At 35.0% G+C, this 133,878-nt stretch overlaps 5 protein-coding genes across 5 annotated transcripts; 3 read left to right on the top strand and 2 right to left on the bottom strand.

The window, feature by feature from the left end:
* Window positions 1-11,957: 11,957 nt before the first annotated feature.
* Window positions 11,958-14,274, bottom strand: LOC132055923 (dof zinc finger protein DOF5.6). The gene is made up of 2 exons (XM_059447947.1): window positions 13,960-14,274; window positions 11,958-12,945 (listed from the first exon to the last, which is right to left on the bottom strand). Exons 1-2 carry the CDS (start codon window positions 14,008-14,010, stop codon window positions 12,091-12,093), a joined length of 906 nt encoding a protein of 301 aa, XP_059303930.1. The 5' UTR covers window positions 14,011-14,274; the 3' UTR covers window positions 11,958-12,090.
* Window positions 14,275-47,176: 32,902 nt separating this feature from the next.
* LOC132055925 (serine/threonine-protein kinase ATM) lies at window positions 47,177-110,179 on the top strand. Its single transcript, XM_059447949.1, is given in 80 exon segments — window positions 47,177-47,406; window positions 47,608-47,719; window positions 48,024-48,167; window positions 49,539-49,700; window positions 49,805-50,000; window positions 50,119-50,275; window positions 50,361-50,500; window positions 51,272-51,359; window positions 51,661-51,764; window positions 52,503-52,601; window positions 52,814-52,870; window positions 53,094-53,178; window positions 53,958-54,032; window positions 54,656-54,697; window positions 54,828-54,898; window positions 55,750-55,798; window positions 56,757-56,828; window positions 57,560-57,694; window positions 57,795-57,884; window positions 57,963-58,150; window positions 58,340-58,940; window positions 59,028-59,099; window positions 59,196-59,357; window positions 60,526-60,651; window positions 60,785-60,912; window positions 63,210-63,366; window positions 63,432-63,478; window positions 63,550-63,613; window positions 63,763-63,837; window positions 63,920-64,039; window positions 64,259-64,444; window positions 64,706-64,827; window positions 64,915-64,984; window positions 65,103-65,230; window positions 65,737-65,878; window positions 65,962-66,102; window positions 66,210-66,308; window positions 66,404-66,450; window positions 73,896-74,088; window positions 74,227-74,415; window positions 75,679-75,750; window positions 76,057-76,126; window positions 80,201-80,318; window positions 80,406-80,529; window positions 81,819-81,959; window positions 82,086-82,199; window positions 86,171-86,218; window positions 86,321-86,425; window positions 86,722-86,808; window positions 89,757-90,050; window positions 90,799-90,908; window positions 92,168-92,234; window positions 92,381-92,455; window positions 92,606-92,722; window positions 93,491-93,655; window positions 93,734-93,829; window positions 94,410-94,561; window positions 95,575-95,776; window positions 95,901-95,948; window positions 96,046-96,129; window positions 97,032-97,115; window positions 97,472-97,552; window positions 97,693-97,782; window positions 97,926-97,988; window positions 98,221-98,361; window positions 98,472-98,528; window positions 98,766-98,825; window positions 99,763-99,857; window positions 100,044-100,152; window positions 100,660-100,749; window positions 101,249-101,328; window positions 101,422-101,500; window positions 106,791-106,837; window positions 106,904-107,003; window positions 107,405-107,536; window positions 107,886-107,943; window positions 107,946-108,019; window positions 108,104-108,169; window positions 108,692-108,838; window positions 109,799-110,179. Coding segments are annotated over 80 exon segments (9,033 nt in total). The 5' UTR covers window positions 47,177-47,328; the 3' UTR covers window positions 109,877-110,179.
* An 898-nt stretch (window positions 110,180-111,077) lies between these two features.
* On the top strand, window positions 111,078-112,378 carry LOC132055929 (uncharacterized). Its single transcript, XM_059447956.1, has 2 exons — window positions 111,078-111,540; window positions 111,838-112,378. The coding sequence occupies exons 1-2, from the start codon at window positions 111,130-111,132 to the stop codon at window positions 112,285-112,287; spliced, it is 861 nt and encodes a 286-aa protein (XP_059303939.1). The 5' UTR covers window positions 111,078-111,129; the 3' UTR covers window positions 112,288-112,378.
* A 3,004-nt stretch (window positions 112,379-115,382) lies between these two features.
* On the top strand, window positions 115,383-116,388 carry LOC132055922 (putative pectinesterase/pectinesterase inhibitor 26). Its single transcript, XM_059447946.1, has one exon. It carries the CDS (start codon window positions 115,481-115,483, stop codon window positions 116,195-116,197), a length of 717 nt encoding a protein of 238 aa, XP_059303929.1. The 5' UTR covers window positions 115,383-115,480; the 3' UTR covers window positions 116,198-116,388.
* An 11,622-nt stretch (window positions 116,389-128,010) lies between these two features.
* On the bottom strand, window positions 128,011-129,749 carry LOC132058185 (transcription factor PRE3-like). Its single transcript, XM_059450738.1, has 2 exons — window positions 129,540-129,749; window positions 128,011-128,562 (listed from the first exon to the last, which is right to left on the bottom strand). Exons 1-2 carry the CDS (start codon window positions 129,654-129,656, stop codon window positions 128,404-128,406), a joined length of 276 nt encoding a protein of 91 aa, XP_059306721.1. The 5' UTR covers window positions 129,657-129,749; the 3' UTR covers window positions 128,011-128,403.
* Between the last annotated feature and the right edge of the window lie 4,129 nt (window positions 129,750-133,878).

Raw genomic sequence — 133,878 nt, 5'->3', positions numbered from 1 at the left:
TTTTAAACATTTTAAATTACCTTAGAAGAATGACGTGCTTAAAGCCTTAAAGTGACTAAAGATGAAAAGAAGGGGGGCAAGAGAAAGTAGTACTGCTACAGATTACTTCATAAATGTCTTCCACATTATCCAAAATAATAAACGTGGAATGTTGAATTTCGTTCTTAAGCAACGTAACTATCAGATGCAACTAGCAAGATTACGTTATGACAGGAAAATCTTCGTGATTATACTCCACCAATTGTGTGCTATTCTTAGAAATTGTACGATTTAATAAATTTCGATAGTGTTAATTTGTTAAATACCTTTCAATATTTTAATTTATTGACGTACATTGCATATATACTAAGTACTTTATTAGAGAAAATAGGGCTTACAAATTTCTTTTCTTGTTAGGTGTAGATAATATCTTTCATTTATTCTGTTTGTTATGTATTCTTTCATTTTATTATTCACGCAAGAGTTAACCCTTTGTGGATTATCATTAACCTATCTTCAAGACTCCAACTTGATATATATAGGAATTAATGTAAGAGAGGCACATAATATATTCCAGTGACACACACACACACTCCTAAATGATTAAGTTTTGTCATTCTTTCGTTTTAATTTTTGTAGTGTAATTTGTCTAGGCGTGTACTGAATTTTAAAAAGTATGGTAAATATTCTTGAAATTTGTCACTATCTTAAATACGCATGAGATTCTATAGCTATAAAAACAGGTCATTAAGGATAAAATAGAAAACGCCGAGTTCAATTACTTTCAAATATAGAAATAAATCTTTCGTTTTGAAATAGACTAATAAAAAAATAGTGGCACTTAAATTGAAATATATGATCGTTCATGTCAGCTGAGCAAACACTGATGTCATATATCACCTCGTTGATCAAGCACATTCATCGTATTAAGTTGACATCGTCTTCTTTCTGTCTCTTTTATGTGTGGCCAGATCTCCTCAACAATATTCTCAAACTTCAAATTATCAATTATTTGTTCCTCATACCAGACTTAAAACATTTATGGTACGTACTCCACTATTCTGTGACAACGAATACAGATCTCCCTCCACTCAACATGATTTAATTTTGAGTTTAAATTATACATATTTGTTTGTTAGTGTGAGGAATTGTTACATCATCAACTCATTTTTACCATTTATAGTTGGTAATATCTTTCATTTTAAAGATTATAATAATTAAATCTCATACATCCATCATTTATCTTTTTTATGTAAAAGATTACTTTTAAATTTATATATTTTTATAAATAGCAGGACATTTCAGTTATTTTTTTTCTCATTTCGGTAGCTTTAATATAAAAAGTATTTATCAACACATTTTTACTATATACATCAACTATATTTCTCAACACTGATCATATCCAAACATATGTAATTGTTTTGTTATTTAAGCACCTACAAGTGTTTTTAGCACGGAGTATTTTCGGTCAACTCGCCAAACGATCTATATGTATATAACCTTATTTTAAGCTCTTAAATTAATACTGAAACGTTTGGTGAGAGAGTAATAATGAGATCCACACGTGCATGAAGTGTTGTGTATCCCTCCATCCCAAAAAGATTGTCTTAGTTTGACTTGGCACAAAGTTTAAGAAATAAAGGAAGACTTTTAAAATGTGTGGTCCAAAACAAGCCTTAGATATTTGTGTGATTTTAAATCATCTCATAAAGTTAAATTATTTCTAAATTTTAAAATGTGCCCATTTTTTTGGATAAACTACTAAGGAAAGTGAGACAATCTTTTTTAGACGCGGGGAGTAATTTTAATACCGAAGATGGAGAGGGGGTTGGGCCTGGGGGAGGGGTGTTTATTACTAGCTTTATACACAGAGAGAGAAGAAAAGAGTAGCTTTATTGGTAGGGCTATGTTGTCGGGCCTCTACATATACCAAATGAATAAAGCTACTGATCTCTAACTTTATTTGTATGATCAATGGAAGAAAAGCTAAAAAGACCAGAGGATTGGCACGTGGGAGGTGGCACATGTGCAGTAAGAAAATGGAATGATGAAGATGATGAATTTGATGATTTTGGGTTGTGTTTTTGCAGAATCTACTGCTTGGAACCCTTATAAGTGGGTCCACCCTCCATGTGGGTTTTCACGATTATGTTTGATCCTTAACATGTGCTTGCCCAAGCCACAAATTAAGGATGTAGTGGAATGGATGGGGATGTTTCTCCCTTAATTAGACGTTTTGGATTCAAATCTTAAGTATGGAAAAATCTTGGTAGGGAGCACTTCTCCCAGAAATGGGCCTAACGCCACAAATCCGAATATAATCGTCCAATGCGGATATAGAACATCGGATGTGAAAAAAAAAACATGTGCTTACCCAGATTTGGTTTCTATTTTCATTTAACCTGATCAAATGAATATACCAGAATTAAATTCAGTCATTTCTTAAATTCGTGAAAACAAACTAATTATTCCAAAGGAGAGAGAAAAGAGTGGGAACAAGGGACGAAAAAATTTTCACGGTGAAGCTTTGAATTGCCTCTTTCGTTCTTCAGCTAATTATTATGGATTACATATTTGTGCGAAAAGCTCTTGACTCAAGGTATTTCTAATCCGAGGGTGAGTTATAATTTTGTATTGTAAAGAGGAAAAATGAAGCCACTGTAAAGGATGCAATATTGCACTCCTCTTAAAAAGTAAGTATTAATTAAATATTTATTTTGTTAAATTACTCATATTTACTATTGTTTGAAAATCCAAATTTAACTATTAGTACTTCAATAAGTTTGAGAAAAGATTATCTAATGATAAGGGTTGAAAATAATAATTTATTCTCTCTTTATTTGCATAAGTGGACAAGTAATGTGAAAATTTATTTTTATTATACGGAATTAAGAGCAGTATTTATATGATAAGAGATGGATGATGGAACATTTTATCTTTTACCTGTTATGGGCTTATGGTCTTATGGAGCTTAAGCCTCCTACCAAATTAAATTATTTACTAATTTAAACTATCTTCATACTCAATAAACCTAAATAAATTAATGTTTGATTTTTGACGTGAAGATGCTGATTTTTTAAAAATGAAGAAAAATGTGTAAGTTATGACCATTACATCATTAAAGCAAAGCTAGCTAGAGGCAGCCTTTTAACTAAAATGTGAATCATCAAATTGAATCCTCGTTTACAACTAACAATAATTGGAATTTCTTCCAGTCTAAGATATAATGATTAATTTTTGTTTTATAAGTTGTCGAATATATATCAGTGAGCTCATTAATTTATCTCGGACAAGAAATGAGGCGTCAGGTATATAAAGTGCAAGGGCCTAGAGAAACCAATTATTTGCCATTGTAGTTGGAATAAAAGGAGAGAGGAACAAGATGAGGATGGAGAAATAATTGAAATAATTAAAATCAAGTCAAATGAAAGTGGCCTTTGTAGGATAAAGGAGTCAATCTTTTCATCCTTGTTTGGTTGAGTTGGGGAAAGAAAAAGAAAAAAAGATGGTAGACTTTTTATGTGTTGTTGCTATTAATATAATCTTGTGATTTAGATAACGCCATCTTCTCGAAGGCCATATGCCAAAATACATTATATATTGTTTAATAATTTCAGAGAAAACGCTTAGAGAAAATCAAAGAATTCATTAATACACTTTAAAGTGGCAATTTGCAATCAAAATTAAAGCAGGAATCATTTACGTCATTTGATAAGTTATACAAGTAAAGACCATCTTTCCAATTCTCATATTGTCTTTCTACTATTAACCCAGATATTTAGGAAAAAATTCCAATTATCATTTTGTCTTTCTATAGATTTAACACATCACATCGAATAAAAACAATTATCAGAAGGGCCAAATACTGTTAATTAACATTATTGAGTGCCATCATAAAGTGGCTTTACTTGTTTTTACTAGGACCAAATTAATCATATGATCTAAACAATCGAATGATGTCGGCTATATCACTATAAGAAATGAGAACTTTTTGTGACGATTTTATACGTGTGGCGACTCCTTTAATCACAGCAACAAGAGTTTTTAGGACGATAAAAAGATTGCTATAAAGATGATAGTTTGAATGGTGAGTGGTGACTATACTCAGATTATCAAGAAAGTCTCAAGTGACGAATTTTCTACTTTCTATAGCGACTTTATTCATACCAAAACGTCCTATTTCACTATTGAAAAAACTCGAATTGCCAATAGAATATGTCAGAAAAATGACTCTTCGGAAATACCATACTTCGACAAAAATTAATATATGTTGGAAATTCGCTTTTTTTAATAGTGCTCTCACAGTGATATGTTGTTCAACTGTGAAGATTGGTCGAAACCATATGAAAATCTAAGGGCAGGAAAGGAAAGAAATGTTTTTGGTGGACCAAAGAGGAGTTCCAATATATATATACTCCTAGCTTTTGTGCATGAGACATTACTATTCGGTATTCATATGTATGACATAATGGAAGGTACATGGACACAATTAAGGAATCTAGCTTTATTTAATGAAGGGTATTTTATTCGTCAAACTTCCGAAATTATGATATCCATTAATGTCAAGTTCTTTCAAATAAAAAATAAAGGATTTAATAAATTAATATCAAATGGACAAGATGATTTATTATAAAGGAGAAGCCACTATTTGAAATTTTGGCTTCTAAATTTTTCATCGGACACATAGCTCGTTTTAGTTCTTGGGTTCACAATTAAATACATTATACATATTTAACAGATTTCCTAGCATAGATATATGCATAGTCTAAGCGAAAGTTATTGAGTTCGTCCTTATTGGTACCTAACAGTGGTGAAGACAAAATTTCCACCAACTGAAGAAATTCAATATCTACTATACATACGTTAAAAAGTTGCTGTCGATTCTGCTTCTTTAACTTCATCCTGCAGGTACCTAATAGTACTGTAGCTCCACCCTGAAGATGAAGCACTTGAGAGCATGAGGACATGCTTTGCCGAAAGAGAAAAGGGGATGGATATAGTGTAAGCTGGAAAGTCTGTTAAAAAATATTACTACTAGCTAAGTACTCCTACTTGCTTTGCTTTATTATTTTCACTAATTAATTTGCTTCTAAATAATTAAGCATGGTTATGTACTGTACTTTGTGTGTGTTTTAACTGCAGAAAGTAAATTTTATGAGTTGTAAAGATGAACTAAATTTTATGAGTTGTAAAGATGAACTATAATGCAAGTAGACCACAAGGCGGCTCTAGGTCTGAGACTCTGAGGTTGACTTATAAAGGAGCTTTTGGTTTTTTCTTGATTACTTAATAAACAACTTAACTCTTCTGACAAAATCTTAAAAGGGAAAAGACAATAACAAGTGTGCGTGATGAAGGAATCAGATTAAAGTTGTTTTTGGTTTTCCCTTTTCTGGTTGGATCATCAATGCATATGCTTTGGATCAATAACCCCTCAATTTTTAAAAGCCTGTTATGTATGGCATGCAAATGACAACTAGCTTATCAGTTCGTTTACACCTTTTTTTGTCAAATGGTCCATATATTTCCTTTTTGTTTGGACTTATTATAAAAAGCTTCTACTTTTAAACTAATGTTAATGAATATTAAAGGGTGTAAAGTGGGTGGAAAATCTCATATTTGAGCTTTTTAAAATGAGTTGAATCAGAATGGATCACGACTCAAAAGGTTTTATTGTGTCGTGATATTGAATTGGTAAACATGGACTAAACGACTTATCTTAACTCAATCAGTCCAACTCAAAATCAATCTTTTCATGTTTTTATATTTTTTAAAAAATTTTAATCACCAAACCAAGTAAAAACTATTGTGTTTTTTTTTCTTTATAGATAGAAAAAAAGTGTTTATAAAAGTATAGGTAACGAAATACACAATCAAAGCTAAGTTTTTTATGGATCAAAATAAGCAAGCAGCCTTTGTCCAAGCTGACCCAAATTAACTTTCAGATTACTTATAAGGGCTGTATCGGACTTTACCCATTGCAGAACCCGTTCAAAGCGAAATTTGTTCAAATTTGGGTTGGTTGGTCTAGTTACATTTTCTAGGCTAAAAATGCTAAATTTGAATATTTGATATCTCCAGTTATCTTAGGCAAAACAAAAGCCTGGAAAGTTCTTCAGATATGGCAATTTTTTTTTTTTTTTCAAATTGGTGTTAGACGAGTGGATAGTGATTTAAATTTTGGAAAAACAACACAAAATTTCCATTGGAGAGAAATTATTTACCCGCCCATATCCCCTCCTAAACTAATTTTGCTTCTACCCAGTCCAGCCGAAAATATTTACCCGAGTACTCCCACACCCAAAACCCTTCATCCATGATACCATCTCAAATATACCATGATGATATCACGGAGGATTGAGAGAGTGTCTCATTGAAGGACTGAAGCAGTCCTCCGTGATATCATCTTAGTATACGGTATATACCAAGATAGTATCATAGAGGACTACGAATTGTCTCGTTGAAGGATTGAAACAGTCCTCCATAATACTATCACAGTATATGTATATAAAGATGATGGTATCATAAATTTTTTTTTTTTTTTTTTTTTTTTAGAAAAGTGTGTTTTTGAATAAATGAACATGATTTTTTATAATATCGTGTCAGTATATTGTATATATAGGGCTAATTAGTGTTAATAAAAAGAGAAATAAAAGAAGTCTTATGTTATACCATCATGGTATATAAGAGATAGAGTAATACCACATTGGTATCATAATTTTGGGAGCATCTGGTAAATGATTTTGAAGCATGAAAGTAAAGGAACATAGGCGGATAATTATTTTGTGTTTAGGCCCCATCTACATTATTTTCCCTTAAATTTTTCATCGTAGTTTTTCACATTCCTTTCATCTTACTATTGTTGTACATAACTTGAGATTGTTAGCTTTCAAAAGTCTAAAAAAGATGAATGGATATAATAGTTGCGGGAAAAAGAAAAAAAAATGTATAATCGTTGCCACTTTGTTTGCTGGGTTTATGTCTTTCTTAGTAGGAGATAAAACTGGGCCAATTGAATATTGGATACTGGGCTGTGACCCAAATCACCCGAAATATATGGGCCTTTAAAGTTCTGCTAGGACCAAATGCTTCACCCAAATAACCGGGCCTAGAAAAAGTCTGCCTAGCAGGCTACCACTGAGAACCAAAGACAACAGTACGATTACCAATGGTCTACATTGTGATCCACAGATTTGTGTATTATTGTGGCCCTAATTGCGCAACTCGTTGGAGAAATTCATTTTTTGGTGCGGAGTGTCCTTCAAATGCTCTGGTCTTTAATTTTTGTCCCTCAAATTGTTGGTCTTTAATTTTTGATCTTCGCCTAAAATTAAGTTTGAGTTCGAATCCTAAAATTTCGATAAAAATTAAAAAAATTCACCAGGTAAAACTTGAATTCTCAAGGCAATTTCACAGAAAAACTAAAACTCGCCTAGGCGATGCACTGCCTGAAGGTAAAATTACGCGCCCAAGGCAAAAGTTTTTAAAACTCTCCCTTAAGGAAGAGTTTGAAACTGCCCTAAAGAAGCAAAATTTTGCACCACGTTGCGCCTAAGTTTGCTATAAAACTACTATATGACTGCGATTTATTTTTTTTTTTGACTGAGCCAGGGGATCGAACCGCAAATCTCATGATATTAGGCAAAGGTCAAAAATTAAAGACCACCAATTTAAGAGATAAAAAATAAAAACCACCCCAAAATAAGGGCATTCCTTCGAATTGCCCGGAGAAATTCCTCTTCTTTGAATTCTCTCCAATTCTAAGGCAAGCACTCAAAACACTCAAATTCTAAGAATTCTCAATTCTCTTCTAAAAATATTGAATTCGTCACAAAAATTGTGATATTTACCAATGCTGAAATAATTGTGAAGTCATATGGACTCTCAGAAATTTATGACGGATATATAGATTTGTCACAATTTCTTAAAGTTTGTGGCAGACATATGAATTCCATCACAAGTTTGTGAGAAATATGTGGATTTTGTCAATAAAATTTGGAGGAATCTATAAATTTTGTCACAAAAATTTAAATTAGACAACTTAAAAATAACTAAACATGTGATTTCTGTCACAAAATAAATATATAACTCAAGATCAATGCAGAATAATAATGTAGCATATCAAAATAGCAACAACAAAGTTGAAGCTTGCGACAGTTTTGTAAACGCCGTCTACTGTTTAAATTTCGGCTGTTGATTCTAACCGCCGCTAAACACACAGATGTGCAAAATAGTTAACCGGATTAAGTTAACTTGATATGACATATATGATATACCCTAAAAAGAGGTTTGATTTTAGCTTTTATATATAGTATACCTTCTTCTTCTTTTAACCCCTCCCCTTTTTTTATTCCCCTTTGTTGGAGCTATATTGCTCACTCGAACCCAAAATCCTACGACTGCAAGTGGGGATGCTTACCATCTGAGCAGCCCTTCTTATCACTTTAGGGCTCGTTTGGTACACGGGATAAGGTAGATATCTCAGCATTAAGTTTTGATTAATTTCATACTCTGTCTGGTAGAAGGTATAAATTTATCCTTGAAGTACCTTCTACAAAACAGAGTATAAACTGAAGGCCAAACTTAAGTGTGGATATCCCTTCTTATCCCATCAAACTTGGGATTATTTTACTCCACCTCTCAGATGGGATAAATTACTCCCAGGACTATAATTCGTAATTATAATTCCGGGATAGTTTAGTTCGCGTACCAAATTAAATGACCCCCTATATTATACCAAAATTCAAACGTCATGGTCTGAAGTTTAGTTGTGGTTTATTTCATTCAACATAACGGAGCTACGACACTTCTGACATGAAGGAGATGGGTGAGGAAGAAGAGGGTTAGTTGCAGAGAAAATTGACTATAATAGAAGAAAATGACTAGGACAGGCAATAAGTTGGGAGTTAGGCCATTTTATGCCAAGTAATTATCCGGGTGGCCATGTAGGTATCTTTTTCCTTATAATTAAGCGGGCAAGGGCATGCAACTATGGTGACCGATATTCAAGGATTGTATTTGGGAATGTGAAACTTATACAAATAACTATCTTTTAATAGCTTCTAACTAGTTATAACTACACGTTAAAGATTTACAATTCGTAGCTGCTTTTGGCTGTATTTCAGTTGTATCTCGCATTTTTTAAATACAATGAAATATAGCGAAATACAGAGAAATACAAAACACGTTAGAGTAAATTTAGGCTCTATTTTTGGAAAATATTTTAAAAAAAAAAATTCTGAGAGAAAAAATAGGCTATATTTTTTTAACATAATATTCTTTTCCTTTTTAAATGGTAAGTCAAATTAAATCAACCATATTTCACACAAATCAATGAAACATAAAATCAGGCCCTATTTATGGAACAGTTTTATATTAAAAAAAATTATGGGATTCAATTTAAAACTTCCCATAAATCACGCAAAATGGTTGTTCTTCCATAAAAGCTCACGAATCTCTCTCAACTTTTATCACAATCAAAACTTTTTGAGTTCAAAAACCACTAAAGATCTAAAAACTTTCAAATACAGAAAAATATACACTGAAATATATCAGAAACTGTTTCATAAATTAGAAATACAAAATGCAAAAATACATTGAAATACAGCGAAATACAAAAGTCGCGAAAACAAAGTGTAGTAAAAATAGGCTCTATATTTGGAACATTCACTATATTTATACCAAAAAAAGATAAATACATTGAAATACAGCGAAATAATATGCTGAAATACACTGAAATTTACGAAAAATTAAATATATTATTTGTTAATACACAGAAATATACATTGAAATATACGGAAATATTTTATCAAACACTTGGTGGGCATGAAGCTCCACAACTCTCATTAATGGTGTTTTCATGGGAAAGAAGCGAGTCGTCTCAGATTGCTACAAAAAGGACGTTATCCGGAGATAAAGACTTTCAATTGGACTAGTTAATAAAGCTTCACTCTGTCGTCCTTCACCGTTGTTAGAGCTCTTTTTTCCACTCCTTCGTCGACCATGGCTTCACTACCACTGGTAGCTGTGCTCATTGCTCTCTCTTTCTCCATTTCTCTCGCAAAACCATAGTGTATTCTTCAACAAGATTCAATCAAAAATCAAAACTTTTTTCTTTTTCCCATTTGTTACTAGTTGCTTTTCTCGTAAGCCACTCATTTTTCCTTATATCAACTTCATATTTTTACAACTTCCATGCTGTTTCCATTACAGCTTTCACGTATCCCATTTTAGCCATTTCCCACCAAACTCTTTGTTTCTCACAGAAAAGCAATACCCAAACGTCGACCATGGCTTCACTCCGTCGTCGACCATGGCTTCACTCCGTCGTCGACCATGGCTCTTTTTAATAAAGCTTCACTCCGTCATCGACCATGGCTGCTGCTACTCTTTGTAGGATTCTTCTGATTTGTAAGAGAAAATGAGATCTAAGGTAGGTGATGGAATAGAGAGAGAAAGAGGGGTGAGGGAGAAAATAAATTTAATAGGTGAGAGAAAATCAATTTAAAGGACTAGGAGATGGAACAGAGAGAGAAAGAGGGGTGAGGGAGAAAATAGATTTGATATGTGAGAGAAAAATATTTCAAAAAAAAAAGATTGTGGGTAAGTAGGAGAGAGGTATCTTATTTTTAGGGAAATACACTGCAGTTACAAAAACAAGTTATAGATGGTAATTTGATAAATAATTAAACAACCAAATATAATTTAAATAAAAAGATAGTTATTACTAATAAATAAGTCTTAGAGGTAGTTATGGGCTGTAAATTTTCCTAAGAAGATTAACGTTACCACTTTAATACTCCCTTTCGTTCACTTTTACTTATTAGTATAGCTACAGTAATTGGTTCACCAAACAAAGATACATCAGTAAAGGAAGGTGCAATTACGTACATTAATCTTTTCATAAAGGACTCAAAAGGTGTGCTATCACATAACCCCCTCTGCCACAATTTTCAAAGTTGAGATCCTTTAATTTTCTTATATACGTAAAAAGCAAAAGTTTAACGTATGTAGCTTCTTCATATTCATCATCTAATCCAACCATTATTAATATATTAAAATTCAAATTTAAAATTTTCTCAAATGTTTATTATGTAAGTTCCGACAAAATCAAACTCAAATCCTATAAAATGAAGAATATCGGAGAAAAGGGAACTAACTAGCTAGTCTATTTCACGTTTGAACTTATGGCGACCTAATATGACTCAACATGGATTTTAATTAAAAAAAAGAGAAAATTACACTATATGTTAATTGGGGCAACAATGCTATCAAAATTGACCCTTTTTTTAATTCTTACAAAAATTGAACCAAACTTTTCTCTCTCTCCCTCTCTCTCGCCAAGCTCCCTCTCTCTCTGCCTTTGTATATGTTGGTATAAGTGTCTGTATATGTCAGTATAAGTGTCTGTATATGTCTGTATATGTTTTTATATTTTTGTATGTTTTGGACTATTTTTTGTAATGTAAGTTTTGGGCTATTATTTTGCAATGTAAGTGACCAACTTGTATGTTTCTGAAATTTTTCCTAAAAAAAATGAATATTTTTTAAACTTGTGATTTATAAAATATGTTATACTAATATTTTTGCAACTATAAATTAATACTTTTCATTAAAGGGTAAAATAAAAAAAATAAAAATTAAATTGCTTCCAGTATCATATTGTATCTTTTTTTTTTTTTTTTTGAAACTGACAAATTAAAGAAATGGGACATAAAAAATTAAATAGGTTCAGACGGAGCATTGAACTAGCTTTGCGGATATCGGAAACAAATTTACAAGCAACAACTATGAATACCTTCCGAGTTACGACCCACCCAACAAAACATGAGACTTGAGAATAACTAAAAGCAAGTAGTAATTGCAAAATATGGACTCTTAAAATATCTCCCGTTCCTACTAAAAGTCCTCCGCATGGAGAAAATTAAAGTTGAGAGGGCAAACGCGGCCTTTCACACCAAAAAGGAATTTTGGCCAAATTAAGAACGGGTAAATATTCTTTACCTAATTAATATGCTCAAAACATGAACTCATCATGATACTACGTGGCATTAGCATGAACCCTAATTCACAAACATTCACTAATCAAAGTGAATAATTCACACTTAATTTTCAGACTAAATTAGGGTTCGTTGCTGATGATCCATAACAACCATTCATCAAGCCCGTCCAAGATCCTAGGCCACCATTACCAGAATAATACCCAAATGACTCTTTGCCAGCTTGATCATGCCATTCCAGTGACAACATCTTGGGATTTGGCTTCACATCAACTGCGTTAATATTTTGTTGTTCCTCATGATGATGATTATTTTCGTAAGGCAACAACATTCCAAAGTTGTTCCCATTATCCATATTGGTCGTCATTCCAAATTGAAAATTTGGTGCAATAATATTATCATGACCAAATCCAGTACTACTCATCATTCCAATATTATCACCATTCCCAAGAAAATCTTGGTTTCTTGAAGTAGTACCCACTAAAGCCTCGTACTTGCTTTCCATGAAATCAATAATTGGGGTTTGATTTTCAACCATGAAATTACCATGATGCCCAAAGTTAGCACTACTCATGAGCTGATGATGAGCAAAGGGCATTTCTGGAAGATTTTGGCTACTATTATTAGTAGCTAAATTTTCACTATTAGAGTTAGATTTCTTGGAGGAAACTTTTTTGTTCTTGCGGCAGCCACCACCAACAGGGATGTTTCGTAAAGTACCACCTTTAGTCCAGTACCTACGGCAAGTCTTGCAGAAGTAACGAGGCTGAGAGAGGCTGTAATTGTTGTAGTAACAGAATTTGGTGTGAGTAGATTCACAACGAGGGCATTTGATGGAATGGTCATGTGGGGGTCTTAGCCTTCTTTGATCTACTATTAAGGGCCTTGAGCATGTCAGATTAATGTGATCTCCGTCAGATGGTGAAGAAGAATCTATGCCTACTGCACCCTCTTCGTGAATTGTGCCCTGAAGAAATTAAACAAGTAAAGCATCAGTGTGGGGACATGTCAGAGTTAATTAACTCTTATCATACCTGCACCGTGGTACTCTTAAGGACATTCTTTTGTCTTCTAATAAAAAGTGTTCAAAAACAAGATTTGGAATTAGCTAGAAAGCTAAAGTGTGGCATTCCCAAGGAACTACAAGGATTTTGTGCAGAATAATAATCTGTAGATTCTTAAGGACATCACTGGTACTCCCTTCATTTTCATTTTGTTTTCATCTATGAATAAAAAAATTAATTAGATACAAAGTCTAAGAAATATATGATTAAATTTTGAAACATGTATTCTATTTATAATATTTGTGTGGCTAGTAACATTTTTGAAGTTTGTCTTAAAAATGTAATAACATTAGTGTGACGGCTATAAAAGCTTGTCATAGATGATAAAAAAAATAGAAAGTTTATTTTCAAGTTAAAAGGTTATCATTCTTTTTTTCTTTTTTAACGTGTTAAAAAGAAATTTTATCTCATAAACTGAAAGGGAGTGAGGAGATTGCTATTGTTCCCTCACAGGAACTCATATGAGGTGACCTTTTTTACATAAAAGAGAAAAAAATGTTATTTCTAGAGTTACACACTTCAAAATTCGATTGCCATAAAGAGGATAATACAAGTTCCAAATTTGGCTTATCACATTTTCAGCTTCTATCTGGTGATTAATTTTCTGATTTTGGATGTTTTGTGGGGTTTGTCAAACTGAGACAGTAAAAACAGAAGGCAGGTGTGAATACAGGGTTTCACATTTCTTTTTTTGCACTGAAAAAGAGCTAAACTAAAGTATATCGCTTACGCATCGAGTGTTTCTATGGAAGTACTCCATAAAGACATAAAGAACGAGATATTGGATGACAGTATCTTATAACACTGAAGAAAATGAAATTCACATGCATGGGATGGTAACTAAGAGAAATGAAGGCTACTCTATATAAATATAATGAACTTTAAGAAAATATGCAATGACATTGAATTTCACAGACCTGTAACCAGTCAGATGAATCCATGCAAACTTGTAGAGAAGTAATCCCCATTAATTAGTTACTCTAGTTCCACTCTTTTCAACTGAACACCACCAGCTAGCTACGTGCAATATTATGTGCAAAGTGTTTTAAATACACAACATAATTCCTCAGTTTCTATCCTGCGAGTCTCAAATATTCTTATTAGTGGATAGAGAGGGTGGAGTGAAAGACTTTGGTAAGTGAGAGAGAAGATTGATATGCTTTGTGGGAGTATGCAAATGGGTGCTGAGATTGTGAATAAGAAGGAAGATAAAGGCAGCCGTGGGGCCTGCTGTGGGGTGTACAACTCGCTGCTGCTTTGCTGCTAGTGTGCCTAAACTTCTTCTTCTACATATCGTCGGTGACAACTTATGCAGGCCCACTTTTACCACTAGAGTTTATGCCATTAGTTTGAGTTTAATTCATCGGTGTGTAAATAATTATTTACACTCACATGTCATTTAAATAGTAATACTTATAAATAACCTCTTTAATATATGAAATTTAAATTTTTGGAATAAGATTGCTTTAACAGGTGAAAATAATCTAATTGTACAAATTTATTTACACTAACAGTATGTATTACTTAAACTCATATGATATAAGCATTGTCCGCGCTTTAAATTTATAACTTTCTTTCACTGTTAGGCAAACTTGTTTAGAATAACAAGTATTTCTAATTCTCCTTTTAAAAGTTTGATATTGTAAAATGAAAAATAGCGTAATAATCCATTATAATCAATTAAATTTCATAAATACTTTCATGTTCCATTTATGACTTTATGTGCCAACTTTCTATTTAAAACTCGTTCATTTTAAATTTTACTATTTCTTCAATTCTTCATGGTATATCATTAGAACAATAATATAAACATTATGATATTTTAAAGATGTATTCAATTTAAACTTCTTATATACTCCCTCCGTCCCAAAAAAATTGTCTTAGTTTAACTTAGCACGGAGTTTAAAAAATAAAGAAAGACTTTTGAAATGTGTGATCCAAAATAAGCCTTAAATATTTGTGTGACTGTAAATCATCTCATAAAATTAAATTATTTCTAATTATAAAAATATATTAATTTTTTTTGAATAAATTAATAAAAAAAATAAGACGATCTTTTTAGACACAGAGAGTATAATATATCCCAGTCCTACCACCGGAAAAAAGGAGGTATAGTGTGCGTAGCTTAAACTGTATATATTTATGAATAAAAAATAACCAAAATAGCACAGCAACAATCCAAGGAGCTCAGCTTGACTGCATTACGTGATAGAATTGAGGGTGGACGGCTGCGATTTCGTCCACATTCAGTTGCGGGATTGTGAACCGATGATTCTGATACGATTTTCTACGTCAGAGACTATTTAGAAGAGTCTATGTCTGACGTGACAACTACTTAGGGAGGAGAATTTTTGGGTCGTCGATAAAGAGCAATTTGGGCCCACTTAGCAAGGGGCCTAGGGCACAACAAATGAGCGAATAAACCGAAAGAGCACTCCATTTGTGGACCTGATTAAAAATGAGGGGTCCAGTGGAAGGACATTTATGGACCCCTCTTCTTCGCTTCTTACAAGTAAGGTATAAATTCTTCTATGACGTGTCTACTCTTCTGTTGACCACGTACAGTCTCATATATCAGTCTAATTTCCGGTAAAATATGTTCGTTTGAATGTTGACAATATCATGTTAGTGGTATGTTGTTAACACATTGTCACGTACTATGACAATAGTTTATTGTATGTTTACAATTTCTAATTTAGATGTGAAGCTCTATAGCATTTGAAGGAAAAAGGAAATTCAAAGAATGGTTGTTGTCGTCTAGATCAACTCATATATCGCCTAATTAATTTCAAGGAAAGTGCTTTCATTAGTTTTTTCATATATTCATGGACAAAATAATTTATGGAAATTGTACTTGTTTATCTCCTTTCTCCAATATCAAAGTAGTTAAGCAACTACCATATTTGATGATCAATAGTACTTATTATCCGATTACTTATTAGTTTCAAGTAAATGAACCATACAGTGCAAGTACTATCTTGCTCATATAGGTAGTTTAACATAAGTTATTGGCAAATGTCCTTAAGAAAGGCATGTAAATTTGGGGAGAAAAGAAGTGATTGAAAAGCCTTAATTCATCTTTTTCAATTAATCATTTAACAAAGGAAGAAATGAAATAATTATTAATGTATCTTTGTTCTTCTGCAAAATAAAACACAAAAGATAGAATAATAATCCTTTTCCCACATTTTGAAAAAATATAATTTTCTTATATTTAACCTTTCTCCCGCTTTTTGCGGGACAAAATTCGTGATAACTTTGTATTAAAAGGAAAAAAAGAAAAATGAAAGAGAGACAATAAAATATGGTCAAATTCCAAGAATGGTTCTTTCACTTTACTGAATCAAACTTCCAAAAAGAAAACTTCTCTTTCTAAGTTGTGGAAGGAAAAAGTAAAATAAAATCCTAGTGTAGCAGAGAGGACCAAAGTTAAAACTTAAAAAGGATAAATTAGTCATCTTTAGATAACGTTAGAGACACGCCTCGAATACTTAACAGGGTTCAAAGTACAAAAGAAATTATCATAAAGTTGATTAAAAAAAGAAGAAAAAGAGAAGAAAAAAATGGCTGTGTCAAAAACTAGACAGTACACCTGACAGTTTTTCGTAACGACAATGATCTTATATTTTCAAGATCAATCATTAGATTGATTCAAAAATTTAAACTGTGCCCCGAGAAAATAATGAAAGTAAAATAAATATATAATCATAAGGCATTCATTCTCATTTCGTGAGTTCCTTTCTTGCTTCCTGTCGTATACTCTTTTTTTCTCTGTCTCAATTCCTCCAACGTGAAAGCTAGAGTAAGAACAAACAAATAACGAAAATGATCATGTATGATGTAATGTTGATTGTTGGAGCATTTTACATAAGATGGGATTTTACGTAGGACCGTGAGTCCAAGACCCTTAGCTAGTTGTCTAGACTTTAACGTTATACCAAAACATTAATTAACATAAAGAATTGAAGAGAAAAAGATGGTATTTGCTAGCAATTATGATAGAAGGAAGAAAGGGCGACTAAAAAAGCTGAGGTGCAGTTGAGGGGGATGAATTTCCTCTTCGATCTACAAAAGTATACCATACTAATTATCGATCCAGAGCACTATAAATTTCGTTAAGCATCAAAGATCTAAGTTACTGGCTCAAGTGTACGTACATTAATTGTCGAAGACATATGTTAATCAAATAAAAATATATTTTCTTAAATAGTTTAACCTTTAAGATAAAATGATCACACAAATATACATCATGGGTTCAAATCTCACAATCATCACGTTCTTGACCCATTAAAATCAGGCATACACATGGTAATAAACTAATAATAAATGTACCGTAGGCCTAATAAATCAATCTAAAAGCTACTTACTATATCAATAATGTGAGGATTATTCAAGACTATATAAGGAGACATATATCCATATCACTACCAATGTGGATTACGCCATGGAGTCAAGATCTTCTCTAAAGGGTGTCAAAATATAAAGGAGTAAAATCCACGAAGAAGTCAAGGGAGTTAAAATATAATAGTATATAGACATAAAAACAAAAATAAAAAGAGTTTTCACCTAGCTACAAATGTAACTTTCCGACAAACGGGTGTCATGCCACCGCCAGAACTGCACATCTAGAGAATGTATAATATAAGATGGATGTGTAATATCGTATAAATTATGAATAGCGATACGCTGCAGAAGTGTTTTTAAATTAAGATCTAACTCTGTAAATGCATCTTTTCGTTTGAATTTGGAGAATAGTTCTTTTATGCCATCGTTCAATTAATCGCGCTTCTCATTCCTTGCTTTACGACAAAGGTTTGGACGGAAAAACATCTAAACTTTTTCTTGAATCAGTTTCTTAAATCTCCCGCTTCCACCATTTTTTTCATAAAGCTAGTAGTAATTATCTTGGTTTTCAAAGTTAAGCTGTTCGCAAATTCTGGACAATCTTGATACTGAAGCTGTAAAATATTCTTGAGCAATATTGAAGCTGGCCTACAATCGGAATAGTAGTAAGTAGCACTCTCTTTTCATCACTTTGATTTTAGCGTTTGATTCGTTTTGAATAACCGTGCCCTCGCCCCTCCCAAAAGTTGATCTGCCACAACTTTAAAATGAAATGATTTCATCTTGCCTTTCTTCCCATGCAAGATTGTCGTTGCATGGTCATGGTGAGGGAAAAAGGAGAGAATAATATTGGATTGCAAGGTTGTCATGACTTAGATATGTGCATGGCAATTATTATGACACTAGTTGTAAGGACCATCTCAATGTTAAGGATATATATGAGCACTCATCATTACATCATGCTACTGCGTTTCTTGTCTTTTTAGCTTTGAACTTGTGATCGTGCAGTGGCTCATGCGAATCTAAAAAAGAATAGAGACAGTTTAGGATGGGACCACGTTCTTTGCCTGCGGAATTCCCTTTCAATTTCATTGTTAAATTATTATTTATTATTGTTGGTGACTAATTTGGAATTCAGTTGGTTTTGTGGGACAAATTAGAGTCAGTTCACTAATGGTAAGGTATATTTGAGATTAAATTTAAATGAGGGTAAATTTGTTCTATTTCTCATAGCTAAAGGGCAAATCTAAGTCAATCCACTAACAGTAATGACATATTTTAGACCAAATTATAATGAAAGGATTAGACAAATATCCAGCAGACGAAACCTGGAGTTGGACTTGGAAAAGAGTGTTCGCATGATCGAATATAGTAGTTGAAACTTACAGAAACTGCGAAGGAATTACTTCAACAATTTTCATATGCAATAGGCTAATTCTAGTCCGACCTCAAGGCATGATCTTCCTTTTAACGTGGAGATCTGAGGCCTGATAAAAATTGTAGTTATGAGCTTAGGCTATAAGAATCTTCATTTTTCATAGCTATCTGTAGGGGTGAGCGTTCGGTTCTTCTATTCAGTTTTTTCAAACTTCGGTTCGGTTCTTCTGTTTTCGATTTTATGATAGTGAATTTAACACCCAATTCAATTAGTTTGGTTCAGTTCGGTTTTTTTTCAAGTTCAGTTTGGATTATTTGGTTTTTTAATTCGGTTTTTTTGGGTATGAGCTTGATTAATGGGCTATTTTTCTATTTGTAAAATTTGCTACTTTTTAAATTAAAAATAGGCTATTTTACGTTTTTTTCTTAATTTAAAATGGGCTATATATTTTAAGTTGTGTTCCAATGTTTAATTCAAAATGGTCTTCATATCATTCACAATTCAATATAGCAAATTTGCAATTTGCAAGGTTGCCAAGGAGTAAACCGGTAATTGGGTGTTCACCTTCAAATGTGGAATCATTTCGATTGTTTGATCTCCAAGTTCGAACAGGAGATTGCAACATCGAGTAAACTCAAGTAGCTTTAATAAAACTGCAAAATGAAGTACATGAAACTGATATTAATTTTTCAAGGTACTAGCTTGTAACCTCTATATTAAACCAGGCAATATCAGACAAAAGATGGAGAGAAAACCAAATAGAACAAGGTAGAGAACACTTGAGTAACAATAGAGGAAGAGCCGAGGAGTGATGAACAGAGTGAACGAAATGCGAACTACGGAACTAGAGCTGGTGATATGATATAGGAAATAAACTGTAATTCTTATTCAATTAGGGTCTAGGGATGGGCTTGGGACCTTGGATTGGATGATAATTTTTTGGGCCTAAAGAGTAAGTGACGCTGAGTATTATAAAGGAAAATTTACTGGGCAATTCTCTTCTTTTGGGGTGGTCTTTAAATTTTGCCCCTCATTTTTGAAATCTTTAAATTTTGCCCTTTTGCTAAAACCCATAAGTTGTGTTCAAACCCACATCGGTCAAAATTTAAAAAAATTTTTAAAAAAAATTCGCAAGGCGAGTTTAAATTTCGCTATGCCCCCGGGTCCTAAGATAACTTTACCAAAGTTATGCCGGACCCGGCATACTTATGCCTTATGGGCAGACTTGGCATAAGTATGTCGGGTCCGGCATAACTTTGGTAATTCCTTCACAAGTTTATGCCGGGTCCGGCATACTTATGGGCAAACTTTTAGTTAAGCCTTAACTAAAAGTCTTTTAAAATTTATGCCTTATCGGGGCGTGATTTTTAGTTAAGGCATAACTAAAAGTATGCCAGGGGCATAAGGCATAACTTTTCCTTAAGACATAGACTTTGTCTTATAAGGCTTTAAATTTTTAATTATGCCTTCGAAAATTTTAAAAAAAGTTCGCCTTAAATTTCGGGCATACTTTTAGTTGTGCCTTAACTTAAAAGTACGCATAAGTTTATGCCGCATAACTAGGAAAATTCTTTTAGTTAAGCCTTAACTAAAAGTTTGCCCAGTTTGCCCATGGGGCGGACTTTAGTTAAATAAATTTGCCTTAAGACATAACTTTGTATGCAAATTTTAATTATGCCTTAAGGAAAAGTTTCGCCTTATGGGGCATAAACTTGTTAAGGAATTAACAAAGTTATGCCGGACCTAGGAAAAACTTTTACGCTTAACTAAAAGTTTTGCCCATAAGGCATGAGTATGCACCGGTTCGGCATAACTTTGGCAATTTCTTAATTTCTTAATCAAGTGTGTATGCAGTCCTTTGATACACGCGACCCAAACCTTGCCTTGCAATTTTTTTTTTAATTTATGCTTCGAGCGGGGGTTCGAACCCGAACCTCATGATTTTGCGTGAGCGCTCGTGGTTGCAACGCGAAGGGCAAAAATTAAAGACCAGCAATATGAGGGGCATAATTTAAAGACCACAAATATGAGGGACAAAATTTAAAGACCACCCCGAAAGAAGGGCAATCCGCGCAAAAAAATGAAATTTACTTGTTATAGCTACTTTTAGTACTTATTTAATGTTAATAACTACCCTTTATTTTAATTAATAATAATAGCTAATTACTTTTCTAAATTACCTATTATGGATACAACAGTAACTTGCATTTATCAATTCTCAAATACACCGTAAATAACGGTAAGCACTATCCCAAATCCCCATTTTGAAACTCACGTAATATATATTACGTTTCTCTCTCCCTTTTCATAAATTTTAGCCCTTTTTTTCTCCTCAGAATCTTTCCATTACCATCAAGCATGATTCCACCACAATTCATTGTGCCGAGATTTGTGGGTGGTGGTGTATTTATGTAAGTTTTCATTATTTTGTGTATTTTGGTCACTTTAATTCAATATTTTCGACTTTTTTCAAGCCTTTTAACTTTCAATGCTCAGGGTTTCCCAATTTGAGTAGTGAAAAACATCAATTAATGGTTGATGAAAGCATATCTAGTAGGGTTACGAGAGGTATACCCCATACTCTTCAAAATTTAGATTCCCCTTCTTTTGATTTGGGTATTTCTCAACAACAACATGATGTTGATGCAGCTTCTGCTGAGAAATTGGTTGCTGAAAGGAGATCTAAGAAAATCCATGATCCTGTCAGAATCAGAAATCCTTTAACTGTTAATTTGGAGAAAAAAATCATTCTGATACTGCCACAAAAAGGAGAAAAACAACCGATGTTGCTTCTAATAGCAAAAGGAAGAATGTTGTAGAGACAAATACCGGAGAACAACAATTAACTGTGAACAAGCAGGTATTTTTTGATTTTTTATATATATATTTTGTTGAATGAAATTGTATTTTAGATGTTGCCCAAATTCGGTTATTGATTTATGTATTTTGACCGCATCTGTAAGCATGTTTGAATGTATTTATTGATCTGAACAGTTCATTAATAGATTGGTAGCATTCGTATGTATTTTGTATTGATTTGAATGAGTTTTGTATTTGACAAACATTTTAATAACCGTATTTGTTATCAAATTATCAACTCTGTATCATGTAGTTGTAACGTCACACATTTATGTATTTTTTTAATTAATCACAGTTTTATGTATGTTTCAAAAAGCAGGTATGTGTATGCGTCAGATAAAATGTGTATTTGTTCAACTTTTGTCAGCTAAACATCTTAATAACTATTTTTTGTTATAAGATTATGTAATATATATCATGTATTTATAACTTCACACAGAGTTGTATTTTTGAATAAATCATAGATTTATGTATTTCAAAAAAATAGGTATGTGTATGTGTCATCTAAATGTGTAGTTGAACATATTAGAAAGTTAGATTCAAATGTGTTGCACAACTGAGTTGATGTTTTTTTATGGATTTTGTTTGCTGCATTTTAGTACACATATGTATTTGATTATATATTTTTGATTCTCATGTTTTTGCCATTATATTCAAACTTTCAGGCCTCCAAATTTCTAGTTAAACGTCCCCCCACTCAACCGATACGTTATGCTTCATATATGAACCATAATATTAAAGATGAGTTGCAAGAGAAACTTACCGATAGACAACTCAAGCTATTTTCCAAAACTATTTTTGGAGAATATATGCAGATGCAAGTTGACACTGAGGTTCAGGGTCAGTTATTTAGGTGTTTTATGGTTAGGGAGTTGAAGCGTAGTAGTAGTGATGCATTTGTTATCGATATTAATGGGACGGAATTGACATTCAGTCTTTTTGAGTTTGCTTTAATTACTGGTGTGAAGTGTTATGGGATGAAGTTGTTTTTGACTAGGGTCGCAACAGACTGTTGGAAGAATATTTTGGTGGTTCTAGTAATAGTGTTTTAAAGATGACTTTAAATAAGTGCTTGAAGACAAGGATTGGGGTGTTGGTGATAACGCAGATGAAGATGTTGTAAAGATTGCGATCTTGTATTTCATTCATAATTACTTACTTTCAAGTGAAAAAAGGAACGTCACGGTCCCAAGACATCATTTTGACTTGGTGGAGAGTGGACAGTACAATGAATATACATGGGGTAAGGAAGCATTTGATGATTTGATTAAAAGTAGTCACCACAAGATGGACAAGCCGAAGTAGTTTTACTCTCTACGGGGTTTTCCTTTTGCTATGCAAGTGTGGATATATGAGTGCTGCTCTAATGTTGACTCTAATTTAATGGTTAAAGCGGAAGTCGAATCCCAAAAATGTTCAGGCGGAAAACGATGAACCAAAAGCCCTCAGTTAACTAGTTGATGACGGGCATGTTTAAGGACAGTGTATCTAAGGTAAAATACTTTCATTAAATACATGCCTATCAACTAGTATTACTTTTGTATTTGTTTATTTTATTTGCTGTGTATTTGTAAAATACAAAGATGATCTAAACTGACAATTCACAATATATGTATTTGCAGGACATTCTTAACTTCAACAATATTGTTCCGACCATGTTAGAGGTTGAGAAGCTTGGTCTGCGTCCATACCTCGTCAACAGATCTGCACCACCACCTCAAATACACCAAGAGGAAGATGAATATGCAGATTTTACCAAAACACCACCCCATGTTGCTGCTGCCAAGAAAACGCAAAAGAAGGATGCAATAAAATCTCCACCGCATAAGAAGCCTAGGAAGATGTCAACGGCACCATTGCTTGTGCAGAAGTCACCAATCCCAATCCTAAAAACCGATCCCCATTCTACAGTTGGACAATCCTCTAAAAATTCTGCTTCGGTGGCAGACAAGCCTGTTCAATCAAAGGAAAAAGAAAAAGCTGCTCCAAGTGCCCACCGTGTTCCTGTTGACGAAGTATCTACCAGCAAATTAGATGACGTCAAAAGTTTGAGGGAGAAACTTAATCAATTTAAGCAGGAAGTAAGTTTTATTATTTTATTTTGATATTCATTTAACTACCACAAATAAGGATTTATAATGAATTTGTTGTTTTACCATTTAGGTGCTTGCTGAATTCAAGGATGTTTTTATTGAGCTCAAGGATCTTCGCAAAGTTGTTGATGAAAACTTCGAAAAGGTTTTGGAACATGTCAAAGGGAATCAAAATTCAGAAAAGGTAAAAAAATAAATAATAAATACATATTGAAATGATTTCCTTCAGTATGAGTATGAAGAATATGTATCTAACAAATACATCATTGTTTTTTAGGGTGATGACACCGAAACTCATGTTCCTTTACCTGATGGCAACATACATCAAGGAGCTGATGATTACATGGACCATGGTGATGGTATTCACATGGAGACTGATACGGGTGATGTGCATTCAACAGAGGTACTTTTTTTTATTTATCATTTTTTACTCATTTCATATGTTATTTTAAAAAAAATATAATTTAGGTATGATGAAAATTTGGTGTCCCTTTGGACTTTAAACTATTATGTATTTGATATTGATATGAAAACGGTAGTGTCATGTATTTTTGTACTGTTTGTTGACAGCATGATGGTGTACTGTTTCTTATGTATTTGTGTATTGCTTCTTATGTATTTGTGTACTGCTTTTGGACATCTTCAACAAGTAGTTTTTAGTAGATTTTTTTGACATCTTCAAAAAAATTTGACAACATGAAGGTGGTATTAAACCCTCTGAATATATTTGTTGTATTTAGTAGATTTTTTCTCAATTTAATGTTACTGTGTTTTTTTTTTTTTTATCTACTTGATTCATGTATTTTATATACTTTTGGGCTGTGTTTTAAATAATTTTAAGGAAAGGGGTCTTGCACCGGATATTCAAGTTGGTATTGCCAATGAGAGCAGCAATACGGTGAAAGCTTCAACCGAAGAGATTGCGGAAGGAGGTGATCTTTCAGGAGAACCGAAGACTTCGGTTGAACGTCCGGCTGATCAAACAAGGAAAGATACTGTGGAAGAGAAAAAATGTTATGATGATTCAAATAATTTCGAGGTTCGAAATAACCTTATTCTGATTCAGCCATTTTTTTTTTTTAATATGTATCATACAAGTGCCTGAATAACATTTCTTTTTGTATTTTTTGAGTAGGTGATCGCACAGGTGCTAGCAAGAGTAGCATAATCAGAAATGGCTAATGAACAAGTTCAAGAGGAAAAGACCGGGGAAAACACCAGCTCGACTGTCTTAGAGGAACCCCAGGCAACAGTTTGTAATGCGCAGCCTTTGTCTTAGTAGTTGTTTCCTGATGAGTATTACCCGAGCCAAACCCCAGGGAAAGAAATCATTTTGCATCCATCAGTCCCACGAGCTACACGCCCCCAAAATACAAGTCTTCACCGTTTGTGACAGATTTTGGTATATATTTATTCAAGTTTTTAATTTACTTGTTTGTTTTTTAATACGCAACATTTAATGTTTAAAGACCAAATACACAGGTAGTAGTTCGGGAACGGATCATGTTCCTGTGTTTGATAAAAAATATCTATTCTAGCAAGATCCCATTACTGGTCCACTTGATGTAAAAATTGTTGATAAATACCGTAATTGGCTTCACATTAGTGCTGCTTGTGAGGCATGATAGCAAGTATGTTTTGATCAAACATTACATACAGTGATTCTGCATGGTTTTTGTGAATAACTTGATGTATTTGTTTATTTTGTTGCCGCAGAAAGAATTACGAAGACCATTACAAAAAAAGATGGCAGTTTTTTATCATGGAATCAAATTCAATTTTGACACCACAACTGTCAATGATAAGAACTGGTTTTACCTTTTATCGATGGATGGTCAGCTTTGGAATGAAGAGGTGATTTTTATCAGGCATGAAATTCACCGTTTTACAAAAAATGTTTTTATGTATTTGAATGTGCTCTAATTGATGTATTTTTGACAAATTCAGCACATTGACATCATTTTCCACTACTTTCGGAAGAAAGGAAAGTATGATAAAAGGAACAATTACAAGTTCACCGCTGTTGATTCGCTATTCAAGCAGAAAATTGATATGGTCCACCACGCATATCACAATGTTGAAACCCAGACCAATGTGGCCAACGAAGAGCAAGTATTGTTTGAGTATGTTAAGGGCCACAAGCTTATTGTCAATGTCCCGCGGCATATGGTTGACAACGTGCTAATACCAGTGAATATAAAAGATGAAAATCATTGGTTATTGGTAGTCCTTTCATTCAAGGATAGGTATTTTTGATGATGAATTAATTATTTTATCATTAGTGTTTCATTCATCATTTATCGTTGATTTTTTTTTTTTTTTGAAATGGACAAGCGTATGTATGTTTACAACTTTTATCAAGCAGCCGGGCACAATGGAGTTGTTAGGAATGAATTAAATAAGCTTGTTGCACTTCTGTCACATTTTCTACATCCGGGTCGGATTATATGTAAATCAAAAAAGCATAGATTTGGTGAAAGACCCAGCATATAAGGATAAGGGATAGATCGATATCCTTGAAGCTGTCTATGTTGAAAATCTGCCGCATCAACTTGCTGGTAGCATGTAAGTAGTAAACATACTTTTTTAAAATATCATAGTGTATTAAATACATGATATATCCTATCAATTTATTATTCTTTCAAATACATGACTTTTGATAGGTGTTAGAACTTGAAATACATTATTTTAGAACAACAAAGAGTGTCTAATATAAATACTTATGTGTTTCATTTTTTTTTTTTTTTTTTTTTTGTGGTGTCTTCGTGACGGCGTATCATGCCGAGTATTTGACATCGGGTGAAAGGATTCCAGATTTCATTGATGCACACATGCAGCATATGAGATACGGTGCACTCTTATGGAACTACGCTGAACGCAAGGTTACTCATAAGCATGTCTGTTCTTTCCAAACAGCAATTCACTTAAAGGCTTATCACGCCTCTTCTTTGGCCTACCAGGCGGTCTCTTGTATCTTGGTGGCAAAACCACATCTTCCAAGATGTATTTGGGAATGTTCCATTCACGCTCGTCGAGTAGAGGATCCACAGGTACATCATATGTCTTCAACACAGTCTCCGATTTGAACAAACCAGAGCAATAATCATCAGCAACCAGATTTTTCTTCTTAATGACAGCCCATGCATGCGGGCGTGGGGGATTTCATCTAGTTGAAAACATACGACAATCGAAAGTTTTGCTATTCAAATTAAGAATGAATCGCCTTCCTCCAACATGTACTTTGTACACACCGATTGACGGTTCTACTCGGAAAAATAAAAATTACATGTATTTGTTATTGAACCAATCAGAATTTTGAAATAAATGAACATACGATTAATCAAATACATATCGTTTTTCAAAGAAGCATATATTAACTTACATTAATGCTAACTGTTCAGTGATACCAAATACACATTCATAGAATGTGAAATAACACCACAGATTAGTACAAGTACAAGTTTGTCAATTACATTATAACAAGCATTAAACTGAAACATACCGTCATTCGTAGACATAATTACTCGTTGATTGATAGCATCTCTTGAAACTTTTTACCGAGTGTAGTGAACGTGTATGTTCCATTTCTCCGGTTATTGTAATTCCATCTCCCAAACATCCTCCTAACTTCTTTGAGAAAGTCATATATAGACAGTTCTCTAGCTGCTAGAAGATGTCGGTTAATGCACTCTGCTATGTTAGAAGTCATTGTCTACCCTCGGTTAACAAATGCATACAATCTAGCCCACTTGTCTCTACCAGCCGATTCCAAATACTCTGCCACGCGCATATCTACCTTTTGAACCTTCCCCATCAACTCATCAAATTCATCCTGCGTGTATGCCTTTGGCATGGAATAAAAAATAAGACTTAGCACATCATCGCTCTTCTTGTATTTTTTACATACATTACCCCACATATGCCATATACATGCATAATGTGCAACTTCTGGATAAATTCTACAAATAGCCTTGTTTATACTTTCATGCCTATCTGATACGATACACATATTCTCTCTAATTCCATATGTTTCTCTGAAACGCTCGAAAAACCACGTCCAGGATCTGTCATTCTCATAATCAATCACACCATCTGCTAAGGAAAGTATGTTGTCTGGACATACATTTAAAAATAAAAAAATGATAATACATTATGTATTTGTCTAAAAACATAAAATATATATTGAGGTAACAATTAATATGTATTTTTTGACATACCCGCACCGTCTAATGTGCTTGCCGAGACAAATGTTCCATTGTACGGTGTTTTTAAGGGCTTCCGTCAACTACCACAATTGGCCGACAATAATCAAAGCCTTTGATAAATGCATACAAGCTATAGAAACATACGTAAATTCATTTTCGCGGTTTTACGCTTCGATATGTGATCTCGGGTAAGTCTTATCCAAGATGTATAGATATCTAGGTAATCTTTTATAAGATTCAGCCTTCATCGCCTTTTCTTTGGCCAGCCAAGCAACCATGTATGAAACATTCATGCCAAAATCATTTTTGACGTCCTCCGCAATGTCTTTAGTAGGGGTGTTCAAACGAGACCGAAAAACCGATCCGAACCGATAAATCAAGTCAAACCGATTTAATAAACCGAAAACCGGCTCGGTTTGGTTTGGTTTGGTTTTCGATTTTTAAAAACTGATAACATTTGGTTTGGTTTGGTGTTACCCATAAAGAAAATCGAACTAAACCGAACCGAACCGATAAATATGTACATATTTAAAATATTATATATATTTATGTATGTTAATTAAACTTTATGTATTTTTTAACTTCTTCATAATTTAGGACCAATCCAAGAAAAAAAGTCTAGCCCATGTTCCCCAAGCCCATTTACGTTTAAAGTCTAGCCCATTTACTGAATAGTTAACATAAATAATTTTTTCCCTCATTAGATTTTCAATTCCCTCTTATTTCCTCCCAAACCCTATAGACCTCTAATCCTCTATTCTCTTCTCACAATAACAATTCAAGACAACAAGCTTTAATCCCCGTAAGTCTCTAACTTTTTCTTCTCTTTTCTTTTTTTGGTTACTTTTTGCATGTTCCCTACTCTTTGTTTGTGTAATTATTTTTGTGTCTTTGAAGTTTTACTTGAATGAATTGCTTCTCTAGTCTTTCATCTTGTATGTGTTTTTTATTTTATTTCTCTCGCTATTTTAGATTTTCTCCACCGATTTAGGTTTTTTTGTTGATTTAGTTTTTATCTAATGATTTTGGATTTCTCTATTTATTTAGATTTTCGGATACTTTTTTTCAGATGGAAACTACAACTACTCAAAAAGAGGTGGAGCCAGTGGAGGTAACCAACAAAGTATCTCCAACTACTTTGCTGGAACCTGAGCTTGACGGTGATAAAACTCGTGATATTACTTCCAATCATGCTAAAAAGCCGAAACAAACAACTCTTTGCGACCCTGATCGTAGCCTTGTGAGTAGTGACAGGAGAACATCCGGCGTTTGGAAACACTATTCTGAATATCTTGATAAATGGGGTAAGAAAAGGGCGAAAATGTAACTATCGTACTAGTAACTTTGCTTCGAAAGTACGAATGGGACCTCAACGCTATGGAGACATTTAAATGAGGTTTGTCCTAATTCCCCCCCCCCCCCCTCTTAGAATTATTGACGTAAATCAATCAAGAATCAAGGTAGTTAAAAAGGGGGAACAAGCATATAGTACATGTACCGTAGAAAAGGTTGTGATTAACGTCAATGAGATTAGAGAGCCATTCTGAGTTTGTCATTATTGACGAACAACCTTTTAAAGTTGTTGAAGGAGAAGGTTTTAGGAGATTAATGGCTTGCTTTGCCTAATTTTCAATTACCTTCTCGCTTGACTGTTGCTAGACAATGTTTGAAAATATATCAAGAGGAGAAAGAAAAGCTTAAAAAGCTTATTCATAATCAACGTGTATGTGTTACTAGTGATACGTGGACATCACTTCAAAATCTAACTTATATGGTTGTCACTGCCCATTGGATCGATGATGAGTGGAATCTGAAAAAGAAAATTCTCAACTTTTTCCAAACATCAGATCATAAGGGTGAGACAATTGCTAAGGGATCGAGGCGTGCTTATTTGATTGGGAAATTGAGAACATATTCACGGTGACCTTAGATAATGCAATCGCTAATGATTCTGCAATTAAACACTTGAAGTGAAGAATTGAGGATCGAAAGGAGGCATCTTAGGAAATGAGTTCTTACATGTTAGATGTAATGCTCATATTCTAAATTTGATCGTGAAAGAAGGACTCGGTGAACAAAATGAGTCTATTCTCGGGTAAGAAATGCCATCAAATATGTTAAGTCCTCACTGGAAGGTTTGATTCCTTTAAGTCATTTGTCGAGAAGGTTAAGATTGACACTCATGGTCTTTTGACTTTAGATATTGAGACTAGGTGGAACTCCACATATATGATGCTAGATATCTGTAAAATTTGAAAAGGCATTTTCAAGAATGTATAATGATGATCACAAGTACCTCAAGTATTGTTTAGAAACAAATAATGTGGGAGGACATCCATCGATAGATGATTGGAAGAATGTTAAAGTTTTCATTAAGTTCCTTTAGATTTTCTACCGGTAACTTTGAAATTCTCGTGAACTTCATATGTTACTTCCAATTCTTTCTTCCATGAGATCTTTAATCTTCAAAAGATAATTTGCAAATATGTTCGTAAAGTGAAGATTCTATTTTGAGTGGCATGGCTAAAAAAGATGGAGCTTAAATTTAACAAATATTGGGTACTTTTGAAAGTATGAATAAGTTATTATTCATTGTTGTTGTTGTTTTGGATCCTCGATACAAGTTGAAATATGTGGAATATCTGTTTAAAAACTCTTATGGTTGTTTGGTGGGAGCCGAAAAATTGAAAAAGGTGATGGATACTTTGAGTCGCTTGTATGATCACTACATGAGTTCTTTTTGTGGTGGTCAAACAAGCTTGAATGATAAAATTGATACCATGCATAGTGACGAGATGTGGCAATCACAATGGGAGAAATATTTGGCAAATGAAGGCAATACTGAAAATAAATCAGAACTTGAGAAGTACTTGCTAGATTATTTGGAAAAGACCAAAGAGTTAGATATTTTGGCTTGGTGGAAAGTTTCTTCGGCTAGATATCCAATTATTTCTAGGATGGCAAGAGATGTTCTTTCTATTCCTATTTCTACTGTTGCTTCTGAATTAGCTTTTAGCACCAGTGGTCGGATTCTTGACTCTTATCGAAGTTCTTTATCACCAAAGACAGTAGAAGCTCTTATTTGCACTTAACAATGGTTAAGATCAACTTCCAAAGAATGCAAGCTTGAAGATCTTTTAGAAGAAATTCAAAAACTTGAGATAGTTGAAAAGGGTAAATTTTCATATTTAACTCTTATGAATATGTCTTTTATGTTTTAAAAAGTTTTAAGGCCTACTTTGTTAAACTTTTTTCTTTCTTTTCGAATATGCGGGCACTACCTTGAGCATTGGTTAGTTTGGATGTTGCAATTGAAATTCATGGTGCAACCGTTTGGCTCTTTGGTAGTTAGTTTTCAAAGTTGTTGCTGTCTTTGCTGTTTTCAAGTACTTTTGGGTTATGCTATTGACTTGTTTTTTGTATTTAATCACACTTTTATGCAAGCAATTAAATGATCTTTCTCTGGTGATAGTTGGGTATATGGTTCTTTTGTGTTGATCATTCGGAGGACTTTTTAAAGACCTTGTTATTTTGTTCAACTTGATTAATCAAAAAGTAATGTATATAATTAACCTTTTATGGGCTAGCCTTCTTAATTTTGTTGCTGTGGAGGTTGTACTACTCGTGGATAAGATTAGTGTTGGCATGTAATGATAACAATGTTTTCTCGTCCTCGCTATCTTTGAATGAGTTTAGGTATCTTTGAAGATTAATGGCGAGTTGAGCTGAACCGATTTGCAAAGATGAAGGTAGTATATATTTGACATGAGCCTGGATGGAGCGACATGGGTAATGATAAGGATTCATATATCCGATCCCAACTTGCTTGAGATTAGGCAGCGTAATTGTTATTGTCATGAGTATTACATATTAGATAATGTAGAACCTACACTGTTAGTGCAAATAACAAGTGCAAGTTTGTAAATAAGTTTGTCAATTTTTTTGCATTATAAAATATATTATTACAACCCGTAAAAATCGAACCAAACCGATAAAACCGAAACCGATAGAATTTATACTATAATGGTTTGGTTTGGTTTGAATATTAAAAAAACCCGCCTTAATTTGTTTGGTTTGGTTTTAACCAAAAACCGAGTCAAACCGGACCATGAACACCCCTAGTCTTTAGGCATATATTTCCTCTTATGGTTTGCTATTTTTGGTTTGACAATCCCACTTATCAACCGACTTGTAGCTTGGCATTGGAAATAAACATTTTCCTTTAACGGGCATGTATGTTTGTCTTGAAACTCTCTAACTCTAAAGATTCCTGACTTACCTACACTTGACGCCCTGAATTTCCAACCACACTCTCCTGATACGCACATAAGTGCGTAGCTACATAAAAAACATCAATAAAAAATACATTAGTGTAAAAAACATTAGTACACTTAAATACACTAATGTATTTATTCTTGTATTTATTACAAAGGACAGCTGAACATGTAAACGAGTTAATCAAATGCAAACCGTGCCAAATACATTGATTATGACTATAAATACATAAAAATCAGTTTTGATTTTACCACATACTAAACATACACATGCTGAGAAATGCTTCCACTCGTACAAATTAACAAACATACATTGTCACGGTTTAAATACATAACAACACATAGTTAAATTGAAATACATACACAAATGCATATTAGAATACCTTATTGCATTACACCTTTCTGTATGATAGTTGAACCTGTTTGTAATTGCATAATTCGCCATCACAGCTTTTAATGTATCTTTATCCTTGTATACTTGATCGACGGCAACTACTTTTTGGTTCTTGTCATCAATAAACGTACTCTTGTTGTTTTCGAATAACAAATCAGCCTTTCTACAACTTGATGATGCCAAATCACGGGAACCAACTGTTTCCATTACATTCATTTGATTCGTGTATCCGATTTGCAAATAATCACCTTCAACACAACTCTCACCTGATATATATATCTCCATGCTTCTATCAGTTGTAATTATACATAATGGGTACATTGGTAATGCTTTGTTCTCTTTCTTCAATTCCACATACACCCTAACACCCATATCATTGTGAATTTCCATTGGAATATCATCACCTTCAACCATTTTTATGTTTATGTTTTTCCTTTGCTTGTCCAAATTCAATTGGGTTGCAATCGTTTGTAACAATTCCTCATACGTCGAATCGCTTTGAAAGTCACAAAAGATCAATTTTGTAATTGACGTATTTATTATCGTCGTTCCAAATACCAGAGTGTCTAATCAACGATGAAATATTGGACATTTTATATATGCCTAAAAAATTCCTTGAATCAATGTCTCAACATAAAACCTGTAATATATATGCCTAAAAAATTACGAAAAATCAGTTCGAACAAACATTCACGTTCAAATTTGAACAATTTATACAAATTAGATTTACAATTAACTAAAAATCCAAATACAACATACACATGTTGAATTACACTTCAGAAATACATAGTTTAGCTGATCATTCATTATACTATACCATTATATTCAGAACAATAATTTATGAACTGGAATTTTTTTTGATTCCGAACCATTCATGTACATTAAAATACTTTCAATCGTAATCTTCAAGAGCATTATTCATTCAAAAAAACGCTTACAGTGATTTTACATCATTATTTTCGAATATAAGTTATAAAGATACAAATAAAAAAAAAATCAGAAAAATAAAACAACTTCGACATTATGATCCAAGAAAAAAATTGAAATCACATAAATACAACTTCAATAGACGAGTTTTGTGAAATCAAAACTGTGTATTTACGAATTACCCGATGATTAATCGTGTTGTTTTGTTAATGTATCTTCGTAGCCGTTGAAGATTAAATTTGAAATTTGAATTTTACGTTTGAATGCTGAAGAATGCATGGAAGAAGAGAAACGTGAAAGGAAAGGGAATATTACAGCTGGTTCTGTGGAAAAGAAGGTAAAAAATATATTAATGTCTAATTTAATACCACCGCCGTTACAGTCTAAAATCGAGGAACCTGTTTTTTTTTTTACCGCATCCTCATGTATTTGCTGGCAACAAATATACGCGAAAACATACACAATTCGGCCAGAAATTAGCTACAAACGGTAAAATTTAAAAGGGTAGCTACAAATGGTATACAATAAGGTAGTCATTTTGTTAATTTTATCTATTATAAATTTCTTTGTACTCATATAGTAAAAGTTCGGTTAAACCGAAGTACCGAAACCCCATAACCGAACACTGAAATTCTAGGAAAAAAAAGAACCGTAACCGAATCGAAAAACCAAATTAATTCGGTTCGGTCTGATTTTTCAATTTTCGGTATTTATGCCCAACCCTAGCTATATATTTCTCTTTTTACCTACAATAACCTATATATAGTTATATATATTTACTAGTGACATTTGGCCCGTGCTAAGTCCGGGCCCAAACCAATATTAAGAGTTAAATTTGCATCCCAATTTGCAATCTCTTTTAATCCATTCTTTTTGGCATTAAGTTATTGAAAGAATAGTTCAATGTTTCTGCAAATTCTTAAAAATAAAATCATAATTTGAGAGTTAAAGAAGAACAATTTTCTTATTCTAGAGAGTTTCTTTTTGTTTTCAAATAAATGCATGATATAAAACACCTCTTCTTTTTATTTTAATGAAAGTTTTTTAGAGTATACACTTCAATAACTCAAATTGAGTTTGACTATATGTTGGATTAACTTTGCTTAATTTTGTGAATTAAATCAACATATATTGACCAACCAACTTATCATAGAAAGATATTTTGATATTCAAGAAATGCTAAAATAATTTTCAACATCACATAAGTAAAGATACTATGATCTCGTTAATAGCGGAGAAGTGATGACGTATACATGCAACATGTGTGCAACAAAACGTTACATCGGTTAGCATGGAAACTACATATGAAGCTTATCATTATTTACAAATTATCTTCTTTATTTTCTTTAATGTTTTGGGTATTCCACCTTTGTTGCAATTATATTTTAACTAACTTTGAAGCTCAAAACAAAGTATGTCACCATTCTCTTGTTTAGACATTCCTAGAAGAAAAATAAATGCAAGCGTCGATTTCAAGCTGAAAGTAATAAATAACATAAAACTACTATCTTCAAACCATTACTGATAGCAAGCTCCTCATATAAGAATTCGACAGATTGGTTATGAGAATGCCTAAAGTCCAAAACCTCTCGAGAAATGTCATAATCAATGGTAGTACGAGTCTATAGTATTGATTCGACAAATAACATTCCAAAATTCCGTTTTAATTAACCCATCCCATAAGACGAAATCATCAAACACCGAATATGTGCAATGTCAAATGTGTCTTGATCTCTTAATACATTTATTATATCATAATGCAACATGTGGAAGTCCATGAAAAATAAAAAGCTAATAAGTCTTATACTCTTTTCTTTAACTTGAAAAAGTAAACCTATATTGAATGCAATTCCATAACGTTTATTGTAACTTAATATTTACAAATAGTTATTCTCAATTATTAAAAATATAATAACACGTTTTCATAATACCACGTGAAATTATGTATCCAAGGAAAGTGGAACTTAGCTAATAATTATATTGATATTATTTTATGTATAATATTTATTTTTTGGGGCTTTTATTAGCTAGTGGGATCATCAGAAATGGAGTAAAAGTTGTGATGGCACTTTTAATAATTTTTCACAAGATATTCAGTAAGATTTTAGATTAATATACAATTTCGGTTTGATTAAATTACCCAAAAAATCTCATATATGATGCAACGTACTTCTTTTGTCCCAATTTATATTGCACTTTTCGTTTTTCTAGATTTAAACTATGTAAATTTTTACCAACATTTTAAAACGTATTTATTGATCATATTGATATGATAAGAGTTGTATAACTTGTTGTATTTAATTCAATTTAACTTAAAATAAAATCAAATCGACTCTCGATAATAAAAAGTATCACATAAATTGAGATAAAGTTATCACGTGATATTATTGAGAAAAACTTTAAAAACAAATAAGTAGCACGAGAGGAGTTGGAGATTGTAATATGAGTCTTACAAAATGTCTCAAAAGTTGCTTTTATTTAAAAAATTACATGGTAGCAATTGAAGTAATATGAAATTAACTCAAGGGCAAAATAAAATGGGAGAATAAATCTAAAAGTTGGACAACACATGTCAAGCTTTCAACGGGGGATGCAAGTTTCTGAGGACGACAAGACCCCAACATTCTCATTTCTATAGAGTAGTAATATATATACTAACATAACCTCAATACATCATCTTACTGGTGATCAATTAGGACTTTCATTTACATTCAGAAGTCATAACCCGCCACTATATTTTAGAACGGATCATATATGATGGCTCGGCCTAGTTCAAACAGTGATAACTAGATAAAGGTCGTTGGTTCAAACTTCAAAACATCGGTAGCCCATCCGTCGTTACTTCCAAAATAGGAAAGACTTCCCATAAACACATCCCTGTATTTTTTAAAATTATAATATCTCGGGACCTCCTGAATTTGGCATTATTTATTCGGTGCATATTTGAACACATTTTTAATGGTTTACAAATATCTTGAATCTGTTGTTAACTTTGATATTAGCGGAAATTAGAACATTTTCCTTATTCCACCCTACAATAGTATAGCCAAGGAGGCCGATCACTGTACCAAACCAGCAGGCTATGATCTTGGATAAATTGTAATTAATCTCTATCCACTGTTAAACAAATTCAAGCATCAACACTACTACAAATGGAGAAGTCATAACCAGCCACTGGAGAGTGAAGAAAAGATTAGTTTTGGGAATAGAAATAAAGAGTGAAGAAAGATGTAGGATTTGGGAAAAAGAATTACAAGCGTCACTTCCATCTATAACGTGTTCTTGTCTTTTACCCATTGTATAATGGATGGAAAAAGAGTTAATAAGTTTTATCCGGTGGATTTGGCTAGATATTGATATTAATCGGATAGTTTGTGCAAAGTAGTGTCAATATTTGTCTTCTTTTTTTTTTTTATTTTTTTTTTTTGATAATTAAGGAGTATCTCCATGGTTGGTATAGTCTATTCATCTCCTCCTCAAGAGAGACAGATTGGGTCCTCAGAACTTTCTCCTTCTTCTTCTGAATTTTGAACATCACTGCTCTGAAGTGTGTCTTGGTATGTATTGGAGGTGGTATTGTTTTTCTCTAATACTACCTCATTGTAACTATATTTTGGAGTTTGGTCATCCTCATCGTGATGGTCCTTTCGTCCCGTAAGCTTTCAGGCTTATCTGGACTAAGTCTATTTAGTTAGACTCCAAAAGAAGAGCCATCTTGCAATCCCAAAGTCCAAATGGCTATTAATCTATGTTAAAGCCCATGTCGACGACACAAATCAAATTGGTGGCGCCAAATTAAATGAAGTATAGCCAGTGGATTACTCATACCATCTGTCAAGCTACGTGACATGTCAAGTCAAATCAACCTTTCAATACAAGCTCGTTAAGTGTACAAATAACACATTCTAGTTAATTACCTTGTTGGAAAGCCACCCGTAATTGGAATTAGATTGTAATTACGGTTGCTCGTTTCTTTTGACCGTGTAATTACACGCTAGGTGAGAATTGGGTGTAATTGAGAGGGTGTAATTACACCCTCCAATTCTCAAGGGGGGGCTGAGAATTGGGTGTAATTACAGGGTTACCTTTTAGTTTATTTCTTTTTAATTTTATTTTAATTTCTTTTCTTTTTTTAATTTATTTTTTATTTCTATTATTTAATTTTTATTTTAATTTCTTCTCTTTTATGATTTATTTTTTATTTCTATTATTTAATTTATTTATTATTTTTACTTTTTAATTATTTTTACTTTTTAATTATTTTTATTTTTTAAAATATATTTTTATTTTTATAGTCTTTATATTTCATTTCATTTCTTCTCATTCCCAACCTTTGCTTCTTGTAGTTCCATGTAATTGCTCGTATTTTTTTTTGGTTTTTTATTTTATTCATTTAGCATAACCGTGTTAATATTCTAATTTTTGAAACTGCATCTCTTAATATTAGAAATAATGAGTCATTAACAAACTTGGCATATAATAAGTGATGTTATCAAAGTAGAATTTCGTTGCGAATGAGGTTATAGACTTATATTTTCCCTTTCTTTTGAATTATAGGAGTATTTACTTATGTTACGTTGAAACTTACTTATGTAACGTTGGAATTTGACATAAGAGTATTATGTTAAAAAAAAAATCTTTTGGATTTTGAATTTGGGTTATATTTTCGATTTTAAAAATATTTGCTTTAGTGCTATTGACTTGTTATTTTACATTGCATGTTGTTTATTTTTCACTTGCAGTTGATAGAATTTTGTCAAACATTTGAATAATGTTATGGCATTATATTTATAAATATTCTTTTTTTGTCAAACATCCAATCCCATGATGTTCTCACAAAAAAGGTATGCTTTTAAGTTTTATAATCAATTTAAATTAAAATATTATTAATTTAAAGTTATAGATCAATTATTTTTTACAATATTAGTTACAGATATATGATTATTAATTGACATATTTTCAAGAAACAATATATTATTAAATAGCTAATTTAATATCATTTATAAAGGCACATATTTTTTAAATATTAATTTTAAATTTTTTATAATCAAAAGTTATTTTTAAATTAAACTAACTGTGTAATTATACTCGTGTAACCAAACAACACGCTTGTAATTACACTGTAATTACATTATGGCAAACAAACAAAGTCATTGTAATTACAATATCGTGTAATTATTAGGCCGTGTAATTACTAGGTAGTAATTACACCAATTCCAATTACCTGGTGGCTTTCCAAATGTGCTCTAAAATGAAAATTTATCATAACATAAATAAGGTTAGTTTGTAATTCTAAAGAACCAATCAAATAGAAGCAAATGAGTTGGCTTTATCATAACTCATCTATTCTACCACTCTAAATAAGGAGCTACTTTAAGGCCAAGAGACACCAGAAGCAAGCAAGCTGAAAGAGAGTTGGATAAGCTCTCAAGAAAAACATTCATAGTCTTTCCCTACATATTCAGGTTTCATCCGCGATCAAATTTGAGGATGAAGTTCAAGTCAATATTCTAAACTGACTATTAAATTTTTCTGTTTGTGATAGTTGAATCTCAAATTCAAGTTCATGACGATCATCAAATTGTTTGTGACACATATCAAATCCAATCCAAGATCAAGATCTTTGATTCAAATTCAAAACCTATCAAGTCAAGATCAATCTTTCGTGCCCTTGAATCGACGTTCGTGATTCGTGAGGAGAAGACTTAGAGGACCATATCTTCTTAGGTATGATATATATATATATATATATCGTAACCCTTGGCGTTTTTTAAATCCAAATATCATATTATTGCACAAATTTTTGTCTTTATTATTTGTAGGTGCAAAAATTTGTATTTACAACCACTACTATTTTAGCGTTATATTACTAAAACACAACAAGGACCTATAGTTTATTGTCCCTCTGAAATTGGTTAGCTATTTGAGGGAATAGAAATATCGATAGGTCTAATACCATCAGTTAGTTTGAATCTATATGTAATATAAAGTTAGGTATAGATAAGGTGATGTGACACCCCTCTATGGTCTAGAATACCATTTATCTTTTTTCTCCTTTTTTTCTCATTTTAAAATCAATGTATTATATATTAGATAGCCAAAAACTCACTCTCTTAATTCTACTAATTACACCTCTTAATTCTTTTAATTACATCTTTTCCTCTACCTCTCAACTGTTGTAAATGTTTTAAAAAATTATACATGTGAACCATTCAAATGCTTTTTCCTCATTCTGAAAGCAAGAGGGACAATTAACATTTAATTTCTTGTAATTAGCATTTATCAATACATATTATAACTGATAATATCAATACAACATGGGCAATTAGCTAACCAGTGGAAATAGTGAGCCACGTAATCCTCCTAATTAATTAGCCTCATGCCTTCTAATTTTCCCTTGGACTCTATTTAGCAATGTTAAAAGCAATTTCATCTAGGTAACATCTCCTTCTACTATACTCTCTCTCTCTCTCTCTCAATTCTTTTCTCTTAATTTTTTCTTACCCATTTTATGTTATTTAATTAACGGAAAAGGCTCAAATATGTCATCGAACTATCAGAAATGGCTTATTTATGCCACTCGTCAATAATTTGGCTCAGTTATGCCATCGAACTATCAGAAATGGCTCATCCATGCCATTTTTCTAAAAAGTCGGTTTTACAATACCAAATATGACACTTGGTCACCATTTAGAGGTCCACGTCGTTTAATTAAACGAACACAAATTAAATCCTAAATTAAACTAAAACCCGACCCACAAATTTGTGCCGGGTTTAATTAAACTAAGATGGACCTCTAATTGGAGGCCAAGTATCATATCTGATATTTTAAAACTCCGTTAATGAAAATGGCATAGATGAGCCATTTCTGATAGTTCGATGGCATAACTGAGCCAAACTATTGACGAGTGGCATAAATGAGCCATTTCCGATAGTTCAATGGCATATTTGAGCCTTTTCCATTTAATTAATTAAAATGTGGGTGTCATATTTTGGTTTCATTCTTTTTGTGGTGTTCTTTATTTTTAATTTCTAATGATCTTTTTATGGAGCTTTTAGTTACAATGTATTGTGCAGAACCAAAAGAATCATTTGAAGTCTTTAATCTTGGCAAAGGAATAAAATTTCACAGGTATTGATTTCAACTATTTTTCATTTTGGTACCTCTTTTGTGATGTATTATTTTTAAGTATTTGTTTGAGAATTTTGATTTATTTAATTATATGATAATTTTGATTAAAATAATACTCTGTAGTTAATATGTTTTTAGAAACATCATTTGGATTACATGTGACTCGATTGCACTTGCAAAAATGAAAATGTGTCACGTGACGTGAGGAGAGATTTTTCAGAATGAAGATATTGCATTGTATGATGAAGAACAAAAATATAACAAAAGTTAAGAAGAATTACTTATATATCTATATCTATATATAGTATAAAGCTATGCAAACAATCTCTCAAATGAGTTTTTCATCAATATTCAAGTTAGTGCAAATGAAAGACTAAGTGTCTAAGTGGCACACCCTAATTTCCGATAGGGCATGATGGGCACCCGACCCTTATTTAGGGCCGAGCGAACCCGCTGACTCTCGTAATACTCATAATCATACTGGGCCCACAAAACATGACACAGGTACATAACAAAAATTTTCAGAAAACAAACCTGCTTTTCATCTTAATCAACTCAAATAAAATATGTAACATATGAAATTTGTAACGTATCGCATAATGACATATCGGCTTACATAGCCGCTTACAAAACCAACATCTAGTATCCACGACACTGTCTGCAAAGTCTCTAACATGGAACATGATACGATAACATAATACTCGACTCGGCAAAGCACTGGGGAAAACGGGAGCTCGCCAATCCGCCGGAACATCTTCTACTAATATCCTCACTCATCCGGGTGTACCGCGCGGCATGAAACGCACCCCTAAAGAAAGAGGGTCATACGGAATATGTACCGAGTATGTAAAGCATGAAATAAGAAGGGGGGATCATACCGAAGTAAAGAGTATAAAATCATAAGACTTGCCTTTGAAAACATACATCATGCATGTCAATGTCATAAAATCATCGTAAAAACATATAGCGTGTCCCGGCCCTCTAGCTAGGGACTCGGTGAGTAAAATCATGATATACATATATAAAGTGTACATATAACGTGCCCCGGCCCTCTAATGAGGGACACGGTAAATAAAATCATATCATCATCATGTATGCATGCATATATATATATATATATATATATATACCGTACCCGGCCCTCTAGTGAGGGACTCGGTGAATGAAGTCATCATATGTCATCCTGCCGCCCTCCCATATCATCATATCATATAACGTGCCCCGGCCCTACAGCGAGGGACGCGGTGAATATAACGTGCCCCGCCCCCAGCGAGGGACGCGATGAACAATGCAATGGAATTGCACGAATACATGCCCCGGCCCGGACGCAGTCGAAAGACATATCGAGGCCGACACGAGCAGTAGTAGTGACAAACCATATGCACATAAATCATTTTCAAAGACTCAATGAAGTGATCTAAACGAACTCGTCATATGAAAATCGGAACAATAGTTGTACCAAATATCTTTCGGACGTCACTCGGAAACATATGGAACATCATGAACATATCGAAGGACCGTAGGGGTCATAATCATATACCAAACCAATCCGAGCCTGCCTCGGAAAGTTACGGACATTATTCACTTAGGGACTTTCTACGAATATATCGAGGCAATCCGAGCCCTTCTGTGAAAGTTACGATCGTTCGTAGTTACGGGATCATTTAAAAACAAAACTCTTTTGAAAACAAAACTTTTATGCAACTTTTGAAATTTAGTCATACAAAAAAAAAAACATGAGAACCATAATTCGATTACATTAAGAATACGAATATCAAAAAAATAAATAAGAATCATAGGCATGCTCGGATCGCAAGAATAGAGTTACCTCGGGGCTCGTGTCATAACTTACTCTCAACTAAGACAAGGAAAGGTTGAGCTTTACATACCTCGTCCGCTTCCTACGCTAGTCAAACTTAAGTCTCGGGCGTCCATCAATCTGCAACAACGTCATTAGGCATCAACCATTAGTCATAAATGCTTAAGAATCCAATTCCAAGCCATCACTTATTTACAGAAATTTGGGCAGCATCTCCCTTATAAACTCAACGTCCCCGAGAATTCAACTCGGCTAAATCTTCAGCAACAATACCAACAATCATGTAAACAACATCGACAGTGAATTCAAAATGCATTCTAGCACTAACAAGTCATCTCCACATATTTCGACAACATTCCAATTGTATTCAATTCGACTACATACAATTAAACCAACATCAATGTTCACACGTTAGCAACATCATTTTCATCAATATAAGAAACGATATTGCAATCTCATTATCTTCCAAATCAGCCCACACGATGATCACTTCAACTTGGATCATTAAACCTTCATTTTATATCATAGAATCCACAACGAACAACAACCAAGATGCTTCATAAAATTAGTTCACCATATTCTACCAAAAATTTTCTACACGGCTAAGCTTCAACATGCATAATTCCATGAATTCCATTCATTCCTACATGCCAAAACATACACAAACCATCCATAATAACATCAACCAAACACTAAATAAAATTTATTCGTCATACCTACACCAACCACATATACACGGCCACCATTCAACACACCCAAGTTTCATGATTCTCATCCACTTCCACATACTACAACATACACACAAACATCTATAAGAACATGTAACCAAGATTAAATCTCACCTTCGTCATTTGGCTTCACCACTCGGCTAGGATTACAAATTGCAAGAACGGATGTTTTGCTTGCTTCAACAACCACTCCGTGCTGTAGAGGACCTTCCAATTAGTAGGAAAGCTAGGAGAAAAGAATTTTTCTTGGTCAAATTTTCCATGACCATGTTCAGCCATGCATTGGCCGAACTCTCTCTTCTCTCTTTTTCTCCATCTTTCTTGAATTTTCTAAATATGGAAAGATGAATTGCCTTGTGCTGTCATCACTTATACACACATATATATATATATATATATATATGGCACATGGCCGGTCATGCCCCCCTTTTTTTCTCTCTCCAATTCTCTAGAATTTTCTTAAGTTAATAAATGATGAATATTAGTCTTGCTTGGTCACCTAATATCCATATATATAAGCCCCTACAAATACACGTGTGTGTGTGTACACTCGCACCACTTCATGGCATGAAACAATTGGCCCCACCATGGGTGGGACCCACTCCTAAAATGCACGGCCACTTTGGCCCTTTTGGCCATTTCATGAAATGATTTTTGCAACTTCTAGCCCCCAATTTTTTCTTATTCCAATTTTACCCTTAATACTCCATACCAATAAAAAGACGAATATGCAACTTATGCATTCTTAACAAAACCGAAAAAAATATAACCTTGTCCTTAACTTTCCGCCATTAACTCGGAATATCCCAACGTAAAAAATACGGGATATAATACTAAGAGTGATGTGAAATATCTGTTTAGCCAAAAACACAACTATCCTTTTTCTCCCTTTTTTGCCCGTTTCTCTATTTTCCTCATTTATATGCTAAGTAAAAATAATCGTATAACTCTCTTAATTATGTTAAATGTGCTTGATAGATATAAATTATTCATGTAATTTCAGTATAAAAGTATAATATTTTAAAATAAAAATATGGATAATTTATATCATCTTCTCGCACTTTTCTAACAAATCTTGCAGGAAAAAGAATACATGGAAAAAGAGAAGAAGCAAGAAATAAAAGTCCAGGAAGGAGGATGTATCCACGACAACTTCACCAAAAACTACACAAAGTCTAGAGATACAAAGTTATGTCAAATTGTCACCAAGATTTCATGACAAATTTTCATGTCAATTTCTCACCAAGATTGCATGATAAATTGCCATGTCAAATTTTCATCAAGGATATAATATTATATTGAGATTCTCTTGCAATTTCTCACCAAATCTTTGTAGGAATTCTCCTATAAATAGGCACATGTCTATAGAAGAAAAAGAACCCATCTTTCATCCTATTTGCATCCAGTAGTGAAGAGGACACAAGAGCTAGTCTTGGTGTCTCTCTTGGCTCTTTCTTGTAGTAAAAAATATTCTCTTAGTCTTAATTTTATTTAGTTTTCTACTCCATAATGGAGTAAGTTTCCTTGGTTGGGATACTAGATGAAGCTTGATGGAGCTATTATACACCTTTTATTTTATTATCTTCTTATGTTGGGATTTTCTCTTTATCATCTTTATACACCAAGGTATTTGATATTAATTATATCTCTTTACAAAAATCCGTATCTTGTTAATTTATTTCTTATTCGGGAGAAGAGAACGATTTAAACAAGTTTATTGATTTAAATGATCTTTATCTTATTTCTTTTAGTCCTAATTTTTGCGGAGGGATTAACTCAAATAAGTTTATTGATTGAAATGATCTTTAATTATCTTATTTATTTTAGTCCTAATTCTCACGGAGGAATTGACTCAAATAAGTTTATTGATTTAAGGGATCTTTGTCTTATCTTTCATTCCTAATTTCCACGGAGGGATTGACTCAAATAAGTTTATTGATTTAGCAAAAGCTAATCGAAAGAGGCTTTTGTTCACTTGTTGTAATCATCTAAGATAATTCTTGTTTGAAGCCATTACTTTAATTAGTTAACTACACTAATCGAAAGAGGTGTTATTAATTAATTATTGTTTAATGTCACTAATTAATTGTCAATAAATTAATAGTATAAGCGAAAGTGGTGTTGTTAACATATTGTGGTTATGTGGAGTGATTGTATTAGAAATAAGCAATCATTCTTTAAATAGAAAAATAAATAATAAACTTTTGATTTTATTCTAATAATTTTATCTTGCCGATTCAAAATATCCCAACCTCTATCTTTTATTAGCAAAATTCAAAAATATTTCTTATTTGTTATCATAATTTTCAAGACTTTTTGAACAACTCTGTTTTCATCAATTTGATCTTCTCAGATAGTAACAAAAATAATACAAATCTATAGCCTAGGTGGTTCCAATCTCCGTGAGAAAATATCTTAAACTTTACTATAATTTAACAGAGTACGAGCGTTAAAATACCTATGCACATTGATCTCGTCAGTGCTTAACATTTTTCCTTCCAACGATGAATGAAACATTGCATAACCTGGTGATTATAGGAAAATGAAAACAATATTTAAGTCTTTCCAATAATTAGCTATATTCAGAGCACCAATTTCAATATCCATAAACCCATGCTTACAAAGGAATTGATGAATTACGGTACAAGTTTTTACCATGGGTAGTAATTTATTGCATTCATAGAAATCCTCAGACCCAAATAATAAAGATTTCATTAGAGAAAAGAGAGACACCAACCATAGGGAGCACTAAATTTTCTTCGATGTTTGCTACTTGATGATAAGTTTAAACATGATTACTAGATAATTAACTATCGATTTGTAGTATTGTTATTCTCTCAATATCTTTCGACTTATGTAATTATCTTACTTTTTCATGTGAAAAGGTATGCAACATTTTATTCGGATTTGTTTTTCTATTGCTTTTTTTATATGTATAATGTACTTTTCCTTATAAATTTGTTTTTTTCTTCTTCAGCATGTCTCACATTTTTTTTTTTTGGTATTAAAAGTATTTTACATCTTTACAACTAAATTTATATTAAAAAAGATTCTCGCGGACAAATTAACCAGTTGTAATAAAAAGAAAAGTAAGTTTGAAGAGGTAATGACACTTAATTATGAGCACCCAAAAAAGAAAGAGGACAAAGACTTCTATTTATTACAAAATAGAGTGACAAAAAAAAAGAAGAAATTTTAAAAGGAAAAAAGGCGCTCGGTGACGCTAGTTTTGGTGATGGGACGAAGAGACAAAATTGATGAAATAAAAGACAAAAAAGAACCGGTCAATGTTCACTGGAAATTACTCATCTCAAAAAATAAATAAAATAATTAATGATAGAAGTCATTTTCCAACAAAATATTTTCAATTAGGAGGTAATTCCGATCGATAAACATCAAATGCTAAAAATTACTTTTTTAAATTTTGGAACTGAATTCATGAATGTTATATAACTAAAAAAATAATAATCATATATCATAGCAACAAATAATAATATTAACTAAAAATAATCTGTCAATACGTCTGATATAAAAAAATAAATATAAATTGAGGTGAAACGTGAAATAATTGGCATTAAGTGGTCGTTTGGTGCATGGCCAAAATTATCCCGGAATTATAATCTCGGGACTAATTTATCCCATATATTAGGACTATTTTATACCATCTCCTAAATGGTATAAAATAGTCCCAGGATAAGTGGGATATGCCGGGATATCCCAGCTTATATCTTAATCAGGATCATTTTATATTTTATTTGATCAAAAGTATAAATTTATTCCGTAATAAATTTACCAAATATTTATATAAAAAATTAATCTTTGCGATATCCCGTACTATACCATGCACCAAACGACCCCTAAAAAGTTCTATTTTCTCTCTATCAATCAAAACACGATACGACAAAGAGCGGACTAAATTCCAGAAAACACGGGTTTGGCGTCGACCCGTTTATTAAACGTCCTCTTTAGAATCTCAGGTTATATTCCACACCTCTCACTCACTTCAACTTCCTTCTCTTCCCGCCTACTGTTTCTTCATCAATCCCTCAATAAAATTGGCGATAAAACCCTAGTTTTATTTCTTTGTTCCTGTAATGGTGTTATTAGCACTATAGACGAATACAATCACTGATATGGCTAATATTGTGACGTCCAGAGATATTCAGGACATCGTCACCAAACTCTCATCAGATAAAGCAAAATCGCGAGAAGTATAACACACTTAATATTTAATTTTTATCTATTTGTATAGAAATTTTCGGAATTTAACGTTCAAGAAATCGAATTAAACAACTGAATTCAAGCGCTAAAGTTGAAGTAATTTTGACTTGAAAATTGACTAAAGAGTTTGAATATGAGTGAACAACGTTATTAAATTGACTAACTGGTTTTGATTTTTTTTGTCAAAACAGGAAGGGATTAAGTTGTTAAATGCATGGTTAGAAGAAGGCCAAAGGTCTGTTGAGTTCTGTAGATACATTGGAGAGAAGACCGCGAAGCTTAAACCAGATGAAATTCCTCATTGTGAGTATAAATTTAACATGTTCTTTGCTATGTACGGGTACTTGATACATATATTTGAGAGGGTGTTTTAATTATAGGGAAACTTACATAAATATACCCTTCGGCCATCTAGTTTACCAAACATAGCTGGAGTATACACTACTTATAAACTTCGGCTGTATAGGTAGTGTATAGGTATGTATATTATATGTATAGTATATGTATAGTTAATATAAACTATACCCTACATATACACTATGTACATATTTTGTAAACTAGATGGCTGAATGGTATTTGGCTGTAATTTTCCCTTAATTTTATGCAGCGGAGACATGGCCGTTTCTTGTTACATTGCTTACTAAATGTGTGTCCCTGGAGATATCTGGGAGCAAAAAGCGTTTGCCAAAGTTGAATTTTGCAAAAACTCTTCGGACTGTTGTCCAACGAGCAGAAGATGCTAAATTTTCAGGTACTGATGCTAAATTTTCAGGTACTATGTACTATAATTATATATTTGTTCTCATTGTCAATTCTGCCTGCTAGTCTCTGTAGAATCTTTAGGCTGTTTCTGTTTTTTATTTTTTTTTATTTTTTTATTTTATAACCGGTAACTTGAAGGTTGTTTCTGTTTTATTTCTTGTGAAAGTGAATGCACAGAATATATGTGTTTGCTTTGTTCCCGTGGAGAGATTTTCAAATGGGAACTGCATTTTCCACATAGATTGTATTTGTCTGCCGATATAAACTCGAATAAAGAAATGAAGCAACACATAGATTAGTCTGCCTTCTGCCCCAGCCACCCCAACAGCTCAAACTGTTAGTTCATGTCTCTGAATTTTCAAGGCATGAGTAATAAGCATGAGAAACCACTATCTTCTCGTCTCTAACTATCCCAGACATGTGTGCACTGGTATAACTATTAGAATCGATAGTTTCTCGGTAAGTGTTATAAGTATTAGAATATTGCAATGTGTGCACCGCATTCTCTTTGATAAACGTTCATGCTTGTCTTTGGTTACTTTTGGTGGCACTCAAGCTCTTTGTTCATTTTGTTAACTTTGGAAGGTAACTCACCCACATCCTTGCATGTATGCTCACTGTGGAAAGTTTCATATCACAATGGAATCTTTGAACTTGCATGAACCTAAAATCTCAAACTACCATTCCTTCAACGTAGACTTGGTGGAACCTAGAGGAGTTCGTTCTATATGCTTTTTTACTGTTAAGATGAAAGGTCAATATTGTCTTGTGATGTTAAGTTTTTTCAAGTAAAGTGTAATTATATTGAAAAAGGGAAAGCTCCTGTATACAAGAGGTAGACAAAAAAAAGTAGGGAATCTGTTAAAAGGTATGATTACCTAAGAAAAGATTCCCAATTTTCTGTACAAATACGAACCTCATGCGTGCACCAAAATGACATTAAAAGCTGGCGGCTATTCCTCAAATGTATAATGATCAAGCTCTTTCCCTTCAAAAGCTCTCCTATTTCTCTCCCTACATCCTGTCCTATTCACGCCCAACGTCTTCTCATTCGTCCTCTGAAGGCCCAGCTAAATAGTGCATCCGTCATAGTATCCAATATGGTCCATTTTATCCTCGACCATCTTCAAAGCTCCCACTTCAGTTGTGAAGCTACCTGACAATGTAGTAAGATATGATACACGTCGTCTCCTGACTGTTTACACATGAAGCGGCAACTAACATATGTAATCGTCTTCTTTCTCAAGTTTTCAACCACCAGAATTGCACAACCACCAACCAAGCAAAAAACATACCTTTTGTGGTATTATTCATACACTAAAATGATGAAATTGTTTCATATGTTTGTTATGTCTGACAGGCAAAGATATGCCTCTTCTACCTGTGGCAAAATTGCTTTTCAATCATGTCTGGGATGTCTTAAAGGATACTCCTAGTTTTCAATCCGAGTATGGAACTATTTTACGGCATCTTTTGGCAGTGAGATCTTACCGTTTTCACATGAGGAAGCGGGTTTACTGTTGTAAGTAAGCAAGTATCTTTTAGTTTTTTTTGTTCAAGATAGAGGTGCCTATAATCTGATATTCCAATTTCTCTCTTAATTACAGTTTTCGTGATAATCTGCAGGTTTGGTGCTTCTATACATGGAAAAGGTAGAAACAAGTTTAAAGGAAAAAAGTGATGGGCAAATAAATCCAAGGGAGGAGGTCTTTCGCTGCATCACGACACTTCATTCTCTTCTTGAAAATCCCCCTGGAGATTTTCCTGATACCCTTCAAGAGGATATTGTCAAGGGTTTTATTGGAATTTTTTCTTATGTAAGGTGAGAAATATTCAGGTCCTCATGCCTTTTGTTCTTTTCCTCTATTTTTGCCCACTGCTGGCCTTAGTTTTTTTTTTTGGTTCACATTCCACTTATCTCTTTACTTATTGTGGTTTAGGGATGAAGGGAAAATTTCACGCAAGCTAATCGAGTGCATTAACATATATTTGCTGAAGGATGGCCCAAATTTGGGTTCTCAATCTCTCGAAATTCATGATGCTCTGCAGCATTTTGTCTTCCGATGTTGGTTGACAACTCGTGATCGTGGCTTAAAGGTTTACAATTTTATGAGATGCAGTACTTCATGCCTATACCTATGCATCGGACATGGATTTCTAATGCCCACCTCTTCTTTTATAGGATTCACTTGTTCTTTATGCGAAGCTACAACTAAATTTGACGAGAGATCTTGCTGATGGGAGCTCTTTATTAGAACAACTTCAGGATGTACTAGAGAAGGAATTAGATCAAATAAGCAGTTGCACCATCAATTTACCCTGGTTAGTACTGTTCCAAATGTGTAGTGTAACTGTACCAAGCTGCCTGTGTAGAAAGCTCAACTTGAGGTCATCAATCTATTTTTGGTGTCATAGATGATCGGTAAACATGCTTGGTGGGTTTTCAAATATTCATGGACAAAAAGTTGTACCCCCCCAAATGTTCATAGCTCACCTTCTTCTGTCCAATCTCCACACTCTTGTCTTAGCACTCATCTAATGGTCCTCCATTCCGAGATTCCTTCAAATCTTCAAACGTTCCCAAATCTGAGGCCATCTCAATAGCGGTGAAGTGATAATCAAAAGCTAGAGTGCATTTCATCTTCAGCTCTCAAGTTCTTTTTTCTTTTTATGAAGCTCTCAAGTTCTTTTTTCTTTTGCTATTATTTCCATCTGAAATCTGTTTCTGCAAGTCCACCAACGGATCTGAATCTGCAAACTCACCAACTCATTATGATCATTTGTTTCTCGTCTTTATTCATTTTTGATGTCTGATTTTTTGTTCAATTTTTCTAATATGAAGAATGAGCTCCTTTGCTTTGATATTATGATTACCTCTTATTCTGAAGGACCTCATAGATGAACTTCTATTTGAGTTATGAGCTTGCTCGTCATGGCATCTTGGGTTCAGACGATAATTGCTGAGTTGAATACCGATAACTCAGCTCGGCTCCATAAATTTACATTGTGACAAGTTGCCATATTTGAATTTGTTAAATTATCAGATCTTATGATTTTCTTCTTGGTGTCTTGATGATATGCCCTTCTGTACAGGAAAGACACAACCAGGGATGACAAATGTGGAAGCTTGACAAGCTCTCAGTGTGGTCTTATGGAGCTTGCAGCACTTGTCTTTTGCCGGGTAGTTGTTCGTTAATTTATTTTTGTTTCAATATTGTGATCAATAATGACACTCACTTTTAACTGTTCTCTCAATCTTATTTCTTGTGAAATTGAGTCAGATATCTCTTGGTACTTCTATAATACTGGCATTATCATAGATTTTTGCAAGGTTGATATCTCTATATCAGATTCTGCGCTTGTGGATCTGCACATTTTTTTTGTTAACTTAAACAGGAATCTATATCATTATCAATTCTTAACAACTGTAAGCACTCGAGGTAAATAGGATGGCCTACTAACTTTGTGATTATGATTATCAGGCATGTGTCAGCACACCTATAGCTTCATCATCTGAGAAACGACTTAGAAGGGAGCATGTTGTAGTCCAGATAAGGGAAAGACTCTCAAGGGGAAAGTGGCCGTGGTATGTTCTCTTGTGTGCTTTCCTAGTCTTTGCCTCTAGCTATCTATATAGTGAGTGACATAAAGTATCGGTATTGCAACTTTGCAAGTGTAGTACTTGGAAGGAGACCTTCCTGTAATTGCTACATGAGGTTTTGTGGTCTATTGATAGTTTACTAATCAAAGTAGAAAGTTAATTCTTTGTTCCATGATTCGTCATATCAGTTACGGAAGAGCATTTAATGAGACAAGTTTGTTAGTAAAACATACCTTATGATTTTTCCTCTTTTATCTGTTGTTTATATGCATTATTTATTTATGTCTATGCATTATCTGACATCTATTCTGCTATTTCCTCATGATTTTTTTGGAGAAAGCCTCTCGAATACTTCATAATTTCCAAAGCCTCTCGAATACTTCATAATTTCCATAACTTTATTTCTGGTCTGTGCCATTTCTCCTCTCATGCTGAGGTGGTGGGTAGAGAGAAGAAAGGTACAATTGTTGAAAGAGTCTTCATATTGATAAGGGGAAGGAAGCTTATTATTCTTGTTATGCCCTTGCTATTTTGTACACTGTTGAGCACTGCCCAAAGATTGCATTCAGACATGTCTGGTAGCATCAACTTTTGAGGTCATGGATATTCCAATTGACCTGTTTGCTATAAATATGTATGCAATTTATTGGTAGCACGATCAACTTAATTCTTGAGACATTCCTTAAATTTGTAAAGTTATTTCTCTTAATGTTTGGGCAACAGGCATGCAGCTTTCTGTTACCTCATCCACAATTATTATGGTCGCATAAAGAAGGATCTGATGATCTATTGGTTTGAAGGTATATGTGCAAGTTTTGAGAGGTTAGTTTTTGGGTCCATGTTGCAGATGCTTTGAATTTTTTTTTTTTTTGGGGGGTTATGTGTGTTGTACCTAATGGATCTAGTGTCCTGAAAGAGCATTTAGTAATATTGTCGTGGCTAACTCCTGTAATAATTTTAGAGCTCTTTGCTTTTCAATCCCATAGATGAGTCAGTTTAAACTGCGGCTCTGGCAATCTTTGTTTTCTTTTCAGGATAATAAATGATGCAAACATGGAACATAGTTATGGAGGTCTCCTGTGGACATTGAGGTGTGTTCTGCCTGATGTTAGTCGATATATTAGCTTTATTGCATTGCACTGGACATGTGGCACTGACTAGTCTTCTACTATATTGTGTTACTTCCATTTACTGTTGGTGATCTCTAACTTTGATGATACTGCTCCATAGATTCTGCATTAGAATGCTAATATTTAGGAGTAATTTATTTCGTTTTTCACATTTTCTTCTCAACTCTACTCTCAACCTATCTAGGAGTCTTCAAGGACTTTCTTTGATGCTGCTGTTTCCTGTTCCAGCACTGCAAACATCTTCGGAGTTGTCATCCACAGTGAATGGGGTAATACTCTGTTCTTTCCAAATATGTTGACATATTCAAGTTTTGACACTTCGATGTTCTCTTGTGCAAGTAATTTCATAGACCTGTTTGGTCTTTTGCTGTTAAGTATAGAGAATTTTTTGTTGCCCTACAGTTAAACCTGTCAAACGGGTTGAACCGGCCTGGAACCTACTTGCCCAACCGGCCGGTTGCCGGGTAAAAAACTGTCTATGGCCAACGGTTACCGATTAACCGGGGCTGGTTAGCCGGTTGGGTTTTTCAACCCCGTAACGGTTAGCTGGCCCGGCTATATTATTATTATTATTAATTTTTTTTTTTAATTAAATTATCAACTGTGGGCTATATTATTATTATTATTATTTTTTAAATTTTTTTTGCTTAAATCCGGATTTTACACATAAATTAACACTATAGTTTATTAGTTTGTATATATATATATAAGTTTTATATATACCTATGGTTATAAGTATTAAGAAACTGAAGATTGTATATTATAAGTGTAGTATATGTAATATAGATTGTATACTTTTTATTTTCAAGTATATTTTTAACTTAAGTATATTTATATATGTTATGTATATATTCCAAGTGTGTGTATATATATATATATATATTTTTTTTTTTTAAAGTTATATGTATTATAACTTAAGTTTATATATTTACTAACAACTTATGAGTATTATAAAATTCAAGATTGTAGGTATATATTTACTAACAACTTATGACGACAAAGTCTTTTGAATGTGGTCGCTAAATTTAGATCTTGACTATATTTGTAGGTTGAAACATGTTGGCGTATGATATGGAACTGTGTCATTGGTGGTCTGCCCACATTCAGTACTTTTACAGCAGTTGTAAGTTGTGACTTTATGGATCTTCTGAAGATGGAATCCTGTTTCTTTATCTAGTATCGAGGTGTTATATAATATAAGTAGCGTGGCTCACTTTACCAAGTCATCTTTACTCAAATATATTGATATGGAATCACAACCTCTCCCCTCACTAAAAGCTTCTCAAAAAAGAGTATGGAATCATAACTATGATGGAGGTCAAAATTTTTTGGTTCAGCCTGATATGCATCTCATTTGCAGAACTTAATTGTTTTGATGACGTAACCTTATGCGACATTTCTATCCAAAAATACTTTAATTATGAACATGTGTTTCGTTAATGAACCCTTCAAAGTTTCGTTTAAGAAAAATTGAACTGCTGCCACCGGGGCACTTGGATGCAAGTTCTCAACAAGAGAAAAAAGAAAGGAAAAGTGATGCAAATAACAGGTATCAGAACAGACTGGCTTCAACATATCTTCAGTCTGAACAACTGGTGGGAGAAAAACAAGCAAGTGAAATGTTTTCTGTTAAAACTATGTCTGATTTTTAATTTGACTGCAAGCAGTTTTTTCTTGGGAATAGAAATAAGTGTAAGACAAGTTATTAGGCTACTTGTTTACTTTCTTGTTTCCGTGTATGTGCAGGTGGATGCTGCATTAATGCTACTTAGAAACTTAATACTCAATGTGAGCACTATTCTTTTGCAGACTTGATATTTTATTGACTTATTTCTGCTGGAAATTTTTCGGAGTTCTTCCTCTTGTAGTAAGTAGCTTTATCAGTATGTCAATGTCTTTGCGTCATTGTTTCTTTTAGGATACAGCGAATGCATATCTTGTGCCCCAGGACTTGTGGGATCTTCGATTACTTAAACGCGTGCCGTCAATGTAAGTATTTTTTGCTTTTTCATAATTACATGTGAACTAGTATATGAGCCTGTTGTATAGAGGATTTATTATTTCTTTTTCTTGACATTCATTATTTCGTTTTGGTGCACCAATGAGGTTCCTTGTTGTACAGAAGATTGGGTGTCTTTCGTAGAAAACCATCACTTTTTGTAGATTTTTTCCTTTTTGGTATACCTCTTGTATGTGTATACGGGCTCTGCCCATTCTTTTTTAATAATTTTTTTTACATTGTCAAAAAAAAGTTATTCATTCTTAGTATTCAATAGACTAGTCTCTCTTCTTTTATGTCCTCTGAGAATTTTTTTTTTGGTTAAGTAAACGTATTTTCATTCATAAACATGGCCAAACTGGCCATATAACAGGGGTATACCAAAAAGTAAAGAATCTACAAAAATATGATTCTCTACAAACTCCACCCAATCATCTATACAACAGGGAACTTTCTGTTTACACCAAAGGAAAATAAGGGATCGGAGACTACTACCCAACTGAGAGAAACTCGACTCTACTCCTTCAAAAGCTCTCCTATTTCTCTCTCTCCAGACAACCCACATTAACGCAAGAGGAAGCACACTCCAAGCCCTTCGTTTTCTCCTCCTTCTCCGGCTCTTCCAACTGAACATCAGCTCTTTCATAGTTTTTGGCATTGCCCATGAAGTGCCAAACCACCTAAACATATCCCACCCTCAGAGATTATATGATTATTCTATGAAATATGTTTTAAGTAGTTTGATCACTTACGAAACTTCTTACTTGAAATATTTTACTTGTTACACTTTTAGATCTGCACTGGTTTTGATATCTCCTCATCTTTCCCCTTTGATCTTCAGATCTGTTTTGTGCTTCATTTCATGTTACTTTTCCAGGAAAGGCTACCAAGTAAGTGCTCCTTTAATAAGTTCATTCTGATTTTGCTTTATATTCCTTTATGGTTTTCCAACAAGGGTTGGGAAAGAACTACATCCAAAGCGTTTGATAAAAGCCTGTTGGTAAACATAATTCTTGAGATTATTCATCTTGCTCTTTTGGTGGATGCACTAAGATGATGTTTTAACTCTGCAGATATATCTTTTAGTTTCTGGATTACTGGCATTCTTTAAATGTTTTGATGGTGGACATTCTTTTCTTTATCCACTCTTCAAAGTGCATCTAAGAGTTGTCTCCTCACTGATTTAGAGAAAAAGGAAAGCTGCTATTCCATCTTTACTAGTTTTATATTCTCTAAAAAGTTATACAATGATGGCTTCTTTTTTGAAAAGTCAACATCTAAAAACAAATTAGTCTATTTATTGTATCAGCGCCAAGGATTTTATAATTTCTGATACTTTAGCACCGAGGATTTTAATTCTACTTTTGATAAGTTAGCACGAAGGGTTTTATACAAGGTAAAAACTACATTTGCAGATGAAACTTCCGAAAGATGAACCATCTAATGGGAAAGAATAGATGACAAAAGTTTGATTTATCTGTTCCTTATCAAAAAACAAAAACAAATCAAGAGTTTGATATATCTGCAGAAGCCTTTTAATACTAATTGTGAAAGATGACTTGTTATATGCTATACCAAATTTTGCTTATCCTTGAAGTCTCTCATTTTAGGCTAACAAAATGATAACAGCCATGATGAAACTAGTAAAGATGGAATAGCAGCTTTCCTTTTTCTCTAACTCCAACTTTTAACATTCTGACAATTTTTACTGATCTTTTTCCATGGTCGGTGGTTTGTATAGTTCTGCTTTATTGTGCTTTGGTGATGTATTTGGAAAGTAACTTGCTTATGCATCTTCTTTTATTTCCGACTTTTAAAACATTATCTTATTTTCTCCTTTTTCTGTAGGGTGATCTTAGAGACACTTTATATTTGAGGCAAAATCTTTTGAGAGCTGTTTTGGCTTTTCCTTTCTGGAAGGTTTGTTTATGATATACTGTTGTATGTGATTATCAATTTTTTTTGGATATAGTAATATTTTATTGATGTTTACAAGTAGTATACCAATGGTAAGGAACCTATATAAAAATATTGTTCTCCAGTTTCTAGAAAAGACAACTAATCATCTATACAAATAGAAAGGTTGAGATCTTATGGCACTTCTACCTCTGAGGGGATTCACTGCTTTTGAGATAACCTTCTGCTGTCTGAATTCTTGGAGCCAAATGGGTATCCCTCTCTGATCTTTCTTTTGCCCATACTCTGGTGCTTTTCACTTGGGTTCTTGCAACCTCCTTCGACAGCCCTGTCCTCTTGCCCAAAACAGAGAGAAAAAACATGGGTAAAACTAGATATCCCTGCGCTTAACCCTCTTTATTGTTAAGGAATTCGGTTGGAGAGCCATTTATTAACCCCTAGAACCTGACTGAAAAGATGCAAAAATTTATCATGCTGTCCACTTGGCAACAAAACCCTTCTTTCTCATAATAAACTCCAGAAAGCCCCAGTTAAAATGGTAATATGATCCCTCAAAATCAAGTGTACTTGAAATTCCAGGATCCTCTCCTTCCAATCTGAAGTCAATCCACTCATTGAAAATCAACGGGCCATCAAGATATTGCTCTAAGAGTCTAAAGAAATTATTGCACAATGATGTTGCATGTAAGCATAAGGTATTTTGGTTAATTGAGGTGTGGTGGTTTCTCATGTAGGAATGTTCAATGTTGAATAAACAGCTGGTTGCTATATTGCCAACAACTGTTTATGCTCTCTGTACTGGTGGTACTCCATTGGATAAAGGACTTTCCCCATCACACTATGTTCCTGAAACTGTGAATGACGTGAAGGTATGTATTGTGGTTTTGAGATAACTTTATGCTAAAACCTATACTCGTTCTCATGAATATTGTTAAGTTGACTAAGATGTTGAAATACTTATTGTTATAGGTCGAAGATCACACACATGAAAGTGTGCATGACCTTTTTGAATGCTCTGTTGAAGTTCTTGCAAGGATTGGCCAGGAATCTGATCTGGAGGTGTTACACTCTTTTATTGTGTTTTCTTCTCTTTGTGGTCAAAGTACTTCATCTTAATCGACTTTTAACTTGTTTCAGGACATTCAATCACCTCGTTGCCAAAGTATACGTCTTCCCCGACAGATCAGAGATCCACTTTGTCACGAAGTCGAAAATCACATTCTTGAAATTATTAAAGATGAAGAACACGAAAGGATGCTTCTATCTGATGTCATCTTCCTCTGTGCTATTTTATCAAACTTCATGTATTGTTCATATAGTACGAGGTCTGTCCTTTTCGATTTAATGTTCATATGTGAATACATTGATTTCCATACTGGTATATCATTGGCAGTGAACTGATTATTGGCATGCTTTTTTTGCCCTCTGCTTTTAAGTTTCATCTCCTGCTTGCAATGGAATGCCTTCATTAATCCCTTTGTTTGTGTTACACTTCATGTGCTGTTCACTCTTAGGATAGGAGAAGAAACTCTGCGTTGCCTTGCCACTCTGAGTCAATACGTGTCGAAGTTGTTGGATCGAGCTTGTTCTATCTTAGAGAAGAGTTATGACGACCTAGTTTGTGCTTTGTTGGGTTCAAGGTCAATATTTGACGCAATTGGCACCATTCATGTGTCTTTTGAAAGTTTTCTATGCTCCCCATTGTTTAAGGAAATGCAAACCGACAACAGCATAGATGTACTAGCTGCAGTAATTCAATCTGTGGAGAGGCTACTGAACGTTCTTGCTAAACTGTATGAAGGATCATTAAGTTGTGGCAGTAATATTCATTCAAATAGGGGCGACCTTGACTCTTCTTCTTCTATTTCTAGTCAAGATTCTCGTCCAGTAAATAGCCGTACTAGTATGATCATGGACATGGAGTTGGATGTGAACACTGGTTCTAAGGATACTGATGCTGTGAACATTGGGGGAAAAGCTACTGCCGATATATTGGCTTCATCTCTAAATCAGAGAATGGAAGTCATATCGATCATCACAAAATTCTTTTCAGCTTTACCATTTCATACATGGGATGTCATGTTTGCGTTCATGGAGAAAGAAAGTGATCCAAGGGTAATAATCCTATTGGAGCTATCTGTTCTGGAATTGTTTCGATACTGCATTTGTTGAATATTTTGCTGACTTCTTATTTTTTATTAGGTCCTGCAATTAATCATACACGGTCTTTGTCAACATCCTCATTGGTCTTCTAGCAGAAAGTTCTTAAACTTGGTAATGTGGTCCTCTGATGTTACTTTGTCTTTGTTACTAGAAGTTATTAATGCTTTGTAAACTCTGATAATTACTTTATTCTTCTTCTCTCTACAGGTTACATCCTTAAATGATTTCCTAGACATACAGGCAAATCTTAAGGTCCAGTCTCTGAATGTGCTAGCTGCCATCTGCAGTTTGTTGGAGTCTCTTTTATCCTGTGATGGTGTTGCTAAGTACAAAAAGAGGACTCTGTCACGGGAAAAATTGTCTGAAGAGGTATAATTGGTTTATCTGCATACTACATGGTGCTAATTGCTAAATGTAGTTCTAGTTAAACCAAGCTATGTACTCGAAAGGAAGTTCCATTTATATAACATGGTTCTTAGAGTTCTTTCCTGCAGCGTACACTGGTAGTGCTTCTCCTGTTGTATGCTTTTATCGTCTTAGGCTTTTTCAGATTGTATAGTATGTCAGAACTCCAATCTGAATAATCGTGTACTTCGTATCGAGTCCACAGGATAAAGTGAAATAGTCAATCCGGATATCTTTGATAGGAAGATGGACCTCTTTAGCGACCTCTTTAGCAAATAGTTCACAAACTTACAATCGGTCACAACAAGGATTCTGGAACTAGCTCTGCTGTTACATGGTTAAATTGCTTTTAAGTTCCCTAAGATTTTTATAGTTAGTTACTGACTTGATAAATTTAAAGCTTTAACAAATTTCTGTGTTGCTGAACCAGGCTTTTGTTGAGAGAAGCTTACTTGATACATCTTACTAATCATTTCCCATTAAATCTCTCCCTTATGGGACATCCGATAAAATTGGAGCGATATGTATTCCTATTAAATCATTATAGAGTATATTTGTGTCAGGATTCTCACTGCAATTTATACCCCCTAATCTGGTTTATCGAGAATGGAATCCTCTGGAACCCTGTCCGAACGAAGGGCTTCCTCTATTTTAAGCTCTGTCTGGAATTGGGTCTCAATTATTGATTCAAAAGTATAATCGGGCACGGGAGTATAAAAGTAGAAGAAAAGAAAATCCCAGTCCAGTAAAAGAAAAAGCTGAAGGATAGTGCTTTAGTCAATGCAATTTAAACATTGGTCAGCATGAAGTGGAGGAATATCTATCAAAGATAACCTGCCAAAACTTCTTCCTGACAAAATGCTGTTGTTATTTTAATATATTTTTTTTTTTGTTCTTCTGAAATATTTGCTCTTTTATGGTCCAAAGGTTATATATTTTCCACCAACATCACTAGATCTGTGATGCAGCTTAACGCCTTACTCATGTATAGTCTTAGTGTAATTCTTTTTCAATCGGGAGGAAAGCTGTTTCCTTAATGTTGCATTTCTCTCCTTTCTTGAACAAAAGAATCTCTTTTCTTGTTCTTAACAAAACTTTCCCAATTTGCATGTCCTGTGAAATGCGGTTGTAGGGCTTGATTTCTCTTGGAGACCTGGTGAACAAAATTGCAGACAACGACCTCTTTGATTGGGTTGGCCGGACTAAGCTTATTGATTGCATTTGCAATTTCATTTTAGTGGATCCTCAAATTGGTCAGGTATCACCTTCTAAAATTTTTGATAAAGAAAGATTGGAACGAGATCACTTTTCCTTTTTATCTGGTTTCTTTTGAATTTCTGATCGACAAAAACATCATTCTCTTTCATGACACCCGCTTCAAATTTGAACAGTCTATGATTGAGAAGCTGTTGCTGATGCTTCGTGATCCTGATTATCGAGTTAGGTTATGCTTTGCTCAACGGGTTGGTGTGCTTTTCCAAACCTGGGATGGTCATTTTGAACTGTTCCAGGATATATGGTATGATGCTTAGTTTTTCTTTTGCTTTTTGGTGCATTATTACCTTTTTAACTCTGTCAAAACTAACTGCTTGGCCAGAGATAATTATCCTAATAAATCCAAAGTGAAATAGCATGATCATCACACAGTTAATCATATTTTTACGTAGAATTCTTTGAAATTTACTCAAAAGTTGAATATGCATGTTTAGAAGTTGAAGTTACACTTTTTTTAACCGAAAAAACACGGAATATCCATGTATAGAAGTTGAATTTGCACTTTCTTTCAATTGTAAGTGTTTGTGAAAGGATCATAGATCCAACCCAAAACTTTAATCAAATAGGTGGAGTAGCCCAAGACCTTATAAACTCAGTTGGAAATTTCTCACACAAGTAATTCTAGATGTTATATATTTTAACACCACCTGACTTGGTTGTAGGGATTACACACTGGGTATGTTGGTGTTGTTCTTACAATGTTGAGTGTAATTTTTAAGAGAGTTCAGTTACTGGTGTAAAGAACAGTCAATAGGCTGAAGAGGGGGTTTGGAGTCGAGATGGTACACTTAGAAGTGGGCTTGACGCAAATTTAGTGATTCAGTGTTGCGTTGAGAGTGATGCTTAGAGAGAGAAGAGTTGTAATAATGGCCTTACTAGTAGAAAAATGGGTTTACAAAAGTTTGACTCTGATATCATGTAGAAGAATATGAGCATCCAATTGAAAACTTTAAGACAATGGGGAAATTTCAGAAATGTAGAATTCGCCGACTTACATTGCAAAAATATAGCCCAAAAACACTTTTATACAATGTTATACACTTATATACAAAAGACAGGTACATTATGTATATAGGTGTATGAAAGCATATAATGTGTAGGTATATACACTAAAAGATATAATTATACAATATTATACACGAAAATACGCACTTATACACATTTATACACAATTATATAATATTGTATGAGTGGGTATAAACATAGATCTGGACTGGCTTTGAATAAGAATTGTCCTTTTATACAAGACAGATACATTATGTATATAGGTGTATAAAAATGTGTAATAGTGTATAAGAGGGGTGTATACACCCATATACACTATTATACAATATTATACACTATTATTCACTCACTACCCCTGCACCTACCAGTTTCTCCACCTCCGGCGACTTCCCCACCGCCGGTAACTTCATCTCCGCCACCGCCAATACGGAGCTTTCTTCCATCACAATAACTGAAAATGCAGACATTTGACCCGTCTCTAAGTCGGATCTCCATGAAGGAACTAGCCGACGCGACCCTAGATTTCTTTCTAGAACTCATCATGGGCGACGGAAGTTTCGGGATGGTGTACAAAGCGAAGCTCAACTCCGGCATCTCGTCACCGTTAAAAAGCTCTTTGCCGATGCTTTCCAAGGAGTTTCGGGCCGAGATGGAAACCCTAACCGAGAGAGTGCTGGGTCATTTTTTGTAGGATATAAAAATATGGGTCAATTTTGGTCATTGTTACCCTAATTTAACGTCATCCGACTTGGTTGTAGGGTTTACACAGTGGGTATGTTGTTGTTGCAATGTTGAGTGTAATTTTTAAGAGAGTTCAGTAAACTTGTGGGTAGGACTGGTGTAAAGAACAGTCAAGAGGCTGAAGAGGGGGTTTGGAGTCGAGATGGTAACACTTAGAAGTGGGCTTGATGCAAAGTTAGTGATTCAGGGTTGAGTTGAGAGTGATGCCTAGAGAGAGAAGAGTTGTAATAATGGCCTTACTAGTAGAAAAATGGGTTTACAGAAGTTTGACTCTGATATCATGTAAAAGAATATGAGCATCCAATTGAAAACTTTAAGACAATGTGTGGAGTTGCCCAAGCCCAATAAATTCCTTTCTGGAAACCCTTACACACTATTTTATGTCTTTAACAAGTGCTGTGGAGGTGATATTGTGGTCTGAAATTTGTGAAAACCGGAAGAAGAATGAGCAATTCAATGAATGAAAAGGGTATTAGAGAAGCAGTGGAGGACCCCTTTTTTTTCTGTTTCATTACATACTGGTAATTCTTGATCATTCTAATTTACTTTCAGCAATTTCCCTTGCCAACATCTTTCATCCTATTTTGCCTCTAATAATCTGGTCTTTGGAGTTGCATTGTGAGCATTTACCACGAAAACATCCACTACCTCTTTTACAACGTTTCAGTTTTTAGGTTTATATTTTCTTTATACCATTGTCTTTTTACAGTTGTTGATCTTTTTTCCTCTTCTGTTAGCATTTAAGTTCTTGAAAGTTTAGCATTTCAATTATGCACCTGAAAATTTTCTGTCCAGTTCAAATTTTGGCACAAAGCTTGTGACTTGCTCCAGAGAGAAACTGGTGATGGCGAAGGAGGTTTTAGCTGCTGGTCCTCAGCCTCGTACCATATTGGAAACAACAATTGTAACCCTGGCTCACCTTGCGCTGCACAGTGAAAAGATTGAATTGGAGGTATTCTCGAGGCTGGTTTTTCTTGAATTAACCAAATTATATCTGTCTAATTTGTTGTTTTGCAGGCTGTTTTTATGGTATGTGCTATTGCTGCAATTAACCCTTGTTTGAGGTAATCAATTGTCATTACTTGGTCATGCTTTCCTGGGAGATCACTTGTTTCTTATATCATCATCTTTTCAGGAAACTTGTTATTGCTGCCCTTGATAATCTATCAAGGGAGTTAAAGTATACTTCTAGGTCAAAGGTATGAATAAATCTCTGATAGTCTTTGCCTATGTTGGTTAAATTGCGTAGGCAATCCGCCTTATAATACCTGATCAAGAAGTGTGAGATTGTCAACTTGCTTTGTCTTTAAATCATTTTTCTCTCTGGCACAATCTTGACTGTTTGCAGTATATGGAAGAACTTATGGCGTCAATCCTCTTTAGTTGGGTTGCTACTGGTGTAAGTTTAGCTGCTCTTCTCGAGGTAATGTGTGGGTTCTTTCTAAACCATATCAACAATCTGTTGTGACCTGAATAGCTGACATATTAATTATATGTCACGCCAGGCAAGAGATCTGTTTGTCTTCAATGTAGAGCCTATCAATTTCATTCAGTCCTGCTGCCGTTGGCTTCTTCCATCTTTAATCTTGCATGGTGACATCTCTAACATGAATTGGATTGCGAAGGTTGGAGTTTCTTTAGTCATTTTTCATTCAGCTACAAATTTTAAGTTAGTGATATACTTGTATGATTTCTCAAATATTTGTATGGTGCTTACGCTAAAAGTTACATGCTTCCTCATGGTGCTTACGCGAAAAGTTACATTCTTCCTCTGTCGAATATTCTCAGCTTTTAGTTACTGTTCTGTTCCATACCTGAAATTTCTATATTTTCATCTTTCGCAGGTTACTTGTGAGCCTCTCGCTGAAATGATTAAGAATCACTTTGTGGATATTTTTTCTGTTTGTATGGCGTTACATTGCAGTAAGAAGGCTGGTTGGGAGAAGGGATCAGTTGTACTTGAAAGTTCAATTCTGGATGTTGCCAAAATATCTGAAATTGAAAGAGACAAGCTTATAAAGACACACATGGTATAGATCTCCGTAACATACATTCGATTTGACATTACCATGATTTATCTGAAATGAGGTCTGTACTATGAGGAAGTTACTGGAATTTATCTTCTTGTGTGGAGATTTGCTCACATGAACCTCACTTCTGACTGCATAAGTTCGGAATAACATCTGTTTATCTACATAGCACTGGCTCATAAGGAGTCTTTCTCTTTCACCGAAAAAATCAATCTTCTTTCCCAAGTTTTTTCTAAATAATTCCACCATATGTTTATGCAGGTTTCAATCGTCAATACTATTTTCTCTCTTGCTTCAACAGCTGCAGACCCTGTTCTTCCTTTATTCTCCAAGGAGACAATTGCACGTGCAATTATGACCGTTGTGGATGGATTCTTGGAGATGTGCAGTCTCTTCTCTCGGTCATTTTTTTAATCTTATGTTGTTGTTGGCATGTTTTCTCTAAATTCTCTTTTACTGCCTTCTTGCAGAGATGACTCTTGTAAAATTTTTGGCCTTGTTGACAAGATTAACATCTTCCGACCTGATCGAGTATTTACGGTACTGCTTGCACTTTATATATATATTTCTTATGTGAACTTTTTTTTTTTTTGGACTATTAAGTCTTACCTAATAACTACTAGTGGGCAGTTTCTAAATATTTCATATTGCTATGCAGTTTATAATAGAGATGCATTACAAAGTTGCTGCAGCTGGTCATTTCAGGCACAAATCTGATAGGCTTGCTGGGATTGAAGTGCTTATTGATGTATTAGGGCATCGAGTTGCAGTTCCTAGTACTGCCAGGTAAGTTTAAATTGGTGGATTACGCCTCTGCTTAGGGGGACAGTGTTTCATGGTGAGGACAAATTCCTGTCCCTTTCTCTTGTTAGCTGTGAACAAGCTGAGACGGTCATCTGAGAAATGCAATAGCCTTGTATTTCTTGGTGTTAGACTGGAATTTCAAATCTTGATTATGGAGTTCCCTGTTTTCTTCTTATGTTTTGTTCGGTAGAGTTGTTTGTTTAATTGAGACATATGGATCGTTAATGTTAGGAATCTATCCAAACTTAAACTTGTTTCGTACTTTGAATTAAAATACGATGCATTTTCATTATGGACTGAGTGAAATTGTCTGAGCTTTTGTTTGTCCTCAATTTTATTTACAACACATGGCTGATCCGAGGTGGTACTTGTATGTTATAGTTGCGTGCTTCCCTGCATTGCATAGGTGGTTCTACGTTTGCATTATTTTTATAAAAAATTTATTCCAGGCTTAGAGGATTTCGCATCTAACATTATTGTTTTTCCAGTTATCTCCTCAACTTGATTGGTCAATGCTTGGACCTTGAAGCTTTGCTGGACCAGTGTTGCCGAATGATTTCTTCATTGCTAAAAATTTTCAAAATCAAGCAATTGGAAGGAACCACTATTGTCCTAGGAGAACAGCTTCAGGTTGATGTCACTGAGGCTCTTATTCTGCTATTTATCTAGATTATTTACACCTTTTTTAACCTTTTGCCATTTCATCCGTACAGTTCTTAATCTCCAAGTTGGTAATGTGTTGCGTTCCTTCTGAGTCTAGTTCCAAACTGTCAGCCGCCACATCATCTGAAGTTCTTTCACTGCTCCGCCAACTTACCTTGGACTCTGACCCGTCTCTACACGAGTACATTAAAGTATGCATTTATGGTATTCTTATTACCTGTAAAGTTTGGACCATCATAGTGCCTGAATAGCCCGTGCAATACTCATTGGCCGTACTAATTACTGTGTGTTACTTCAGGAACTAGAGCCCTTCCCTAACCTCGACTTATTTCATGATATACGGATGTTTCATAAGGAACTATGCCAAAATTACTCGCCTATGGAGCACTTGTTAATCGTAAGTAGCCACTCGGAACTTCAATGAACAGTCTGATGACCTTTCATTTTGTTATTCATAATGCTTAGTTTCATTTACCAAATTTGGCTGTTCAGTTAGGGAAACGATCTCGCTACCTTCCTCCAAGATTACTTCTCTGGAGGTAATTTTTCTTTTACAGCCTCTACTTTTCATATAATTTCCTTTCTTGTCTCATCAATTGCGATCCTTTTAAACAGGACTTGGTTATGTGGACTAAGTTTGAGTTCTGTATTCTTTTTTTTCTGCACGTCTAAGTAGGTGAATAGAGCATCGATCGCTTGCTAATAAAGAACTTACTTAGTTTTAAATTAGAAGTAATAAAGTGAACTCAATGGGGCATATTGATGTATCTATACTGTTGATAAAAGTTTCAATGTGCTTTCAGTGTGTTGTGAATATAATAAAGTATTTAAAAGTGTGTTGTCTCTAAAAACTTAAGCTTTTAGATGGATGGTCATAGACTTCAACATGGTATCAGACCAGAAAGAGGTCCTGGGATCGAATCTCATCGCCACCGATTACAAAAAAAAAAAAAAAGAATTTCCACGTGCTTGACACATGAAAAAAAGAATTAGGCCTGCTCGTGAGGGGGCGTTTGAGAATATACTTAAGTAAATAAAAGTGTGCTCTCCTTAACAGCTTTAGCTTTTAGATGAGATGGTCACACATTTCACCATCTCAATTAAGAGATAGTCTTTATGTTGTGTCAATTCTTCTGAAAATATAGAGGGTGATAAAGAAATGGACCTTGGACCTAACTCAACCCCCAAAGCTAGCTCATGAGAGGGGGGGGGGGGGGGGCTGGGGAATGCCCAAAACCATATAAGGAGTCCGTTTTCCCATCTCCCAAACAATGTGGGATTCCAACACCTCCCTGCATGCCCAGGACTGGACATCTGGAGCGTACACAGTATAAGAGTGGGGACCCAACATCGAAAACATGAATTGGGACGGGCCTGGCTTTGATATCATGATAAAGAAACGGACCTTGGACCTAACTCAACCCCAAAAGCTAGCTCACGAGTAGGGGATTGCCCAAGACCATATAAGGAGTCCAAGTGTCCATCCCACAAATGATGTGAAATTCCAACAGGCAACACCTACATCCACATAGTACCTTTTACCCCTTAGAAGTTCGGTTTGATAACTGTATTCTTTAAAACTTTGATTTGATAACTGTGGTTTTGATTGATTGGTTTTAAGACCAGGAAGGTGCGAATGTTTTCCGTGATAAGGTAAATAATTTTATTAATGGTTTGGGGGAAAAGCGGCCATCGACCGCTGTTGGGTCTCCAGATCCAGCCTTCTGTGAGCCCAGCTCCCCCCCCCCCCAAAACACACACCCGCCCACCCACCCACAACCAAAGTGGGGGGCTTGCATATGGATCACGACTCAGTTCCGAGCCTTGGGGGCTGCTTGTCTACTTCAAATTTCGCTCGATTTTTGGTGCCAGGACAAGAAGGTTCTGACTGGTCTCCTCTTTCTGTGAGTTGAGAGTCGGTCGGCTCTTTTGGTATACGGCTTGTGTACGGGGTTTTCCCCTAATTGTCAATAAAATTATTTACCTTATCAAAAAAAACAAAAAGAAAAAGTCAGTCGGCTCTTTTGTTTCCTGTTGTTTCAAACCATTATGATTAGCGAACTCAGTTCTTCCTATCCCTCCAACTTGGTTCAGTAATCTACAGTAGTTTCATGTTGCTTTCTTTGCCCAGTCTGTTACAGTACTTCCGGCAACCTATGTCCACGTTTTGCAGCCACTTTTCTTCCTACCCACCTCCTTTTCCTCTCCCCCTCCTAACTAAATCCTTGTCCTTCCACCTCCCACGACAGAAACACCGGTTGAAATTCAATGGCCAGCCATGTTCTGTTACGAGGTGGCAAATTTGACCCATAAATGTGTAATCCGCCCGACCCGACGGGTTGGGTCAATTTTATTTTCTAAACGGGTCAATTTGGGTCATAACCCAAGCTGACCCATCTTTTAGGCGGGTCAGTTTGGGCTGCTCAATGGGTCAATTATCAATCCGTGAGGTAGCCTAAATATTTTAGCTTCAGCTTTTCATCTGCTTATCGTTTCCTAAAGGCAAAAGCGGATCAATTTTGACTAGCAACTTCATTGAATGTATTGGTATTTGATTTTTTCTTATACTACAAAAGATATCACTTTAACTGGAAAACAATTACTTTGTGATTGTTTTTTAATTCTTTGTGGTATCGTTTAACCCAGTAAATTACTTTCTTCAGCTTCTTTGCATGTGAGTCCCTTCATTTTTATAAGACTAATAATTTTACAAAAGCCCTTCACATGTTACTTTTAAAAGAATCATTGATGTGAGGTATATGACTGAATATTGTTAACAGAATGATTTTCTATTTGCTGTTAAGTTTTAATTTTAAATGTCTCCAACACATCTTTTAGTAAATTGGTTGTTATAAATTACTTATCCTATTATTATATATTTAAATTATCACAAATCAATTTTATGATGTACAATTTAATTTCTGCATCAATTAATGGTGTTTTCATACTTGAATTTGGTTTTCCATAAAATTGGAATTTAGCTTACAACACTTTCGCGATTTCACCTGATCACATCAGATGCCGAAAATGAAAACGATTTGTCACTTGGCCACTTAAACTCAGTACTCTACACATTATAATTTGGTCAGTTTATAAGGAAGGAATGTTTGGGTGGGTTTGGTTATGACCTGTTATTTTACACATATTTACCCGAGTAAATTTAGGTGGGTTGGGTTACGACCCGTTCACTGACTTGACCCGTTTTGACCCAACCCGCCCATTTGTCACCTCTAATTCTGTAGTTCATTTCTCCATCTCCTACCTCAAAGAAAATGGAACTCTCCTCCTAATTCTCACTCCAGACATATCATGCATACTACATACACCATCAACAAAACCCCACAAAGATCCACCACCTTCTTGAATGGTCAACACACCAAAGATGAAGCGGAAGATCCACCAAGTTTACTATCACAGTGTCGCCGAAAAACATGAATCATCACTCCCATCTTGTTCCATCCACCTTTCCATCTTTAGAAAATTACCACCGAACTACCTCCTTCCTTTGTGAAGTATATTAACAGGCTGCTTCTCATTAACAAATCGGAATAAGACTTGGGTGTCGCTCAATTGTGTAATCTTCAACCTATGTGCTACTCCCCACTCCTCGGCAACCCAATTCTGATTGTCTCCGGAATCCTACGCATTTTGTAAAAGATCCAATCAGACAAGTTTCAAAAGACTTCTTCTTAAGACATATTCCTTTGATAGAGAGAAACTAGGTTCTCCCCTTGAGTCCTCCTTTGGGCATCTTCTACTTAATCTAACGCTGGCCACACCAAAGCTTCCTTGAAACAAGAAGGAGCTTCTCTCTCTAGACATACTACTGAATTGCCAAGATTAGTGTCTCGGTGGGTTTTTTTTTTTTTTTGTAAAAGCATAAAGAGGAACAATAGTAAGAACAAAGGAAATAGAACAACCTGTAGATTGCCACATCAAATGGTTTACAAATTATATGGATTCCAAGCGAATAATAGAATTAAGTTTCACTCAAAGTAATATTTGATGTTAAAGAATAAATAATTACTATCGATAATGGAACTTATAAAAGAAAAAAGACTTTAACACAGAAGCGTCGAGTAGTGTTTTTGATGACAACAAAAATTGAATATTTCGCATACAAATTGCTTTGACACAGACACATGGAACTATTATCACCACTCTCTTAACTTTTTATGCTTCGCATATAAATAGCTTATGTGTCAAAAGTCTTTCTTGATTTCTTAAACCAGATATTCAATCAAGTACCTTAATATAAAATGGAAGGGGTATTATAATTTGGATTCTTGAATTTTTTTCTATTTTTGAGTTGTTAATTATGTGCAGTTAACATGGTAACGTGAATTCTCCCAACATTAATAAAATTACGAAAAAGGGCCTAAAATGCCCCTGAACTATCGTTTTGGTACAATAATACCCTCCATCCACCTTTCGGGCCAAAAATGCCTCCGTCGTCAACCTTTTGGCTCTAAAATACCCTTATTTTAACGGGCCCCCACTGGAATCAAAATTAATGAATTTGTTTATTACGTGGCGCGATTCTATTGCTAATTTTGAAATGATTCAAATTAATTAAAATTTCAACCCAAACCCGAATCCATCTAAGAGTCATACGCGCCTTGCCTAAAAGCCCCATTTAACTAAGTAAAACACCCCCAATTCTCATTCTGTTGATTATTTTAAATCTGACCAGGGATCAGCTCGCAGCCCGTTTCTATTTGCGTTGGTGATGGATGGATTGACGCGACAAATCCAAGGTGAGGTGCCATGGTGTATGTTATTCGCGGATGACATAGTTCTGATTGACGAGACTCGCAGCGAAGTTAACGCTAAGCTGGAGGTTGGCGAGAAACCCTGGAGTCTAAAGGGTTCAGGTTGAGTAGGACCAAGACGGAGTATTTGGAGTGCAAGTTCAACGATGCATTGCATGAGGCTGGCGTAGAAGTGAGGCTTGGTACGCAGGTCAAAAGAAAGGAAGTTTCAAGTGTCTTGGGTCTATTAACCAAGGGACTGGCGAGATTGATGATGACGTCACACACTGTATCGGGGCAGGGTGGATGAAATGGAGGCTAGCATCCGGAGTGTTGTGTGACAAGAAGGTGCCTCCAAAACTTAAAGGCAAGTTCTATAGAGCGGTGGTTAGACCAACTATGTTGTATGGAGCGGAGTGTTGGCTAGTCAAGAACTCTTATGTTCAGAAGATTAAAGTTGCGAAAATGAGGATGTTGCGATGGATGTGCGGGCATACTAGGAGAGATAGGATTAGAAATGAAGATATCTGAGACAAAGTGGGAGGGGCCTCGGTGGATGATAAGATGCGGGAAACGAGTCTGAGATGGTTTAGTCATGTGCAGAGGAAATGCACGGATGCCCTAGTGCAGAGGTGTGAGAGGTTGGCTATGGACGATTTTAGGAGAGGGAGGGGTAGGCCGAAGAAGTATTGGGGGGAGGTGATTAGCAGGACATGGCGAAGGTACAACTTACTGAGGACCTGACCTTCGATAGGAGGCTATGGAGGTCACGGATTAGGGTAGAAGGTTAGTAGGTAGCCGTGCGCTGCACTACTTAGTAGGCCCATAGTGGGAGTCGTAGTGTTATTTTCTTGACCTTTGACTTCTGTTACATTCTGTTATTTCTTGGACTGCGATTAGTCCATTTGTACATCGACTGTAGTTACTGCCTTTTCATAATGCTATATCATGCTTTTTACCTTATGTATTTACTGCCTCTTTTTCATGCTTGCTTTATAATGGCTTTTTTGTTTTCGTTATTTTCATTTTCAAACTGCTTTGATCTATTTGTTTGTATCTAACCTTTTTATCAAGTTTTCTCTTGAGCCGAGGGTTTTTCGGAAACAGACTCTCTATCTTCCAAGGTAGAGGTAAGGTCTGTGTACACACTACCCTCCCCAGACCCCACATTGTGGGATTTCACTGGGTATGTTGTTGTTGTATTTGGTCTTCAAAATGTTCATCATCTTCTTCGTTGAACTCAACTTCAAAATCGATCCGATCCACCTTAATCCAGCTTCAAAGCACTCCAAAATTAAAATACAACTTCACAATGATGCTAAGGACAATAATCTGAATCACCCACTTCAAAATGAGCAATAAGTTATAGATCGAAATTCAAAATCTCCATTAGAGGTTCATCCGAGCTTCAATAGTGTTCAACAGATTTTAAAACCAGATCTTTTTTCTTATCAATATTCAGCTCTCTTACTATGAGTTCTAAGTTTAAAGTACAACACCAATCAGATTTGAGCTCAAAATCGCACGTTTACTAAAATCAAATTTATCTACTGATTTGGAGGCTCAAGGATTTCGAGTCTGTTTGGGGTTCTGTTTAAAGTTGTAAGTTGCTGAATCTTATGAGTATAACCATCTTTGAAGTCGTTTTGGTTTGACCTAATTCGATTTAGTCATTGTTTTGGTGAATAAGATGGAAGAAAAAGTTGAAGGAAACCATTAAAACTCCATTTTTGAAGCTGAAGGATTTCAGATCTCAATTCAAAATTTGAGAACTAAAGTTTGTAGGTTACCCATTGTTAAAATCATTTGGGAAATCATTTGTTGTACTTAGGTTTAGATTTACTTACTAATTTGGGGATGTATTAAAGGAAAATTATAATCACCACTTGAGGGTTTGAAAAAGCTTGAAGAATACCCAAATGGGTCTGTTGTGAATCCATAAGAATTGAGGGTGTTTTTCTTAGTTAAATGGAGCTTTTAGGCGGGCGGGTATGACTCTTAGTTGGATTCAGGTTTGGGTTGGGGTTTTAATTAATTAGGATCATGTCATCAAAAAATTAATTAGGATCATTATAAAATTAGCCAATAGAATCGCGCCACGTAATAAATAAATTCATTAATATTGATTTCAGTGGGCGCCGTTAAAAATAAGGGTATTTTAGAGCCAAAAGGTTGACGGCGGGGGCATTTTTGGCCCGAAAGGTGGATGGAGGGTATTATTGTACAAAAACGACAGTTCAGGGGCATTTTAGGCCCTTTTCCAATAAAATTATTTCCCTTATTAAAAAATGGCAGTGCGAAATTATTTCCCCTGACTTAGAGGGGGCAAGTCACCACATAAACTAGGATTTAATCTGTTTATATATTACGTTCTTGGTGGATTTAATCTTTAAAAGTCATTAAGTGATAAAAGTGTTCTCTCTAATAGCTTAAAATTTTAGTTGAGATTGTCATAAAATTAGACATTGCATCAGAGGAGGCAGAGGTCTTAGGTTGAAGTCTCACTGTCACCCATTATAAAAAAAGAATTTCCATGTGTTTTGGCCCATGAAAAAGAATCAGTTCCACATGTGAAGGTGCGTGGTTGAAGACATAATTAAGTGAATAGAAGTGTTCTCTCTAACAACTTAAGCTCTTATTGTGAAGTGTGAACCATATTTTGGTGTAGGTTCTCTTTTTTTTTTTCTTTTCATGACTTAAGTTCAAATGTACGAGCATTTATTTGATTACAATGTCATGGGAATCAAATCTATTTCCATATGATTTTTGCATATGCTTTATTTTGAAATTTGAATTATGGCCTCACCATCTCGAGGTGCAATCTTTTAATGGGTACAAGAGGCTTCAAATAAATCTTAGAAAGAAATTAGGAAAGCTGATTTTGGAGGGTAATGTGAGTGGCATCTTTATGTGAAGTTGGGTGGATAATAATTTCTATCTTGTTGTAGTTTGCTTTCTCTGATTGATTTTGCTTGCAGTTATCTAATTGATTTATAGGGCACATTTTCAGCCAAATGTTATATTGAATATTTCTGGTCAAATTGATAGTTCTTTGAGCATTCATTCTGGTGCAGTTTAATGTCCGTTTCTCAGTATTTCTAATTTACTATCCTTACAACTAGGCCGAAGTCATAGATGAGTGTACCAATCTGCTTCATATTTTTTCCAGCGGTATCTATTTTTCTCTGTTGCAAGTGACTTTAGCAGTTAAAGTTCTTCTCCTTTTGTGGCAGTCTAAAAGCATTACACAAGAAATTGTTTGAACATGAAGCATACCCATCACAAAAGAATGAGGAAAACATTTTTGAAGATGCATATCTGGATTCTGACCACAAAATTGTCCATACAGTCTGGAACCTGGTGCAGACATGTAGTTTGAGTGGTGCTGGCAATTTTGGCTTGCTGGTCTCTGATTTTTTATCTCGGGTATTATTTTTAGTATTTCTATGCTATTGAGTTGTTCCTTTTGCTGTTAATTTCATTTATCTTGGCTGTCTATTTTTTTTCTTTTCTTTTTTTCTCTTCATGTATCTCAGCCGTCTGCTTTCTTCTCTGCAAGTGCAGGTTGGTATTGGCGATCCCCATGGTGTTGTGTTCCATCTTCCTATTGAGTCTAAATCTGTACATGATCATAACTTCCACCTTGGTACGGGCATATCAGATGAGCTTCTGGTGGCAATTATGAGACTTTTAAAGAAATATTTGATGGATGACTCTGTTAAGATAATTGACATAGCATCTCAAGCTTTGCGGGTGAGTCAACCTATGATAAATTGTGTAATATTATTTCAAGCAGATCTCTGCCAAACCCCATATTTCCATCCGGCACTGTTATTTCATAAGATCTCATAATGCATGAATATTGGATCAGCATCGCTAGTCTATGTTGTACTTGTTAATAATGCTGGTCACTAGGGAGGTTCTTAGGCTTCATATCTGGTGACCTGAACTTACGTGCTAACCAACCAAACCAACCAATCAAACCACCCTGCCTCCCGACTTGGGAACCGGAAAAAAAAAAAAAAGAAAAAAAAGAAAGAGAAAAAAAGGAATGCTCGGATGACAGAGAATGGATGAACAAAAGGAAAAGAAAAGATTCGAAATGATTACTGAGGGTTAGATAAGGTGTTAGGTTATCTATTTTCAGCGCTCCTCCACTGGTCGGATAAATGCTATATGGTTATCTCCTGTGTCCTGAAGGTACACTTTTAACTGATGTATTAATGCTTGAACTAGGTGAGTCTATCCAAGTGAAGTTAGTGAACAGAATATCTGTGTCATTGGAGGGATCTTATGACTATTTCATGAAGTTCATTGCCCTCCAAGGACAAGTTCCTTAGATCCTTCTTATGATTCCTTAGGCTTCATTAGATATATGTCCAGTATCCAGTTGTGCTTATGTCCCATCATCTTTGTTAGGAGATTAACTTTGTCCATGTTTGAGATGTTAATTTCAGGTCGATACTCTAATGTTGCATACCCCTTGAAACCTTTGAAATACATATTTCAAGTGTTGGTCTTGTAAATGTTACACTGTGTATTCATTTTTGATAATGGCCCTTTCCATTTCTAATAAAACCGATGTCATTCATGAGGATCTTGGAACTCTTATTGCTGTTTTCACATTCATGAGTGAAACCCAGCTTCATGTGGTGCAAATCAGTTTTGACTTCTTAAAATTGGTGCATTTTTAACCCTATCTGAGTGTGAAGATGCCTGATGCAGTCTTCGTAGAGACCAAGAGCTAAGTGTATTTGATTAATTAAAACATTAAAGGCGCTTAATTAAAGATTCAGTTTACTACATTGTTAGCCATTTGATCTTGGGAACTCACATATTGTAACACCTGTGTCTACATCTTCTCACTTTCATTCTTTCAGTGGTTGTTCCTTTTGTGTCATTCCCAATTATTCTGTGCGACAACTGAATGGTTTCTCTAATAGTCATGGTTTTGTGAGGATAAAGCTCAAAAGATAAGTAATTGTGTTGTTCTCTAAAGCTAGTCTGTTCAAGCAGGGGATACTTTCAACCGAAAATGGTCAGAGGGCTTTGCTATCATTTGATTCTTATCAGAGATCCCTTATTGAGGTAACTGAAAATCTTCTGTTGTAATCCTTGCTGTTAGTTAAACCATATATCTGATTAATTCTAACCTAACGTCTGCAGAAGTTGCATGGAACATTTTAAAGTAGCAAATCTTTTAAGTCAGCGGCCTTTTTCTTGGAATGTACCTTGGATATAATTATATGCCTTTTATCTTGCTTGACATTCAACAATATTAGTTATATGATTGTGTCAAAAAATGTTCAAACAGTTTGATAAGACCGGGGTTTTCCGGAATTACTTTTTTGTTTCCCAATATTGGCAGTTAAGCTGCTCTTGGCGTGTTTGTAGGTTCATTCCAAGGGTGTCAATGTTAACCTGGTTCAGAAACTCCTGGCAGATCTAGAAAGGAAGCTTAACGGTAGGATTCAGTTCAGTCATTAAGTTTAATTTATGTTTGCTATCCTATAGGGCTCGTGCTTTCTTTTGCTTGCACTGAATGTTATTGTATGTTGAATAATGAGAGAAAAAACGCTTTCCCTTGCTTCTCTAAAAGTTGTGAAATTGCTTTTGTTTTTATTTCTACTAGGTCCTCTTTTGCCTGGGAAGTGACCGTTATTCAAGCATTTCCATCCTTGAGTATAGACACTGCTTACACTAGTTTTTATATACACTACTTCCATTTTTTTTTTTTTTTGAGAAAACTTATCTTTCTCAAAAGATTTGCACATAAGTTACTGATGGGCTTGTGAGACGGGTATGTCAGCAAATGCGTTGAGAATTTGGCACTTCGTTCTGGATATCATGTATACTTCTATGGATGGAAAATGTGTTATTTTGATGTCTTTCCTCAACTTGTTGTGTACTAACCTATTCGTCCAAACGAAATTCCTTACCGTAAGCTCTTGAAATTCCTTCCCCACAAAGGTAGGGGTAAGGTCTGCGAACACCCTACCCTCCGCAGAACCCACGTTGTGGGATTACACTGGGTATGTTGTTGTTGTTGTTGTAAGCTCTTGAATCTATAATTACAAGTGTTATTTCGTATAGTGCTTAGTGTTCAACGATAGGGACAATTGATTCAAGAGTCAGGAGTGCGAGACAAGTTCCATCGATTTCTTCCCTCTTAATGATGATGATACATGAAGATGATAGGAGAGACGTCTCAATAAAATGGAAGATAGAGAGAGTTCTTCATCCTTTAAAACGAATGTCTCACTTGCGTTTTGAGGGCATTAGGTCTGATGTAAAACTATTAGGGTTTCCTTTAATGCCAATGTCCCACTTGTCTTTGGAATAACATTAGGATTTCCTCTATAATGAATGTCTTTCCAGCGTTCTGAGTGCACTAGTTTTTCCAGCAAGGTTCTAATTACATGTTAGGTGATACTAGGTATCATGATTAAAATTAGGTTCTTTGGCACATATGTTACACTCTCTTCAGAATGACATCATGGTTTCGTGTAAAAAGAAGTATCTTCTCTTTGAGTATTTGATCCTGTATCCTCTCTTGAAGTATGAGGTTATACCATGTGATCTGACTACTAGAGTTAAGAGGGTGAGACAGTCAGTCATCTATTTTTACATTGTAGGATCACAATGCAGCTTTGGAGGATCTTTGTGAATCTTAGGGGCATTGTCTGGGTAATGCCAAATAGGATTACTAATCTACTCCATAGTTGGGAGGAGGCAGGAATAGGAGCCTCAGACAGAGATAGATGGATGATTGTACCAGCTTGCATTTGGTGGACAATATGGAAAGAGAGAAATTCAAGGTGCTTTGAAGACAGTAGTAGTGATTGTACAAAAGATCAAGCTGAATTGCATCAAACTTTTTTGTTTTTGGTACAAACAGATTTACCTAGAGGAGACTGAATCCATAATTGAAATCCTAGGCTCTTGTTAGATTTTCAGATTTTTGGATCACTTTTCTCACGTTTGCTGTAAATATGGTTTCAGTGCAACCTATGCACTGATTAAGTCAATACATACCAATGTTATCAAAAAAAAAAAAAAAAAAAAATTAGGCAGCAGCAGATGCTGTCACCTCAAAGTTGCCATCAGTTCCTTGCTGTCTCATCCAGCATTTACCTTCTTTTCCCTGTGTTTCATTTGATTCATGTTTCTTCTCCTCATGGAAGACTATAGTGTTGTGATGTTGCCTGTCATCATTTTACATCAAAGTTTGTTCCTTCCCTTTTTCACTGTAATCGTGAAACACCACCACTATAAAGCAACTAAGTAGTGGGAAGTTGCAATGTAGGCTATGTAGAACTGTCTCAATATTGCTTTTAGTTAGTTTATTTCACATCTTTGGTTCTTTATACCAGAATCTCGATCCTTTGTTTTTTCTCCAAAATATTACATTTTCAAAGTTGAAGGGGAGCCTTGGAGCAATGGTAAAAGTTATCTCCGTGTGACTTATAGGTCACGGGTTCGAGCCGTGGAAACAACCACTAATGCTTGCATTAGGGTAGGCTGTCTACATCACACCCCTTGGGGTGCGGCCCTTCCCCGGGCCCTGCTAATGCGGGATGCTCTGTGCACCGGGCTGCCCATTACATTTTCAAATTTTAAGTACTTTTCATATCTTCAACTTTTGATCTCAGAATCTTAATACTTGAATTTTTTCACAAAAGTTATGCTTTTTAAGTACTTGGTCCAATAACTTTACTGTTTTTTTTTTTTGTTATTTCAGATGCTTTCTTATTGGGTACTATATTTTGAATCTCAGTTGACAAATTATTAAATTCCTTGTCCTCTTGTGTACTGTTCTGGGATTCAGTTCTCCTCCTATTAGTTAAACAGTTCAGTATATGCATCACTTACCATAGCCTATAAGAAGAAGCCATGTCGGAAACAATGGAGAAAACAACAGCAGCAACAAAAAATAATACGATAACTGAAGCAAAGGAAACAACAGGTAATAATAAAATCGAAGAATAAGATAATAGGAGAGTAATAATAATGATACTGATAAGGGAAACTAGACAACCTTCGACTACTTACTAACCTTCTACCCTAATCCTCGACCTTCATAATTTCCTATCTAAGATCATGTCTTCTAATCACCTCTCCCAATACTTCTTCGGCTTACCTCTATCTCTCCTCAGACCCACCATAGCCAACCTCTCACACCTCCTCACTGGTGCATCTCCTCTTCACTTGCCGGAACCATCTCAGCCTCGCTTACCTCATCTTGTCCATCATGAAGGCCACTCCCACCTTGTCCTGAATATCTTCATTCCTAATCCTATCTCTCCCATTATGCCTAAACATCTATCTCAACATCCTCATTTCCGCTACTTTCATCTTCTGGATGTTCGAGTTTTTGACCGGCCAACACTTCACCCATAGAACATAGCTGGTCTAACAACCATTTTATAAAACTTACCTTTTAAGTCTTGGTGGCACATTCTTATCACACAATAGGGATGTGAATGTTGTGGTCATTAAATTAAACGTGCAGGAATTTTCAAATCTTAAAACCTAGCTTTCTAAACTGTTGGCCCCCATATTATATTGTGCTCACTCCAGATAACTAGGTCTGGGCGTGCGGGGGAGTGTTAAGAGTCTCACATCGGATATGGGATGGGTAATTGGTCTCCATATATGGACTTGAACAATCCTCACCCTAAAAGCTAGCTTTTGGGGTTGAGTTAGGCCCAAGATCCATTCTTTACATAAACATCACGCTTTGATCCAATTCAATGTACAATAATTAACGATATGACGAGGATTGGTTCCTGTCTATCATTTTTACTCCATGTTCTTGATTCATGATTCATCTACCCCGAAGATCTTTAGTCATGGGATTCTGAATCACAGGAGTACTTGCTCTTGTTCTAAAGAGCGCAGGTGTACTCTAAACACTAGTTCAAGTGATTTTAATAGCTTACAGCAAGGATTAATTGCTTTAAAAATATTTATGCTTGGAGGCCAAGCGTAGAAAAGAGAAATGATTTATTCAGTCTGCTTAAAGCTATAGGCTATACTTATGCGCCATTGCTAAGGCAAAATTATGAGGGATCGGAAATGTAGATTTTGCCCCTATATTGCTTTGTTTCTGGCCTGGGGTTATTCTGAGGAACATCAGGACCTTGCCTCTCCTTCCTTCATGAACAAAGGAGTGAAAACTGAATCAACACGCTTAGAGTTTCAATCTAGTGCATTTTGAAGTATAGGCCCTCCAATAGGAAATATGGGGTACCTTTGGCAGTAAAGAGAAATCTAGATGCCTACGGAAAATGGTGCTAACAATGAGTGTCTGCTAGTGAAACTTGCATTGGAAAACTGAAAGTGTTTTTGTACCAGGATTAATCTAAACGTCTAGAGACATAGATGTTCTATATCTTCAGTATACTGATAGGTGTACCGTTGATTTTGTGCTCAATTAGACCATAAACATGATGGTACTTGTTACTTATATTAACAAAAGGCTTCATCAGTTGCCATCTATTCATGTATCTCCTTGCTTAATATCCTTGCGCTGCAGCTGAGGCACTTTCCCTAAAGAATTCTTCTTTATGGAAGACCGATGGAAAAACGTTCGAGACATGGATTTGTCCTCTTGTTTGTGCGCTGATTAAATATTGTGATGATATGATCCTGAGGTAATTTCTTTCCAGATCATCTATCCCTTTATTTAGGACTATCAACTTTTTTGTTTTTGTTTTAGTAAAGGCCCACGGTCCTTTCAGATTGTGTCAAGATATTGTGTTGGTGAAATCTGAAGTTGCAGAACTCTTGTTCCCTCATGTGATGGTCAATTTATCGTGTAGAAGAGACGTGGATGTTGATCTTTGTCAACTTATCTCCTCACAGGTTATTGTAACATTTTGTTATTTGTTCCAGCTTGGTTACCTCCTCACAACTTTCACCATCTTGTGATGTGGCATGAGCATATAAACAAAAGCAAATGAATTAAGTACTTCTTTTCAGTTAAACACCCTAAGCCATTTAACTGTTTGGGTGACTAACATGATTAGGTCCTAGGTGGTTATCGTGTACAGTCTCTCTTATCAAGTAATTAGCAGTTCAAACTGGTTTTAATTAGTCATGAAACTCACTGGAGTATGCGTAGCTGCATATTCAATACGTATGCACTGGATTCTTGCGACGGTCCTCCTCTTATTTTGTTCTTGCAAAGTCTCCATTTCCATTATTTACCTACATCTACATCATCCTATATTGGTTAAAGCATCAAGAATATCTGCATATAACCTTGTTTTCCACTTCTTTTGATATAATCCGGATCTCTTTGATTAAATGAGTCAATTATGCCTTTTCTTTCTCTTTTTAAATTGTTCAAAATTAGAAGATTCAATCGCATACATCATTAGGCTCCATACCAGTAGTTGTAGTATTAGTCTTGTAGTTTCTTGTTCTTCGATTTCTGTTACTATCTATTGTGTCTTGTACCTTGACTATAGTGTTATTTGTTGTTGTTACTGTTCCTTTTGTAAGAATGCTTTATCATGCTATCTATAGTATTTTGTCGTGGCTTCTTCACTTCCTTTTCCATACTGCTTTAATATGCTTTTTCTTGAGCCGAGGGTCTATAGGAAACAACCTCTCTACTTCCCAAGGTAGGGGTAAGGTCTGCATCCATACTACCCTCCCCAGACCCCACTTGTGGGATTACGCTTTGTTGTTGTTGTTGTACTTCATTAGGCTGTTTATTGCACATGGCTTTACTAAATGGATAGATGAAGGTCGGTAATTGTTGCTCACAATAGGTCAAGAACATCAAAATAGTCAATGCCTTATGATCTAAAATATTTACCATTAAAGGATCTTAATTCCAAATAGGTGTAACAATATGTGGGAAAGTATGTAGCTCCCTTTTGATAACCTGTGCTTACAGACTATATATTTCTCTTTCTTTATCGCAGTTAATATTATTTCAAGTTTTCCTTTTTTGCATGTGTTATTGAATGCACGTTTACTTTAAGCTATTGTTAAACATTGTAATAAGTACCCTTTTCTAGTGAACCAATCTGGAGTATATGGACGAAACGTTTAAAACATGCGTGTGGATATCAGTGCCAATAGATACTATTTCATTGTTTTAGTGAGAACAAAATATCAATACTATTTGCTTTTGTATGTAGGTGCAAGAGAACATTCTTACCGAGGACAATAAGTTGACCAAATCAATTCAAGTTATCTTATATGCTCTTAATGAGCTTCGATTGTGTCACGTGATGGAAAGAGGCACATCCTCTAATTCCTCTAAGCGAGAAAATTCAAAGGTTTACATGATATGCAAATTAGCTAATCTTTTCGTAGAATGATACCTAAGTTACTAATTTGCATTTAGAAAGATATTAAGCTCACTCAATTGAGATGATATCAGTAATATCTGCTAATATTTTCAGCAATATGGAAGACCTTCTAGCTATGGATCAAAGTTACGCACCACACCTCTGAAGGCAAAGCATCAGACAACCACTTCATCTGTAGTATCAATGTCCACATTGTCATGGGAAAAGGTAAATGAATCCTAGCATGTTTTATTCTGTAGCAACAACTTCTTCATCCTGTACATAAAACATAGTTTTCGACTCTGCAGTATTTGATTATCATTTGATAGTGTTTCTGATATCTATTAAGTTGTAATGCAGTTGAATAACGTCATAAACTAGTATTCCCTACTCTTTATTGTTTGGCTGCTCGCAGTTGAAGTAAGCGTTTGGACATAAAAATTGTGATATTTGAAAAAGTAAGGGTATTGGGAAGTTGAAGTTGTGTTTGGACATGCATTTAACTTAAAAGAAAGTAGAAGTTCTGTGAGTTGGAAAAATAGTTCACGTGAAAAACTGGTCAAAACCATTTTTTCAAACTTGAAACTCTATCTACAGAATTTTTTCAAAAATCTGTCCAATGTATGGCCAAACGTTTTTTTTTTTTTTTTAAATTGGTGGTTAGACAGACTCTGTTGTACGGGGCAGAGTGTTGGCCAGTCAAGAACTCCCACGTGCAGAAGATGAAAGTCGCGGAAATGAGAATGCTGCGGTGGATGTGTGGGCACACTAGGAGAGATAGGATCAGGAATGAGGACATCGGGGACAAGGTGGGAGTGGCGTCGGTGGAGGACAAGATGCGGGAAGCGAGGTTGAGATGGTTTGGGCATGTGAAGAGGAGAGGCATAGATGCCCCAGTGCGGAGGTGTGAGAGGTTGGCTTCGGACGGTTTTAGGAGAGGTAGAGGAAGGCCTAAGAAACATTGGGGAGAGGTGATAGGCAGGACTCGGCGTTGTTTCAGATTACCGAGGACATGACCTTAGATAGGAGGTTGTGGAGGGCTCAGATTAGGGTAGAAGGCTAGTAGGTAGTCTCGCTTTTCTGTCGCACTAGTAGGCGTAGCTTTGCTCTACCTTTTATTGCCCTATGTTTCCTGCTTTTGTGTTGGCTCTTGTCTCTCCATGCTGTTTTATCATGACTTCTTTGCCCTTGTTTTTTTTTCATTTTCGCATTGCTTTGATTTGCCTCTCGGTATCGACTTTTCTCCCTTGTTTTCTTTTGAGCCGAGGGTCTTTCGGAAACATTGACCTCCCTACCCAGATGGGGGTAAGAGTGCGTACATTTAACCCTCCCCAGACCCCACACTGTGGGATTCAATTGGGTATGTTGTTTTTTTTTTTTTTTTTTAAAATAGGAAAAAACTCATGTCCAAACGGGATGCAATATTATCTGTTTTCTTGTTTTAAATGTTCTTGTCTAGTAAACCTTAGTGGTGTGACCATGCGGCTTCTGTTGGTTGTTCAACTGTTTTTTTTAACAAAGATTTTATTAAAGAAGGGCATAAATATCCGTATACAAGGAGTATACCAAAAGTGGAGAAACCTCAAAAAAATAAATGGTTCTCTAGAAAGGAATTTCATGGGTGCAACAAAACAATAAGGAGGAAGAGGCTACTCCTTAAATGTACAAATTCTGCCGCTATTCCATCAAAATCTCTCCTATTTCTCTCTCTAAATTATCCACATAAGTGAAAGTGGAGCAACATCCCATTCCCTGCGTCTTCTTTCCCATCTTCTGAAAGTTCAACTAAACGTCGCTTCTATAACTGTGCTTGACATCACCCATCAAAGGCCAAATCATCCTAGTACTTCACACCACAATTAAGATGCACAATGTAAAAGGAGGTGATCTACATCTTCTCCCAAGCTTTTGCACATCCTACTTTTATGGTTAAAGTCCCTTATTCAACTACAACTCTTCATCCCAAGGGGCAAGGTGTCTTTTTCCAATCGTGTCCTTCTATTTTGAGTTTATGTGAAATAGTTAAGGGTATAAAGGTCGATCAACATTTAGAGGATATTTTTGTTGTTCAACATTTAGCGAAAATCATGTAATTCTCCTCTTCCTCAAATTCTCGGCCGTTAGAATCACCCCCCTCATAACTAGCCAGGTTAAGAAACGCACCTTTCTTGGTACCCTGGAAATGCATGGTCGAAAGATAAAGAAAGGTTGTCCCTACTCAGTAGCTTCTCATGATAAGATCTAACAGAAAAGTTCCCCCCCCCCCCAAAAAAAAAAAAACCCAAACCCCCACCCACCCACCACCAAATGTCATGGCTAAACTGTGAAATATTTTGTTTGTGGAGAAACTCCATCAAATTGTGGAACTCTACGATCTCCAGTCTTTCAAATTCTTCCTAAATCTCAAACCCCAATGCACTTCTTCACCTTGTACCCTCCGTATGCGTTGGACTTCATCTTCTTTTGGGATGGAATTCTATACATGTTGCTGTTTTATGATTATGATTATGTGACTAGTTAATCTTAAGTTTTGTAGTCTGTCTTTTGGCCTTATATTGCTCCTGCTTTCCGGTCATTATACTTGGTGAACATTCACATGTTCCAATTTAGGAACGAAGCTTAGTTCTTAACTATATTTTGCACCAATTTTATGAGAGCCAGGATCACCTGGCCTGACTAGTTTAACCAGATTAAAGGCTTAGATGGGCTTGATGCAAGTTGGGACGAATTGACACGGCATATTCAAGGGGAGGTCCCGTGATGTATGTTATTTGTAGATGACAATATTGGTTGATGAGGCGCGGTGGAGTTAATGATAGGCTGGAAGTTTGGAGAAAGGCCTTAAAGTCTAAAGGTTTCAGGTTAAGCTGGACGAAATAGAGTACCTGAAGTTTAAGTTCAGTGACGCATGAGAGGAGGTGGAAGTGAAGATCGAGGAACAAATCATACCCAAGAGAGGAAGCTTTAAGTATCTTGGGTCCACAGTCTAAAGGAGATGGGGAAATTGACGATGATGTCGCACACCGTATTGGAGCGAGGTGAGTGAATGGAGGCTCGCCTTCGGAGTACTGTGTGATCAGAATGTGCGACCAAGGCTTAAAGGTAAGTTCCACAGAGTGGTGGTTAGACATACATTGTTGTATGGGGCTGAGTGGCATGTCAAGAATGCTCACGTTCCGAAGATGGAGGTAGCGTGGATGAGGATGCTTAGATGAATGTGTGGGCATACTAGGACAGATAGGATTAGGAACGAAGTTATACGGGGCAAGGTGCGAGTGGCCTCCGTGGTGGACAAAATGAGAGAAGTGAGGCTGAGATGGCTCGGGCATGTGAAGAGGAGGGGCAAAGTTGCACCAGGGAAGAGGTGTGAGAGGTTGGTTGTGGCATGAGCTAGGAGAGGGAGGTAGTTCGAAGAAGAATTGGGGGAGGTGATTAGACAGTACATGGCACAACTTCAACTGACTGCGGACATGACTTGAAATAAGAAGGTATTGAGGATGGGGATTAGGGTGGAAGATTAGCTGAGTGTTGTCACACTTTGTGTGCGAGATATAGGGGCTAGCCTCCTTCTCTCCTCTTCTTCTTTTTGTAATTTTATTTTGGTATCACATAGTTTCTTAATCTTCGAGGTGTATTATTATTTGTTACTGCGCGTAGTCTTATATTTTTCTGTTTTATGTTTCTTACAATCGTGCATGGATACATTTCTTTTGAGACGAGGGTCTATTGGAAACATCCTCTTTACCCCACAAAGGTAGGGGTAAGGTCTGCATACATCCTACCCTCCCCAAACCCCATTTGTTGGATTACATTGGGTATGCTATTGTTGTTGTTGTTGTATGTTTATTGAAACATCTTTGCCAAGTTATTATCCTCGTAAAGAGTGCACATGTCAAGTTATTTACATAAAGTTATTTATAGTGAAATGTATTTGGTCTCATACTGAAGGATCCAAATCTAATTGGCTTTGCTGAGGGATTCAGTAGCCCATGTGTATAATTTCGGTCTGAGGATATGTTAAACACATTCACATTTCAAAGTGTTGTAAGCTAGATTCTGTGAGAATTCTAAACTTGATGTCTTACTCGTGGCCTCTAGTTTTCTGGAAGTTAGATTGAATTACCGAGAGAATATGTTTATGACCAAAGTTCTCTACTTAGGATTACCGACTCATGCCCTTTCCATTGTCGTTTTGCTAGGTTTATTGGATTCCTATGGATTATCTTGCTGTTGCGAGGTCTGCAATTGTGAGTGCCAAACATTTTTTGTCATGCTCTTTCCTTTCCTTATTCTCTTTGATGTTCTCATCTTTCTTAAACTTTAATCTCTCTGTCTCTCTTCAATGCCAGACTTCTGGTGCTTACTTTACTGCTGTTCTTTATGTGGAACACTGGTGTGAAGAGAATTTCAATTCCCTGACATTGGGCACTCCAGATTTTTCTCATGTTGAGATTGTGAGTTAATATATGCATTTAATTGTTTATCTGAAGTTATCATTTGTTAGAGTCTCTTATTTGTTAACACTCCCCTTGCGTCACTTAGCATATAGAAAGTTATGATTTATCTTTTCTCATGTTGAGATTGTGAGTTAATCTATGCATTTAATTGTTTATCTGAAGTTATCATTTGTTAGAGTCTCTTATTTGTTAACACTCCCCTTGCGTCACTTAGCATATAGAAAGTTATGATTTATCCAGTGAAGTTATTCTAGATTTTGAAGGCATGACTCATACTTTCTCTGATGTTGCAGCTACCGCAACACATTGAAATACTTTTATCTGCAGTAACACAAATAAACGAACCAGACAGCCTCTATGGAATCATCCAATCCCACAAGGTCAGTTCACATAAACACCAATCGCTGCTGCTTATTACATTTTTATTATCTACTCTGGCCTCTCATTTTGCAATCATTTTGCAATCATCTCTTGCCTGCTATGGTTAATCTTACCAATGGTTCCCGAATTTATTGCTTCTTTGGTAGCCTGTTGTGGTAAATGGTAATCCAAAAAGGAAAAGAGGGAGATAAAAAGTACTTCTTCTGTTTCAATTTGTTTCTCTGGTTTTGACTTGGCACGGAGTTTAGAAAGTAAAGAACACAGTAAAGAACACTTTTGAATCTTGTGATCTTAAATTAAAGATATGTAGAATATACCAAAATGACTTTTAGTCTTGTGGTCTTAACATGCCATGTGGAAAGTTGGAATTGAAGAGTTGCCAAAAAAAAAAAGGAAAGAAGCATTCTTTTTGAAACTGACTAAAAAGGAAAGTACGACAAACAAATTGAAACAGAGGAGTATGTGGTAGACTTGGGAGACATTAGAAAGAATACTAATGTGCGATGAGTGGAAGATTGTTGCTTCCTAAACCACATCATGGAAATCAGTGGTCTTAAAAGCCATCACTTAAAGCGATGAAGCCATGCGAAAGGAAGGGTTATAACTTCATGAGTGAATCCATGCGCTTCAGGGAAGTGTTTTCTTCAAACAATGACACACAAAGTGAAACGGACGGTTCTTGAATCTCAGCTTTGAGAAGTTGGATTAATATTGACATTTTTGTATATTGGATGCTGAAATTATGTTGTTAATTGCAATATGATTATTGTAGCTCTAAATTCCTTTGTATTAAAATTTCGTAAATTGTGCACTTCATTTCAGCGAAGTGTGTGCTTCACTTCTCTCTTTTTGCATCAGACCCCCTCAGCTTTATTGTTTCTGCACTTTTGGTGGGAGAACTTGGCTTTCTTTTACATCATGAGTACATTATTCCCTTTCATAAACCCTTTGAACTTCCTTCAGCAATCTGCGAAGCTCCTAAATTATTACTAGGGATTCTAGCTTTGCACGTTCAAGTGTCCTTGGACTGAATCGTGATATTTTTCTATCTTGTACAGGATTGAAGTATATTAGAAATTCTCTCAATAGTTGAAATCAAAATAGTTTTCACCAGAGCTTTTTAATAGTAGTTTCTAAGTACACTTCTGATTAAAGTTGCAATAATATAGTGTTCTAGTGTCCTTTGTGGTGTTGTTTTGATTACCGATACCTAGGAATAAAAAGTTGATAACATCAGGACTTCAGAGTGATTTGTAACATTTCTTGAATTTTAAAAATGTTCCTAACCTTAAAATCAAGTTTGTACTTGCCTTTCACCAGAACCGGCCGAAGAGATCAAAGTTTAGAAAACTAGTCTGTTTGATAATAATAGTGGAATTATTTATGCTGATACCTAGCAAATTTTTACATGGGAAGCTTAGTAGTGTTTCATTGCAGATCTTAACAAATCTGAATGATCTTACATGCTTTTAGTTTTATGTATGATATTTACATTGTTTTTTAATGTAATTTCCTGGAAATCTAAAAAGAAGTTGATTTTCCTCATTCAAAGAAGACAACAAAATTAATTTAGTAATATGTTTCATTTAAGTTCACTGTTTAAATTTTTATTGACTTTTATTTCTAAAAGTTATGAAATATAATTTTGATAAGAAAACTTATCGAACTCATTAAATTATATTTAGATGATTATTGATTTTATAAAAGTAGACTATATAGCATTCAACTTATGTAATCCTCGGTCTCATTTCAGATATCAACCCCTTAAGTTTTTAAGATGAAATTTACATACCTTTTAAACTTTATAAAGGTACTATTATGTCACAACTTTTTAAAAAAAATTGTCAAAAAACGAGCAGTTTGGTCGAACATTATTATCATATATAATGAGACATAGAAAGTACTAAGTAAATCGTAAGAAGAGTACCAATAGAATTATATTCTTTCTTACAAAAGGGCAGACGGATACAAGTGATTCATATAGCTGGTCTCAACTAATTTTAGTTTGAGACAATGTTGATTGTTCTAAAAAATAGAAGATGTATTTTCTTTCCTGGAATATCATGTGTAACTCTTTTAATGTATCCGATGAACAATTATATTGTGGTTATTAGCCCAGAAACTTTAAAAAGCCTAAAAGTTTATGATCTTATTCTTTTCATTAAACGAATATTAATAGAAGGTGAATAAAGTAAACTCTATGATAAAAAAACTTTGAAACATGCTTTCTCTCAAAATAGCTAGAGATGGGCTGGAATCCACAAAGCTTCCCGCGCGAAATATGGAACTCCATACATGCAGAAGTCTGATGGGTCATATGAAGAAAAAGAAACTCCAGAGATCTTGAAGCCAAAAAGGATTTTACACTTAGTCTTAAGTTAAAAAGTATTCTTTTACTTTTCTTTTGGAGCCATATGGCCGTTGTATATGATCCTGAAGCCATGTTTTACTTGTTCAACCCATTGCACAACCTGTGAAGAACTACAGTTAAGTTGATACTTTTGGATATAACTACCAGCACTCTCTCGATGCTGATTTGACTTAATAGAATTACCTTATCAGAAAAAGAAAAAAGAAACAGGCTTTCCCTTCCTTTTGGATATTTCTAACTTGTCCTAATTTAATGTCTTCATTTATTTAACATTTTGGTAGGAGTAATAATATTTTTTCATTTTTCTTTACTACCATGTGCAACACCCATGCCCATCAAGTCGATACTCAATTAACAGTAGGACATTTAATGTAAGATGAAGAGTAATAAGCATATGATATTCTTCTTTTTGCAAAATGTTCAAAACCTAAACACTATTTTAGTCGCCTTTAGGCCATACTTTAGGAAGTCTGTCATATTTCTCTACTCTTTTTCTTATGCCACTGCCCAAAGAATTATTGAATTTTGAAAATTACCAATTGTGACCAGCTCTGCTTTTAATTCTGGTCTTTGCAGTTGACCTCTCAAATTATCACATTTGAACATGAGGGAAATTGGAGTAAAGCTCTTGAGTACTATGATTTACAAATTAGATCTGATCCAGTGGCTCAAGGAAGCAGTTATTCTCCTGAAAATTTTCTTCATTCATCTGGTTCCGTAGTAGATCAGATGGTCGAAAAGAAACCATATAAGGGCCTTATTAGATCCTTGCAGCAAATTGGTTCTACTCATCTTTTGGATGTGTACTGTCAAGGATTGACCTCTCAAAAAGGAAGGTTTCAACATGATTCAGAGTTCACGGAGCTACAGGTTTGCCTCAGGTCTTTTCTTTTCTGTTAATCAATACGGAGGATGAACGTAGACACAATTTTTGGAATAGGGGGCCGTTACACGTGTACGACACAAAGGTGTAACAGCGACAATATTACCTATAATCTTTTGTGATGCCTTATTGCCTTTAATCAATGTTCCTAATAAAGATTTGGTCGAATAATATGGATTGAAGATTTTGTTTTTTCATACTAGCTCTTAAGTTTCTTTATTGGACAAGGACCTAATTTATATCTTTTAAAAACTCTATTTATACCAGGAAGAAGGCTGTAAAAAACTAGGAAATAGAGTCCCATTGGTGTACACTGTACAGTAGTGTGGTAACAGTAACCAATTTTATTATTTTAATAATATAAATATAAGTTTTCTGTCTCACATGTGTCTGGCTTATATGCTTAGGTAATAATGCCGCATTGGTGTGCAAAACCGTGATACTGGTGATCAAATTTAAAAAAATTGTCTTTAAAATATCAGCTTGCTTCTTGTTTACGGTCTGGGTTATGCAGTGCCATACATGAGATGACTCAAACACTAAGCTGAAAAAGAGTTTTCCATGATCAAGCCGATAGCATTTTTCGTATATAAACTAGTCTTGCTTCCCTGTCTGCAGCTGCATGCTGTACTCTGTGGGCAGAAACTTGTCTACCCCACTGCTTCTACCGACTTTCTTTACATGCTTCATGTTATAGATTGGTTCCTAATCAAGTGTTGCTTGTGCTATATTTAGTATGAAGCTGCCTGGCGCTCTGGAAACTGGGATTTCTCACTACTTTATGGTGAATCTAATGTCCTCTCAATTCAACATGGAGGTGAGCATTTCAATGAAAATCTCCACAGGTATGATCAGGTCTTTCATTCAATGAAGTTCTAAATTGGTATTTGCCATGTCATCTACTTTAACATAGCAAGACAATACATAATGGAAAAAAGTAGTATTACTACGTTTATAGGATCTCTTTTGGAGATATTTGGATCATTTTCTGGGTACTCCTGAAGCTAGGGAGCTTACCTCTTGATTACACCCTATACAGAGATATACAAAGGGCAATATCGAAATTAACTATGTACTGCTCAAATGAAAAAGCAGCAAAGAAAAATGTGTCTGGTTCAACTTATCCCCCAAGAAAAAAAAGATTCTGGTTCAATCCCTGCCAAAATGGTGCACAAATGCAGGACCTAACTGAATTGCTGAAGTGGATTCAGCTCCTAACTCTTCTTTATCTCTCTCCAACTTCACCTGAAAGTGCAGTTACTATGAATTGCTAAGTTCTTACCCTCTTCCTTCTCTCATATAATGATCCTTATCCCTTTCAAAATCTATCAAAATATCTCTGTGAAAATTCTGGGAATTAAAGAGAACTTTCTGAAAGGATTTATCACGGACGGGTTGGGAAAGTCAATAACATGCTTGTGTATGCTTAGTTACTTGCTCAAGAAGTTATAGTAAATTCCTACCAAAAAAGTGCTGTTGTCATCAAATTTTCTGTTACTCTTAACCCATTAAGTTCTTCGTACAACCTATTCAGAGCAAATGTTTTGGATGGTTCTCTTTGAATATCTCGCCGTTTAAACGTTCTTTTTGAAAACATCACTTATAAAAGGAAAGTAACTTTCACTTTACATCACAAAACTAATCACGTTACTCAAATCTTAAACTAATGGAGGTTTCTATAATCCTAAGACCTAATGGAAGATGTCCAAAATTGGAGGAGATCTCCGGGGATTTGTACTTTGCCAGTTCTCCTTAGAGCTTTTTTTATTTCAATTTGTGCCTCCACATAGATAGAAACTTGTAATTCCATCATCACTCCCATCACATAGATGGAAACTTGTAATTCCAGCATCACTCCCATCTCTTCGAAAAAGGAAAGAAATAAAACTTAAAACAGGGGCGGTCCATAAACCACAGAGACTACTGACTGATATATCTTCCGAGTGTTAGATGGTACATATTTTGTAAACATTATTTTTTTATGACATGTACTTATTAGATTTCTGCTGCATCCTTTCACACTAGTTAATACTCATGTTACATGTAAATAGTGCTCTCTACCTGTTGGCATTTTCCTCACTGCATTGTGCCTGCTGTAATTCAGCTGTTTGAGAGCATTAAAAGAGGGAGGTTTCAATGAATTCCAGATAAAAGTAAAAGATTCCAAGCAGGTAAATAAAGTCCAATGTTACCTTTATATTTTCATAGTTGTCTTTTTTTGTTTTTTTATTTTATTTTTTGAGATGGTAACAACTTATCCATCTCATAATTGTGTGTTTGGGCATTTATACGTTGTAGCTGATTTTGATCTCTTTAGGAGCTTTTGCTATCTATCTGTCATGCAAGTGAGGAGAGCACCAAATACATTTATCAATCTATAGTGAAGCTTCAGGTATCCTGATCTTCGGGCTGGCAATTTTTGGTTTTTTCATTTGCATGTATTACATTATGCTTAAGTTCCCTCTCATGAACCAACTTATCCGTGAAAAGAACAGCTAAATATATTATTTCAGATCCTTTGTAACTTATTACTATTATGCAGATACTTTATCACCTCGGGATGGCATGGGATTCACGTTGGAATCCATCTTTCAGAATGCTGGATTCTGTGAAGATGCCAAAGGTCTTATCTAAACCTGTACTCCCATCAAGTGCTCAGGTATTCTACAATTTCTGTTTCTTTGTGATAAACAACAAAAAAGCAATAATTACGCCCTAATCCCAAGCAGTTTGGGTTGGCCGAATGAATTCTCGGCGAATATGCTACTCTATTTAAGCTATTCTTAGACCCATAATATACAAAATAATAATAATAATGATAAAGAAATGGGCCTTGGAATCCATCACACCAGTTTTAACCTTATTCCACCAATGCTGAAATAAAGCCAAAGAGAAATCTTCTGGGTAACCATCCAAAAAATCTACTACTGATTCAGCATCCTTAACCATCCTATTTTGATCTTCTGTGTAACATGAATGTTCATCATACCATTCTCCCGGAACCTCGAGCGTACATATGTAAATTGATTGCATTTGGGCACCACAATCACGTGTAATATCACCTCAACCTCATTCTTCTTATATTGGCTAAACTTGTAGTCATATATTCAGTCTTCTACTTACCTTAAAACTCTTCTTTCTTGAGAGCATCTCTACAGTTCAAGGTTTTGGTTGATATTTGACACTCTTGCTGGTTTCATCACTAGTGCAATATTAAAAATATAACACTGAATCATTCTAGACATAAAGCGTGCAGATAGTCTTAATTATTTTTTCCATATAAGATTGAATTTTTCTGGTACCCGCTTTGCCTCTGATAGCATCAGTATAAGAAGCATTTTGCATGTATAATATTTGTGATGCTTATTATGGACCTGATCTTTAATGTACTGAATATTGTACTTTTGATTGGAATTGGCCAAGGAAGTTATCATGCCTAGACATGGACTGGAAGCGCACTTTAAAGCAAGCACAGTTACATATGAATTTGCTGGAACCATTTGTGGCATTTAGAAGAGTTTTGCTTCAGATTTTAAATTGCCAGAATTATACTGTACAACATCTGCTAGAATCTGCAGCTACTCTCCGCAAGGTAATTCTACTGTAATTGGTACTTCCTGTAGAAATGATCACTATATTCTTTCCTAAATATACTCTTTGTTATGTATAGGTGTCTAGGTTTTCACAGGCTGCTTCGGCTTTGCATGAATTCAAGTTTCTCTGTGCAGAAATTGGAGAACATTCCAACCTTTACTGGCTTGGACGGGTATGAACACGGTTCATTTACTTAATTAATGATGCAACAGGACAGTTGTCCAATTTGATTATTCTGTGTGCTTTAGTATCTATGTAGCTTGGAAGGTATTGTTAAATTCCACATCGGTGGGTGTGCAGTGTAATTTGGTCTCTTTATATTGTCTGGGGAAATTTCGCCAAATGAGCTAGCTTTTGGGTTGAGTTAGACCGAAGGTCCATTTTCTTATAGCTATTAGAGCCAAACCCATCCCAAGAACCTCATCTGTGTGATAGGTGTAATGTGGGTAATGTGGTCTCTTTATATGGTATTGGGAAATTCTCTTAGTTACAGTTTCTTGGTTAAAAAAATGGTCTTGGGAAATCCTAACTAGATGAGGTTCCTTTTGGGGTTGATAGGCCCGAAGTCCATTTTCTTATTAGGTATGAACATGTTTTTTTTATTTCTTGAACATTTAAGTGGGCAGCTGTGCAATTTAGTTCTCATATTCTATTGATGTTTCTGACGAAACCATAAGCTAAAACAAAATCCACTTTCTAAGAATTGGTAGACTTTATACTAACACTACTACGGTTCTTTTCATGTGGTGCAGCTTGAAGAAGCTAAGCTTCTGCGTGCTGAAGGCCAACATCAGATGGCAATCAATCTTGCAAAGTATATTTCACAAAACTACCAGATGAACGAAAATGCATCTGATGTGTTCCGGTTAATTGGGAAGTGGCTGGCTGAAACACGAACAAGCAAGTCAGTAATAATCCAACAATGGGACTAAGTTTCCATACAAGTTTGATGCTTTCAATCTGCTTAAGTGTGATATATTTTGACTTCTTATTTGCCTCTCTGTCTCTGCAGCTTCTTGATCTTATGTAACCCCTTAAGACCAATATGTTGCATCTGTATTTTTTCTCTCTCACAAGTTCTTTGAATGTCTCACCAATTGACTAGTGAATTTAGGGATTGATTCCTGTCCAGACGTATCCAATTTCTTCTAATAAATTTATTCTTGCTTTACTGTTACCCATTTCATCGCCTAGTACAACACTCCATCCCCAATAGAAACATCCATAATCAGAATGGCTCTCAACAGGGCCAACACAAAACCCACAAGAAAGAGAGAGAGAGAGGGGGGGGGGGGGAGGTGGAGTGCAAAAAGGAACTTCACATACAAATCTGTAGTCAAACTATGGCTCTTGATGAACACCGGACCTCTTTTTTTAATCAAGTAAAAGTATTTTCATTCATAAACATTGCCACAACGGCCGTATACAAAGGGTATACCAGAAGATCAAGAATCTACAAAGTATGATTTTCTACAAACTCCACCCAATCCTCTATACAACTAGAAACTTTCTGTTTACACCAAAAGTAAATAAGAGAGCGGAGACTACTCCTCAACTGAGAAAAACTCGACTCTACTCCTTCAAAAGCTCTCCTATTTCTCTCATTAGATATTGCCCACATTAACGCAAGCGGTACCACATTCCTAGCCCCTTCGTCTTCTCCTCCTCTGGCTCTTCCAACTCACAGTTCTTGGCATTAACCAAAGTGTGTGAAACCACCTAAACATATCCCACCATAATCTCATGGTAAGCCCGCAATGTAGAAGGTGATCCACGTCCTCACTGGACCTAATGAAAGTATCTTCAGAAATAGTTACAGACAATAATAGATATAAAGGATGATACTGCATTTCACCTTCCGTACAATAAAAAAAAAAAACAATTATCGCTTTTTCACTGTATAGTATGGTTTTGCAGCTCAAGAACTATACTAGAGAAATACCTGAAGCATGCAGTCACTCTTGCTGAGGATTCCATGGCAAGTGGAAAGGTTTCCACCACAAAACGAAGTCAAATGCATTTCCATCTTGCACACTATGCTGATGCTCTATTTCGTAGTTACGAAGAGAGACTTAATTCCAGTGAATGGCAGGCAGCAATGCGTTTAAGAAAGCACAAGGTTTTCATTTTCTACCCTTATTCCTTTCAATAGAACTGAAATAAACCAATGAGTAATTGGAAGTCATGAAACAATGGTGGCAAATTAATAATCCCATGGTTACTCATGTAATTTTTATTTTCAGACGAAGGAGCTGGAAGCATTAATTAAACGATTAAGAAGTTCAACAAAGGTATGCTTAATGATGCTCATACTTTCTTTTTGGTCTGATAGAGATGGGATGATTTTGATTTTGCCCCTACTTAAATGTGACATTTCTCTAATACTAGGGGGAAAAGACTGACTGTTCCGCAAAAATACAAGAGTTGCATAAGCAGCTGGAAATGGACAAAGAAGAGGCTGAAAAGTTGCAGGTGACATGATACTTACTCTCTTTAGCGTGTTTTCACTGCTTCATGGAGAACCCTTTATCTTTGTTTAATAAAAGGTATTAATTTTTAGGGTGTCTCTAATGTATTCCAAATGGTTTTTCCCATTGGTTCACGTGTAGCATTGCAGCTTTTAATGTCTTTAGTCTTAGTTTCCATTTCTAACTGTTAACACTTTGAATTTACTAGTAGTGTTAAGGTACGTAAGAGCTGTATAATGATCTTGTAGGTTATACCGGCGGGAAATTACTATTGAAATAATATCTTTTTATTTTCTTTCAAATGAAGCACTTTGGAAAGACAATTCAAGTTAAAGTAGCTTTTATAATTACTATTTAGTCTCCAGCATGTCCTTAATGCTGAGGAATACAACTTAGAAGTTTTCAAAGGAAAAGAAATTGTTATATTGTTTAACCTTTTCCCCAGTCTTCACTACAGTTGAAAGTTATTGAACTGGTCCTTATCCTCTTCGTTGAAAGATATAATTTAATAAATAAATAAAATTGTGCTCTCTTTAACAACTCAAGCTTTTAGATGAGACGATCACACATTCCAATATGGCATCGGAGCAGGCTGAGGTCCTGAGTTCGAGTCTCACCGCCACGCATTATCAAAAAGAATTTCCACATGCTTGGCCCATGAAAAAGAATCAGGCTGCACGTAAGAGGGCTTGTTCAAACTTCAAAGACATAATTAAATAAATAAAAGTGTGCTCTCTTTAACAGCTTAAGCTTTTACACATTCCAACGCTCTTTTAAGGTTCGGCTGGAATAACTTTTAACATTTGCAATTATTTTCTTGTGAAAACTGTTGCGCATTAGCTGAAGCTGATTCTGTGTTTTGTTAATCGTCATAATGTGCTCTCTTTTCTTATCTTGACTGTTCAGGAAGACAGGGACAACTTTCTAAGCACCGCGCTTGATGAATATAAACGTTGTTTAGTCATTGGAGCTAAATATGATGTCAGGGTGGTATGTACTGCTTGTTGCTTTCTGATTTTATGTTTTTTTTTTTTTTTCTGCGGAGACCAAGTTCCCTGGATCTTTCCTTTTTGGAGGGCAGGGGGAGGAGAAGAGATGAAGTCATTTTGTTTCTAAATCAGCTGGAAGAATGATTATAGATTACTAGAATGACTAACTTTTTAAGTATTTAGTTAGTCATGATTTATTTAATGGGGGAAATGCTTCTGCTTTACTGTTCTTCAATGTAGAGAAATAGAAATATTTAAAGTTTCTTTTGGCAAATCAACGTTTTATGTGGTAATTAGAAATTTCATTAAGCTGTCTCTTGTTTTATCTAGTTCTTTAGAGCTACCATCTGTTTTCAGGTGTTTCGACTTATTTCGCTGTGGTTTGGTCTCTCAATTAGACCAATTGTTGTTGATAGCTTGCTCAGCACGATAAGTGAGGTATACTCCAATCATTGTTATAAGTTGACACCAGAAACTTTATGAAGCTGTATATCCCTAAATAATATGTTTTGTATTGTGTATTTTATATTAGCTCTAGCCTGAAGATTATTCAGAATACAATTTGTCATTTACTTCAGGTTCAGTCTTACAAGTTTATACCACTAGTATATCAAATTGCTTCAAGGATGGGAAGCACAAAAGATGGTCAGGGAGGTCACAAATTCCAGGTATAACTTGAGACTTTCAGTGCTTGTGCTTTTTGCACTTTCACTTTGATTTATTTTTGTCTGTTGGTTAAGGTAATACTTTCCTTTTTCTCTCTTAAAGAAGAGTTTCTAGGTGACTGATATGGATTTTGTATGTTGTGCAGTTTGCTTTGGTTTCTCTGATTAAAAAACTGGCCATTGACCATCCATATCATACGATATTTCAGGTAAATAGGCAGGATAGAGATTCTTATAGGTGAAGTTGAAGGTTCCATATTGTTTCAAACTTCACTTTCTTCTAAGTTTACTGGCAGGTCGCATTAGAAAGATCTCTAATATGAAAGATCTCTAAATTATTAGACATCCTAACTTGAAGGATTCTCCTTTCCAGTAGTTCATAAATTTGTTTGTCAAAATACTACATCTGGATTTTATTTTCGTGGTGGTTGTGTGTGTCAGCTTCTAGCTTTGGCAAATGGTGATAGGATCAAAGACAAACAACGTAGCAGAAGTTCTTTTGTGGTTGACATGGATAAAAAAATTGCTGCAGAAAATCTGCTGAAGGAGTTATCTTCATGTCATGGAGCTGTCATCAGACAGGTACTCACTCATCAGCATTCTGGTTAGATAGTCGATTATACTTCAGCAAGTTCTCTTCGTGTATGTTTATATTGTGTGCTCCATAAAGTGGTTATCTCTTTGGTGATCAGATGAAACAAATGGTTGAGATCTACATTAAACTAGCTGAACTAGAAATGAAGAGGGAGGTAAGAAGCTGTTTTCATGTTCTTTTTATTTTGATATTTATCTGATTTGTGTTCCATTCTTCTTTCCTTTATTTTTCTTGTTGGATCGGGGTGGCTGTAAGGATTTGTATGATAGTAACTTTTCATGTAATTGACAATCATATCGGTATAGACTTTTCTTCTGCATGTTGTTTTACTGTTAGTAGAACTGCAGCATCTTTTGTTATTTCACAACTAACAACTAGAATTTTTGAGCAGGATACTAACAAAAAGGTTAATCTTCCGAGAGAAATTCGCAGCATCCGAGTGCTTGAACTTGTAAGTTCAATATTAATTTCTTTCAAACTGTAATTCAAATCCATATTATGGTTCTCGGCGTCCACTCTTTGGGACTGCACCATGAGTGACAAGTGATGTCTTGGATGATAATTATCCTAGGCCTTTTTAAGGTGCATCAGCCTACCCAGTTGGTAATCCTGGTTATCGGCCTGGGAATCGTTGTAACTAGACCATCTAGTAACTTAGCATCGTATTTAGTAAGTTGAACTCTGTACCTTATTTGTCAGTGCACACACATCATCTGTAGAAAGTTGATCCAAGAAGTAATTCATTTTCAGATTGAATCAAATGGACCTTCTACCTTCCTGCTTGATTCTATTTCATTCGAAAGAATAGATTTTAACTTTTTGCATTTGTCCAGTTTTTCTCTCTTTTAATATGAATCCATTGAATCAAGACTTTCGAGATTTGTTGCTTCATTTAAATTAGTGAAGCTCATGGTAAAGCTAGGGAATTTCAACATGCATATTGGTATCAGGCTATACTGTTGCAACTGACTTCTTCATGTAGGCTAGCTTAATGCTTTGATCAGCTAAAAAGTGAAATAAGAACAGATAGTCAAAAAGCTCATTTTAGGCGTGCTTAAGCCCTGAAGCTCAGTGTAGGCGCTTTGCCTCACTTAGGTTGCGCTTCACTGTAGGCAAGGCACTGAGGGATGCACTTAATTGTTAGAGGAAATCATTGCACATGAAGTTTTTACTGTTTTCTTGCATTACATATATATATATATTTCTTCATTGCGCCTTCCTAAACTAAAACCCACACTTTAATTGCGCTTGAAGCTTCGACAGAATCTAGTGCTTTTCACCTTTGACAACACTGGTCGTGTTTGCTATTGAATCTTCTGAATTTAGTTTTCTTTTGTTGCGGAGGTCTACTGATACAGCTAACACCTCTTGGTATAATGTGTCTTCAGGTTCCTGTGGTAACAGCCAATATACCAATTGACCCGAGTTGTCAATACACTGAAGGCTCCTTTCCACACTTTAAAGGATTAGCAGATTCTGTCACGTAAGTAACAAAGAATACATTCCACTCAGTAGCAGTTTCTTATAGCTTTCCTCTGACTTAGCTGTTGTGTTTTGGAGTGCAATGATTGGTATAAGTGCTCCAGATGTAGTTCAATACAACAGACTGTTCAGATACAGTTGTCACAGTCTCATAGGTTTTCGGTGTTTTAACTATTGTGCTTTGCAGTGTGATGAATGGTATAAATGCTCCAAAAGTTGTTGAGTGTTTTGGCTCCGACGGCAATAAATACCGACAACTTGCTAAATCCGGCAATGATGACCTGAGACAAGATGCTGTACGTGTTTGAACTATTTTTTCTTACACTTGCTATATTTGGACAAACCAAAATTTAGTACAAAAATACACGACTTTTGTTTATTTCTTTTCTTTACATCTCTTTGAGAATTATGGAAGAGTGGGGGGAGTGTCAGATACCATATAGTTACTAAACATATATATATTTGTATTTTTGCACCATTGCGCTTTTTTGCATTAAAGCCCACGCTTTATTTGCGCTTCGCGCTTAAAGCCCCAGCTGACCTTAGAGCTTTTTTGCGCTTTTCGCTTTTGATAACACTGATTTTAATAATGGGATTACACTGGGTTTGTTGTTGTTGCTGTTTTATAATGTCACGTGGTTGACCTCTTGTTTATTCATTTCTATAGACGCCTTCCCTTTTCTGCTTGTAATTTGTGTTGTAGGCATTGAGCTCAAGAAATGTTATGTCATGGATTGTGAACTCCCTGCTATGGTTTTTCATTTTCCGTGAGTATTGATATACGTTTTGAAATTAATACACAGGTGATGGAACAGTTCTTTGGCTTAGTTAATACTTTCTTACAGAACCATCGGGACAGTTGGAAAAGAAGGCTGGGAATTCGCACTTACAAGGTAACATCTTAAAAGGATAAAGCACCCTCTGTTAAAATGCAAATTATAATGGGAAGCAAACAATCCTCGACTTAAGTTCCTTTTTGAAGGGGCGCTGGCCAAAGTATTTAACTCTTTTCGTCGAACTTTTTAAAATCTCCATGCTCTAATTACATTTGTTTTACTTAAGGATAATCTCTCTAAGTATATTTATTATTCTCTATTGCTAAATATGACTATTAACTTTGTCACCTTAATGTTATTGAGTAGATTGTTTAAGCCTATGTTGCCTAGGAGTTGTATAAATATTGATTCAAGATCTTATGATACTTTGTCGATCATATCCTTGCTAGCACTCCACATGGTTCGGCAGGAATGAGTTGTTACATGACCTCGTATAAATTCCCCAGCTCTAACAATCAAATTAGTTTATTAAGCCATGTTTCTTTGCACCAACATTTGAACTCATAGAATCCTCTGGCCACTCATTTTAGATGTATCCATTGTGTTTGTGAGACAGGTTGTACCTTTTACTCCAAGTGCGGGTGTTTTGGAATGGGTGAATGGCACTCTTCCACTCGGTGAATATCTTATAGGCAGGTCAGTAAAACTAGCTTCTGTATTGTTCTTGTATATTTCATGGATTGATTTGCTTATTGAACCTTTTATTTTTTATTTTTTAAAAAAAATCAGCAATAGAGATGGAGGTGCCCATGGACGCTATGGAGCAGGAGACTGGACATTTATGAAATGCCGGCAACACATGACTGTGGTAAGTGCTACGTTATCTGCTTAGTTTGTTTCCACTTTGCAAGTCTATGTTCTAAATCTCCCAACCTTTTACAAGTACATGCAGTCTTTTGCTAGCACATTCAGCTGGTGCCCCAATAGTCTTTTTAGGTTTTGAAGCCTTAATGCCCTGCTAAATTGATTACTAAACATTTTGACAATTTTCTCTTCTCTTGTAACAATAGGCATGGGTAAGGATTTTGGTAGCTGGACTCCTTTAGTAGACTCATAAGCTTTTATCAAGAGGTAGGAATGTGAGAGAGGAGAACAAATGTGTAAACTTGCCTGATTGAGAGACAAGGAGAAAAACTTAAATCAAATTTAGAGTCCTAAGGACGATTTTCCAACAAGTTTTGGTAGGAGATAGAGATCAATAGGTGTAGAGAGGCTATTCGATCGATTGCCCCTTTTAAATCAAGAGGACAACTTACATATCTCCTTACATCTGAGCAGGATAGAAAACATATGTTAACTGTGGGTTTAACATTAGAGATCTGCTTCGAGCATGCCTTTAGTTTACTAATGTATGGGGGTGATAAAATATCATTCAAGGTGGGTTTCTATGGTGTATGTTATTCACAGATGATATTTTGTTAATTGATGGAACTGGCGAGAAAATAAATCGAAGAGAAGCATTCTAGAGAATAAGGGACTTAGAACAAGTAAAAAAGTAAGATGGAATATATGCACTGCAGGTTCAGCCAGCATAACCTTCCGTAGTTCGATGGCTGCGACGCAGATAGACTTTTTGCTCCTTAGGAAAGATGATAAAGGTCTTTGTAAAGACTGCAAAGTCATTCCGAGTGAGAACCTTACGACCCAGCATAAGCTCTTAGTGTTGGATTTGGAGATTAAGAGGAAGAAGAAAAAGAGGGTTGTGGATGACCGACAGAGGATCAGGTGGGGGAGTCTGACTTCGTCTAGTGCCCAGGAGATGGAGGAGAAGTTGATGGGTATGGGGGCTTGGGAGAGTAGGGGGGACGCGAGCAGTATGTGGGATAGGATGACGGCTTGTATAAAGAAGCGACTAGAGATGAGCGGGGGTCTCGAGAGGTCGTCGTGGTGACCCACCCAAGGTGGCCCAGTGATGGAATAGAGAAGTCCAAGGGAAGGTGGAAGCAAAGAAAGGGGCGTGTGCCAAGTTGGTAGATAGCAAAGATGAGGAGGAAAAGTGGACGAATAGCGAAAGGTATAATTGCGAGAAATGAAGCGAAGTTGGCAGGTTCGGCGGCAAAAATGGCAGCTTTTGAACGCCTATATGTAGAACTAGAGGACAAAGGCGGGGATAAGAAGTACAGGCTAGCCAAGGTAAAGGAGAGGAAGGCACGGGATCTGGATCAAGTAAAGTGCGTCAAGGACGAGAATGGCAAAGTATTGGTGGAGGATGCTCTCATTAGACGGAGATGACAGATATACTTCCATAAACTCTTGAATGAAGAAGGTGACAGAGACATTGTGTTGGGAGATTTGGAGTACTCTGAGAGGCCTCGCGATTTTGGGTATTGTAGGAGTATAAAAGTGAGGAGGTTAAGGGGCTGTTCGTAGGATGCGTAGAGGAAGAGCGACTAGGGCGGGGCAAGAGTTTGGGTGTTGATCAAGAGCGATTACTTATTTTAAGATTACATATAAATCGAGGAATGCAGCAGTACGATGGTTCCTTTGTACAAGAACAAGGGTGACATTTAAAGTTGTAACAACATGGGGGATGTCAAGTCACTTTTTTTAAATGGGAAAAAGGGGAGAGGGGAAAAGAGGGGCCTTTCGGGGAACCGGGTTGGATTTTTGGGCTTTCATTAAAAAAGTTCACACGGGAAGCTGGTGGAGAAAGGGAAAAAACTTACACATGTTTTTGACCCAGAAAAGCTTTTTTTAAAAGGTCTTGAGGTTTTAGGAGATGGAGGGAGGGTACCTTTTTGGGAGCAGGGCGATCAAGGCATGTTTTGGGGGCCAAACCGGTTAAAATAGGGGACCAAAAACCCAGTGAGAGGGGGATGGGGGCGCCTTTCCCTTTTTTTTTTGTGAGGATGGTTTGACGCCAAATTGGGGGGAGTCGGGCATTTACAACCAAAACGCCCCGAAAGTGAGTTGTCGGGGGTTTTAGGCACCGGGGTCTAAAAGGGGTTTAAATTGGTGACCCGAGAGACATGGAGGCAAGTTTGGACGAGACACGAAAGGGGGGCCGGCCTCCAAAAGAAGGGAAATTTTAAGTATTTGGGTCTTTTGTAAAGAAAAGGGGATTACATGATGTTTCCCCTCGAGGGCGGAAAAAGGTCGTGGAAGACCAACTTGGGGACGGGGCGGATGGGGGGGAAGAAATCGCCGCCCCAAATAAAGTCCAAAGAGAATTTGGGGAGTGGGGACACCGGGGGAGATAGATTAGAAAAGAATCGGATAAGGGGAGGGGCAAACAAGAGGGGGGCCCAGAGGTTTGGGGATGTGGAGAGACACGATGCCCCAAAAATGGAGGGGAGACAGTATGGACTTTTAAAAGGTGGAGGTAGGCGAAGAAGATTGGGGAGAGGTGCTTAGACGGGGATATGGCGCGGCTTTTCGGCACTATCGAGGACATGACCTTAGATAGGAGGCTATGGAGGACTCAGATTAGGGTAGTAGGCTAGTAGGTAGTCCCGCGTATCCCATCGTACTAGTAGTCGCAGTTTTGATCTTTATTTTCTTGTCCTTTGATTCGTGAAACTATAAGTTGGTCCTTGTACCACAATTATCGTATTTATCTGTGGTAGCCTCTTGCTTTCTTTTTTCTCATACGCTTTTATCATGGTTTTTTCGCTTTCGTTAGTTTCATTTTTCATATCTTGCTTTTAAATTTGTTTGTGCTTATCGACCTTTTCTCATCATGTTTTCTCTTGAGCCGAGGTCTTCCGAAACAACCTCTATCTTCTCGTGATGGGGGTTAAGGTTCGTGTTATTTTACCCCCGGACCCACACAGTGGGATTTCACTGGGTATGTTGTTGTTGTTATTCAGCCAGCATAAGAAAAATGAATTGAGGTGAGATTAGGCGATTCAAATATTTAGGCTTAGTCTTTAAGAAAATAATAATGGAAGAACATGATGTTCTATGGAAGTGTTGTGCAATGGGAGGATACTTACCCGAGTGAAAGGCGAATTCTTATAAAACAATTGCAAGACCAACAGTATTATATGAGGTGAGTTCTACATAAACCACCAAATGTACTGATTCACAGATGTGATACCATGATGGCTAAAAGGTGTTAAGAAAAAGGATGAGGTTGACAGAAATTCACATGGGGGAGTGATTTCTTGGTACATCACATCCATGCATTTACGATTCATGTGACGGTATTGATACTCTTGAAAGGTGTTCTATTTGCTCGCAGTTCCCGTTTGATACCGGATAAAGCAAATCTTGGTTTTCGTTTTTTTCCTTGTGATGGACCTGGAAGAGGGGGTACATGTCAAGTATCGGCCTGGGATCATGTCTTCTTAGGACTATTCTGGATGTACAATGCAAGGCCTTTCAACCAATCGATACGACCCCGGAGAGCCGCTTTTGCTAAAACTCGAGCAGTTTCTTGAAAACTCGCTTCAGATATGAAACTTTGAGTATTGAGAGATGCTCTTGTTATTCCCAATAAGACGACTCGGTAACAATCGCTTCTTCCAAAGCGCGCCCCATTCGTTCTGCTCGCAACAATCCAATAAGTTCTCCGGGTGAAAAAACATTAGACATTCCATCTTCTGAAACCATATATATATATATATATACGTGGACTTAGCATAAAATAGAACACACTAGGGTGAAGTATCAGTATTGTCTATACTAGCTATTTGGAATAGGGTTAGTTGTCATTGGGACACATTAACTAGATCCTATTGTATACGAGAGTCTCATAAGTTTGGTTAGAAACTATTCGATAATGTAGGGAGTGTTGTGAGAGATTTAGAAAATCTACAGTTTTAGAGAATTCCTATTACTGAGTAATGTAATGAAAGGGGCTCAAATGGGGTCCAATAGATACAGAGATTCTATAATCAACTCGATCTAGTTCTGAGTGAGACGTAGTTGTCGTATCCTCTCTCAATATATATGGTGGTACCACTTAAACTGTTTCCATCGCATCCATGATATGTGTGTTTGTTACTAGAGAAACATCACTGAGGTTAAACAGGAAAACAGTTGCTTACCTATGTGCATGTTTGGAGGGGCTTTTGTGAAAACCCTTCAAGACGAGAAACTTCATATGTACCTAAGAGCCATGGCTTTGAATAGCGTTAAGAAGATGGACTTTCGGTTTAACTCAACTCCAAAAATTAGCTAATGGGGTGAGAATTGCCCAAGAAAACAGTCTATTCCCTTAACCAATGCGTGACATTCTAACTCTTCGCGTAAATCAAGAATAGAGATAGGTCTAGTTCTGATACCATGCCTACTGAGATCAACGCTAAAGCTAGCACATGAATATGAGGATTGTCGAGGATCATAGTAGGAGATATCAGCTCATTCTCTCAGGCCTCAACCAATGTGGAAAATTCTAATAAATAGTACCAGCGATTGGAACTCATCTGGGGATGCAGAACATTACATAAAATGAGAATACAGAGATTTACGTGAAACTGCATAAAGTTGGTTTGTAATTCTTACTTTCAAGTTGGTCATACCAGTAGATGTTGCTTTTAATTCCCTACTCATAACGTTGTTCTTTTTCTTTCTTTTCTTCTCTTTTTTTTTTATTTTTTATTTTTTATGTGGGCTTTGCTTTTGGGCTTGGTTAGTCATGCTGGCTTTAGTTATTATGTTCAGTGAGCTCAAACGCCATATCTAAAGTTGGCTGTGTGAGTTGGACACTAAAAGGATGTGACATGCATAAACGTGTGTGACATCTTTTACTAAAATTCAAAATTGAAGCTCAAAGTGCATCAATTTAGCACTTTGAAGCTCAAAACACCATATCTAGTTGGGATGCTGTCTTTGTTAGGATGCTGTCTTTGTTACTGTATCGATTGCAATAGTAAAACTGAATAATAAAGGAAGCTAGGTTTGTTAAAGAAATTTCTGTCTGTATGAACTCAATTGAATTCACTGGTAAACTAGCCTATGCAGCATTGTAGTCTTGCCAACTCAACCAACAATGTAGTTATGCATATTCCTCTTGATAAAATATGCTTGTGAGAAAAATTTGGATCCTCTGATGGGAAGCTCCCCATAGACAAGGTCTCCTTGCCAAATATTCAGTATGCCGTCTGGAGTTTTGTATATGACTTGCTTTCAAGAATGTTCACTTTCTTGTGTAGGAAAGTGACAAGCGGAAGGCCTTCCAGGAAGTCTCTGATAACTTCAGGTTTTGCTAACCCTCCTAGATCTTGAGCTCACGTTGTTTGAACTATCTAATTTTTTTTTGCTGCAGGCCTGTCATGCATCACTTTTTCTTGGAGAGATTTTTTCATCCAGCTGACTGGTTTCAAAAGAGACTTGCTTATACCAGAAGTGTGGCCGCGAGTTCAATGGTGATTCTTCCAGTGATTTAGCAACTTTCAGAAACAGTACCCTCTCTTTAAATATTTCCTAGTACACCCAAAAAAAAAAAATGTGTATCATAACATAAATTTGAGCCGTGGAGCCTTGGAGCAACGGTAAAGTTGTCTCCATGTGACCTATAGGTCTCGGGTTCGAGCCGCGGAAGTAGTTACTAATGCTTGCATTAGGTTATTCTATCTACATCACATCCTTCGGGGTGCGGCCCTTCCCTGGACCCTGCTAACTGGAATGCTTTGTACACCGGGCTGCCCTTTTTCCATAAACATAAATTAGAGAGCTGTGTTTCGGCTTAAGTTCTTTCGAGATACTTAAATGTCAAGATCTTGATTTATCTAGTAATTCTGAATGTTCATACTTATTTTACACTCAGGTTGGATACATTGTTGGGCTAGGAGATCGGCATTCCATGAATATCCTTGTAGATCAAGCCACTGCAGAAGTTGTTCACATAGATCTTGGGGTTGCATTTGAGCAGGGCCTTATGCTGAAAACTCCTGAAAGGGTTTGTTTATTTCCAGCTGGAGTACTTCTGTTCTGTTAGATTAGTTATATTAAGTTGTTCATATAAATATTCATAAAGAAAAGTTAATCAGATGTGTAAATATGTATTAGTGTACCACGTTGGATGGATTTTTTATATACGGGATTTAGAATACCTACAAAAGAACTTAGGTGCAAGTCACTTGTTTGCGCATTCCTAATTTTTTCTCATAGTCACTTGTTCGCGCATTGCTAATTTTTTCTCATGTTCTCACATATCCTATGCCACTTTTTTGTTTTTCTAAGATCATATCGTTGTTTAAATTTCTTCAACCTATGTCTCAATTGTCATCCATAATGATCGGTTGCAGGTACCCTTCAGGCTGAGTAGGGACATAATAGATGGCATGGGCATAACTGGGGTGGAAGGGGTTTTAGAAGATGCTGTGAGGAAACCCTGTCTGTTATGCGGACAAACAAAGAAGCACTGTTAACCATTATCGAGGTACAGCATTTCAGATACCTATTCCTACCACATTAGGAGTTTTAAACTGTGTCTGTCAGTCATACTTATGGACCTTCACTGCAGGTCTTTATCCATGATCCCTTATACAAGTGGGCTTTATCCCCTCTAAAGGCTTTGCAACGTCAGAAGGTATATCACTGATTTTGGCTTTTATCCTAGAAATTTTTCTGCTTGTGAAGTTCAATGAGATGTGACAAAATCCCTCTCTTTTTTTTCTCGAATAAGGAGACAAAATCAACTTTCCTAATGCCCAAATTTAACGTTAGTCCTTGACAGCACTCCCAATTTGAAAATTTTAGTTTGGAACAGACAAGTCAGGAAGTATGTGGTGCCGCAGACGTATAAAACTAATTGAACATTTTAAGAGTATGAACAAGTCATGATCTCATACTGCTCTGTCCCAAAGTACACTCAGTTTTGTGGTCTATAGGTGGTGAAATTTGTTTAAGCTAGAAGCAAATCCTCGTCTTACTATCGTAAAGCATTTGACTAACTACACAAGCCCCATTAGAAGAGTCTTTAGCCATGTTTCAGTTTACAAGCTAAACTTATTATACGTGTATCTACGAACGGATTGATATCTGTAGAAGGTATAATAAAGTTCATCTTCGCATTTATGAACGCTTATTGAACTTTTCTTCTGCTTGATAGGAAAGTGATGATGATCTGGAAACCAGTTTGGAAGGCTCTCAACAAGATGACTATGAGGGGAACAAGGATGCTGCTAGAGCCTTGATGCGTGTTAAACAAAAGTTAGATGGATATGAAGAAGGTGAAATGAGAAGCGTTCATGGGCAGGTAACTGTTAAATCGGAATAAATTCATCAATTCACACACTACACACTAGTAAACAGTCCTAGCTTTCCTTGTGTTTCTATCCTAACTGCTGAAATTATTGATCTGATTATTGATTCCATCCCTGCTAGCAAGTGATGTCTAATTGCTTTTTGTTTAATTGAACTTGAGAGAATCAAACTCTACCTACTAGTCTACAACACAAGTAACTACACTACACTTTATGGATATTCGTCTCAGAAATTGTGCTTTCGGGGTCAGGCAACTCTAGTTATCTTCAGTTGCTTTCGCGTCTGTCAGTATTGGTTTCCGGAAATGAAGAAACAGAAGAAACGAAATTGTAAGAAGGAAAAGGGTAGGAGACTGCAACAGCAAACTTTTTTCCGTGTTCGATTGACTGATCAAAGACATGTATTTAAAGGCTAATATCTTAACTGAAAAGTATTTAATTGTGGTCCTAATTATCAGCTAGAGTCAAGGGTATAACTAACAAATAGCATCCAACTCTACATACTAGGACTAACGTGTTAAGTGAGTACAACTTATTAAAATTACTGCAGTTAAAAAGATTTTTGCAGTTCTAAAGTAAATATTCTAGTCAGAAAGCAGGAACTTGATCAGCAAATTCTTTCCAATAGCTATACGGGTTTAAATTGGTCTCCTTTACTTCCATTATTTTCTGGAAGAAGGGAGGTTTGAGTAATGAAACTAAACTTATCCTGAATGCAAGTTAGAGAAGAAAAGTTGACAAAACTGGCAAGTGTCTTGAAATAAATATTGGAGGATTACAAGTCCAGGCAAATGGAAGTAGAGTTCTTTGACTTGCATATACAACTGTAGAATTGGCTGACAGGGTAGTGTGCTTCAAAGAATCATAGTTTCCTTTTACTCAAACTTGTTTCCCGTTGGTTCATGTTTGCATGAAAGAAAGTAAAGAGGTAATAAGTGCCCCCTTTTTCGCAGGTTCAACAACTCATACATGACGCCATTGATCCTGATCGTTTGTGTCATATGTTTCCTGGATGGGGAGCTTGGCTATGAGAGCGTTCGAACAGTAAGAGCTCTGATTAAAAATTTTGGGTTCTTTTCCTTTTTTTTTTTTTTTCACCTTTTCCTTTTAGCTTTGGTGTGTGTAAATCTTGTGCTGATCATAGGTTATGGGGTGTAATTAGTGTCACTGTAATGAACTGACCTCGTGTAGAGGAGTCCTGTAAATATGTCAACAGTCATATCTTCTAATCTGTATGAGTTTCAGCTTCATGTACGTTTCTCCGTATATCTACAATTTATCACATTCAAATGATAAAGAAGGAATTAAACTCTTTTCACACGTTTGCATCAAAACAGATTTATGCCTGTCAATAACCTAGGGTTTTTTCTCTTCTAATCTGTAAAGCTTCAAAAACGTTTCTCCGTATATCTACAATTTATCACATTCAAATGATAAAGCAGAATTAAACTCCTTTTCACACGTTTGCATGTATATATACATGCCTCAAAATTACTAGGGTTTTTTTCAAAAAAAAAAAAAAAAAAAAAAAGCAAAATATATCACATGAGATTTTGTATGATCATCCCTTTTTTATTGATTGATCATAAGAGAATTTCTCGTGATTATATATGTATTTACATGTTTATACCTATCTACGACAGGATTATAGTGTAAAATTTGTGTGCGACAGATATAATAGCGTAGGAATCCTCCTAAAAGAAATTTGGTCAAGTAACGATTTAGCTTTAATTGATTTTGGCTTATAACCACTTTAGTTATTTACTAAAACACATAGATAAATGGAAATGTAGTCATAGTTTAAGTTTAGCCAAATATATCTCGCTGGACGCCACTAAACTACCTGAGGATTCTAAAACGATTCGGAGTATCAAGAAAATAATTAACAAAAGAACAAAAAATATACTTCCTCAGTCTCATATTATTTGGTCACATTATTAAGAATATATGTTTCAAATTACTTGTTCATTTATAAAATCAAGATAAAATTAATTATATCTTTACCATTTATTAAATGTTCTTGAAAATAGGCAATAATGATTAGAATGTATTTATTGGAGAGAGATAGGGATAAGGTAGTAAAATATATATTTTATTTATGATTTTTTAAAGGGCGTGCAAAAGGAAAAGTGATTAAGTAATATGGGACGGAGGGAGTATCTGTTTCCTCTTTCTTAGCAGCTTCGTCGCGTTGACCTCAGCAATAAAAATAACATCGGTCTTCACTTCTATTACTTCCATTTTAGCTTTGAACATTTTCCAAAACTGTTGAAAAAAAAAAAAGATGGATGAATCAATCAGTAATAAGGAAAGCCTTTTGCAAGATAAATCCTCTTCAAGAACCAAAAGGAAATTACGTTTGATAATCTGTCTGTTGACTCTCTTCAGTCTCATAATTGCAGCTATCATCTCTGCTTCAATAATATTTAAACAAAATACGGAGTCCAAATCACTTTCCTTTAACCCAACAAACGCTATTACATCAGTCTGTGATCTCATCAGCGAAGATCCATTAGTTAACTCATGCTATGGCTCTATTGCCACACTTTATTATTCCTATGATGGCGAAAGCCCAATCTTATCTTGGTCAAACAGAAATAAAATTAACCCATCACAGGTTTTTATCCTTTCGCTTTTTGCTGCACGAATCCAGCTTCAGAATGTCGTGTTCTCACATGAAAAAACAATCTCAGAGGTATGTACAATGGTAGTACTTCAAAGAATTTTTTAGCCATTGCAACATGATCATGTGTCTTAAACATAGAATGCGGTGGCAAATGCATTATTTTTTTTTTAGAAAAACAAGTGTTTATGACGCTTGTATTGTGCAGAGACTTCTCTTAGGCCTTGTCTTTTATTTCATTCTTCTAAATTTGCTGGTATCATTTAGTTTTGCTGATTAAATATTATCGTAGATATTTAATCTTCCAGTGCTATTATTTTATTAATAAACAATTTTATTATTGTGTTTTTTATCTTTGTTTTTCACAAGGTACACACTAAGCCCGAGATTATTGGGGTATTGAGAAATTGTCAAGGAATGATTAAATTCTCTCTGAAAAAACTCAATGAATCAGAAATGAGTTTGGGTATTGACCCAGATGAGAAAATATTGGCAAATAACAAAGTTGTTTGGGATTTGCAACGCCGGATTGGTGAAGCTATGAGTCAAGTACAAAGGTGCATTGATTTATTGAACGAGATTCCATCAACGCTTACGGTTGAAATAAGAGAGAGGAGTTATGCAGCACAGGAAAACATGAGGAATAGCAGAGGAATATTGCGAAATGTGGATGACATTTTCGACTTGTTTTATCCCACAATTGGATCGGTATTAGGCTCTTTAGTTTGGGAGTTTGAATATGGGCTTACTGTTTGGCTCTTTTGCTTTGAGTATTTGCTCTTAATTTTTCTTTTAGTCCTGCTACTACGTATATATTGAATGATTCAATATGTAGCAGCATGGTACTATTCATATTAGCCAATTTCACCTTGTTTGAATTGAGAATAACAATCAAAAAAAGTTTCTCTTTCTTTGACCCTTCTTCCCTCGGACTTAAAAAATATTTGCTTTTTTTGGTTGGACTTAGCAAATTGTAGATGCTCGAAATAAGGTCCACCTCTACCTAATCCATGGAAGTTTAAATTGGTCGAAAGTTTAACTGATTACATTTATTTTTGGGAAGGCTGGGAGTATTGGGGAAATTAAGGTTGGTTTTTGGAGGCACTCTTGAAATAAGGTTTGCTGCATCAACCACAGTATAACAAGATAAGATCATGGTTATGAAATTTTACAAGGAATTATCTGAGATAAGACACTCGTTAGGCATTATTCTCAAAAACTTCCCTAGAAGTTTGGATGCAATTTTAGTGCAAATGAAACAGTGTTCTTCCAAGTGAAAAGAATAAAATACAGTTTTGTTATCTAGGTAATCACACAAAACCTTCAGGTTAAAGTTCTTTGTACTGAGTGTGTAAATATATGTACACGACTAGATTACTTAAAAGATAATTATAAATAAATCTTTATGGTAAACATATATTAGTAATATGAAGAAAACACTATTACAGGACTACAGGTTAAACTAATGCTTATACAGTACTGATTTTGTAATCTATATATTTTGTGGTAATTGCATTGAGTTGCCTAAAAATTGTTTAATCAATGACCGAAGAATATAAACTTTCTAGTCTAACAAATTGTTTATCAATGATCGAAAAATATGAACTTTTATTTATGATCGTCACGAATTGAATTATAATCAAATCGCTTTTGATCGGTTACCAATCTCACTAATTGATGATTAAACAATTCCAACAATTTTGAATTTACCTCAAATAAAAAGCGTCGTCCTTAATCTTTTGTTTCTCAATAAGCCAATTTCCTTGGGGTCCTCATGGTTAAACAATGTCGATCAACCTCAAAAATAGTTTCCTCTCAAAGAGTCAAGAGTCAACTAATCAACAACTCCTCAATAATCAATGCACTAAGTACTATTTCCTGCTTGACTTTTTGGAAAAACTTGACATGATGGAAATATTGACCAAGTCTTCGGTCACTCACAATTTAGCACTAACTTTTTCCCCTTCAGTGCCTTCAGACAATATTTTCATCTAAACCAAAAAAGAAAAAAAATTCTCAAGATTTCAATTCTTGCCATGGAGTCAGATTCTACCAACAAAATCTCAAAGCCATCAGTTAGCCTTAACCTGAATGATCAAACCAACTCAAGAAAAAGAAAGCTACCCAAGTTGTTCATCACTTTAATCATCTTTTTCATTCTCATAATCGTTGCAATTATCTCTGTTTTAACGATCATTAAGCATGATTACGACTCTGAGTTACCTGCCAATAATCCAGAAAAGGCAATCCAATCCATTTGCAAGCCCACTCCGTACTATGATACATGCTTTAGGTACATGTCTGATTCCCTCTACAAAAACCAAAAAATAAACTCATCTCAAATATTCTCCATTTCTCTTCATACTACAATAAACGAGCTCAAAAAAATCACATATTCACTCAAATCGTACAATTCCACTAGCGATGATCAGTCAACGCCAAGTCAATGCGAGTATTTGTATTTTAACAGTACATTGAGTCAATTGAACAGTTATTTAGCGATAGATGAGGAGAAAAACAAGACAGTAACGTTGACTATGAGATCTGAAATGATTGACTGGCTAAATATTGAAAGGCCCAAAATTGCAAGGTGTTTGTATTGGTTAGAATATTATAAGGGACTGGATACGGAAAACGCGAATAATTGCTTAATTATTCTGGCGAATATGAACATTATTAATCAGATGTTTAATCCATCGATTAATAGTGTTTTCAATTTTAGTGCATTTCGAAGCTCGGGGAAAAGTATTGTGGCTTTACTTTTCTCGGATTTGGATTTCGTGGGTATGCTATCTGTTTTTGGTGTGCCGTATATTTTCTTGCTGCTTTTAGTTTTTTGCCTTTTACGTGTATGGTGATAAATACGCTGATTATTCAATTTTGATGTTGTATGTGGTTCGTCACTCTTTTGAGTTCTCTAGACCTTTGATGAATATGAATAAAATTAGATGGGTACTTATTGTTATGTTGTTGTTTCCTTTGTAAATTCTCACAAAGTAAAGTAAATTTCAAGTTATTTAGGGAAGATAACATATGCTGGGGGCGTGGTTAAAAGGTTTAGTACGAGTTCAATGTGCATAAATAGGGACAAAAGCTAGAAAATTATGTACAAGTTTATCAAACTCGGAGAAAATGATCAAAATGGTCCCTTTAATGTATGAGTTTTGATTCTATTTAGTCTTTAATGTATAGACGTGATAAAAGTTGTTTGTAATATATTTTAAAAAATAGTAATTAGTTTGGTCCTAAGTCATACAAATAAAGATAATAGTTAATTTTGTTGTTAAAATACATGGAGTCCATCGACATGTGTACTACACGTGAGCTATCAAACTACAAAATAAAGGTACATTTTTGTATTATTCAATCTCATTTTAGAATCCACATCAAAATTTCTAACCCTATACTCCTATAGTGAAAGAGCCACGGGAAAATCCAATGTTGGAGTATTGAATATTGCAATTTTATGGTGAGTATATTCAATGATGTATGGAAGGAAGCCTGAGATGATTGTCTATGGAGGGCATCAATTTATTTTGACAACAAAAGTAGCGAATCTTTTTAGTTACTACTATATAGTTTAGGATCAAACTGATCACTTTTGGAATACATTAAGGATTATTTGTATCATGTTTATATATTAAGGACCAAATATAATCAAAGCTCATTTAAGGATTATTTTGATCATTTTCTCGATCGAATTCAATAGTTTTGTCATTCGCTATCATCTCATATGATTATTCTAGAATTTAGAACACATTTAATCCAAAATCAAATTCTAATTTTATCTCTAAACATATATTATCCAAATTGTTTTTCTGATTTGTCAGCAAACTTAATACTCGTAAAAGGAAAAAGAGCAGAACGTGCTAACAGTTAACATCGCCCACACCCAAATTCTTATCAATTCCTCAAACCGTGTCGTCTTCGCCTTCCAACTTTTCATTCCCTCTCCAAAAAACCTCTCAATTCCCAAACCCAAACAATCCCAATTTTTCTCCATTTGCATTCAATGGAATCTATGAATTTAGTCAAAGGCTATGGCAAAGTCAACGCTTCTGAAGATCCATCTTCTATCCCCACTCGCAGAGCCGCCCACAAACGTCGCCTCACCATCGCCCTCTCTCTCACTCTCTTCCTAACTTTATTCATCTGCGCATTAGTCGGCGCGTTCATTCACGCGTCCAATCCCCAACACCCCACACCATCATCACCCGACTCCCTCAAAATCGTGTGCGCAGTGACTCAGCATCCCGGGTCATGTTTTGACTCCATTTCTTCCCTCAACACCAACCCGCCCAAACCCGACCCGGAATACTTCCTCAACCTCTCTCTTCAAGCAACCGTTAAGGAATTAACGAACATCACTCTGTTGCCAAAAACTTTAATCTCGGAAGTCAATGACCCGGGAACCGTATCCGCGTTGAAAGACTGTATTAGCCTTTTTGATGACGCGTTGAGCCAACTCAACGAGTCGGCTGAGTTATTAAATGTGGGTCCCGGTGAGAGTGCATTGACTGTGATGAAGGTGAATAACATGCAGACGTGGATAAGTGCGGCGATGACTGATCAGGACACGTGTCTTGAGGGATTGGATGAGATGGGATCGCCGTTGGTTGGGGAAGTGAAAGCGAGGGTGCAGAATGCTAAGGAGTACATGAGTAACACCTTAGCTATTCTCAGTAATATGCCTAGCCTTCTTCAAAAGTTTGGCGTCACTATGCATTGACGCTTCAAAGCTGTTACTGTGAGTTTAACATTTCCTTTTCACAACTTGTACCTTATTTTTTTTTTGTCCATTCTGTATTATTGTACGACCTTTTTTCCCCTTTTTACTGTGGCTTATACATTATTGCTGGTGTAACTTCATCAAACTAGTTAAATTGTAAATTTTGAGTTGATGTGTGCTCTTTAAAATCACATTTTGATCATTCATGTAAGATTTTCTTTTCGTATCACTAATACTATAGTATATAAATTAAATTAATATCTTAAGAGTGAGAAAGATGGAGTAATTTTGAAAAATGCTGCACTGCGCAGCTATGCGAACACTCGCCTTTTTTAGGAGATCATGAATTGTTCAACCCATCTAGAGGAATTTGTATTTGAGGAGGTTCATGCCTGCAACTTGCAAGGCTGCAACAGAACAAGATTTTATGTGTTAGTAATTATTACTCCCTCCGTTGGATAATAAGCGTCACCTTATCTAAAAAATCTTATCTAAAAAAAATTATCTCATAATAAGTTGTTGGAAATATTAGCAATATTAATTAGTAAAACAAATAGAAGGATAGAATCGAAACATAATACATTGACAAAAAAATTTAAATAGTCCAGGCCGATTGCATTATTTAATAATACCTCAGCCACCCACAAAGACTTCCAAATACTCGTACTAAGGCTGAAATTTTAGAGTTTGTACAAATTAAATTGCCCATAAATTATAAGGAAAAGAACTATTAAGAAAAAAAAGAGATGATTTTCTGTCTATATACAATTCACAAAGAAGAGAGGATATATAGGCTGAAAATTTAAAGGGTCAAAAAGGAATTGATGAGCCATTAATCTAGCCACTAACGAAGTCTTAATGATCATTAACCTGACCATTTAAACCAGCCATTCAATGGAATTGAAGAGGAGAGATAAATAATTTATTTATATTTTGCAGTACACAAAGTTATTTTTTTCATAAGTGTCACTAGACACAAATTGGCTATTTTCTTTTCAATTTTATGGACAAAAAGTGACAAGTTAAAAGTAACATTTAAATGATGATTTTATCTACATGTATGTTTTATTGAATTCTTAAAGTCAAAATATTTACTACTTGTGCATGTTCTAGTCGAGAAAAAGTAATTTAATTTATTATATAAGGATAATTTGATAAACTTTATATTGCATTATTAATTTTTTAATATGTATATTTTTATCTAAGATGACACTTATTATGAAACGGAGGGAGTAATTTTTATATATATAATTATTACCTGCTGTACTTCTAATTGCGCAATTTCAAAGGTAACGTCCAAGTTATAGCACCCAGTAGGGGACCAATGAGCTAGATTTATTCTGTTTTCACCTTTTATTTAGGGTCATGATTTCATTGGCCTAATTTAGCTGGTCCTTTCCTGCTGTGACAAATGGCCGCCCAACAAAATCAGTAATTCAAGCACCTATCCTGCCGAATTTTCGTTGTCACTTATCAGATTGGAATTTCTCAGTATTTGGTGTCGTAAGCTAGCAGCGGAGCCAAAATTTTTTTTTGCTCAAAAAATAAAAAAGAAATACGAAAGGCACAATGAGTGCTCAACATCTATTATATATACATAAAAAATAATTTTAACCTTGTAAAAACAGTATTTTTTTCCGCCGAAGGGATTCGAATTAACACCATCGGCCTAGTGTGGCTCCACCACTGTTGTAGGCTGCTCCTAATAAATTTCTTGATTTGAGCCACTTTTAGTCGTTCCAATTACTTTTCTTCTTAATTTACACGATTTTTTGTTCCTAAAAGATTAATTTTCACTAAGTTCTGATAAAGATGAATCTTGGGCCTAACTCAACCTCAAAAGCTAGCTCACGACGAGAGGATTACCCAAGTCACAGAGAGAAACCACTCATCCCTTCAGTGGCAGAGCCAGGAATCTCGTCAAGGGTATTCAAACTTAGCTTTAGAGAAGTCGATATATTTTTCTTTTTTACGTTGAATGGGCACCAAAAATTTAAATCAAACAATGCAATATTTAACTAATCAATACAAATACTTTAATAGAACTACAATTTTATAAATCGAAATTAACATAAAAAATACAGCAAAAAACATTCTACTAATAAATGTACGATTTAAATAATTTATCACTATTATGGCTGAAAAATAGAATTCTATAAGCCTAGAACCAAAGAGGAGAGAGTACAGAGTTTTTTGGTAAAGAAAGTTTTCTAAAACTTAACTTAAACTTTAAGATTTGCTTAACAAAAAATTTATTTTAAAGATTATTAGTTTGTTTTTTACACAACTTTAAAGTTTTAAGAGTTACTCCTTTATTAGGAAACTTTTAGGTTATTAATTGTTAAAAAGAGAGGAAAATGTAATGTTACGTTTCCCACTACACACAAAATAGTCCAAAAAAGAGCATAACGCTCGCTACTTGAGTTCTTAAGGCCATATGTACACCCCAGACCACTGGGTCACAGGTCTTGCTTGTGTCAAGTGTGTTCAGCCTAAAATAAGTTATATCGTCATAGTAGTTATATTTGACTTATATACACGATATAATTTTTCGACGAAGCATGTCATCCGACCACTCTTGGAAGGTGTAGCTCCACCCCCCGCATCCTTGTTACCCCGGTGTGGGACACTTTCATAGTTCTAATCTGGTAAGAATATGATTGTGCTTATCTTTTTTCTATTTTGTCCATTTCTTTGGGTCGGAGTGAGGGGGTGATAAATAGGGGTGAAGCTATGTAACATTTCGACCATCGTCACGTGTGTTTATCTTATTTTTGAGTTCCCTTTTTTGGTGAATTTCAAACCGGCAAGTATAGAAATAGAAGGATAGAATCAACTTATCGGATCTCTGTTGTATCGTGACAAGCCACTGTCTTGAAAGCGATTTCGAACCGACTACGGTGCATTGTTTAGCCCGGTCACTCCAAGGTTCCACAGCACTTCCAAATACTTGCACTAGTAGCTGAAATTTTGAAGTTTGCACAAATTAAATTGCCCATAAATTATAAGGAAAAGAACTATTAAGAAAAAAAAAGAAGATGATTTTCTTTGTATATACAATTCACAAAGAAGAGAGGATATATAGGCTAAAAATTTAAAGGGTCAAAGAAGGAATTGATCAGCCATTAATCTAGCCATTAACGAGGTCTTAATGACCATTAACCTGACTATTTAAACCAGCCATTCAATGGAATTGACGAGGAGAGATAAATAATTTATTTATAAATTTATTTATACTTTGCAGTACACAAAGTTATTTTTTCCATAAGGGTCACTAGACACAAATTGGCTATTTTTTTTCAATTTTACCCTTGGACAAAAAGTGACAAATTAAAGTAACATTTAAATGATGATTGGAGAAGCCACATACGAACTTGGTATTATTGGATTCTCAAAGTCAAAAGGTTTACTACTTGTGCATGTTCTAGTTGAGAGGAAAAAGTAATTTAATTTATTATATAGGGATAATTTGATAAATTTTATATTGCATTATTAATTTTTTTAATATGCGTATTTTTATTTAAGATGACACTTATTATGAAACGAAGGGAGTAATTTATTTTAGAGAAAAGGCCATAAATAGTCTCTTATCTATGGGAGTAGGTCTAAAATGGTCCCTTAACTATACATTTACCGATTTTAGTCCTTTAACTATCCAAAAACTTATCAAATTTAGTCTCCGTCTATTTTTTTATACAAACAGCGTACAAACTCATAAACCTTCGTGAGATTAATCGTTAAACCATTTCTCAAACCTATATTTCTCTCTCCCTGATTCTTTTTCCTCAAGTTCATTCTTTAACCTCAACTTTTTTCCTCAAGTTCTCTCTCGCGTTTGGTAACCGACGGACTGCGTCGGTTAAAACCGACGGACTGCGTCGGTTAAAACCGACGGAAAACCAACCCTGTCCGTCGGTTTTGTTAAAAAAAAAATAAAAAAAATCGATGGTCTCACGTAGGTTTTTTTTTTTTTTTTAAAATTAAAGAATGAAATATAGGAACTTGGAATCGAACCCGGGTATGTTCCTTGGCATTAAAGGGCTTTACTACTAGACCACTGATATTTTTTGTTCATATACTTACATTGATTAAATTTATACTTTTTTTCGCTCTAAAAACTGACGAAGTCCGTCTGTCGATTTTTTATAAAAAAAATAAAAAACTGACGGATTCCATCGGTTTATTTTAGAAAATAATATAAAAAATAATTATATTTTTTTGCGCATTTTTGTGCAAAAAATAACCGAGGCATTCCGTCGGTTTTCTTAAAAATAAAAAAATAATTTTAAAAAATTATTGAAAAAACCAACGGAATCCTTCGGTCTTTCCGTCGGTTTTTTCCATCGGTTTTTATCAGTTTTTTAGTAGTGTTTGAGAAGAATGGTTACAGAAATTTTGTACCTGACTTTGTCTTTTCGAATTTTAGATACTCGAGAGCGACACCAGTGCCAGAATTTTTTTTTTTTTTTTTTTTAAATAAGAGAACTTGAGGAAAAGAAGCTTGGGATAGTAAATATATGTCTATGAACGATTTAACGATTAATCTCATGAAGATTTATGAGTTTGTACGCCGTTTTTGTATAAAAAAATAGACGGAGACTCAAATTTGATAAGTTTTTGGATAAAGTTGACTAAAATCCAGTAAATGTATAGTTAGCATGACCATTTTCTCACTGCCCCGTAAATAAGAGATTATTTATGACCTTTTCTCAATTTTTTTATATAAATAATCATTACCTGCTGTACTTCTAATTGCGCAATTTCAAAGGTAACGTCCAAGTTATAGCACCGAGTAGGGGACCAATGGGCTAGATTTCTGTTTTCACCTTTTATTTAGGGTCATGATTTCATTGGCCTTATTTAGTTGGTCCTTTCCTGTTGTGACAAATGGCCGCCCAACAAAATCAGTGATTCAAGCAGCCATCCTGCCGAATTTTCGTTGTCACTTATCAGATTGGAATTTCTCAGAATTTGGTGTTGCAAGTCAGTGGCGGAAATTTTAATTTTCACCGATTTCAAATATATAAAAAGGTAAATATACGAAGAAGCCTAAGGAGGTTCAACATCTACTATATATATATAAAAAATAATACCTTATAAAAAAAGGATTTTTTTCCATCGAGGGGGTTCGGATGAACACCCTCGGCCTAGTGTGGCTCCGCCACTGTTGTAGCTGCTCCTAATAAATTTCTTGATTTGAGCCACTTTTAGTCGTTCCAATTACTTTTCTTCTTAATTTACACGATATTTTATTCCTAAAAGATTAAATTTCACTAAGTTCTGATAAAGATGGATCTTTGGCCTAACTCAACCTCAAAAACTAACTCACGACTTGCAGTGATTACCCAAGTCACATGGAGAAACTACTCATCCCTTCAGTGCCAGAGCCAGAAATCTCGTCAAGGGTATTCAAACTTAGCTTTAGAGAAGTCGATATATTTTTCTTTTCTACGTTGAATGGGCACCAAAAATTTAAATCAAACAATGCAATATTTAACTAATCAATACAAATACTTTAATAGAACTAAAATTTTATAAATCGAAATTAACATAAAAAAATACAGCAAAAAAAATTCTACTAATAAATGTATGATTTAAATAATTTATCACTATTATGGCTGAAAAATAGAATTCCATAAGCCTAGAACCTAAGAGGAGAGAGTACAGAGTTTTTTGGTAAAGAAAGTTTTCTAAAACTTAACTTAAACTTTAAGATTTGCTTAACAAAAAATTTATTTTAAAGATTATTAGTTTGTTTTTACACAACTTGAAAGTTTTAAGAGTTACTCCTTTATTAGGAAACTTTTAGGTTATTAATTGTTAAAAAGAGAGGAACAGAATGTTGACAGTTTCCCCACTACAGACAAAATAGTCTAAAAAAGAGCATAACGTTGCTACTTGGAGTCAAACCCGCGCCTCTAAGGCCATATGTACACCCTAGACCACTGGGCTGCAGGTCTTGCTTGTGTCAAGTGTGTTCAAAATAAGTTATATCGTCATAGAGTTATATTTGACTTATATACACGATATAATTTTTCGATGAATGGTGTTCATCTGACCACTCTTGGAAGGTTGTAGCTCCACCCCTGCATCCCTTGTAACACCGATGTGGGACACTTTCATAGTTCTAATCTGGTAAGAATATGATTGCGCTTATCTTTTTTCTATTTTGTCCATTTCTTTGGGTTGGAGTGAGGGGGTGATAATAGGAGTGAAGCTATGTAACATTTCGACCATCGTCACGTCAGGTTTATCTTATTTTTGAGTTTCCTTTTTTGGTGAATTTCAAACCGGCAAGTATAGAAAGAGAAAAGTTGTTGAGTCTGGGGCCAAAATGACTTGTTTTTGGAGCTAATAGCCCAAAATAGGATGCGTTTATTTTTTATACCAAAATGGGTATTTCGTTGGATAACCAACGAAATACTCACAATGAATACTGTTCCGGTCCGGTCTGGATTGTTGCATTTCGCTACACTTGTAGCAAAATGTAACAAATTTTTTTTTTTTTTTTTTTGCAGTTCGTTTGTATTCCAACGAAATAGGGTTTTTTTTTTTTTTTTTTATAAATGAAATAGGAAAATAATTTTTTTTATTTCGTTTATATAAAAACGAAATAGGAAAATATAATTTTTTTTTTTTGTATTTCGTTGGTATATGCACGAAATAGGATAATTTTTTTTTTTGTATTTCGTTTATATAAAAACGAAATAGGAAAATATTTTTTTTATTTCGTTTATATAAAAACGAAATAGGAATATATATATATATATAGATAGATATTTTGTATTTCGTTCATATACCAGTGAAATAGGATAATTTTTTTTTTTTTTTGTATTTCATTTATATAAAAACGAAATAGGAAAATAATTTATTTTTTTTCGTTTATATACCAACGAAATGTTGAGTCCAGAACCAAATGCGCCCAAAAAAATCACTTTAAACCAAAATACCCCAACAAAAAAAATGTTACAAAACTACCTTTAGCGCAGTAAAGTAGTTCACGGAGACTTTGCCATTAATCGCTTTAGTAGTATTTTACCGCTATAGAAGTCGTTAAAAAAGAAATTCTAAAAAAAGAAATATCGCGTTATAGAAACAAGATGCGTCTCAAAAAAAAAAAAAATATTGGCCAACTTTATTTTTTGCAACAATTAGTGTTTTTTTTCCATACTTTGACCAATGATTAGTCGTGTGTCAAGACTTCGAAACGTCAATATTTTATATAGAACGTGATATTTTTTTTGCGTACAATAATGTAGGCTCAATACATCAAGGATACGTAAACGTTCGGATAGTCATTTTAGGGGTTGAAAAGGTGCCGGAAATAAGTTTTATTTGTAAACTTTAGGCGTAAGTGTTCTATATACATAGACGTCCATTTTTGTTTGAAGACTTATTGTCATTAGCTTAAGGTTTTTTATTTTTAGGGTTTAGATTTATTGAAAATAAAGCCGTTGCCAAAAGGTTTTTAATCGCTTTAGTTGATTTTAATCGCACTAAAGAATATTTTTTTTTTGTATAAGCAAAAAAATAGCGAGCACTAAAAAAAAAAATTGGCAATTTTTTTTTTTGCACCACTTAGTGTGTTTTTTCATACTTTGACCAACGATTAGTTGTGTGTCAAGACTCCGAAACGTCAATATTTTATATAAAACCTGATATTTTTTTTTTTGCGTACAATAATGTAGGCTCAATACATAAAGGATACATATACGTTCGGATCGTTATTTTAGGGGTTGAAAAGGTGCCCGAAGTACGTTTTGTTTGGAAAAACTTAGTGTTTGACTGTAAGGTTATTTTAGTCAACTTTATATGTCGAGAAAATTAGTCAGCTTTATTTTCAAAAATTGAAAGAATGAAATTGACATTCACAAATTTTTTTTACATTACCCCGAGATTTTTACATTGAAATCTATTGCGTATCATCATCTTATAAGTAAATAAAATTGAAAATTCGGCCAATTTGGGGGAAAATTAAAATTGAATGGGATAAAAGGTGTTTTTTTAAAAATCTATTATTGGCTAAATCTCCATTGCTTTATCCGCATAGATCTCGAAAAAATACGCAAGTTCAAAAAAACGCGTAAAACGAAACAAGCAAAGTTATGACCATCTAAAGTTTGACCACTTTACAACTAGTTTTGCTCCCTATATTTTTTAGAATTATATTTATATTCAAATTAAAGTTATGTCTTGATTAAAAGTTAACACGCTTAAATCAAAACCTTAAAAAATAAAATACTTAAACCTTAAACAAAACTTACTTCGGGTACCTTTTCAACCCCTAAAACGACGATCCGAACGTTTACGTATCCTTGATGTATTGAGCCTACATTATGGTACGCAAAAAAAAAAAATCAGGTTCTATATAAAATATTGACGTTTTGGAGTCTTGACATACGACTAATCGTTGGTCAAAGTGTGGAAAAACACTTTTGCAAAGAAAAGATTTATTAAAATTTTGCGATCTTTTTATGGAAAAAAACACTAAGTTCCTTAAGTGTGTTATTTTTTAATGCGTAACTTTCTTTCCTATTTCGTTTTTATATAAACGAAATAAAAAAATATATTTATCCTACTTCGTTGGTATACAAACGAAATACAAAAAAAAAAAAAAAAAAAAATATATATATATATATATATATTTTTTTTTTCCTATTTCGTTTTTATATAAACGAAATAAAAAGTATATTATTTTCCTATTTCGTTGGAATATAAACGAAATGCAAAAAAAAAAAAAAAATTATTTTCCTATTTCGTTTTTATATAAACGAAATACAAAAAAAATAAAAAATTATCCTGTTTCGTTCATATACCAACGAAATAAAAAAAAAATTATATTTTCCTATTTCGTTTTTATATAAACGAAATAAAAACAAATTATTTTCCTATTTCGTTTTTTTATAAACGAAATACAAAAAAAAAAAAATTATCCTATTTCGTTCATATACCAACGAAATGCAAAAAAAAATACATTTTCCTATTTCGTTTTTATATAAACGAAATAAAAAAAAATATTTTCCTATTTCGTTTTTTTATAAATGAAATAAAAAAAATATTTTATTTCGTTGGAATACGAACGAAATGTAAAAAAAAAATAAAAAAATATTTGTTACGTTTCGCTACAAGTGTAGCGAAATGCAACAATCCGGATTTGTTGAACAAGTGTTGATTGTGGGTATTTCGTTGGTTATCTAACGAAATACCCATTTTGGTATAAAAAAAAACGCATCCTATTTGCGCTATTAGCTCCAAAAACAAGCCATTTTGGCCCCGGACTCAAAAGTTATTCCATATATATTGAAGAAAACTTTAAATATAGCATAGAATTTATAATTTCTATCATGTGTGCGTCTCTCTTGGAGTGACGCCTTGACCCTCGACTCTTTTTTTTTTTTTTTTCCTTTCTCTTTTTTGATGGACCCTTGGTCAGCCTGTAATTTATACAAATTCTAATATCCAAAGTCCGTTTTAAAATTCAGACAAAGATGTAGTTAGCAGATTTTCTGCCTATCGCTTTAAATTTTGAATTATGTATGACACAGGCTAGTCCGGACATCATTGTTACCAAACAAAAATGTATGGTAATAACAGATATGATATATGAATTTAGAGGTGAATCTATTCCAGATAGATTGACATGCTACGGCAGCAAAACTGAATACTTACACAGTACTACACAAGTTATCTCCCTAGTCTCTACTATGCTTGAATATTTCGATCGATCACCCCACAATGTAGATTTTTTTTTTTTTTTTTTTTTTTTTTTTTTTTTTTTAGACTCTCGGTGATTGCAAAGCATTGGTATTGAGTTTCACTACAAGAAAAATTATATTTGGCAACAATTTTTTTTTTCAAGGTAACCACAGATCCACACTTGATACAAGTGAAGTGAATGTTACCACCTTGTAAGCAAACTTTTTAATTTCTTTTCCTCCGAAAAAAAAAAAAAAAATCCAGAACGTACTGGCGTACTGCTGATGATTTGATCTAACGGCTTAATTGCATATGCAACAACTTTTTTTTTCATTTTGTTTAAAAGACTTTTTCAACAATAATCAATACTGGCGAATAAAATTAAATCCTTTGACAACAAAAAAATCATTTGCCAATAATAAAACTAAGTTGTTGTCAAATATAAAAAATTTTGTTGCGACCTCTATACTTTCTTGTAGTGTTTGTACAAAACGCAATTAGGTTTTGGGATTATGTGTGTTCCATGGCCAAATAACTTCTTGGCTAATGTAGCTTCTTCTCAAGGTAACCACAGATCCACACTTGATACAAGTGAAGTGAATGTTACCACCTTGTAAGCAATTCCACTTTTTAACTTCTTTCGCTTCCTCCTCCTTCTCCTAGCTCCAGAACGTACTGGCGTACTGCTGATGATTTGATCACTAATTAATTGTAAATTATGTCTGGTTAATTTAGCCTAAAATTACTTTTAAAATAAAGGCTCTGATGTGATTGAAAATAAAGGCTCTGATGTGATTGAAAATAAAGGCACTGCAGTAAATCAGTCTCTTTCACGCCACCACTCCATTGGGCTTGCTCTTTAGCTTTTCAGGGACCACAACATGAGAATTACTTGTAAAGGAAGAGAACATAACTAGCCAATAGTTAGAAACCCCCGTAACTAATACTCCCGTCATCTCATAATAAGTATTATTTTAACAAAAATATATATATTAAAATAAGTAATCAATATAAAATTTATAAAATACTTCTATATAATAAAAATAAAACTTTTTTTGATTCTACATGCGCAAAAAGAACTTTTGAGTCATATTAACATTTAATGATGATTGAAAAAGCGCATGTACTTATGTATTGTTGATTCATCATTTAAAGGTTACTTTATTATGCGTACTGATGTAATTGAAAAAAAATAATTTATTTTTATTATATAAGAGTAATTTGGTAAACTTCACATTACATTATTGATTCCTTAATACGCGTTTTTTGGCAAGGTGATACTTATTATGGATGGAAGAATCTCTATATATAAGCTATGAGGGAGTTTATATATTATTTTATGCGAGGTAGAAAATAGAATTACTAATACATGAATAAAAAATTAAAATGACAATATTACCCTCATTACTTCCCACTTAAATGCTTTTCTTTTCTAAACAAATATTTTTATGTAATTTTAATATATATATATATATATATATATATATATATATATATATATATATATATATTAATAATTTTAAAAGGTATATAATATTTATTAACTTTTAATATAACAAACCAACATTCAATGAAATATATTTTTGTAGAACTAAACCGTACATAACTAATACCTGCACCTGCACCTGCATCACTCATACCTGGATAACTAAATCCTGCATAATTAATACCTACATTACTAATACCTGCATAATCCTAACCAGCTACCAAACGACCCCTAAGTGTATACCCGCAGCTCGATACTCCACAACTTTTTATTGTTGTCAATGTTCAATGTAGGACGTTGTTTACATACTCGATAAATTATATCAGCCTACTCAAACGTATACACGTTTACCAAGGATGTGATTGTTTGTTCAACGTGATTAACTTCTGTATTAAGATTGTCCTAAAGATCTTGTGTAAGCCATGTCCCTCAGATCCATTTCATACACAAGAACAGAAATCCAGAGAAATAATAAGGAATGATTTATTGAACGTTGAGAGATTTATTGATCTCTTCTTACCACAATAATAAGGAATGATTGATGCATGTATTCCTTTGAATTTGCATGTTTATCGTTATCTTGGATTTTTTTTGAACCACCATTGGAGGGGATTAGCTGGGCATTGCCTAATCTATGTATTATCTTGGATTTCTTATTATCTAGCTATACGACATGCCCAACTATTAGATCATCACACTTTACCAGAAAATTCAAAGGTTAGTTAGGCACATTATTTCAAAGCTTAGTGGGACCAACTATCAGATGCTTGCATATTAGAATGACCGACCCGAACCAAATACACCAATTAAACATAACTTATACTGTATCGACAATATTACAAGACAATATTTATATGTCTACGACATTAAGATATATATATATATATAAAACTCTAGGTAGAATGTAACCTAGTGAAGCACGAATAATCGATTAGGATATGCAATAAAAATACTTAACAACCACTCAGGGATGCCTAGATCCTTGGGGCTTTGTTGACTTTTTTTTTTTTTTTTTTTTTTAAATTTACTGTTGAAGAAGACTTATTAAAGTGTCTACAAGATCAGCAGTATCGGTGTCCACTGAAGCCAGTATTTGGGAGAGTTTCTCACTGAGATCATCCACCTCACTGTGCAGCATTCTGATGTAATTGCACGTTTCTTCCAGTATCTTTGATGCTGGTACCTGTACGTGATCAAAGTTGATTAAGGAGAAGAGAAAAAGATCTTAGAAGCTTAATAGTTTAATGAAGTGTATTACTTAATGATTGAGTCATGAGACACTCTTTCCTCGTAAGATGTAGCTAATTAAAGCAAAATCTCTGTAGGGAATTTTTTTTTTTTGAAAAAAAAAAAAAAAAAAAAAAAAAACACCTTTGCGCTTTTTTGCTGAGAAAATGGTCAATATTGGGTCTAACTGATCAATTTCAAAAGTTAACTCATGAGATGAAGATTGTTTAAAATCATATTAGGAGATATAAACATTCCATTGCCTCGTCTAAGGCCAATTAAACTAAGCATCTGAAGTCGACAATATAACATGGGGGCTCGACATTAGATATAAACCAAAAGTTATGGAAAGATTTAAGTTCTCTGATATATACCATGACGAGAATTGACCTTACGCCTAACTCAAACTCAAAAGCTAGCTTATGAGCTGCGCATTACTCAAGATCACATTAGGATACGCCAATCCATTTCCTTAAAATAGTAGATCTTTATTTAGTTTGTTTTTTCAACATACAAAAAATAGATTCTACTTATCTCTTGATAATTGAGAAATTCGTCCGGTTCAATCTTTAGGACCAACGGTACCCTTCTCTACTTAAATGTCAGGCTTTTTTCGCATGACGCAATAAATCTTTCTTATCTCTCGGCATTGTTTTCCCATGCAGGTGTAGATTTAGAGAGAACATTAAAGGCACTCATCCAATAAGAGTACTCTTAGGCGACTGCAAAACCGCATGACGCTATTGGTAATTAAATAGATTGTGCATTGATTCAATTAAGAAAAAGTAATGACATCGTCAATTCTAGCTGCATGAGTGTCTTCCATTATGATGGCAAAGGAGCTAGCTAGGCTACAGGAAAAGATAAAAAAGAAAAAACAAAGTAAATATAGAAAAGAGGATTATATATATATATATATAGGGCAGGACCTACCCCAGAGTTGCACCTTGATGAAGAGGAATTTGGCAAGAGAGATTGTAGTTTCAAGACAAGATCATTAATCTCATCTTGAGTGAATCTTGAATTATTTGATCTTCTCCTGCTAGACATGACTACTTAATTATTTTAGCTAGATTTCTCACTTGCCTGCCTTCTTTTTTCTGCAATGATAAGAATAAGCCAAGTGACAAGTTGAAAGGAAGAGGTTTGATTTGCTTTATAAAGCCATGTAGGGTGAGGTTTGGACACAATTTATATGTAAGACAAAATAAAAAAATAGCCTAGGAGGTTCCCATCCATACACATTTTTCCCTCAAAAAGAAATATAGAAAAAACGGTATTGGAGGAAGGTACATGAGGTTATCAGTTATGAATACAAAAGGAGCCGTTTGGGAAGTTGGCTTATAAATTTTTTTGACATGAGGTTATCATTTTGTCTTAAAATAAGCCTAAAAAAAAATAATACATTTAACTTAGTTTATCTAAGCTTATAGTAGAAAACAGCTTATAAAAAAAAATAAGCAACTTACCTAAACCTAAACTAAGTAGTAGAAGCTACATTTGACTGGTTCCATTTTTATTAATCTTGACACAGTTATGTCGGCCTAAGGACAAACTATCAACTATTGAATGTTTTAAAAGAAGCTCAAACTCTTGATGGAATTTCCTAATTTAGATTAATATTAAACACATATAGTCATTATTAATTGCAAACACACCCGCCCTTAATTGGGAAGTGCACTTAAAAAAGAGTCACTAAGGGTGTGCGTGCCTGGTAAAAAAGAAAATGTTTTCACTGAAAATATTTTCTTCGAAGATAAGCGATTTTCTCATTAATTTTTTATGTTTGGTAAGTAAGTAGAAAATATTATCTCAAAAGCATTTATATATAATATAAGCAAACACTGTTGTGGTGGGGGTGGGTGCTATGGATTGAGGGTTGTTGGGGTGTGTTGGAGTATGGGAGGAGTGGAATGTCAATTATGAAATTTTATTTTCCCTGCTTCGACCGAGAAAGTTATCTTCCTCATTTTTAAGGAATTTATTTTCTTAGAGAAAAGAACAAACAAGAAAAATTTGAAAAATATTTTTCCTTGGTACCAAACACACTCTAATTCAGTAATTTGTATGCCACCAGAAAGATTCTTTGTCTCAGTCTTCTGTATACCTTTTTATTTCATATAAGTAGTTACTTAAGCTGTGGGGACTATGCTCCCCTCTTGTCTCTGCATTGCCTTCTTCCTTCCCTTTTAGAAAGTTTGAGATATGAATTCACATCTTTATTCCACCAGCATTTCTAGTTTAAGAAATTAAGTATAGTATTCTTTTGCAGATATCACCTTGCCGACCGATATTTTATCTGCCTGATGAATATGTTTCTAGCATATTTATCATCTACTCTCGTAATTATTTTGGACTATCTATAGACACAGAACCAAAAAAGGGGCGCATTTATGTTATCTTTATATGTATTGTAGACATAACGTACGTATATTAACGTTTTTGTTTTTCAGATTGGGAATCAAAACGGTTGCTTCTAAAGGACAAAACGAAAGCAATTTTATAAATGTTGATACTGACTAGAGGTTTCGACACAAATCAAAAGCCACCGTTCCGCTGGATGTATATTGTGTTTAATAGGCAGTTTTTCAACTAGCATCATCTAACGCCGAATGGGTCGTTATGGCACTTTTAATCATTTTACCTCTATTGACCCTTTCCCGAACCCTATTAGAACAATTTTGACCCACGGGGATGGGTGACACGGTTCCCGATGTAATCGGGCGAGTGTTATGATGATTTATGAGAATTAGAACTTTAAAGTGAAAAACCTTTGTTGTTAGTTGACTTTTGGTTAAACGGACCTTGTTTGGAAATCCGTCGATCCGAGAGGTCCGGATGGTCGTTTATGACTCGTTAGGATGTTCGGTTCGGTTCTCGAAGCACTCGGGAACGTTTTGGGTTGTTGGTTGGAAAGTTGGTCTTTGGCCATTGGGTGTTAACCCGATCAAATAGACCGCCGTTGGGAATTTCGGGACCACGAGTGAGTTCGTAGCACGTTTTTATGTGTGTATGCATGTCTAATTGTATCTGAGAGGTCTCGGAATATTGTCGGATTTCGCGTTGAGACTTAGTGAAAAACCAGAATTTTCTGGTGTCTGGTGTCCGCTATAGTGGCACCAGGCTCTCTATGGCGGTCCCGCTGTGGCGGAAGACCAGCCGCCGCAACGGCTGATTAATTTTTGGGGTTAGCCGCCACAGCAGACTAGGTTCCGCTGTGGCGAAAGTTCATAGCAGAAGGCACACACTTTGCCGGGCCCGCCGTGGCGGACATACCGGGCCACCGCAACGGTGTCGTGCGTAATCTATTTATTTCAAAGTTTAAAACCCTTTTCCGTTCCATCACTTCATTCACTTTTCTAAGCAAATTTAGAGGCGAATCAAGGTGATTCTTGGCTAGTTCTTCTTGTGGTAAGTCCCCTAACAATTAGACTTCATTAATTATCTTTCATTTACCTTTCCTAATCCTTAATCCATGCTAGAAATCATTAGAACCTAAGTGAGAAAGAGGGGTTTTGGGTGGTGCTTCACCAATTGAATTTTAGTATATTAAATTGTGTATTGTTGATGGAATAAACTTCTTTATGTATGGAATTAATGAAATAGTAGTCAATAAGCTTGAATCTTCCATTAATGTTGAGAGTTGGATTTGGGAAAGTTAGGGTTCATACTCAAATTGGGATTTTTGACTTGTTCAATGAAATTGGCCTAATCTTGAGATAATCTAGCAATTGAATAATGAGTTTGATCATCTAGAGTGTTGAGTTACCTAGTTCACTTCGAAATGCCCGTTTTGCCCTTGTGGGTCTGATTTCCCCTTACTTTAAAGAGCGAATTTCTCTTAGAACGAACTTGTAGCAATTTGAGTATTGCTAATCTTCTATTCTAACTTAGAATTCGGTAATTGCTAAACTTTGAGTATTCGGAGGCTCTTCGGAAGGGCAAGGCTCAGAGTTAGCGGTTCGTGGCACCAGGTCGGTATCGAGGCAGGTTACGGCTTACCTTTTGGTTAGATTCCAATTAGTTAAGCATGTGTTGGAGTTAGATCTTGGCGGGAAAATCATGTTAGGCCTTCGGGTATAGAGTTTGGATGGAATTCTATTAGGTTGGTCGTTGTTGATTGTGGCTTGTTGCCCTGCTATTGTGATTAAGCTTGTTGCCTTATTTGCTGTGTTGTGATACGTGTTGCATTCACTTCTCTCTTGTTGTGTCATTTATCATCGGATAAAGGAAGGATAATGAGATTAGACCTGAGTCGTGATGTCTACTTATAGTATTGCACGGTTGTATTCTTGATTATGATTTGCGGTTAATGGTGATATCATACATGACATACATTCTCATTTCACATATATATTGATATTGAATTGCGACTATCGGATAAAGGAAGGATAATGAGATTAGACCTGAGCCGTGATGTATACTTATAGTATTGCACGGTTGTATTCTTGATTATGATTTGCGGTTGATGGTGATAACAAGCATGACATACATTCTTATTTCACATGTATATTGATATTGAATTGCGACTTGTTTCTGAGGATGATAAATGAAGGAAATGGAATAGATTGGTGACACGAGACCTAATCACGAGGTGTAGTTGTCATATTGGAAGTGAAGGGTGTCATAAACTCTTTATGTTGATTGAGAAGGTTTGTATGATTCATTCCGTGGTTGATCTAATTTATCTAAGTCCTGATATGGCTTATGGCATTGTGACTTGTACTTGCATTTGATTTCATTGATTTATCATGCTTATTTTTGAGTTGGTGCTTCATATTGGGGTTGTAGACTTGAACCATAATTTGAATAATCATCTTGCATATAGTATATGTATATAAATGACATCGATTGGGGGATGTATATATATATATATATATATATATATATATATATATATATATATGACATCGACGGGGTGAGGATGTGACCTATTTGTGAACTCGTGATCCGAGGTCTGTTCCGGAGCGAGTGGTACATGGACACCATGGGTCCCCTGCGGGTCATGACTATTGTGTGAACAATGCCTTTAGCATGTGTGTACAGGTTGAGTTATTTGGCCAGTGCATTGCATTGCACATCATTACATTTCACCCTGCATTACCATATGGCTCTGTATTCCTGATCTGGTATGGTTTGTTGTACTATTGTTGTGGTATAGCTGTGATTATAGACTGGACAAGATCGTGGGTGGTGACTCTACTCAGGAGTTGGATTGTGGTTATTGACTTGAGAGTATTGAGACTTAAAGCTTCACATAGGCTTATGACTT

This window comes from Lycium ferocissimum, chromosome 5, assembly GCF_029784015.1.
Source record: "Lycium ferocissimum isolate CSIRO_LF1 chromosome 5, AGI_CSIRO_Lferr_CH_V1, whole genome shotgun sequence".
NCBI lineage: Eukaryota > Viridiplantae > Streptophyta > Magnoliopsida > Solanales > Solanaceae > Lycium > Lycium ferocissimum.
The sequence above is the reverse complement of the archived record's forward strand: the minus strand, read 5'-3'. Positions and strand labels throughout refer to the sequence as shown.

Coding starts and splice junctions, on each gene's coding strand:
- LOC132055922 (XM_059447946.1), top strand. CDS start 115,481: ATGGAATCTATGAATTTAGTCAAAGGCTATGGCAAAGTCAACGCTTCT.
- LOC132055923 (XM_059447947.1), bottom strand. CDS start 14,010: ATGGGGATTACTTCTCTACAAGTTTGCATGGATTCATCTGACTGGTTA. Junction 12,946..13,959: donor ATTCATCTGACTGGTTACAG/GTCTGTGAAATT, acceptor TAATTTCTTCAG/GGCACAATTCACGAAGAGGG.
- LOC132055929 (XM_059447956.1), top strand. CDS start 111,130: ATGGATGAATCAATCAGTAATAAGGAAAGCCTTTTGCAAGATAAATCC. Junction 111,541..111,837: donor ATGAAAAAACAATCTCAGAG/GTATGTACAATG, acceptor GTTTTTCACAAG/GTACACACTAAGCCCGAGAT.
- LOC132058185 (XM_059450738.1), bottom strand. CDS start 129,656: ATGTCTAGCAGGAGAAGATCAAATAATTCAAGATTCACTCAAGATGAG. Junction 128,563..129,539: donor CATCAAGGTGCAACTCTGGG/GTAGGTCCTGCC, acceptor GATCACGTACAG/GTACCAGCATCAAAGATACT.